General features: G+C 39.7%; 2 protein-coding genes across 3 annotated transcripts in view; one reads left to right on the top strand and one right to left on the bottom strand.

Moving 5' to 3' along the window:
- LOC139166828 (inosine-uridine preferring nucleoside hydrolase-like) overlaps nucleotides 1-18,009 on the top strand; it is a 23,576-nt gene extending 5,567 nt beyond the window's left edge. Inside the window, exons 2-7 of one of the 2 annotated variants that reach the window (XM_070750962.1) lie at nucleotides 5,495-5,637; nucleotides 8,653-8,843; nucleotides 9,905-10,084; nucleotides 10,955-11,066; nucleotides 13,397-13,533; nucleotides 16,226-18,009. In XM_070750962.1, coding sequence (XP_070607063.1) covers nucleotides 8,664-8,843; nucleotides 9,905-10,084; nucleotides 10,955-11,066; nucleotides 13,397-13,533; nucleotides 16,226-16,546 — 930 coding nt within the window. In that variant the 5' untranslated portion in view covers nucleotides 5,495-5,637; nucleotides 8,653-8,663 and the 3' untranslated portion in view covers nucleotides 16,547-18,009. The remainder of the gene's footprint in view (nucleotides 1-5,494; nucleotides 5,638-8,652; nucleotides 8,844-9,904; nucleotides 10,085-10,954; nucleotides 11,067-13,396; nucleotides 13,534-16,225) is intronic. The other variant, XM_070750963.1, reaches the window with a different exon arrangement.
- A 7,199-nt stretch (nucleotides 18,010-25,208) lies between these two features.
- TMEM131 (transmembrane protein 131) lies at nucleotides 25,209-124,317 on the bottom strand. The gene is made up of 41 exons (XM_070751003.1): nucleotides 123,888-124,317; nucleotides 108,737-108,798; nucleotides 101,402-101,442; nucleotides 87,973-88,041; nucleotides 86,075-86,198; nucleotides 85,385-85,501; nucleotides 79,217-79,339; nucleotides 77,662-77,742; nucleotides 76,378-76,528; nucleotides 76,237-76,293; nucleotides 74,696-74,757; nucleotides 71,027-71,135; nucleotides 66,648-66,756; nucleotides 65,701-65,854; nucleotides 65,417-65,587; nucleotides 64,712-64,822; nucleotides 64,463-64,597; nucleotides 62,866-62,970; nucleotides 61,084-61,170; nucleotides 57,905-58,057; nucleotides 57,005-57,080; nucleotides 56,801-56,918; nucleotides 55,702-55,840; nucleotides 55,507-55,616; nucleotides 54,968-55,034; nucleotides 53,794-53,945; nucleotides 50,892-51,034; nucleotides 50,476-50,662; nucleotides 47,070-47,255; nucleotides 46,372-46,530; nucleotides 44,931-45,523; nucleotides 40,626-40,801; nucleotides 36,142-36,266; nucleotides 34,447-34,568; nucleotides 34,142-34,300; nucleotides 32,094-32,253; nucleotides 31,426-31,547; nucleotides 31,248-31,344; nucleotides 30,696-30,793; nucleotides 29,250-29,413; nucleotides 25,209-26,171 (listed from the first exon to the last, which is right to left on the bottom strand). The coding sequence occupies exons 1-41, from the start codon at nucleotides 124,063-124,065 to the stop codon at nucleotides 25,881-25,883; spliced, it is 5,643 nt and encodes a 1,880-aa protein (XP_070607104.1). The 5' UTR covers nucleotides 124,066-124,317; the 3' UTR covers nucleotides 25,209-25,880.
- Nucleotides 124,318-144,179: the final 19,862 nt, after the last annotated feature.

Here is a 144,179-nt window from a genome sequence, read left to right as displayed (position 1 = left end):
TGAAACAGTGCTGCCAGACTGATGATGTAAGAGAGAGGTGGCAATTTCTAACTGGAAGTCCTTAGAGCATAGTACCCACTAGTAGGTTGCTACTGGTGTGGTAGCGGGCTGCGCACCAATAGCGGCCATCATATTGTATGCGACCCACTCTGGTGGCAGTCCTATGGGCCCCAGCATCTTTTTTTGTATTTTTTGCTTCGGCTGCAAGGGGATGCGTGCGTGCATGGGTTTTCCATCATCGCTGAAATCTCTCCTGTATGTCCCCTCGCAAGATTTCAGTGCATTTTTGCTTCCTGTGCATGCACAGAAGGAAAAACATGCTGGGGACATGCGCACATAGTATGTGCACGCACATAACACAACTGAAGTTACGCGTGCAGTGCACCAGAAGTAGCAGTAGTAGCAATCTACCCGACAGTGCCACAGCACATGAACTATCTCTTTAGCCACACTGATCCGGCAGGATAGGAGCTGCCCATGGTATAACACTTGATCTGAGGATCACTGGAAGCATTTGAATACAGTGGTACCTCTACCTAAGAATGCCTCTACTTAAGAACTTTTCTACATAAGAACCAGAGTCCAGAAAAATTTCCCAGGAAATTTGAGAGCAGCACGAAGGCCTGGCCAGTTTCCTGCCATTCCTCCTTTAATCGTGGCCACCTCGGGCTTTTCTGGGCTGCCAGAGGAGCCTTTCGGTGGTGCTTAAGGAGGCTTTGGCAGTGCAGAGCGAATGAAGCATTTTCCTTTCTCTGGGTGTTTGAAGAGGGAATAAACCTCTGCTAGCACCCAGAGAAAATAAAAGCTCCCTTCACTCTGGGCAGCAACTCTCCTCCACCTCTCCTTCCTCCTCCTCCCATCCAAATTCCAAACTTTTATTTCTTTCCTAATGAGTTTACACCCATTATTTGCTTTTACATTGATTCCTATGGGAAAAATTGCTTCTACTTACAAACTTTTCTACTTAAGAACCTTTTCGCGGAACGAATTAAGTTATTAAGTAGAGGTACCACTGTATATGCACCGCTGGTCTTATTTTGTGCCAGAAGATTAGTAACATATCCGGTCTCAATAAAGGTCTTCCGCCTTCAGAGGGCTCTTGTGCAAGCCACATACAAGCCGGCCGTAGGCGCCTCCTCTTGGAGTAACGGTTCTTGGTCCGTTATTTCCCGAAACCAGATCTGGCAAAGCCACGACGAAGATGTTAAGGGGTTCGATTCCCTTTGAAGAAATCGCACCTTAGCGCTAACATCCACAGACAGTGAGGCAAAACTGCCGGGCGGATTTTCACGGCTGAAAATATCTTCACGCGTCTCCTCCGGTGGAGCTTTCCAAGGGCTCGCACGTAGCTCAGCCGCCTCGGGGCCCAGCGAGCGTCCTTCCTCGCTGGGCATTCAGTTCTCGATTAAAGGCCTCGGCGAGGGTCCAGGCGCGCAGCGATCAGGAGGCGGTTGCCATAACAACGACGGGGATTTGCTCCGAAAGAATCCGGCTTCGGCCGCTTGTGATCGGCCGATTCTGGGCGCTCGTTCTCAACGCCCTCTCGAGCTCGGTCTTTGCTGTCGTCGCTTCGGCAGGTTCGCTGGTCCGCTTGGCTCGTTTTTTTCATTAGCGCCTTTTTAACCCCGCTTTTTAGACTAGTTTTCGTCTGTCCCTACCTAATAGCGGCTGTTAGTGATAAAGGCGAATTAATGTTTTATTTATTTATTATTCTTTTTTAAAGAAAAGCAAATTCCTCATCTTAGGTTCTGGGCAAAATAGCCTTAAATAGTCCAACTGCCCCAAGTTTAACTTGTTAATTCGTTTCCCTCAGACTCCTCATTGCTTTGCATAATAGGTTTATAAACTGGACGAAGTTAAAAAAAAGGTTGCCTAAAATGATCTGCGGCGTTAAAAACTCTTATTCTGCTTATCTTCCAATATGAAGAATAAAACCACACAGCAAGTACAGGAAGCACAAGTTATGAAAACAAGTCACATGGGTGCATTTTCCTAAGCAGGTGTCATAAATCACCAAATTGTATGAATGTCATGTATGCAAATAGATGGGTTAGTTCTTTTAATTAAGGCTTTATAATCTGGGTTTTATATTTGACTTCTTTTTATTGTTTTTGTAATTTTATACTGTTGTAAGCCGCCCTTAGTCCATCGGGATTGGGTGGCATAGAAGTAGAAATAAATAAATAAATAAATAAATAAATAAATATTGAGTTGAGATGTTTATGTTTTATTATATATAGAAGAGGGGTAATATCAAAAGGAATATAAGGGATTAGATTTTATAATATTTCTATCTGTAGATGAAATATGTCTCATATGTAGTTAATTTTAATTAATTTAGGAAAGAAGAGGATAAAAAGTACATATTAAAAGCATTATTAGCTTTTCTTTTCTCTGAATGTTTAACGTATCAAAAATATTATTTATTATTATTTTAGGCACTGATCCTGTGGGGTTTTTTTTTACTGCTCATGTTTTTACTGTATGTTGGAGAAAAAATAAAGAAAATTTTATACCCCCCTCAAAATTTGAAGGAAGGAAGGAAGAAAGAAAGACAGACAGACAGAAAGAAAGAAAGAAAGAAAGAAAGAAAGAAAGAAAGAAAGAAAGAAAGAAAGAAAGAGCAAATATTCCCCATAAAATTATAAGCAATGTCCTGGTGGATTGGATCCTGGCCATTTAGTTCAATAGCCTGTTCTTGTGGAGGTCAACCAACCGCCCCCTGAAGGCAGCTGTCCTGCTAAAGAAGATGTAGGGCATTGAGTTATGATGCTTTCTCTCCAGAATAATCCTCACTTTGAAGGCAAGTCAGGGAATATTGAAAAGATGCTCTTGGTTTTTGCCCCATCAGACATAATAATTATATATAAAGTGAGAATTGATAGGACTTCAATCAGTGGAATGGCTTACCTTCGGAAGTTGTGGGAGCTTCATCACTGGAAGTCTTTAAGGGGAGATTGGACTGCCATTTGTCAGAGATGGTGTAGAGCAGTGGTTCTCAACCTGTCTAATGGCGCGACCCCTTAATACAGCTCCTCATGTTGTGGTGACCCCCAACCAATGTTCTCTCTAATTTTTTTTCGGTGTGGGTGGAAAAGTATAGTGTCTGAGCGACAGTCCCTTTGGGATTGGGCAGCATAGAAGAATAAATAAATAAATAAAAAATAGATAATAAATAAATAAATAAATAAATAAATAAATAAGAAAAAAATTCCCTTCTTTTTTTATTAAAAGAAATTAATAATAAAACAAAACCAAAATCTATTACTATTATTATCTTCTCTTTTTCCATCCCTGTCTCCTCCCCCCTTGTGTGTGTGTGTATGTGTGTGAACTCTTGAACCATTTCCAATTAGAGGTGAGCTATTGGAAATGGTTCAAGAGTTCACACACACACACACACACACACAAATGGCTGGGGGGGGGTTCTCTGTTATTTGGGTGCTTTTTACCATATGCTTTAAATCAAGAGTCATTTCTCTTTCTCTCTCCCCCTCTTGCTCTCTCTCTCTTTTTCTCACTTTCTCTCTCCCTCTCTTGCTCTCTCTCTCTCTCTTGTTTTCTTTCTCTCTTTCTGTTGCTTTCTTTCTCTCTCACTCTTTCTTTCTATCTCTCTTGCTTGCTTTCTCTTCTCTCTCTTGCTAACTCTCTCCCCCCCCCTTTCTCTCTTTCTCTCTTTCTCTCTCACTTTCTCCCTCTCTCTCTGTCAACGAGGGGGCTGCGAGAGTGCTTTCTCCAAGCGCTTCGGGAACGCCTGCCCTGCCTCTACTGCAGCCCCCTTGCTGGAAGTCCGGGACAAAAGTGGTCCCAGCGAAGGGGCTGCGAGAGGGGCGGGCATTCCCGAACCCCGCAGAGAAAGCCCTCTCTCGCAGCCCCCTGGCTAGCAGCGCTTTCATCCCGCAGCCGTCACCGACGTGAGAGAAGTCGCGCCCTAAGGCAGGAGGCGGCGGAGGAGGAGAGGGGTCGGATCGCGCCCCAAGGCAGGAGGGGGCGGAGGAGGAGAGGGGGCGGATCGTGCCCCAAGGCAGGAGGTGGCGGAGGAGAGGGGGCGGATCGCGCCCCAAGGCAGGAGGCGGCGGAGGAGGAGAGGGGACGGATCGGGCGGGTGGGGGGCAGGGCCGAGAAGCCAGGGGCGCGTTTGGCCGGAGGCACCGTGGGGAGGCAGGGCTCCCTTTCCTCCTGCCGCACCTCCCTGCCCCCGCCCCCCCGTGGGCTGGCAGGGGTATGGGGAGCGCACGCCCATGGAAAAGGGTGCACGGGGGGGGGTATTTTGGCACGCATGCGTGCGCACACGCGCACCTTACAGGAAATGGTGCCCCCAACCATAAGTCTAGAGCCAATTCTCCCTATAGAGTTTTAAGCTGATTGGCAGAAAGGTCAGAGGGACACCCACACTGTAAATGCCTGATTGGTCGGATTATAAAAATATGTTCCAAGGCGCCAAAATAGAAGCTTTAGTTCCTAAAACTATGGGAAATTTGTCCATGGTCTTAGGCGACCCCTGTGAAATGGTCGTTCAACCTCCCAAAGGGCTCCCAATCCTCAGGTTGAGAACCACTAGTGTAGAGTTTCCTGCTTGGGTGGGGGGTTGGACTAAATGACCTACAAGGTCCCTTCCGATCTGTTATCTGAGTTAAGGGAGCAGTGCAGGAAATGATTGACTGAGAAAGCATCTTGGATTTTAATACCTGCATGAAACCTGGACTTACTTCAGATGTTATGTTATCAAATTTGATAAGGACATTAACTGTTTCCTTTCAAATTACAAGTTTAATAAGCTAACATTTTTCATCTTGCAGCATAGGGAACCATTTTCCTTCATTTTCTTTACTCACTCCAGCTAGCTTGACAATGAATTACCAGGCACAGAGGCATTGTCTTCATAAGCACACATGCAGTGACTAAGAACGTGTATGGGCAAGACAGATCCAGACTCACCTCCATAAACTCTCCAGCAAAGTGGTTTAAAAACCCAGGTCTGATAGAGGGAAATAGGGTAACTCCATGACAAAAAAAAAGGCCAAAGAATGCTGGAAAGGAGATTAAAAGAATAACATAAAAACAGAGTTGAACGGGATCTTGGAGGTCTTCTAGTCCAAATTCCTGCTGAGGCAGAAAACTCTTATACCATTTTAGGAAAATGGTAGTCCAATCTTAAAAACCTGCAGTGTTAGAGCACCCACAAATTCTGGAAGCAAGTTGTTTCACTGATTAATTGTTCCAATTGTCAGGAACTTTCTCCTTAGTTCTAGGTTGGTTCTCTCCTTGATTAGTTTCCATCCATTGCTTCTTGGCCTGCCTTTGGGTGCTTTGGAGAATGGGTTGACCCTGTTTTCTTTTTGGAAACCTCTCAAATATTGGAACACTGCTATCATGTCACCCCTAGACTTCTTTTCATTAAAAGAGACATATCCAATTCCCGCAACCGTTCTTCATATATTTTAGCCTCTATTCCCCTAATTATCTTTGTTCTTCTTCTCTGCATTCTTTCTAGAGTCTCAATAACTCAAAATCGGTGCAGTATTCCAAGTGTGGTGTATTACATTCAGTTTTGGTTGCCATGGTATAAAAAAAGATATTGAGAGAAAGCAACAGACCGGAACATACCACCTGTTCAGAACTTTGAGGCATAAACTGGTATGTTTGTATTTGTATTTATTGGATTTGTACGCCGCCCCTCTCCATAGGCTCGGGGCGGCTAACAACAGTAATAAAAAAACAGCATGTAAATCCAATACTAAAACAACTAAAAAACCCTTATTGTAAAACCAAACATCCATACAAACAAACAAACATACCATGCATGAATTGTAAAGGCCTAGGGGGAAAGAATATCTCAGTTCCCCCATGCCTGACGGCAGAGGTGGGTTTTAAGCTTACGAAAGGCGAGGAGGGTGGGAGCAATTCTAATCTCCGGGGGGCGTTGGTTCCAGAGGGCCGGGGCCGCCACAGAGAAGGCTTTTCCCCTGGGCCCTGCCAAACAACCTTGTTTTGTTGACGGGACCCGGGAAAGCCCATGATTGCTCTCACAGCTGCATTCTGCACGATCTGAAGTTTCTGAACACTTTTCAAAGGTAGCCCCATGTAGAGAGCATTACAGTAGTCGAGCCTTGAGGTGATGAGGGCATGAGTGACTGTGAGCAGTGACTCCCGGTCCAAATAGGGCCGCAACTGGTGCACCAGGCGAACCTGGGCAAACGCCCCCCTCGGCACAGCTGAAAGATGTTTCTCTAATGTGAGCTGTAGATCGAGGAGGACGCCCAAGTTGCGGACCCTCTCCGAGGTGGTCAATAATTCCCAGGGTGATGGACGGACAGATGGAATTGTCCTTGGGAGGCAAAACCCACAGCCACTCCTAAAAACATGTCAACCCTGAATTAGAAAGGACTTCTGTCCTGTCTGTGATTACATAACTCCAGAATTTCCTCACTTGCAGAGGGAGAGATACCTTGTTCAATGGATCACTTCTTAAACTGCTTTTTTTTTTTGCCTCAGGCTGCAATTACCTGATTACAAGAAGTCCTCAACTTAGGACCGTAACTCAGCCTAACATTTATGTTGTTAAAAGAGCTTTGTTTAGTGAGTTTTTCTCCATTTTATGAGCATTCTAGTATCTATGTTGTTAAGTGAATAACTGCAGTTACCGGTAAGTTAGTAAACCAGTTATTAAGTGAATCTGGCTTCCCCATTGACTTTGCTCATCAAAAGGTTGCAAAAGATCATCACATGACCTTGGGACATAGCAATGGTCCTAAATATGAACCAGTTAAGCCAAGCATCTGAATTTTAATTGCATAGTCATGGGGATGCTACAAAGGTCCTTACTATGGAAACAATCATAAATCATATTTAGTATCCTTATTAGTACCTTGGTACATGGTAGCCTTGGTACATAGTTATTAGTATCCTTTGCCCACTTGCATTGCTACCTGAAATAGGCATGATTATTCATTCATTCACTCATTCACTCATTCACTCACTCATTCATTCATTCATTCATTCATTCGACTTCTATGCTGCCCAATCCCAATGATCCCAATGAATTTTATGCAAAAAGCTTCCCTTCATCATCTAACTCACCAGAAGCACATTAAATAAATAGGTAGTTCCTTTCAATGTGTATTTCCCATAGTGTAGTTGTTTGCTCTCTTGTAATCTCTTCCTATCCAATAAGTCAAAATCATCATCATCATCGTTATGTCATCGTTGTCATCATCGTCGTCATTTTAGTCATTGTCTATCCACTGCTGGATGTTGGTCTCTTCTGCAGGTTTCCAATGAATACGGTCCTGAGATGCAGTGACTGAGGGCCATTTCTGAGGTTGTATTGGCATGTGAAAGCAATAGACCATAATCCGCCATGCTGGTCCAATGCGATCAATGTTAGTCTGGGGTATCCATCATGGCCTTTTCACTTTGTAAGATACTTCTGGACATATACATGTCCAATGATATAACCCCGCAATTTTATTTATTCACAGAAGCACCTTTGCCTCCATTATAGAAGGAGAAATATAAATAGTAACATTAATTTGTTGTGCTATTACAGTCGGTTTTCATGAATCATATTGTTGTGAGTGGGACACGTCTGGTTCAGCTGGTCACAGATTTTAAGGACCAGGAGATGGAGGAGTACTGGCATCACAGGCCAGTGTTCTTGCCATCTGAGTCTGCGAGCGAGAATGAAAGAGAATTGGAGACTGAGGAACCACTAGAGATTGTTATGGGATAGTCCACCACTTATGGGACTTAGTGAGTCAGAAGACGATGGGGAATTAGAGGAGGAATATCTGAAAAAAGGTTCTTGGCATTAATAGATCTATGGGACACATGGCCACACATTGCCAATATATAAGGAACTTTCTAAGGGAAGGTGGGTGTGGCAGACAACATTCCTCATCATGGATACCGGAGTATCAGAGCGGAGAGGACTTTTGGAGTTCCAGTCCTCTCCCTTCATGCCTGTGTGATGCTTTGCACCTTTTTGCTGAATTGTGAGTCTGCTCAAGCTGTCAGAGACCCTTCAAGAACTAAGCTTTATAGCCCTGTGGCTCGCAGCCCGGGAGTTCTTACCTTCAGCTCATTAGAGAGAAAGTGGCCAGCATGAAATTCCTTAGAAATTAACCAGTGGATTGCATGATTTGCTTTACCAATAGATTTTGCTTATGATTAAAATTAGAACAGCATGTGTGTCTCTTTATTTCCGACTGGTGCTGGGCCCAGGCAGAACACGTATCACATATTGTTTTAAAATTATATTCAACAACAAAGAAAACAATTTAGGAGGAGTCAAGCTGTTCCTGGGCAGCTTCAAGTCAGAGTTTGGGATTGGTTCTTGTTACTTTCATCAGTTATATTTTGATCTGATTTCCAATATATCCTTATTTCAGTCCACCATAGTATACTGGTGCATTCTCTATGCACCAGCATGTTCAAATAGAACATATAAATAAAACTTGAATATACATCATATGGCTGATCAAACCCATTATTCATTATGATCATTTATGAAAGTTATTGATAGGAAGTTATTTTCATGCTCTGGTTCATCCAGCACTTGAGTCCTATCTATCCAAAGTATCCTGTCAACATTGGTTACAGCTGATACAAAAGTTACTTTTTAAAATTATTGATGTTTCTTTATTTCCATAGATATTTCTAACATGAAGAAACTTCTGTTGATTGATGCTGATTGTGGTGTTGATGATGCTCAAGCTATTATGATGGCTCTTGCAAATCCCAGCGTAGAAGTCCTGGGGATTACTTGCACTTATGGAAACAATCTGTTGGAAAATACATCTAGAAATGTGCTCCGTGTGTTGCAAGTTTGTAATAAACTTGAGGTAATTGCCCCAACTGAACAATCCAATACATATGGCATAGCATTGTGTGTGGGAGAGAGGTAGGTTCCATTTACCTTCGCCACTGGTTCATATTGTGACAGTTCACGCGGATACGTGCGTCCCCTTGTGCAATTGTGCTTTTGCACATGTTCTGTAGCAGGATTCAGCCCAAAACACAGCTGAGGAGCTGATCAGCTGTGCTTTGGGCAAAGAAATATAGGTCAGTATTAACCTGGGAGCGGGAGGCTTCTTTTTCAAGCAGTGGAAGAGGAGTAGGCATCCAAATATGGAGAAATTCGCAAAAACATGCGCAGAAGCAAAATCTCACAAGGGGACATGCGTGCACATGAGATTTCAGCAATTTTTTTGCTTTTGCACATATGCGAAAGCAAAAAAATCATTGGAATCTCACATACGCGCATCTCATGAGATTTTGCTTCCTGTACATGCAGAGAGGCAAAATCTCGCTCGGACGGAGACGCAGAGCTGCATGCGCAGAGCACCGATAGTGGCAGGAGTAACAACCTCACCTGGGGAGAAGTCTAGGAGCACAAAGTGACAAAGCAGTCACATGTCATTCATAGATAGATAGATAGACATAGATATAGAAAGAGCCGGGGTGGCGCAGCAGGTAGAGTGCTGTACTCAGGCCACTGAAGCTGACTGTAGATCTGTAGGTCAGCGGTTCAAATCTCATCACCGGCTCAAGGTTGACTTAGCCTTCCATCCTTCTGAGGTGGGTAAAATGAGGACCCGGATTGTGGGGGCAATATGCTGGCTCTGTTAAAAAGTGCTATTGCTAACATGTTGTGAGCCGCCCCGAGTCTTCGGAGAGGGGCGGCATACAAATCTAAGTAATAAATAAAATAAATAAATAAATAAATAAATACAGTATAGATATAGATATGAGACAATTTTTTTAATGTGATAAAATATGCTTGAAATAAAAAAGGGATGGTGGGACTCATAGAGCAATTCAATTATTTCACATTCTTATTTACCTTTAGGGAGATCAATAGTTCTTTAAATTTCATATTATCTTGATATCTTTTCATATACAGATTCCAGTTTATCCAGGTGCTGCTGCTTCTCTACTTGGTGGACCTGTTATAGGGGCACAGTTCCATGGTAAAGATGGATTGGGCGATGTTCCTGATCCTAATGCCCCAGGAACAGAACTTTTGCAGAAAGAAAATGCTGTGACTGCAATATTAAGAATAATCAATGAGCGGCCAGGTCAGGTGAGATGGTACAGGTGCCATAAATATTTATCGTTAATTTGTAATAGAATAAGGTCTTGCATTGTCTTCCATCCTTCTCAGTCTGTTCAATTCCCCAATATGAATTCCAGCACATTTTAATAGGGCTGCAAAAATCTACATGTCTAGTACAATATATATATATATTATATATGTGTCTCCTGCTGCATATCTCCCAGAGACCAATAAGATCACACAGGGTTGGCCTTCTCTAGGTCTCGTTGACTAAACAATGTAAGTTGGTGGGACCACAGGGGAGGGCCTTCTCTGTGGCTTCTCCGGGTCTGTGGAACCAACTCCCCCTGATGTCCCTACTAACCCCATCCTACTGGCCTCCTGAAGGGCTGTGAAGACCTGGCTTTGCCAGCAGGCCTGGGGTCCGTGAATACTTACATCTGTCATGGCCAAATTGTGTTTATAAATAAGTAAATAAATGCCACAATTTTTTCCCCTGTAGTTCTTTGCTTTCACAACTTGTGGTTGTGCAGCCCAGGTATTACCTGCATGCTGCCTGGCACTCAGAAATTTTGGGTGGCTATGATAGATAAAGAAGATAAGGAAGCCCTACTGTGTACACAAGGAACCTAGAAAAAAGTTATCAGAACAAGGACAAAACTAGGCTGTACGAAATGGAGTTACAGTACATTCCTTATGAGTGCAGCAAAATATTTTTTGACTTTCAGTTCAAGATTTACTTATTATACTATTTCCGACTGGATCCAAATATATGATCATATATTGTCTCTATAACAACAGTTTGATCTGAAGAAGAAGCCTAATCAACCACAAAAAATAATATAGTCTTATATTTATGTGTTTTTAATAATATTCAATAAATAAATTTATCTTTAGGTATCTCTGGTTGCTCTTGGTCCACTGACAAATATAGCACTAGCAGTGAAAATGGACCCATCACTTCCCAAGAAACTTAAAAATTTATTCATCATGGGAGGAAATACAGAATGTAAGTGAACTCAAGAAAACCTGTTTGACATATTTATCTCTGCCTAATTTGGCAAATCCATGCTTAAAATTCATTTTAACCTATTTGTTCATTTTTTTATGGATAAAAATTACCTTATACATGTTGTGGTTGGCTCTGGGCCAGCTCCTGCAACGGGGAATTTGGATGTTGGTTTAGGTGAATCCTCAGGTTCCCAGAGACTTGTCTTACTGCCATCAGCTTCGGACAATGAGGATTCATTGCCAAGGTCAGACACTGGGGGAGAAGAAGAATCAGATAGAGAGATGGCTGCAGCCAGCCCACTAGTTAATGACCCCAATAGTAGGTCATCAGACTCAGCCTTATTTTGGGATAAACTGCTTTTCTGTTTATTTTACAACAGCACGGGTGCTTGAATTTACATTTCTGACTTAATTGGAGCTCGTAAAGTGAAGCCCGGCATAACAATACACTTGGTAGAAATACACTTGAATTACAGTAGCCAGAATTAAGGTAATTTGTTTACTTGCAGACATTTCATTACCCAAATGAGGTAACATCATCAATGCCAGGCTTGCCCTGTCAGTGTTGGTGGGATCGGTCATGGAGGTTCTTTATTTGAGCTGTTTATTGTTAGCTTGTTTGGCAGTTCCTTGATTGGGGGTAGTGCTTATTCATATTCATGCCTTTATCGCCAGGCATGGGGGAGTTGAGACACCTTCCCCCAGGCTTTTATATTTTATGTTTGGTATGTATGTGTTGTTTGTTTTTTTTAAATATGATAGGGTTTTATATGCTTTCTTTTTTAATATTAGATTGGTTTCGCTGTAACATTGTTTTTATTATTGCTGTGAGCAGCCCCAAGTCTTCGGAGAGGGGCGGCATACAAATCTAATAAATAATAATAACAACAACAATAATAATAACAATAATAACAATAATAACAATAATAATAATAATAATAATAATAATAATTATTATTATTATTATTATTATTATTATTATTATATTGGTCTGATGGGGGCCAGGATGGCTCACATGGTAAAACACTGAGCTTGTCCTCTGCTGAGGTCCGCAGCTTGGTGGTTTGATTTCCGTAAGCGAATAAACCGTGTAGGGACAGGAAAGAAGCCCCTCCCATTGCTGTCTGCCACTCAGGCATCCCACAGGTTATTTATTTATTTATTTATTTATTTATTTATTTATTTATTTATTTATTTATTTATCAGATTTGTATGCTGCCCCTCTCCGCAGACTCGGGGCGGCTCACAGCAATAATAAAAACTATGTTATAGCGAAACAACTCTAATATTAAAAAAGAAATCATATAAAATCCTATCATATTTAAAAAACCAAACAACACATACATACCAAACATAAAATATAAAAGCCTGGGGGAAGGTGTCTCAACACCTCAACACTGTCTGAAAAAAATACCTTTCACAGAGGCAGCCAGCTGTTTCGGTGATCCCTGGCTGTGCCATACACTAAATAAATATAGGTAAATTGGTCTGATGTTAATTTTGGAGTTAATCTCTACTCCTCTGGGTGTTGATTACTGTTGGAGAGGTGCATACGTCTTTTTGTTCCCTTTTGAATGGTTGATTGTCTCTTTTGACAGTCGGTAGATATTGTTTATGTGTATGTATCTATTGATGACTAATATGCCAAAGTTCCAGGCTTCTAGAAATTCCCTGATGTTTTTGGACTTGGCTTGGTCTAGGATGGTCACAGTTTCCTAACTGAAACTGTGGTTAGGTTTGTCTATATTTTATAGAAAGAAAGATTCCCAAGCTAAAATGTAGAGGAACCTCCTGACTCTACAACTTGTCAGCCTCTGGTATAAGCTGCATATGAAGGGGAGAATACTCCTTGACGTGAGATCTTCAGAAACTGGATGCATTCTGCAATTTCGTTAGAAGACCATATATTTGAAAAGGAAATCCATCTTCCCATTTTAAAACATGTTTGCAAAAAGCTTTTCTCACACAATGCAAACAAAGCTACATGTATCCACGTTCATATTTATAGGCATATTTTATAGATTGTGACTTAAATGTTATAGGTATCTTAGTGAATGTAGGGAACATTCATCTATAGTTAGATGAATAAATTGCATTTTATGTGCAACGAAATTTATACAAGTGGTAAAATTTCTAAATTAAGTGACTGTCTGGATTTTTGCAACTCAGCTACAGCTACAGTGGCCATAAAGTTTCACATTGTCAATAAAATATATTTTTATATGAGCATGATGTTTACATATGATTTTATTCATAGGTTCATTCCAATTCATCTACTTCGGTAATGAAATGGTTCTTCTAAAAAAACTTTGTCTTTGATTCCTTTAGCCAGAGGAAATATTAAAGTGTGTGGAGAATTCAATTTTGCAAGTGATCCTGAAGCTGCTTACATTGTCTTAAATGAGTACACCTGCCCAATGTATATTGCAGCCTGGGAGTTCACCTGTGCCTGCTCACTGCCCTGGGTAAGAGAGTTCTCTACTCTTTTGTCTATCCTGGGAGTTACTGTCACTGAATTCAATGGGGTTTTATTCTGTGCAGTTAGATAGGTTAATTCACTGGTTCCCAACCTTTTTTTGCCCATGCCCCATCTAAGCATCTCTAAAATCCTGAACCCCCGCCACTCAATGACATACAATTCTTACTCTGGGCGGCTCACAACAATAAGATTCCAATTGCCCCTATTAAAAATCAAATTGCTCACCCTGAGAACCAGAGGGTTAATTAAACTAGGTTGCATAGACTTACTCTACTTGCTTTTAGAATGGGGCTATGCTGCCTCCCCTGTGTAGGAAGGTCATGCAAAGGAGCACCTGATTCACAAAAATCTACCAAAAAAAGGTAAGTGATCAATCCATGCCAGGGAGTGGGGTGGAGAGTATGAGCCCCAACAGGGTGGGAAAGCAGCGTTCATGCCCTTAGCATTTAGGTAGAGTATCACAGCACACACTTCACACTTGGAGGGAAATGGAATGAAGATGCTCATCTCTAACCTTCACCACAATGCCCAGTCGATGATCTACTGACCACTGGCACGGCTCGCTCTCTTCTGATAGCTTCCCGTTACACAGTAGTAATACCAACTTCCCCTGCAAACATTCCCCGCGAGAGCTACGTGCATTGTAACCTTACTTTCTGGATAATCCTGGTACATACACCCATACACTATAGAAACAATAGTATTGTATTGACTACAAAGGGTATCTTTTCTCCTGAAGCAAAACATTTTATTAATAAATTAGCAGTTGATCTTTCATTAGATTTATGCTCTCTATAGTTGTAAACTTGTTATGACGGGCATCATGTTACAAGTCCCAATTAAGTCTGAAGTGGAAATTCAAACACATACTCTCTTGTAAAGTAAACAAAGGCAGTTTATCATAAAGAAAAAATATGGTCCAAACGCACTTTTATCAGCCAAAGTGCTCTCCCACAAACCACAAACTTTGAAGGCTGTGATAAGCCAAAACAAAATAAAAACAGATAAAGGTAGCTGTGAAGACGTCACAGCCACCCCCCCCTTCAAGAGTCCTCAAGCCAAAACTTGTGAATTCGTCCAAAGTCCTGGTAAAATCTTGAAACAGTTCAAAGAGTCCTTGTAAAATCTTGATGTGAAATACAGTTCTCTCTCTCACCAAACGGATAAACTTCCACGCCGAGAGGCAACAACACTAGCAATTTATCAGCAGCCCCATTAGCCTAATTGCCCCAGCCACAGGTGTTCTCCCTTATTTCCTGTAATTCTTGCGCATTTGTTCCTTCCTTGACATCAACCTGCGTCTGCGAAGATCTAGGAATGCATCCTCTTCTGAATCTAAGGATGATAATAATGATGATGATGGTTCACTAATGGGATAATTAACTAATGGGCTGCCTGTAATTACCTCCTCCGTTGATCCTACTTCACTTCCAGAATCTTCCCCTGACACAGACGCTTCACTGTCGGAAGCTGTTGGCAGTAAAACTGGCCTCTGATAATGTGAGGATTCTCCCACATCAACCCCCACAGTCCTTGGAGCAGGAGCTGGCCCAGAGCCAACCACAACATAAACTTATTTTTATCTTTGGGAGGCTTACAGGCAGGGGTGGGCTACTGCCCAGATGGGGGGGGGGCAGTGGGATAGTGAAAATGGAGCTTGACCCCAGAACACCCAATTTGGACTGAAAGATGTTGAAAGAAAATGCAGGCTGTCCTGCATAAGCCATGCCCACAGTGTGGTAGTAAACATTTTGGTAGCCCTTCACTGCTTACAGAGCAACATGGACGACTTAGGTCTTCCTCAAAGTCTCCAAAACAAAATGGGGGCAGAAATTCCAAGGCTACTGGTTCTAGCGACATAGCATTGTTGGGTCTGCTTCTTTGGCTTCTAGCAAGGTACCTGTTGTGGTTGGCTCTGGCCCAGCTCCTGCCCCAAGGATTGTGCAGGTGGATGTGGGGGAAACATCCACATGCCGTAGGCCTGTTTTGCTCCTGATGGAATCTGTCGACGAAGCCTCCTCTGACCAAGGAAGCATGAGTGACAGGGAAGAGGGGAGTTTGGCAGACAGCCCAGGAGGAGATCAATCATCTGTATCATCCTTGGATTCTGAACAAGAATTAATGACACATCCACGCATGCATAGAGTGATGCATAGGAGACAACAACTGAAGGATTATTACAAGAGAAAATGAGGCCACCTGTGGTTGGGTGGGGCTGCTGTAATTAGTGCTACAGATAAAAGTGCAGCCTGGTGTTTTAGCCTCATGGCAGTTTATCTGATTCATTGTTTCGTCAAGATCGTGGTTTTTGTGCTGTTCAAGATTGTGTGTGGACTCTCTGGACTTTAGAATTGGACTCAATTTCCCAGTTATTGGGTGAGCAATTGGACTGCATTTAACCTGTGCCTTGTGTGTACCAGAAAATCCCTTTGACATTTAAAAAGGGAGCTGTTTCTGTTTTTCTGTTTATAAAAACTTTGGGGTTTTCCTTTTATCGTGTGGTGTGTGTCTTCCTGGACTAATTACCTTGTAATTGCGGGCGGTTGAAACATGCCGACAGAACAGTAGCAGTAATTGTGACTCCTCCCGGATGATTGCCCATTGTTCTCCCTCCTTCCTCCCTGATAATTCCCTCTTTGGCTGGTTTTTAATGTTCAGCATTGTTTTTTCCTTCATAGGAATTCTACCATGAATGGGTGAATCAGAATACTGAGAAAGCCAAGTTCATGAAAAAAATATTTGCTCATAGTTTAAAAATTGCAAAACCTCACTTGGGTTTTGTTTCTTGCGACTCTTATGCTATGGCTGCTGCCATTGATGAAAACTTCATCACAGAAATCACAACAATTGCCGTAAGTGTTGAGCTCAGTGGCTCTCTAACTAGAGGAATGATGGTAATGGATTGGTCTGACCATCTGAAAAAGGAACACAAAGCGTTTGTAATGAAAAGCTGTGATTTGGGGAAATTTCGGGCTCTTATGATGAATGCTTTGAAATAAAATGGGTTTAGGAGGTTCTGTTCCAAATATTTAAGTGTTAAATTACTGCTGCTGGACAAATCAAGATTTTCCCGAAACACTGCCCATGCAAAAAATTCTAATTGAATTCTTTTCTAATTTTTCTGAAGAATAAAACAATCTTTTAATGTTTTTGCCATCATGAAAGATATACTGTACATTGAACTTCTTTTTCCCTTCCTTTGCAATACAATCGATTGAATCCTGTTCACTGAGTCATTTGTAGTCACAAATAATTCAGGATGATAAGATGATGATGCAGGCCCCATTTGGCATATAAATCCAATGAATGAAAGATTGAATGAATACGCACAGTATTGGAAACAGGAAAAACCCCCTCCAATACTAACAATCATTTCTAAAATTATGGAATATGCAGAGATGTCAAAAATTACAATGGAGATTCATAAGAAAAAAGATTCCGATTACTATAATATATGGGACAACTGGTATAGATGGATTACTGCAAAAAGATACCTAACTTTCATTTCATAACCCAATAACTTCTCTTATCTCGCAACGTTTCGAATACAAAATACCATTGATTAATAAAATAATTTCAATACCGACGCTTAAAATAAATAAACAAATAAATTAATAAATAAATAAAAAACAAAATTTGATCACAACCTGATTCCGACAACATTACTCTTTTTACTTGTTTCTTAAACTCAAATAACATTACAATCTAATTACTTACCGTATTCTATACTAACCGAACTACACCTTTCCTCTTTTCCAATATTTATATAAATATATTTTCTTTTCTTTTTCCTTTTTTACTTTCATTACTGATATATTACTGCTATACTCACTAACATACTATCACATCATGTCGTATCTCCTGATAACGTCTGCTACTTAGGCAGATCCTTCCTTTTTCCCTCCCTTATTATCTTACAAATACTTTATACAATCTAAATCTATTTTCCTAACTACTTTTTTATAAATATGTCTCTTACTATCCTTATTGCTACTCATTACTACCTTTTAAATAATAAGATAAGTTAGAAAAATGAAGTATTGATAGTAATAAAATATAAATGTGAATATTGAAACTTTTGTTACAACGTAAGATATATACGTCAAAATACAACACCATGTAACAAATACCCTTATCCCCCTTTTAAAATCTATGTACTCCTCCTTTCTTTTCCCCATTTACCCTTTGTTAATTAATAAACTTTATTTTATTTTTTTTAAAGAAAGATTGAATGAATAAATAAATAAATGTATGTATGTTATTTGTTTCTTTAAAATGTGTGGCAAAAAGGATCTTTTGAGGGGATACTGTTCCAATGAGCAGGATCCTTATGATTCCATATGAATAATTGAATGCCATTTTTACTACATTACTTGACATGTAACTGCTTGTATTATAGTTGTCTTCTACTTCCAATGAGCTAATTGGTAATTTTCAATAAATGTCATTGGTGTGAGATGCATATCCTACTTTAGAACGAATATCTGTTAGTAAAACAACGGCAACATTACTGTATAATAGCATGTATTTTAAGTTAGAAAATACTTTTCTAATGCAAGTTTGCTGTAATAATTATGGTGATATTATTATTACTAGCCATAGAAAACAGTCAACAATAATTACAATAACTTGCAATTATTTTTGGAACTATTATTATGTCAAGGGGAATGTTTTATGACCCTAGGTCATAAGTAACTTCTATTCTTATGGGTTTCCTCCCCCTCCACCATTTTTTGAAATCAGGATAGATGCTTTGCTAAAATAATTAGCTGGAAAACATTCTTATTGCAATGTTTCAATGGAAGATACTTGGATTACAGCACATGTTAATCAGAGTACAATATAATCTTCCATTTTATTTACTTTTTGATTCATGTACATTAGACCAGTGTTTTTCAACCAGTGTGCCGTGGCACACTAGTGTGCCGTGAGACATGATCAGGTGTGCCGTGGGGAAATTAAACATGGGTCCCCAAACTACGGCCCATGTGCCAGATATGGCCATGGAGCCAGTTATCCGACCCGCTGCCAGTCACCTCCATCCGAATATAAACATTCCCCTCATGATCCCTCCAGCTATCAGCGACAGGAAGAGTGGAGGCATAGGGAACACTCACTGACCAATCACCTTCTAGGATTCATCCTGACCACTAGCGATGGACCAATAGCATGGACTCATCCACACCCAGGAAGGTCCCTGCTTGGGCTGCCACGCACTTGTCATTGTGTGGCTGTGGCGAGTAGTTGAAGCTGCTATTCCTCCCCATGGTCCCAATTTCTAATCCTGGTCAGGACCAGAGGTAAATGTTGCCACCACTAGATGAAGTCTCAGCCTCAGCTGGTTATGAAACTATATTAACTATATATATAATATGTACTGTGTTAGAGTGTGATTTTGTGTCATTTTGGTTGGTGGTGTGCCCTAGGATTTTGTAAATGTAAAAAATGTGCCATGGCTCAAAAAAGGTTGAAAATCACTGCATTAGACTATGTACCCAAAGGAAGGAATCCTGGAAGCATGTATACATTAAGAGCAAAATAATCCACACTAAATAAATAACTAAAATGTATAATAACACCTTGGAGAAGTAAGGGAACTAATGAAATGTAACCTCAGTGTAACTAATTTTGGATCCATTCATAGAAAAATAAGAATAGCAGAATATCAGGTAACGATTTTTATAGCCAGAAGATGGCGCTGGTAGTGTTCAATTACGAATAGTAAAGTCCTTACTACACAGAAATGAAAATGAAATTCCAGGAACCCCTGTTGATAGAGCTTGCGCCCTCAATTAATTGGCTTCTATCAATTTGTAGAAGGACTGTGTGTGAAGTACAGGTTTTGCTTGCACCTACCTTCAAATGAATCTTAATCTGAAACCTTGTTTGATTTGCAGTATCGTTCAACACATTGCTAAACAGTCAATCCTGTATAAGGATACTGTATTGCCTAGAGTTTTGCACTTGTACATTACAAAGAAATCCTGCCATTTGACAAGATAAAATTCAGGTGCAAAATATGGTAATTACAGATTTACTATTACACTTTTGTAAGAGAGAGATCCTTTGGAACCAATGTCATTTTAAAAAACTATTTTTTCTTTCCCTTTCCTTTTTCAAAAAAAGGAGAAAGAGAAAGAAAGAAAAAAGAAAGAAAATAAAGAAAGAAAGAAGAGAGAGAGAGAGAGAGAGAGAGAGAAAGAAAGAAAGAAAGAAAGAAAGAAAGAAAGAAGCTTGCAGTCAGGCCATAAAATGGGCATTTCAAAAAGCTCAGAACTAGTTCAATACTTGCACTTGTTCAGTTTTTATTCCTTTAACCAAAAACTGCAGTTCTCAAGACGGCAGGATTCTTACACTATTCTAAACATTCAAAAAGAGTTTCCTCTTTTTTCTATTTAACTATTTTTATTAGCAACAACCGTATGGTCAGGAGTGGGCTGCTGGGGGTTTGCAGGGGTTTGGGAGAACCTCTAGCTAAGATTCTGTGCAGTTTGAAGACTCCCCAAATCCCACTCCTGGCTGGCCCTGGCTACCACTGCCCTCCCAGGAGTCCCCAATGGCCCAGTTTGGATGCAGATTAGTGCAGGACGTGCGCAGAGGTTCAGAGAGGATGAAAAATAGACCTACTGGAAGTTTGGAAAGATCCTCCAGAGGGCCTTCAGAGGCCGGGGGAGGCTGTTTTTGCCTAAGGAAAGCCTCTGGAGCCCAGAGAGGGGAAAAACCCCTCCTGCCATGACCAACTAGGCCACACCCACCATGGCCACGTCCACTCAGCAACCAGGTAGAGAACCCCTTGCTAAACGTTTGGAAGCCCACCTCTGCCTGTGGTCCTATTTTAGCGCCCCCTAATTTTGGGGGCCCTGTGATTGGCTCCAAAGCAACATAGTTCTGATTAAAGAGTAGTTTTGAGAGAGCATTTTCAGTACAAATTTTTGAAATTTTATATGTCTTGTTCTTCAGCCATCTTTTCAAAATAAAAACATTTCTATCAATATTTTGCTTCCCTAAAACAATTATTTCAAAGGCAATGATGTCATCCTTACCCCCTTCGAGGAAAAATACCTCTGCACACTTTCTATCCCACCAAATTATGAGAACCACTTATTATTTATACATGTTACCTTTCTGTCCAAATGTGGCTAAGGCAGCACATTTATAAAAAAACAACAACAGGGGCATTGAAAGTTAAATACAGATTGAATGAATTTGAAAATATGCAAATAAGATTTTGGTAGGCTGCATTCTCCCTTTACAAAAACTGCATGGATTTAAAGAATAAGCTATAGTATGTACTTGTAGGTTTTCAGCCAGTTCAGAAAAAAATTTGAAATATTAAACAGCATGTCCATTCGGGTACTTAAAACAGATTTTGGAAACGACAGAAATGCCTTGTACATGAGAGAATAGTAGTTAGGAGAAATGAAAGTTGCAACGGGCAGGCTAATAAGGTAAAAATAATGGTGCCAGATTTCTCATTTTCTTCATTTTTGTTGATGGGATATTTATTGTTCTGTCTGGGTCCCTCCAGAAGCAAACACCAACCCAAAAAGAGAAGCCAGACACACTGGTAAAAAGCAAAGGCAGTTTATATAATTCAAAGCAAACACAGGTAACAGAAAATGTCCTTACAAACAGGAACACGCCGGAACTTCAAAGATGTTTCACAAAGGCCATGAAGTAAAACAGGATTCTTGCTGTCAAAAACAACGCTGGAGTTAACAAACATACATCTCCCCCAAGTCTTCCAGACTTCTAGGCCACAAGCCAAGATCAGAGACGCCGAGAAGCAAAGCAGGGTCACAGAACTTCCAGTTGATAACGCTCCACATGGCTTCAAGGGCTGGCTTGCCTTTTAAACCCTGCTGAGGAGAACCACACCCAAACCCAGCTGTTGCCAATTCAGTGGTGAAAATACCTTTCTAATTGGTCCCGTCTCTGAGCTGCACGTCGCTGTCTCATGTCAATTATAGCCTGTGCTTCCTCATCCAATGAGTCCAGGCTACTGGCTGGGGAGAGCCCCCACCCCCACCCCCGGGGCTCTCAGGCTGCTCTCCCTCATCCTCTTCCTGACTTTCCTCTCCCCCGTCTGCCTGTTCCTCCCCCTCCTGTTCACTGTCCTCCTCCTCCGGGCATGGATCCAGCAGAGACGCAGCCGGTCCCTGAGGAGCCTCAGGCTGAATCACAACATTTATAAAGATTTAAGCCTATTCTAGGACTTATACAAGAATTTTCAGGAGTCTCTCATGGGAGAACTTCTAGCTAAGATTCTGTGCAGTTTGGAGACTCCCCAAATCCCACTCCTGGTTGGCCCCATCTACTACTCCCCCCTCCCAGGAGTCCCCACATGGGGAGTCTCGCATGTTGGAAAATTCAACTTTTTAAAGACACTCTTGGAAGTCCTTTCAGGAATCACAGGGAAAAAAATTAATTCATTTTATGGTTTGGGGGATTCTGTTGTTTTTGTTTTGTGCATTGTCCAGGATTCTTGTTGTAATATGGACAGCTGTGTAAAACATAAAAATAATAAAATTAAAAAATTAAAAGTGACATGTTATCTTCCCCTTGCAGTAAATGTACTGTTACTTCAACACATAATGATGTGTTTGACACAATTTCCATTTTAATTGTTTAAACAAATTACACTCATCTATACAAATATACACCATTCAAGTCTTCCTTCCATTGCATTTTGGGTAAATGCAATTAAAAATAATATCTAAAGTAGCTTTTGCATTTATTATTATTTTTTGTCTCTTCCTCTTTTCCTTCTTGTGTCTAGATCAAATAAAGCCAACTTCTTGGCTTTGTAGTTAGCCAAAAATAAGTCATCATTGGGAATAGCAATAGCCGACATGCCAGCAGATGGGCTGGACACTGTATCTTTCCACATTCACATAGTATGTTGTTAGCTGCTAAGAACCGCCCTACAGTATATTGGTTTTACACTTAGACACTCCAACTCTCAGTTTATTCAAGGTAATCCAAGTAGTATAAGGGAAATTGGATCCTTCAGCCAGATGATCTTTAAATGTTATTCATTGTTTGATGGTCGCCTTTTCCATCTTTCAGTGTGTTTACTTAAGAAAATGTATTTATTTTGCACAAATAAAATGACCAAATATAGAAATACTAACAAAAATTTAATGCAATTGAAATTGTGTTCTATGGTCATGTATAACCAATATAAAAATGTCTCAATATTAATAAAAAATTGCCATATTCTGTATTGTGGTATAGCATAAGATAATCTTTTAAAAATTTTTAGCAGTCATAAATTGGACCCAGTTGTGATTGTATTACAATAGTTCATTAAACTTAGTTGCATATTAAAAACACAAGGGAAGATAGTATCACAAGGCACTTAGGGGTGTTTTGCTCAACCGTCTTCTGCAGATGCCTAAATTTCTCATGAGAAGCTCACATTTGAAGAATATTTGTAGCTCAGGTTTGAACGGTGGCGCCCAGATGCTCTTTGCGCTTGGTTATTTGCTTGCAGACATTTCATTGAACTAGGTAACTGATTCCCCCATGCAAGCACTCCAAGCGTCAGCGGTGCTTAGACTTTCTAGTTTAACCAAAATTGGTTGACTAAATAACTACATATAAACATTATTTTTGGGTGGTGATAGGGTAAATCCTTCCAGTGTGAAGACACTATATCTTGCATATAACCAATATGCCCTTATGATGTGATTTGTTCATCAGCAGTTGTACAATGGGTAAAAGATGCAGATGAAAAGAAAGCTTTTATCACCATAATGACATGAAACAACCCACCAGATATTTTATTGCCCCCCCAACAAAAAAACCTTCAACTTTCATTGTACTTTGTGGAAACCTTGCTTAAATTCTTGAAAACATATTATCTAGGTCAGCGATGGCAAAATTGTGGCACAATTGCAACTCAGAGCCATATTTACTGGCACGCGAGCTGTTGCCCTAACTCAACTCCAATGTAAATGTGTGTGTCATGTAGCTGATTTTTGGCTTGCAATGAGGCTCTGGGAAGGTGTTTTTGGCTTCCAGAGAGCCTCAGCAGGGATGAGGGAGCCATTTTTACCCTACCCCGGCTCCAGGGAAGCCTTTGAAGTCTGTGGTGGGCGAAACACAAGCCTACTAAGCCCACCAGAAGTTGGGAAACAGGCCATTTCTAGCTTCCAGAGGGCCTCTGGGGGAAGCTGTTTTTGCCCTCCTGAGGCATTTAATTAAGGGTGTGGGCAGTCATGCGTGCACGATAGCGCGCACACATGCTCTTTCAGCACCCGAGGAAGAAAGGGTTCACCATCATTGATCTAGGTCGATCACTTTTTCCAATCTAAGATTCAAAGATCTCCATGAGGAGTCAAACTATGCAGCCATAATACAGTTTGTCATCCATTCTGAAGAAAAGATTTCAATAAAAAATAAGTATTTCTTTCCCAAAATTGCTCCTCATTTTGTATTCAGAAATAATATAGTGAAATTCATAATTGGCTTCCTTCCATAGCTTAGATGATGCCTTTGGAATGGGACTGATCTGAGTCTCCTCCTCTTCAGGAGCTCCTGGGGAAGAGCTGAGTCATGGCAATGCAAACATTGTGAAGCAAGCCTTCAGCAAAAGCTGGTGTTTAAAAGGGTTGTGACTGACAACAATTAGTCGCTGAAAATGCGTCTTCAGGCATCATCGTTCTAACAACTGATTCTGTAAGCCTTTTCGTTCCCTTTTGTCTAATGAAGCAACTGCAAATCAATGCTGATCACTGCGGTCCACAAAGTCCCAGGAGTGAATTAGGATTCTTGGCTGAAAATTCCCTGCTTTAAAGTGAATGTGCAGTGTTGGAGAAAAGGTTTGCAATTAGAGTTAACTACTGGAAATGTACAATATGTATTAACATTGGTTTAAAATCAACTCCCCGGTGTAACAGATTACTCTGAAAGACAAAATCTAGCTTTCTAAACAAAAGCCAGTTTGGTGTAGGGATTAAGGCATAAGACTAGACACTGGGAGACTCCGAGTTCTTCTTAGATACAAAGTCAGCTGGATGACCTTGAGAGAGTATCTGTCTCTAAGCCAGAAGAAGTAGGCAATGACAAACTACTTCTGAAAAAGCTTGCCAAGAAAACTGTAGGACTTTACTTGTCCAGACAGTTGTCACAAATCAAGACTCATGCCCCCTCCAAACCTATTAATCATTTTCACCCCAGAATATCAGTCTTATTTTCCTAGTCCTGAAAATAATAATGTTTAAGTATTTACTCCTGGTATGTAATCAGTATTCCATGCAGAATATTTCAGAGCCAAGGTAAATAAGACTTTCTTCCATGGTGGTTGTATAAGAGATGATATGCCGTTTGGTGACTCAGCTGTAGCAGCTGTCACAAAACTGCCAGCCAGCTGCCATTTAAAAAATGTTTACATGGCACAGTTATTTTTATATAATGTTTTCCTCCACTGTGAACTTTTAGAATGATCAGAGTTCACTATGGTCTAACCACTGAGGCAGCAAATCTATTTAAGATGGCCCACAAAAGATCTTGATTAAACTATGATTTATTATATTCATTATTATTATGTTATATTCATTATTTATTATTATTATGTAAATCTGAACCAAAACTATGACAAATGTTTGAAATTTAAACATACTTCAAAAGGTACATAAGGAAGACATAACACAAACATGAAAAAAGCATTATTTATTTTTCAAGTACAACTCAAAGTTGTATTGGTAAAAAAGCACAAGGAATCTTGTGTCATCCACAAGTATTGGCTATGCACATTTCAATTCAACTTAAAAATGCATTCAGGTTTACAAATGTACAAACAGACACATAAAATGTATAGTTTGAACAGAATGCTCTTAGATTCAGCCATTTTTGCTCCTAATGTTTTTACATTCATAGAGTCTTTTAACAAAGCTTTGTTTTTTTTAAAAAAAAAATACTCTGCATTTTTAGCGTGAGATGCTCCTTAAAATTAGGTTTGGGGCATAATACTGGAAAAAATTAAATCTAGCTTGGTAGATGTAAAATCATTGTATCTTTAAAAAAAAAATAGCAAGTGTTTAAAAATTTAAACAGTAGATGGTAGAAAGCCAGAACAATAGTCCTAGTGCAGTAGATGACCGCACATAACAATTCACCAATCAGATCAGTAATTTCACACTACCATAATTGTGAGACAAACTTTAAGAGGAGCAACTGATGAATGTGTGATTAGACTTCAATGGTTTTTGTTGGGAGGAACAAAGAGAAAGAATGGGAACAAATGGCTTGTGAATTATGTTTCAGGCATGTTACAGAATTTACCATGATCGCATCTGAATAATTACAGTCACTTTATTTTGCTTAATTTCAATTTTCAGATGGGTAATGCACATTAGGCCAAGGATCTGAGCTTCTTCTCCCAATTGCAGGACTCCAAATTAGCCAAGGATTATACGGTTGTCCCAACTCTTCCGAATTGTTTACTGTGGGAGCAGTAACAGGGGAGGGTGGGGTGTTTTCACTCCCAAGGTCGATCCCTGGCAAATGATGAGCTGGAGTGTTGAAAGGAAGGGAACTGTTCAAATTGCTGGACCAAATGGAACTGCTGAATGGAGTGGTAGTCGTAGACCACAGGCCACTTGGGTTGCCAAGGATAGACTGCATTATTTTAAAAAAACAAACACAATATATTATACACATCATCATAACTACCAGGTTAAAAACATGTTATTTCTTTTTTTGGATTTTGATTAAAGATGTCTATACATTGAATGTTACGATGTAGGAATTATCTGCTCACTCAACAATTTGAATCAAAAATTGACTTGAAGAAGAAATGTAAAGGTTATAAGAACAACACAAATTAAGTCTGAGAGTGTAAGAAATAAACTTGCCTTGGCTATCTTCACAATAAGAAATTGGAAAAGAAAATGGTGCCATTCAGTTATTATAGTCTATCAGTAAAGTGGAGTTTCACCATTTCTTATGGAGTCTATTTCCTGACCTGGCCTGTCTCATTATTACTGAGTGTCTGAGGCACTTAATTCATATTTTCTAATAGCTTTTGAATTTCTTCTTTAGATACCATAAGAAATATTGCAGCATAAAATAGAAATGAAATTAAAAAAACAAAGCAAAAACCTTCTATTAAACCAAGGTGTATTTAGATATTTTTACTTCAAATATGCTATTGGTTGAGCAACTGTTCATAGAGGACATAGAACTGACACTTAGCATCAGATTCATATCCTGGAGTACTTCTGCATTACTAGAGTAATGATGAAGATGTTGCCCACCGATATAGGTCAATATGGGCTGGCAGTAGCCAACAATCATTAATCCTGCTCAATAAACTTAATTACATAGCACTTCAGAATAGGTCAGGTTTCACATCAATCCCATTGCTCATAATGACCTTTGCTTCTCTGGAAGTGTATCAAGAATTCCCCACGCTATTTAATTTCAAAGCTGTCATCTGACTCTGAATAAACATGTGTAAAGCCCACCAGATATACTTTATTTATTTATTTATTAGATTTGTATGCCGCCCCTCTCCTCTACATCCACCGTGTTTCCCTGAAAATAAGACAGCTCTTATTCTCTTTTGATCCCTAAGATATGGCCTTGGCCTTATCAGGGGGCTTATTATTTTGGGGGTGCAGTAGGCAGGGAGCATGGGACTGTATGTCTCATCGCCACTGCCTCCCCTCCCTATTCTTGGTGTCGGCCAACTGGCTGGCCCACAACCACCACCTCGTGGAGGAAGACTCTGCAAGCCTTGTGCCAATTGCATGCACAAACTGCAGGACTGCTGCGAACTTCATCATACCGGCACACCTGACATTCCGAGTAGGTATGTCGAACTTCACATTAGTGCTGCTGTTTGTGCATGCAACGGCACAACAAGCCTTGCAGAGTCCTGCTCCACGAGGCAGTGGTGATGGCGTGATGAGCCTCACAGAGACCTGGCAGGTGGGACATGTTGAGACCCTCATCCTACCTGATACTTCTCACGAGTTCAATCAAACTTCTCGAACTTATGAGAAGTTTCTGTTACAACATGCTTCCCTGGACACAACACCGAGGAATGTGACAGAGCTATAAGTGTCAGGAAGATGCGCGTCGCATGGTTGGACCCAATTTGGGGGTGGCAGCTGAGGCGGGGCTGGGTAGGTCATGAGTCGCAGGTCTCAGTGGCTGTGGCTTCCATGGTAGTGGTCATGGTGGTGGCATTTCCAAAAGCAGCCTGGGAAAACCTAAAAACCCAGGCAACTTGTCGCTTGTGCTCTCTCTCCCGCCAAAAGAGTGCCTGCCGCCAAAAGAGCAGCTCCTGGCCAGGAGAGGAGGGGAGGGAGAGAGTGAACAAGTGAGAGGCAGGCACACACATACAGTTTTGTCAACTCCCTCTGCCACCGCATTGTACATATCCCATGGGACTGGTTCATCTCCTGTGAGCTTTGCCTTGGCGGCATTTTAAAACATGCTCTGCCTGCAAGGAGGTGGCAGCAAAGCAGGGGGGGGGAGTTCCATCCCCCCATCTGCCAGTGAAATACGGAAGGGCCCTTCCAGTCACCCACCATAGGATCCACCTCCCTGTATCTCTGGCTCAGTGGACAACTCTCTCAACAGGCTCTATAGTGGGGCCTTCCCACCACCTGAGCTCTTTCTCGCCAAGCCACACCCCTGGGCATGAGTTCCATTGCTGGGTGAGTTGCTGCTGCTACCACCTTGGGAAGGTGGAACAAATGGACAAGAGCAGGCGGTGAACAATGCGCCCTGGTAAGGGCATGTTCCCCTCCCTTTTCCAGGAAAGTAGTTGGGGGGATCTTATTTTGGGGGGCCTTATTTCAGTGCATGCACTGAAAAGCCTGATTGGCTTTATTATGGGAGCATGTATTATTTTGGGGGAAACACAGTATATTCAATAATCTTCATACAAGCAGATTCAAGTTCTCAAATATTTAGGTGAATTCTTGAGCATACTCCACTGAATCTGTATTTTATTCAGTTTTTCCCTTTTTCAGTGGAGTGGAAAATAAATCCCTACAAGGGATTTTACCTAAGAAAACCAAGAATACTCTTTTTACTAAAATGAAACCTGAATATCAGCAAGCAACATTTGTCTTGGGGAAACAATGGTGAAGGTTTATTGTTTTTATTTTTACTCTGTTATAACCCATCCAAGTCTTCAAATTGGACAGGGTAAAAAAACCTTAAGATAAATACATAAATGAAATAATCCAAATTTACTTTGGCCATTATTGTATGTAAAGTATAGCAGAAACCTGATGTTTTTCTCGAAAAACAATTTCACTATCCAAGTGTTGTGAAGTAGAGTTGCAAGGTAAGAAAGACATAGTCTAGACGGATGCATAGTTACTTGCTGATATTCAGAATGAAGTTTTTAAGAATCTAATTGTGTGCATTCAATTTGCACTTGATCAGACATGAACGACATGGCCTATAATTGAAAGATACACATGAGTTGTGTGCATATTGCACCCATTTAGGTGGATTAACCTTAGATTCAGATTTTAAGTGTCCAATTATGTTATTCCTTTATTATCTAAGAACCTATTGGGTATTACTGTGCAGTCAATATTTAGTATTATTGAAAATAGAACAATCAAGTCCATGTCTCAGAAATGTCAAATAAATATGGCCCCAGCAGTACAAGTTATTAAAGAAATCATCTTTAGACACTTAAAGACAGTAGTGTGAGAAACATATACATACTGAAGTTGTTTGAGTTGGGGATCCTGAACTTGTGGGCCAGGAAGGTACAAAATCTGTAGCTGAAGAATCCCAGATGGATGAGGGAACATTGCTAAACTCATTCCAGTTTCGCTGAGCATCCTGACCATAAACAGACTGTGACACTCCAAGTTTGCTGAAGACTTCTAAGAGATGACAAGTAAAGCAGATGTCACTTCTATTTTAAATACAAGGCCTTGATTTTGAATTAATTAACAAAACATTGGCATTCTGAAATAGAAGCCTTCAGATCAAGGCTAAATCTAATAAGATATTAGCTATATAAGAGTATTGCAGATACTGCTTGAGAAAACCAAAATATCTTTTCTATAATTTATACTCTGCTGTAGAACAATATAAACATCCAGAATTTTGTTTTTTATGATTGTTTTATGTCAGTCTTTTGCTGCCACATACTTTACTTATTAAACTATTGTGTTTTTTTAATGTCTTAATTGCTTCAATTTTTCTAAATACCTTATCAAAGAGGGAGATTATCCTGGATTTAAAATGATTCCACCAAACCAAAAAAACAAATGAAAAACTATTTATAAACTTAAGATAAAAATACTATGAATCTGTATCTTCTCACTTTACCAATCTATGCCAAATCTAAATAAAGATAATCCTGGAATTTCTCTACAAAGTGTGTACATCTTTTATTGTGTATGCATACACCTTAGAAGCCATGCTGCAATAAAAGGAAGGGCCAAGCTAATAAAAGGTACTATTAAGAGAGAGATTGGTTATGGTATACAGGTAGTCGTTTGGTGACTGCCTCATTTAGCAACTGTTCACAGTTATGAAAGGGATGAAAAAGTAACTTTGTGATCAATACTTGCATTATGACCTTCACAGGTCTCAAAAGCAAAGGAAAGCTGAAATGAGAGAATAAGGACAATCCTGGCTTCACTAAGCGACTGTTGTCTTAACAATTGAGTTACCACTCCTAATTTTGGTCATTAAAGCACTACCTGTGTATCATTATTAAATAAACTTATTTCCTAACTAAGGTTTGTCTCATACACAAGAACATACAAAGGCTTATTCTATTCCCTCCTTCCAGCAGAAATAGCCATCCCCCATGCAATCTTAATACTTCCATTAGAATACAAATGCAAAACTTGAAAACACCAGGATTTAATATTTAGGTTTATTGGATTTATATTTGTAATATTAGTAGAATAATTAACTACTATCTGAAGCATATTAGTTGATTTTTGGATTTTTTTTATTTTACCTTTATCATTTTTACAAATTCAAGGCAGAAAACCTACCTAACACACCTTCCTGCTCCTATTTTTCTGCCAACAACTCTGTTAGATGAATTGGGCTGAGATAGTGACTCAGCTGGCTTTCATGGAGGCCTAGAACACATTGTCTCCTGGTTTCTAACTTACTGACTTATGTTCTATTCACATCACTTACCTCCAGTTAAATTAAAAGAGTTTCCAAATGCTGAGAAAGAGTTCAAAGGTGTAAAATCTGGGCTGCTAGGATTGCTAAGAGGACTCCACAAGCCAGAACTAAGAGAAAAGAGGGGCATTTTTGTTAAGAAAAATCATTTCTGTAAGATAACCCCCCAAAATACAATTAAACATTATATGACTATAAGTTACTATCAGCAACTCAAAATCACATTTAGTGAAAATACTAATAGAAAAAATCCTGCTCCAAGTTATTGATATATGCCATGAGAACTGCACTTTTAAAAATCAGATAATTTACAAAATCATTAGATAACTGAATGGTTTTGGTTTAGCCATAAAAGTCAGAAAGGTATTATCATTCAATCCCATGTTGGATTGAATGTTGTTCTAATAAAAAACCTGTAGACATGCAATGCTATGCTAATTTGCTTGCCCTTCAGATTCAGAAAATTTAAATCAGGAAAGTTTTTAAACATAAAAAAACAGAGATGTAAAGCTTATGAAACATATCCTAACAGGTTTCAAGTTTTTTTCTGTTTTAAACAATTACCTGTCAGAGCCATCGCTGTCCACAGCTGTGTGTGAAATGTTCATACAGCCAGAAGGCTCAGCTTTAACTGGTGAAGACTTCGCTAGGCCACTGCCACCTGGAAGTTTTAATTAGCAAATATGATGATATTGGAATTGCAGGCTGCCACAAAAATTGCTTTTCCAAGTTTCTGTGTTACCTGGGCTTTTATCATATCCAGCAGCTACAGCAGCAAAAGTGGGATTTCCATTCCTGCCAGGAAGAGAAGCTGCCTTTGCCACTTTATGCTTGGCACCACTAAACAGTTTGCTTTTCGAGTCTCTAGAAAAGGTGGAAAGACATATATTATTCCTTACAATGTACCAACACACACTAATACATTGTAAATTAAGTACATTAGTACACCAATATTGAATTTGTGGTGACAATTTATATCCTGAGCAGAGAGCAAAACAATGTGAACTGTTAACATGATTATAAAAGCTAACTACTACAAATACATGCAGTCCTTGTTTATTGAAGGAATTGGGACTGGGAACTCTGTTGCTAAGCGACATGGGTGTAAGGTGCAAAATCATATACAAAAGCAGTTTTGGCACTCCTAGTATATGGTATCTTATCCAAACCTACTCCTTTCATATTTGTTTTTAATTAACTGTTACAAACTCTTGTCAAATTATTGACTTGAATGCATATATCTCAATATTCTATAGAAACATTTATCTTAAGAGCATCACTGACTAAATTGACTGAAAAAACTGACTGAAAAATTTTCAGAACTTTCAGCCACAAAGAAAAGGCATACACTAAAATATATTTGATACAGTAAGTGTACAAAACTCTTGTGTTTAGTTTTTTTAAACATACTTGCAGTTGTTCACAATGCTGCTATAACTATTCCGTGTGGCATAGGCCAATGACGCAGGTGGTGGAGATGGAGAGGCAGATGTTGGTGAGGTTTGTCTTTGTTTCAGAAAAGCATCTGCACTAATTGTTTGCAGAGACAACTTATAAAGGTTGTCGGAAGCTGGAATAAAAACACAATTGTTACAAGTCCCTCAGATTCATTTTCCTAAAAAACATTTAATAGAGCATCAAACTGAGTTTCCTTTAAGCCAGATAGTACAGTGGTACCTCATGATACGAACTTAATTGGTTCCAGGAAAAGTTCGTAAGACGAAACAATGTTTCCCATAGGAATCAATGTAAAAGCAAATAATGCGTGCAAATCCTTCAGGAAAATCCCAAACTTTAGAAGGGAGGCGAACAGAGGGCAGAGAGGAGCAGCTAAAGGGGGCGGGTGGAAGAAGCAAGGCTAGGCTACAGGGTGAGTGGGAAGGAAGAAAGGCAAGGGGGGCACCCCTCCCTTTTCTTTCTTCAAAAGACACCCTTTCAGTGCCTGTGCAAGGACGCTGTTCTCCTACTTTTTAAAATGCAAACTCTTTCCCCCTCCAAGCCACCCCTCCCTTTTCTTTCTTCAAAAAAGGAAGAAAAAAAAGAAACCCCTTCATCCCAGCAGCAGCGGCTTGGGTTCATAAGGTGAAAATAGTACGGAAGAGGCAAAAAAATCTTAAACACCGGGTTCGTATCTCGAAGAGTTCATTAGAAGATGCGTTTGTAAGATGAGGTACCACTGTATATGCTACTTAAGGCTGCATGTTATTCAATAAAAACTAGGGAGGGGCGGTGAAGGCCAGTACATCTAATTTGCAAAAATAGTTTCAAAACTCTCACCCACCTCCCCTCTATTTTTATAATAGTTTTTCCTAGGACAGTTTGGGATGGTGGTGGTTAAAAATAACTCTTTCAATATATCTTAAGTTTCAATGTATCTTACTAAAGGACTGTGTGAACATCCTTTTACATTCATTTTAAAGAAAAATCTTGTGATATTTTAAGTTTGAACATTTTAGCAATTTTCCCTATTCAGTGAAAAACTGAAATGGGTGTTTGGTCTTGAACTGTACAAAAGAAATTCCAATTATCATCACTAAGAAAAGAATGAAAGTCTTCTGATATATATGAGCTTCAGAAATTCTGTCAAGCTCTCATTGCAGAAGAACTTACTAAAGAGGTGCGGCAAGGTTTGAAAAATAGTAATTCTTGTGTAAATAATCTTTTGTATTTAATTAGAGAATCTGTGACTCCTTGGATGATGGTTTCAGAGAAAAGCAGTGGGAGTGGAAACAACTTCCAACTTCCCGCCTCCTTATCCATTGCCTTTCCTTGCCGGAAGCAGGATATATTGGAGGTACTACAATGGTCACAACCTTGCAAATAAAATTAGACTAAGTATTGTGGAAATTTCAATTCTGCTAAAGTAATGAGTTCCAGATTTTTATACATTCTTTAAGTTAGTGGATTTTAGGCATCTTGAGTCAAAAAAACTGTAGCAGTATAATGCAGTTTAATGTTGAGGATAGAATTTTAGCAGCATGTAGATAACCTTCAGAATAGGTATAGGTTTCACTTCACCTTCCCTTTATTGTTTTGTTGAAAAAAAATTGGAAAAAATAGCTATGTCATCATAAAGTTGAACTGATCCATGGGAGAGATGCATGAAATGGAAAATATCCTCCCCCCCCCCCAAACCTGACACAAAATGTAGTGTTTTGAAAAGGTTTTGCTGAATGCCTCCAAACTTCCCAGCACCTTCCCTCTCCTCAACTATCACCACTGATGGTCCCCCTGCAGGATATTAAAAGAAACCTTTAGAACTCTTTTTGGTCTAATTTTTAATCCATCCAACACATTGAGAAGAATCCTATTTTCATTTATACCAAAAACAAAACAGCTCTGTTTTAGGCAGGTCAAATCTAATATAGCACATATGTTTCAATTTGGACATAAGTCAAAGTTAAAACAAGCTGTTCTACACAAACTGTTTGCATACTCATGACTTGGCGGATACTTACAGCTGCCTTCTTTGTGAATTGGTACTGAATCCCACTCTGGTGGTGGTGAATCTTTTTCTCCTTCTGAACTGCTGGTATTGCCTAATTCTTGACCAGAGCCACTAGAGAAAAACTTTGCTAATGATGATGGCCTGCTATTCATCATTTTCATGCTTGTACCTACAGAGAAATAATAATAATAGAAAAGCTATAATTGATAAGAAACTTCTTTAGCCTCATATGTAAGATCAATAAAGAATAAAAGAGAACTGAAGCTCATTTCAAATTATTTCAAAAATCTTTATTTTAGCAGTGTTAAACCATACCTTTCATTTTCTGGAAGTTTCTTGATTTGAGCCCACTCGTGCATGTATGCGGAGCAGATAGCTTTGATGAAAAGTTTTTGTGCTGTTTACTTTCAAGTGATGAACATGATGCCTCAAAGGAACTAAAGCAAAATTACAAGCACAAAAAAAAGCCTTTGTAGTAGACTGACTGACGAAAAAAATATTACATTCCTAAAATGCAGAACAGATTATCAGCTTCTCTGATATTCATTAATATGGTATCTTAGATTTAATTGTTGTAAGAGCAGAAAAATGTCTGATTACATTTTATTTGCAGAAAGACTTATGTTGGGCAAAAATTAATTATAATTCTCCTTTTCTCAGTTTAGAACAGTGTTTCCCAACTTTTTTGAGCCGCGGCACATTATTCACATTTACAAAATCCTGGGGAACATTGAGCGGGGGCGGGGGGGGGGGGCGGGGGTGTGTGTGTAAAAAAAAGTTTGGACAAAAAATATCTCTCTTCCTCCCTTTCGCTCTATTTTTCTCTCTCCCTCTTTCTCTCTCTCTCTCCCTTCCCTCCTCTTTCTTTCCCCTCTCTCTCCATCTCTCTTTGTTTCTCCCTTCCTTCCTCTCTTTTTTTGCCCTCCTTCCCTCTCTCTGTCTTTCCCTCACCCTCCTTCCCCCCTCTTTCTCTCTCTCTCTTGCTTTCTCTCTCTTGCTGTCTTTCTCTCTTTCTCTGTTCCCCCTCTCTCTTTCTCTCTCTCTCTTTTTCTCTTTTTCTTTCTCTACCCCCTCTCTCTCCTTCTTTCTCTCCCCCCCCTCTCTCTCCCTCTCTTGCTATCTTTCTCTCTCTCCCCCTCTCTTCCTCTCTCTCTCCCTCTCTTGCTATCTCTTTCTCTCCCTCTCTCTCTCCCTCTCTTGCTATCTCTTTCTCTCTCTTTCTATCCAGTAGCCGTGGGGCGACGGCAGGGTGATCAGCTGTGAAGTGGAGCTCCAGAACGGAGGCACAGACGGCGGTGGCTAGACGCTGTACATTTCTGGCGTTGCGCTGGGCATGGACGTGGGGCTTGAGCCTCCGTCCTGGTCCAGCCAGCAGGCAAGTGCCAGCCACGCAATTCCAGCATTTCCAGCCGCCGCTGTCGGTGCCTCTGTTCCTCTGTTCCGTAGCTCCGCCTCACAGCTGATCACCCTGACGTCGCCCCATGGCTACTGGGAGAAAGAGAGAGGGAGAGGGGGGGAGAGAAAGAGAAAGCAAGAGAGGGGGAGAGAGAGAGGGACCACCCTGCCACTGCCCCACGGCATGGCTCCTGCCCGCTGCTGCCGCCATCACCCTCCCGCTGCGCACCGCCCTCCCGCTGCCGCTGCCCTCCCACCAAGCCCCAAAGCTCACCTGCTGACAGGGAAGCTCCAGCCGGGCGGGGCGCCGCAGCTGCTGGAAAACTTGGAAGGCGCAAAGAAGCAAGCTCAGCTTCCGGTCTCACAAATTTTTTCTCTTCGCAAAAAGTTGCGAGACCAGAAGCTGAGCTTATTTCTTCGCAGCACACCTGACCATGTCTCGCGGCACACCGGTGTGCCACGGCACACCGGTTGGGAAACACTGGTTTAGAAGACTGAGTTACTGATTCATTTATGTAAATCACGCGACAACTGAGATCAAAGACCACATCATTTCCATAAACTTAGTAAAGAATGTAAAACTATTTGGATTGTACTATGATTGTATGTAATTACCTTGGCTTTAAATCTGTTGGAGCCTCTTTCTTGCTCATTGATATTTTTTTACTTTTCTGCTTTACATGTATTTCATTTTCCTGTTTCTCTGGCATTATCTGTTTTCCCTTTTGTTTTTCTGGCTCCTGAAAGTAGAAATGGCATGACTGAAACCTTTAAATATATTCAATTTGGGAATAAGATTCTAGGAAGCATTATTTTCAATATGGGGAGGGCGGGGGCATAACCTCAGACTGACAAAAGGAAAGTTCAAAAATAAATTTAGAAAGTATTACCGTATATACTCGAGTATAAGTCGCTCCGACTATAAGTCGAGGCGCCTACTTTTGCCACAAAAACTGGGAAAATTTATAAACCCCTGTATAAGTCGAGGGTGGAAATTGCAGCGGCTACTGGTAACTTATAAAAATGGAAACCAATAAAATTACATCAATTGAGGCATCAGTAGATTAAATATTTTAGAATATTTATTTCAAAGAAAGCCAGTAAACTAGCTCTGTAAGTTTAAAAGAGGGTAAACAGGTATATATCCCCCAAGGCAGGTATAGGCAAAAAAATTGCAAGTACCTAGGTACTTACCATACCTTAATCCCCTGCTCCTGCTGGTTTGGGTTAGGGTTAGGATACTTGACCTCTCCTTGCCTCAAAGAGATACAATTTCCCTCTATATTTACAATTACTGAACATCCAAAATATACTTAATTCTATGTATATATGCCATATGTGTAAATAAATATTACACACAGGCACACAAAAATATACTGTACATTATCTACTATATAAACTGTATGTGTATATACAGAGAGAGAAAGAGAGAGAGCTCTTGTAAAATTATATATGGTACATTCAACCTCACTGTAATAGGAAAACAAACCCAGAGTCCACTTTCTGCCACACAGTTAACCATAACTAGAACATTACACATGTCTTCAGATGTACCGGTACTTCCCTAGCTTGCACATCACTGTTAGAGCTAGGAAATGTCATGGATTGAGTAAAATGTGGTGATTTTCACTTAACAATGCTTTTGCTTAACAACAAATTTTGAGCTCAATTGTGGTCATAGGTCTCTGTCTGTCTGTCTGTCTGTCTGTCTGTCTGTCTTCCTTTCCTGTCTGTCTGCGCCCCCCTCCTGTCCCCTCCCCGGGTAAATTACAGAGTCAATACTGTATTGTTTTTTTATTTAAGGTTACAAAGCAAATGAAGAATCATTTTGAGTATTCTTTAAAATTTCTTCAGTGAGATCCATAGCTAATCTGGCAAAAAAAAATTCACCTGGCAAAAAATTTTATTGTTGACATTAGGCACAGCCAGAGAGATGTCTTAAAAGGCAAACAAACTGTCAAAAAAGTATGTTTTTTAAAAATATAATATTTTGGTTGTTGAATTTAATTCTGCCTTGGCGCGGGGCAGCCCCCGCAGATGGGTGGCTGGCAAGGACCACGCATTCCCATCTTTGTGTCCGCTGGGGTTAAAGGAAAGTTTAGGGACCCCCGCCCCTTGGAGAAATGCCTCGTTGGTGACATTCTGAGCGTTTTTGCCTCCCCACTCCGAAAACCCCACTTCTCGGCAGCTTGCCGAGGCTGAGAGGAGAGTGATTTTAAAAGGCACTCTCAGCTTGGGGTTTTCTCCCCGCTGAAATGTTGCTCGGCCGCCGCCCTCAACACCCGCTTTGTCCTCGACCCGGCAGAAGAAAACCGCGTCCTTTCCTGTTGCTCTCTTCCCGAGAGGTGGGGTGAGGGGGTGTTGAGAAGACAAGCAAGAATCCACCCCCCCACACACACCTCATCGGCTTTTCCCCCCCTCTAGCGCGGCATTGGAGTGTTTGGCTGGCTCCTTTTCTTGCGGGGAGAGGGGGGAAAAGCTGGGGGGGGGGGATTCTTGCTTCTATCTTCTCGCCACCCCCCCCCCCCCACACCTCACCGGCTTAGGAATGTCGTTGCCTCCCACAGCCACTTCCCCACGCGCTTCGGATGTGCCTGCCTTTCCTACAGCGAAGACAGGCGGCACCTTCCCGAAGGGCTCAGCTAAGCGGGTGGGGGAAGGGCTGGCCATTTGCCGCCTCTCTCCGCTGTAGGAGAGGCAGGCGCAAGCAAAGCAACGTTCCAAAGCGGTCTCCGGGAAGCGACCGAGGGAAAGGCAATCGTCTGCCTTTCCTTCAGCTCAAAAGAGAAGGCAAATGCCCTGCCTTCCCCCAGCCGGTTAACCGAGCGCTTCAAGTTAACCGGCTGGGGGAAGGCGGGGCATTTGCCTCCTCTTTCGGGCTGAAGGAAAGGCAGACGATTGCCTTTCCCTCGGTCGCTTCCCGGAGACCGCTTTGGGACATCGCTTTGGGAGAGGCGGCAACTGCTCCCGGTTTAAGAAGCAAGAATCCCCCCCCCCAGCGAAACGGCTTTTTTCTTGTTTAGCGTGGCGTTCGAGTGGTTGGCAGGTTCCTTTGCTTGCACGCAAGAGCCAACCACTCGAACGCAGCGCTAAACAAGAAAAAAGCCGTTTGGCTGGGGGGGGGGAAATTCTTGCTTCTTAACTGGGAGGAGTTGCCGCCTCTCCCAAAGCGATGTCCCAAAGCGGTCTCCGGGAAGCGACCGAGGGAAAGGCAATCGTCTGCCTTTCCTTCAGCCCGAAAGAGGAGGCAAATGCCCCGCCTTCCCCCAGCCGGTTAACTTGAAGCGCTCGGTTAACCGGCTGGGGGAAGGCAGGGCATTTGCCTTCTCTTTTGAGCTGAAGGAAAGGCAGACGATTGCCTTTCCCTCGGTCGCTTCCCGGAGACCGCTTTGGGACATCGCTTTGGGAGAGGGGGCAACTGCTCCCGGTTTAAGAAACAAGAATTCCCCCCCCCCAGCGAAACGGCTTTTTTCTTGTTTAGCGTGGCGTTCGAGTGGTTGGCAGGTTCCTTTGCTTGCACGCAAGAGCCAACCACTCGAACGCCGCGCTAAACAAGAAAAAAGCCGTTTGGCTGGGGGGGGGAAATTCTTGCTTCTTAACCGGGCAGTTGCCCCCTCTCCCAGAGCGGTATCTTTAGCGGTCTCCAGGAAGCGGCTTAGGGAAAGACAGCCGTCTGCCTTTGCTTCAGCTCCAAAGAAGTTCTGGGAGAGGGGGCAACTGCCCGGTTAAGAAGCAAGAATCTACCCCCTAGCCAAACGGCTTTTTTCTTGTTTAGCGTGGCGTTCGAGTGGTTGGCTCTTGCGTGCAAGCAAAGGAACCTGCCAACCACTTGAACGCCGCGCTAAACAAGAAAAAAGCCGTTTGGCTAGGTGGATTCTTGCTTCTTGACCGGGCAGTTGCCGCTTCTTTCTAGCTGAAGCAAAGGCAGACGGCTGTCTTTCCCTCAGCCGCTTGCGCCCTCTTGTGGTGACATGTCAGTCACCCGATTATAAGTCGAGGTCGGGTTTTTCAGCCCATTTTTGGGCTAAAAAAACCCGACTTATACTCGAGTATATACGGTATTTCACAAAAAGAGTAGTGGGAGATTGGAATAGGGGGAGGTGGAGAAAGGGGGGCACCTCGCCCAGTCGCTCCGTCCCCGCTTCAGCGTCTTCCACCAGCTGGCATATGACCGGCTTCCCAACTCTCCTTGACCGAAAGCTGTCGGACAAGCCACCAGGCAGCTTCCTGCGCGTCTCAATCCACCCATAAGGCTCCTTCCAGGCAGCCCCCGCTGTCTTCCCCCCTTCCTCCACCCGCCCCCCAAACAAGGATCCGAATGCCGGCGATAATAAGGCAAGAGGGGTGAGTTTTGGGATTGCACACATTATTCGTTTTTACATTGATTCCTATGGGAAAAATTGCTTCTTCTTAGTTTTTTCTCCAATCCATCTCACAAAAATGACCACATATTTATTAAACATTATGGATTAGTCTTACACAATGTCATTCTTTCCTTATCTAAGAAGCTGGATTAATATAATTCTACCTTCCAGAAATAGCCTGTTAATCATATAATTTAGTTTTTCATTCTAAATTTGGCAATTTAGAAATTTGAAACCTGTTTACATCTGTTTCCTGAGTTTACTTCCTAAAAGCTATTTCAAATTTTAAAGACCACTTGGACAGATCTTTAAGTAAATAATCACTTTTATATTATGCTTTGCCTTATAGCTATGGATGGTTTGTCCAAAGAACATTTTGTATCTCTCTAAAACTCTGGATACTTACTATTGCCTGCATTGTTGATTGGCCCTAATTCTACTCTTCCAATCTATTGGTTTTGTGAATTAATTGTGAATTAGGGCACAGAAAGGAACTTTGCTAAAGGTTCGGCACAAAATTGCCTCATATTTTAACACTATAAAATATAGCAACAAATGGAAGAGGACCACCAAATCAAATAATATATCTGCTTGTTTATTTCTGAAACAGGCTGATCTAAAACTTTAAAAATGCAGTGATATTGATAATTAAAAAAAGATCTACTGAAGACATTGAATAGACAATATTCTAGTTTTTAAAATGCTATCCAAGCTATTCCTATTAAAATTCTTTACCTCTTTCAAAACAGTTTCTGTATCTGGGTTTGAAGTTTCTGTTGTGGTTGAAGAACTGTCATCATCTGCTAGAGCATCTCTTAACTCATCCTCTTGTTGCCTACCCTTTCCCCTGTGTTCCTTTTCTTCACGCTTCTTTGGGGGCTTAGGTTTTCGCTGAAATTGTTTCCCTTTCCCTAGGATAATAAAGTTAGTTACATTGTTTCAAAATGTATTAAATGTCACAGACCAACATTGTTTATAAAACATTAAACAAACAGATATCAAACTAAAATAGTAAAAAAGAAAATCATAGCTAGATGCATTCTTACATGAGACATTCTGATATAAACTAATTTCTGCTTTGGATTGTTCTTATAGTGGTCATGACAAAGCAATTTGGGAATAAGATTCTAGGAAGCATTATTTTCAATACGGGGAGGGCGGGGGGCATAACCTCAGACTGACAAAAGGAAAGTTCAAAAATAAACTTAGAAAGTATTATTGCTATATTTTTCTACATTTTTAAGGAATTATAAATAATAGAAAAAATGTACAGTGATCCCTCGAGTATCGCGAGGGTTACGTTCCAAGACCCCTCGCGATACTCGATTTTTCGCAATGTAGTGGTGCGGAAGTAAAAACACCATCTGCGCATGCGCGCCCCTTTTTCCATGGCCGCGCATGCGCAGATGGTGTTTTTACTTCCGCACCTGGGAAGACCCAGGGAAGGTTCCTTCCGCCGCCCAGCAGCTGAGGAGCCGCCTGCCTGCCCGCCGCTTTCCCGCCCGCTGCTTTCCCGCCCGCCGCTTGTCCGCCCGCCGCTTGTCCACCCGCTTTTCCGCCCGCCGCTTTTCCGCCCGCCGCTTGTCCACCGCGTGGGCAGCGGGGAATTCTGGGAGTTGAAGACCCAGGGAAGGTTCTTTCGACCGCCCACCAGCTGATCTGCTCGGCAGCGCAGTAGCAGCGAGGAGCCGAAGATGGGGTTTCCCCATTGCCCACGCAAAGGGGAAACCCCATCTTCGGCTCCTCGCTGCTACTGCGCTGCCGAGCAGATCAGCTGCTGGGCGGCCGAAAGAACCTTCCCTGGGTGCCGCCCGCCGCTCGAGAGCAAGAGGGGGAGAGATAGAGAAAGAGAGAGAAGGAAAGAAAGAGATGAGAGAGGGAGGAAGAGAGTGTGAGAGAGGAAGAAGCAAGATAAAGAGAGAGAGAAAGAAAGATGAGAAAGGAAGGGAGTGACGTCATCGGGTGGAAAAATCGCGATATAGCGTTTCGCAAAGATCGAGATCGTGAAACTCGAGGGATCACTGTATTCTCTTACACGGTAATTTAGTTTGGTGGTTGAAGTGGTTTAAAAAAATGATAATATGATACACTAGATAACTCAGCAGTACATATGATGATGATTCAGTGATGCCCTTCCTACAGGAACAGATTTGATTTTGGAAGTGAAGGTTGCTATACTTCCCTTCCAGAACTCAAAGCAGTAAGCCTAGGAAAACAATCTCTTTTGTGAGGGTTAGAGAGAATTCTGTATAAATGTACATTAAAAGGGCCGATTCTACAGGTTGTTATACAGGTAAGAAATTCTACTCTATTCCTGAACATCTTTGTTTGTCTCAAACCAGGATATATTTCTTGAAATTTTATAAGGTCCTGAGAAACACTGGGAATCCACAATAGATTAAGTGTGAGGCTATACTCCCCCACCCCAAAAAAGGTCAAACTTCTTGACAAGAATTAACTGGGATAAAGAGAAAATTTTGTCCATATTTCAATCAGTAATTCATTTTGAGGTCTCTGCTAATACAGTCAAGTTCCAGTGTCAAGCCTGCATGTGAAGCATTGGTCTTGAGATTGGCTTGAATTGCTCTTTTTTTTAACAGCTTTACAATTACATTTATGTGTATGATATAGTATGAGATTCAGCACTTTGCTGCAAAATGAATGATTATAATGGGAACATAATTATTTCCATGGTGGTTGGCAAATTGAATTATTGCAGTGGAATTTTTTAGGCAGAAAATGAAATAGCTTTATCTTGCCTCTTTGCAGATTGGAGGCTAGAAAGAGATTGGCTGTTTATAGTGGCTTAAGTTTGCTCAAATCCAATTGCTATTGATTTTCTATTTAGGAAACACTTTATCACATTGTTTTGTGAATAAGACAACAACTGTTTATTATTTCTATGATTCTCTTTAGAGGATAACACTTTTTAAGCCAAGTCTAAATAACATGCTGCCTGCTAAGCAGTTCTGTGCAGTCAGCATTTAAAAAAAACACACATTTTTTTCTAGATCAGCATTTGCCTGCTTCTAAGTCAGGAGATGGAAACTGATGGAAAGTCTATCCAAATATGGTAAGCAACTATGGAAGAATCAGTAAAGAGTCTAGCTAAACTATTTCAGGAAGCCTGGATAATGGCATAGTGGCTAAGAAATTGCAAGAAATTGGTCCAAATAACAATACTAAAGAAAGAAGGCTTTGGACTGAAAGTGTGTTTATGAAAGTTCATGCTGACTATGTGCAAAAAAGAACTGGTAAATAGGCTGGGCCCTTGGAAGCTATTTCAATAAGGCGAGGATTTAAGGTTGCCTACAAGTGTTCTAGAAGGCTGCTCCTTGCGAGAAGACTTGCAAAACAGTGGTCTCACATGGGTCTCACTGCTTGGAGATGAAGGGGGAAACTAGAGATTCTAGGCATTAACTCTCCATGAGCCTACAAAACTAGGTTAATTAATGTGGCGTCCTTTTCCGTAAAAATAAAAGGAAGCAAAAGGAGGTGGGGAATCCCACGATGGGATTCCGGGGGTGGAGCTTTGACGTCACGGAGGACTCCTTCCTGGCCCGTGGCTTTATTTCCTCCTCAACTCCCTGTTTCAGCCGGTCAGGAAGGAGTCTCCTTGACGTCAAAGCTCCGCCCCTGGAATCCCAATATGGGATTCCCCCACTGTCCTTCTGGGTGGCGGCGCTTCGCGGTGTTCGAGGCAAACGCCGAACCCGAACTTTTAAAAAAGTTCGGGTTCGGGATGTCAAACACTGCAAAGTTCGGCACGAGCCCGAACTGTGCAAGTTCAGTTCGCCCAACACTACTTACGGGTAATGTATTTTGATAGATAATAATAGTTTCAAAACCTTGTACAGTGTTGACCTTTAGTGTATCCAAAAATCATGGTGTGTGTGTGCATTTGTGTATACAAGGAAGCATTTGTGTATGTTCACATTTTTAAAGCTTGAAAACATAACTGTTAAGGTTTATTTTGATTCCGAAGATTCTTCTTCATTGACATATTCACACATATTAAAATGTTAGACCAGCTGCCCAAATTCTGTATTATCTCTAAAAACAATTCTGGCCCACTTCTAAAATATGCAATAGTGGTTCTCTTTCTCTCCCCCCCCCCCCCCCCCCCAAATTATGGAAGGAGCATGAGTATAAGTTATTGCCTCTTCTGTCATCTCTGTTATACAGCAATACTTCTCCAAATCACCAATCTCTTGATAAGCTCAGCGATACAGGTAGTTCTCCATTTTCAACCATTTGAAGCTTATGACCACTGGAGCATCCCCATTGTCATGTGATCAAAATTCAGATGCTTGGCAACCAATTCATATTTATGGTGGCATGGGATCATGTGGTCATCTTTTCCGAACTTTTGAGAAGCTAAGTCTATGGGCAAGCTAGATTCACTTAACAACAGTTTTACTGACTTCACAACTGCAGCGACTCACTTAATAGGTATGGCAAGAAAAGCTGTAAAATGAGGCAAAACTCATTTAATAACTATCTTGTTTAGCAACATAATTTTTTTGGGTTCAATTCAGTAATGGGTTCCTGTCAATATGGGCCATTCTATAGAGCGAAAATGGAGCTGGGTGCGCAGCTCTGCTTGACCAGCAGGCGGGCACACGTGCATGCACGAGATTTGGCCTCTGTGCATGCGCAGGAAGTCAAATATTGCGCAAAATTGAGATTTTGACGATTTTCAGCATTTTTTGCTTCTATGCATGCATGGAAACAAAGAAATTGCTGAAAAATTGGCGAAATCTCTCATGTCCTACATGAAATTTGGCTTCCTACACAGAAGCCGAATCTCACACCGCTGCGCCTGTGACGGTCAGTGGGAGCGACAGGAATCCTTGCCTAGTTCAATTGTTAATTATAAGTCAAGAATTACCTGTATATTAGAGGTTGCTAACTCAGATGAGTAAAACCTTACAGTGGCTTGCTTATAAAGAAGAAATGTATGATACAGTCTTGTCTTGTTTGGAACCCATTTTAATTTTATATGCTACTTAAAAGTACAGTTAATCAGGAATTTATTACCTTTATTTTTTGGTACTGGCGAAGGCGGTTGTTCTGTAAACACCTCTGGAGAAGGTGATTCTGGGTGATCAAAGTCTTTATCCATGGTTTCCATGAGAGTGGCAATATCAGAGTCTTCTGAACTATGCCTTGTGTTATTAGCACATTCTGAATGTGAAGGTGCAGGCTGCTGCATTTGTGATGAGGAATTTTCGTTCTGCTGCTCTTGTTGCTGAGATACCACTGGTAGCTCCGGTAAATGTTGCTCTAGTAAAACTGATGCATGCTGCTGGTTTGATTGCAAATTTTGTTTTGTACTTCTAGATTTTCTGCCTGCTGCATGACTCTGAGTTGCAGCATTAGAATCCAAGCAGACAGAACCTGCTCTGTTCGTAGACTGTGCAGAACCTGCCTGCACAGAAGTTCTGTTTGCAATATTAGAACTGTTTTTAAATCTCATATTATCAACTTCAATTGAATTTCTATTGCTGTGTAGATTCACTGATGAGTTACATTGCTTATGACTTCCTGCACTGGATCGTGATGAGGAATTTCCTGGTCCATAGATTCCTCTGGAAGAACTGTGATTTGACTCTGATCCAAGGGGATTCAAGCTGAAAGAGAAATAACCGCCTTTAAATCTCACAATGCAAATATTTATAATATGGGGTCTGACCTACTTACTAAAATGCATGAGATTTTAATGACTGGGTATTAAATTAAATTTTTAATACAGTGAATATGTGGAATTAATGCTTAATTTTGATCTAACAGCTCAATGTATAAACAAGTTTTCATTCTGTAATTACTGTTAACCCCCCTTTTAAGATTCCATTGCCATTCTTTCTTCATGTGCATATTTTCTGTATAATTGAATTTCAATCACATATTATCCTTAAAGTTCTGCAAATAACCAAACGCTAGTCTCATGCATCACTTATAATATATTCAAGAACACGATAGAATCATTCCAAAGGATCTGTATATTAGGATAAAGATAAAGGTGTTCATTATAATTTATCTTCGCATTTTGATTTATTTTCTGCTTCTATTGCTACAAAATATAAGACACATAACATAGATTTACTAATTTGACATACATCCAGGATTAAAATAATCTTCAGATTTCTCTCTCCCCCCCCCCCCCCTTAAAATTGATGATCCAATTTTGGGAAAATAATACATTAATTGGCATTAGGCAAGATAATATAAACAGCGCATTTGCTCAGTGAGTTTTAATTCCATAATTATTATGTACACAGATCTGCTCTATGTTGCAAGCCCAGTACAAACAGTTATTTTATTTTATTTTATTTTATTTCATTCATTCATTCATTCAACTTCTATGCCGCCCAATCCCAAAGGACTCAGGACAGCTACATTAATTCATTAATTACATTAATGAACATACATTAATGAAACTCTCCCTTTGAAAGCATTCAATTTCTAAGTAAAGCCATACTTTCCATCAGATGAAATTCCAAGTATTCTCCTGAGATCGAATGGTCTTCCCATATCAAAAGGAGGATTGGAAGCTTCAAAGGAAAGTCGCCTTCTAAATGGTTCCCAAATTCCTTGAGCTTCTAAATAGGCCGTTCCAATTACCAAAAGGAAGAGCACACTGCAAGGAAATTGTAAGTGCTTTTAATAAGTGCTTTTAATACCTAAAAATCAAAAGATACAATGGTGGTCTGTTTGAACTGATACTAATTATAAAATTCCTTAATTTACTAAACTATAAAATATACAACATAAACTTAAATATTGATTCAATCAGTCCGATAGGATTTGTTTTAGTTTTTACTGCTTCAATTTATAAAAAAAAAAATAGCTACCAAGTGCAAGTAGTAATCCATTTATGACTAGTTGCAAAATTCCACACTCACTTGATTACAATTGTGACTTTCCCAGTTTCCAACAAATACACAATTGGGGAAGCTGGATTCACTTAACAACGTGATCATTTAATGACAAAGGTAAAATAGTTGTAAAATTGGGTCTGGCTACATGATTATTTGACTTAATACTACATTAATTTATGATGGAAATTCTGGTCCCAACTGTGGGCATGGGTTGGGGACTACTTGCATGAAGATTTATTTTCTTAACAGGTAGAGAGCATCAGTAAATAAAATACTAAAAAAAAAAGATGCTTAATACCTCATTATTCCTGAGACTACTATGTACAGTGCCAACTCCCAATTCGGTCTTGGCAAAGCTTCTGCACAAGTTGCTAACATATGATAGGGAAGAGATGCGTTTAATACAAATATAAATTCTGAGCCTCCTGCTGTGGTTAGTTTCAATTCACGAATGACTCTGGAAGTAGTGAAATCTGGTGTAAACCTGTTGGAATAAAAACAGACTTTCTACTTATCCAGGTTATCATCATTTACAACAATAACAAAAAAGCAACTTCAAATTAACTTAGAGCCTTTCTAAAGGTAAATGTCATTTTTGATGGTCCAACAACAACCGATGTAATAACTTCAATTCTTGTTAAAACAACCATGCAACAATACTGAAAAAGTGAAGCATGTGAATGCTTTTATTTAAAAAAAGAAAATCCTTTCACATTTGGATCCTGCTTGAATTTTGCTTTATTTCTTCCACCATGTAATCCTACCATTTTTCATTATGAAACATTTTTGAGTGTTCATGGCAAGTTATATGTAAGTAAAATAATATGGGAGTGTATAAACTATTGAAAAATACAAGGAACTTCATAGAACATCCAGTATAATTTGTTCCTGCCCCAATTGTAGATAATGGAGAGGAATAGTGAGAATATGTCTAATAAACTCTCATATTCTATAATCCACAAGGTTCTTGGATATTTAGGCTATTTAAGTACAGTGATCCCTCGAGTTTCGCGTCCTCGAGGATCGCGAAAGGGCTATATCGCGAGTTTTCAACCCGGAAGTAAACTCCACCATCTGCGCATGCGTGCCCTTCCACGCATGCGTAGATGGTGGAGTTTCCCCGCCGGGCAGAGGCTTCCCTGGGTCTTCCCCCTCTTGCCCCGGTAAGACCCCAGCGGCAGCGCGAGCAACGGCGTGGGCTGGCGGGCGGCACGCGCGCGGGAAACCCCAGCTCCGCTTCCCAGCTGGGAAGCGGAGCCGGCAACAGCGTGGGCGGGCGGGCAGCGCGCGCGAGCTTGGGGACACCCCACCTCCGCTTCCCAGCTGGGAAGCAGAGCTAGGGTGTCCCCACCGCGCGCGCGTTGCTGGGGCTGCTTCCCAGCTGGGAAGCGGAGCTGGCAACAGCGTGGGCGGGCGGGCGGCGGCGCGCGAGCTTGGGGACACCCCACCTCTGCTTCCCAGCTGGGAAGCGGAGCTAGGGTGTCCCCCACCGCGCGCGCGTTGCTGGGGAAAGCGCGCGCGCTTGGGGACACCCCACCTCCGCTTCCCAGCTGGGAAGCGGAGCTAGGGTGTCCCCACCGCGCGCGCGTTGCTGGGGAAAGCGCGCGCGCTTGGGGACACCCCACCTCCGCTTCCCAGCTGGGAAGCGGAGCTGGGGTGTCCCCAAGCGCGCGCGTACCCCAGGCGCGAGCAACGGGGTGGGCGGGCGAAGGGCGGGCGGCAGTGGAAGTAAAAACACCATCTGCGCATGCGCAGATGGTGTTTTTACTTCCGCACCGCTACTTCGCTAAAAATCGATCATCGTGTGGGGTCCTGGAACGGAACCCTCGCGATGATCGAGGGATCACTGTATAGGCTATTTTGGTCTCAAGGTGGCATACTGAGTCCATGTTTAGTCATGTATAGTATCCAGAAAGACCCAAGTAAGCAATTAGGATACATGTATAACTCTGGAGTAGTCTGTAAATGAAAACTCAATCATCCAGGCCAAAAATATCTAAAAAGATTAAATCATCGCAACTAGGCCAAAGTTTATTAAACTGAGACATTTCATTATTTATCTATTCATTTTGGATGATTTAACAAAATGTCTCAATTTAATAAACTAGTCCAGCTGTCATAATTTAACCTTTTTAGATACTTTTGGCCTGGATGATTGAGTCTTCATTTACATATTGCATTTCATTTTGGAGAGAAACCCTCTGCAATCAATATGGCAGAGTTGGTACATTCTAATGGCTCTCTGCCTCACCAAAAAAAATTCATTTTACTGAAGAAGTTACTTGATTGAGTTAACAAAACTCATTAATGAACTTTGGTCCAGTTGCCATGATTTAACCTTTTTATATATTCTGGAATAGTCAAATCAAAATCACATCAGTGTGATTTCTATTTAATGTTACCTCTTTCAGACAAGAACTTGAAAATAATTTCTCACATTACTCAATTTTCTGTTACCACAGTGGTTCTCAACCTTTCTAATGCCGCGACCCCTTAATACGGCTCCTCATGCTGTGGTAACCCACAACCATCAGTCTAGCGCCAATTCTACCAACAGAGCTTGAAGCTGATTGGCAGGGAGGTCAGAGGGACACCCCCACTGTCAACACCTGATTAGTTGGATTGTAAAAATATACTGCTCAAAGAAATAAAGGGAACATTCAAATATCACATCCTAGATCTGAATGAATGAAATATTCTCCTTGAATATTTTGTTCTGTACAAAGTTGAATGTCCACAACAACATGTGAAATTGATTGTCAATCAGTGTTGCTTCCTAACTGAACAGTTTGATTTCACAGAAGCTTGATTTATCTTGGAGTTATATTGTGTTGTTTAAGTGTTCCCTTTATATGTTTGAGCGGTATAGGTTCCAGGGCGGCAGAATAGAAACTTTGGTAATTTATAAATTTATCTTTTCTCATGGCGAAAAGGTCATTCAACCCCCAAAGGGGTCCCGACCCCCAGGTTGAGAACCACTGTGTTACCATTTGTATGATACGCCACATCATTACTTAAGTTTGCAACTTTTTAGAATACCATTTTATTTAGATTTATTTTAGTATCTTTATTCATATTTATTTTTGGATTCTATTATACATTTTTCTGTTAAACATGTTTATAGAAGGATGTAATACTTTTTTATTAGATATTTTCCTTGTATCTGGCTTTAGGGCTGTAATAAATTTGATGAGATTGGACTCTGGAGTAGTTGATTATTAAAAATGTTATATGACCTGTATAAACAGGAAGGCATCAGGGCTTTTAGCATAGACCCATATGATATTCCACTGAAGCACAAATACTTTAGTACTGGGGGCAGATGCAGCAAAACCAGTCTGTTGGGATGCTAGGGGTGTTTGTGGAAGTGAGAAGAAAAAACTGGGGAGATGTGGGGACAGGCCAGGCAAAAAGGAGTAAAGAAATGAGTGATGGGCAGTAGCTTTGCCCTACATCCCCTGGATTTTGTTATAAGATGAAACATTGCAGGTTTTGTTTCTGTTGAAGGGCAGCCAATCTAAAGTAGTGTGGCAGAACATCGGGTATATAAAGATTCATTTCAGGTATGACACAAAATGTATTTCTGGATTTGTGTAAATTCCTGGTAAAGAGATTGTTTATACAGTACACAATGCAAAGAAACATAATTTAGGGTTATTCTGTGAATTGAAATTGATGCCGGTATTTAGCACAAAGACACTTACAATATAACAATGTCTTTAGAGGCATTGGCACTTAGTGCAAGTTCTTGGCAATTAACTATTTTAAATCCATATCCTTCACATAAATATCCACTGATTTCCATGGATTTTATGTTAAGCTGAAGCTGTCCTGTATTTTCCACTTTGAATATTCTTTTCAGAGTAAAATTTGGCTCCTTTAACTTTGTTTCTGTAATAAAGAAAACAAAACATTTGATATTATAATTCATAGGTTGTTTCTGAAAAAAAGATATTAGTTTATATCTGTTTTCTTTATTTTTATTAAACCAGCAATGGCCCTTGTTTCATTTAGTCTTTTTTTAAAAAAAGAGAAAAAAAGTAATACTTTATTGACTATCTTTCTTGAGCACTTTTTTCATGGAATGGGCTGTTTTAACTCTAGTGATTAAAATACTCACTTTCTGTACAATCTTTTAGTAATGCTTCAGTGATTTTGAATCTCAATGAACTGGCTATTCCGGGTGTTTTTCCTGCAATCTTCATGCTTTCTGTTGTTCCTTGTCCTTTAACCATTATAACATCCATTACTGTTAAATTATTTCTATAAAACACAAGCAATAGAATCATTATATCATTAACCATATAACAATGTTTAATTATTTTTAAGCTATTCCTCAACTTCAATTTCAATCAGAATAGAGCTGGAAGGGACCTTGGAGATCTTCTAGTCCAACTCCCTGCTTAAACAGAAGACCCTATACCATTTAAGGTAGGTGGTTGTCCAATCTCTTCTAAAAAAACCTCCAGTGACAAAGTATTTCTGACTGCAAATTGTTTCACTAGTTAATTGTTATATTAGGAAGTTTCTTCTTAATTCCAGGTTGCGTCTCTCCCTGATTAACTTCTGTCTATTGTTTCTTGTCTTGCCTTCTAAGGCTTTGGAAAATAAGTTGACCCCTTTGTGGCGGCTCATCCAATACTGCAACCATGTCACTCCTAGTCCTTCTTTTCTCTAGATTCCTGCAACCATTCTTCACAAGTTTTTGTCTCCAGGCATTTAATCATCTTAGTTGTTCTTCTTTGCCCCCTTTTTTTCAAAGTCTCAACATTTTTTTGTAATGTGGTGACCAAAACAAGATGCAATATTCCAGGTGTAGTCTTACTAAGGATTTACAAAGGTTTATGTGTTTTTGATTCTATACCTCTGTTTATAAAACCAAGGACTGTATTTGCTTGATTGCTGCTGCACACTGTCTCATATATAAGTGATTGTCCACTAGGATTCCATGGTTCCTCCCAAATTACAGTGATCCCCCGATTATCGCGAGGGTTCCGTTCCAAGACCCCTCGCGATAATCGATTTTTCGGGATGTAGTGGTGCGGAAGTAAAAACACCATCTGCGCATGCGCACCCCTTTTTCCATGGCCGCGCATGCGCAGATGGTGTTTTTACTTCCGCACCTGGGAAGACCCAGCAGCTGAGGAGCCGCCTGCCTGCCCGCTTGTCCGCCACTTTTCAGCTTGTCTGCCGCTTGTCCACTTGTCCGCCCGCCGCTTTTCCGCCCGCCGCTTGTCCGCCGCTTTTCCGCTTGTCCGCCCGCCGCTTGTCCGCCGCTCTGGGAGTTGAAGACCCAGGGAAGGTTCCTTCGGCCGCCCACCAGCTGATCTGCTCGGCAGCGCAGTAGCAGCGAGGAGCCGAAGATGGGGTTTCCCCGTTGCCCACGCAAAGGGGAAACCCCATCTTCGGCTCCTCGCTGCTACTGCGCTGCCGAGCAGATCAGCTGGTGGGCGGCCGAAGGAACCTTCCCTGGGTGCCGCCCGCCGCTCGAGAGCAAGAGGGGGAGAGATAGAGAAAGAGAGAGAAGGAAAGAAAGAGATGAGAGAGGGAGGGAGGAAGAGAGTGTGAGAGAGGAAGAAGCAAGAGAGAGAAAGAGAGAGAAAGAAAGATGAGAAAGGAAGGGAGTGACGTCATCGGGTGGAAAAAGCGCGATATAGCGTTTCGCAAAGATCGAGATTGCGAAACTCGGGGGATCACTGTATTAGTTTACAATGGCAATTGTGCCTACAATTTATGATGTGGTCATAAAGTGCACCATTACGTGATCACATTGCTTAGTGATTGCAATCCTGTAAGTCCTGGCTATTATTATAATCCTAGGACCATCTGCAAGCAAGTTGGAGAATTCACAGGAGCCACAGGGATGCCACAGGCAAGCAGATTGGCATGTGGATGGGTACAAGGGGAGTGTTGCAGGGGGTGCCATGGGCAGATGCTCCACAAAGCAGCAGGCAAAAAAAGCAGAAGGCATAAGAGCGATTTTGAATTTCCTACTGGTTTCTGCATTGACTTTGCTTTGTGGGAAGTTGATGAGAAACGCTGGAAATTGTAATTATGTGACCACAGCTCACTGAAATGTCATAACTGCAAAGCAGGTACCAGGTTTCTAGGTCACAAATACTCATTTAACATTGTTGTAGCTTTGAATGATTATTGATATGCTAGAAAGCACATGACTATCTATAGTTTCACACATAACACAACTGACTAATTAAGAATTCATTTAACCCTAGACAGGACAGAATCTACCTGAATTTAAGCCCACTGCTAGCTAGTTGACATCTCTATGGTGTTCTGATAGCTTCATCAAAGAAATAAATGTGTCAACTGGACAAATAAAGAGCCATGCTTATCATTGGGTCTGATAAAAATGCAGCTGTGTTGCTTCATGCAAGTATGTTTTCCACATGATTATCAATACATAAATAAAATACAATCTTAGCTAATTATCTTCCCTTCTCTAATGCAGTGAGCACCATTTTGATTTCCAGGTTGGTGTGGATGGCAGAAATGGGAGTACAAAGGTAGGGTGCTCTGGGGTAGGGGGAACCTCCGGAGATTGGGGAAGGCATGGGCAGCAGAAATGGAAGAGAAAGATAGGCGTGCTGGAGTGAACCTCTGAAGATCGAGGAAGGCCCTGCGCATGCATGGCAGATCTGAAGGCCAGCTGGTTGGCAGGAAGCAAGCATGCAAGAACAGTGGAGCTGGCCTGGGGCAAAGGCTGGCATGCCCAGTCACTATCAAGGCTCTAATACAAAATATTTATGAAAAAGAATATTGTAGTTGATTTGATGCCATAAATATATATGCACATATGTACATTAAAGATACTTTTAGGACAAGAAGTTCAAGTTGGTTCAGGTATACAGATGATACTTGGAACAAAACATTTCACTTAATTTCTTATATAGCTACAAAATAATTGCAAGTCATCTTGAATAATCATATAGTCAAATGTAAAAAATATAGTCAAAATTCGGAAGTAATATTTGTGTTAATTATATTCAGAAAGCATACTGTACCTTATTATTATTAGGGATGAAACCGTTTTATTAATGGTTGGAGTGAATTTTATTTTAATAGATTTTCTTTCACCAGGTTTTAAAATTACATTTAAAACTGACTGTCGAGATACCCCTTCTATAAATCCTGTGGAGCTATGCAATGTCTGGCCCTTTGAAAAGAGAATAATATTCAGATGTTAGAGAATTGTATAAAATGCAACATATATTAGAATTCTTAAATTTCAATGCATAAAAGGCAAATCCATATATTTAGTAAAAACATGAAAGTCCTAATAATCAAAGCACAATTTGTAGATGTGCATATTCAGATAGAATTCAATATTACTTTTGGTTTCTCACGGACTTCTTCAGTAGCAAGACTAATTTTGGTATCAGAGCTACATTTAAAAAAATTAAATCTCTTTGTTTTCTGGGAGATGTATAGAACATGGCATCGATACAGTGATTTAGCAGAATGGAAATTTTGATTTGTTCTTATTTTTATGAAGTAAACGTTTTTGAACAACTTACTACAGCAGGGAAAGGAATACATCTATGGTCCAAGGGCTGCTCATTTTGCTTTGGGATATTCATTAAATGCATAGAAGAAATACAATTTGAACCTAGAATTCTAAATATATACCGTATTTTTTGGACTATAAGATGCATCAAAATTTCAAAGAGGTAAATAAGAAAAAAAAGTTTTTGTTTTTCCTGACTTGCTGGAGCGCTTTTAGGCCTCTCAAACCCTGTGCATGCCCCGTTTTTCACAAAAATGGGTGAAAAAGGGGCCTTTTCCCCAAAAATGGAGACATTTTTGCCTTCCCCCAGCTCTTAGAAACACTTCGCAGGCCTCCCAAATCCTCTGCGCATCCCACTTTTCATTAGTTTGTGGGAAAAAATGAGTGCACAGAGGATTTGGGAGGCTTGCGGAGTGCTTCTAAGGACTGGAGTAAGGCAAAAATGCTTATTTTTCAGAAAAACGGGCCCATTTTTTGCAAAAAAAAAAAAAAGGGACATGGGCTTTGGGAAGCAAAAAAATGGCGGTATTCAATGTGTAAGACACACAAACATTTCTGTGCTCTTTTAGGGGAGAAAGGATGCATCTTACACTCCAAAAATATGGTAGTTCTTAATTACTATATTATACAAAGATTAACATCTGAAGAAAATCAAGATGAGGGTTACTTACACAATTTCTAGAAACTTGAAATTCTAATGTCTTCAAATTGAACTCTTCTGTTTTACTTAAATTAAATCTAAAAGAAACATATTTTATTAGCCGTATTAATGAATTTAGAAAAATATAATTTATTTGAAGAAATCCCTTTGAAAAGATATATTAAAAGATATATATTTGAATAATATTTTAAGTTAATTACACTCCATAGTAAAACTGTGAAATACTGTGTTTTTTCTTAAAGAAGCTTATTTCAAAGTTGCAGGTGCACATAAGCAATCTAAGACCCACCCCTTTTTATGCATGTAAAATGCACCTCAAGCAGAATCAGGGCTTTGATCCCACGGTCTCCCCTCTCATTTTGAAACCAGTCACCATCACTAAGGAAACCTTGATCATATGATTGGGGAGATTCACTTTTCAAATGTGGTTATGCATAAATCAGACAGAAAAATACCTAAGGAACTTATAATTAAAATGCAAATGACATCAAGGCATCAATGGAGGATAAAGTTAATCCCCTTATCAACCCTGTTAATATCAACCCTTACCTGTCAAGTAGCCTATCTACAAAGACTGATGGATTAGAGTATAGAGCTATTGGAAGAAGCTGAGCAAAAACGGGAACATCTGCAGGATTTTCTAAAACAATTTCTTCTTCCTAATGAACAAATTTAAACTCAGATTTATTGTATAAAAGGGATAAAAATATTAAGCTTTACTCTATTAACAATACCACGACTTACAGAAGAACCATTTGTATTGGTAAGTGAGAAATCCAATTGATGCTGTGAGCCAAGTAAAGAGGGCCAGGCCAATTCCGCTGTGATTTTGGAGGTTACAGCCTTTTGAAGATCTGTGTCCACTTCAAACACAGCACTCAGCCTAGAAATGAAAAAATATTAAATAAATAAAAAAGTAACAGTGGTTTATCTAATTTACATAATACATAAACCATAATTTTACAACTCTGCATTATATTTTATTTTAAAAAGAATTATATTTCATTAGAATATATTAACTCTAGTTAGAATGACACAAAGGAGGGAGGAATATAATATTGAGAAACACATAAAACATTTTGCATGATAAAAATGATGAAATAATTCTATATATAATTCACATGTCTGTCTCTGAGGGAGAAAATATGAAAACTAACTGAAAATAAATAAATATGGAAATTGGAAGATTTGTTTAAAACATCTCCTGGGCATAAAAAGCGACTGCTTGCACTTAATGCATTTAATGAACAGAACCATTATTAGTAAAAGCCACTATTATGGCATATGCTTCTACAGTATTGAAGCAAAGAGTTTATGAATCACAATATGGCAAATTCTTTGAACTGTTTAAAAGACTAATATAATCAGAATTGTATAGAATAATATTTGCGCATGTACACATTTCTGTCTCAAGATCAAGACAGCAAGTGTGAATGTACAATCAAAATCCCACCTATTTTTTGCATTAAGCACTCATTTATAAAGTTGAAGCATTGTTGCTCATGTACCTCTATCTTGACTTGCTGACCTTCTCTATGGGCATGCCTAGAAAAACATTTGTTACTGTTTAAGCTATGATAAATTCTCCAGAATATTTGTTGAATGATTTATTTTTAGTTTCTAGCGTCTAAATTGATTCTTGCAATTATTTCTTTTTTGTTTCTTTATTATTATTATTATTATTATTATTATTATTATTATTATTATTATTATTATTAATTCGATTTGTATGCTGCCCCTCTTATTTACTTAATACATATAATTTACAACATTTTAACAAGGAAGTGACCTATCTTAAAAATTAAGTTAACTGAAATGTAACTATATTTTAAAATAAACTCACTGATTGTTTGAATAATCTCTTATTCCAATCCATTCTCTGAATAAATTATCATGCAACTCCCAGTCTGAATCCCATGCATCTTCTTGCATTGATAGACTGTGCTGTACTTTTGATTCAGCTAGAAAAAACAACCAACAATTTAATCCAAATGCCTTCAATAACAACATTTACTTTTAATATTTAATTATATAAATTATTACTTACATTTACTCAGAAAAGGCAAACCTACATAACAGTGGTTTCCACATTGTAAACCAGGATCAAAATAAATATTAGCTATCTGAAAAATAAAAGCAAGATGGAAACACTCTGAATAACAACAACATATCTTGAGACAGCAAATATAACATGTTTTAGTGTACTCTCAATACCAGTAGAAAGCTGCTTGAAACTATGAAATGAGACATACTTCCCATTTGTATACCTGAGAATCTCAGATTTCTATTAATGTTTTTTAATATGGAACAGGGGATTTCAAAGATGTGTGAGAGGGTTTGCAATCTACAGAAACTCTGTTTCTACATGATCTCTAATACAGTAGTCCCTCACCTATCGCTGGTGTTACGTTCCAGACCCGGCCGCGATAGGTGAAATCCGCGATGGGGAATTTATCGACTGATAGTACTTATTTAAGTATTTATATTGTAATTGTTTGGTAAGTTTTCATTGTTTTAAGTGTTTATAAACCCTTCCCACACAGTATTTATTTTAGATACAGTATTTAAATACAGTATTTACAATTTTAGATATATATTTTTAAAAAAACCTGCCGATCGAGTTCGGCGGGCTGTTTAAATCTGCCGATCGACTTCCTCAGAAACCCGCGAACCAGCGAAGATCCGCGAATGATTTTTCTCATTAATATTTCTTGAAAACCCGCGATGAAGTGAAGCCGCAGTAGGTGAAGCGCGGTATAGCGAGGGACTACTGTAAATACTCAAAGTACATCAGTCTTTTAACCAATGCAATAATTTTCTTCTTATTGACTCCAGTAAAGAGACAAAAAACCTCCCATATAGACAGAAAACTAAAGGAACAAAACAACAATAAAAAACCTTTCCCTTTTCCCATCTCCCTTCATGAATCATATGCAAGTGCTCAAACCTTTGATTTTTTCCCTGGTTCTAGATCTTCCTTGTTACTTCGTATTCTCTTGTAATAAAACCGAACATCTTCTGATAATGATCGGATCTGCTGTATTTTTACCTTCTGTGAGAAAGAATTCATAAGACTCAAACTTTGATGAACTGCCTTGCCCTAGAAGAAGAAATATGTTTTCCTTTTAATACTTTTGTTCCCATGGGGATAACATTCTGAGAAACAGTAGACAAACATTTAAATTGTTTGAAGTGAAGTGTTCAGAGACCACTATAAGAACATTCTTCATGACATTTCATTTAGGCTATTTTAAACCACAGTTGAATGATTTTCTATAAGTTTAAATGATCACAGCGTAAGAAATGCTTTCATGCAAATGCTTCAAAATATGCCAATTTATTAAAGTGTTTAGTATAGAACTGCTCAATCAAAGGATAATGAACTGTAAAAGCAGATAAAAACTCAGACTTTTTTTTCAATACTACAGCTAAGCTATTCTAATTACCTTGATTTATTGTGATGTACTCAACCTAACATTCATGAACATAAAAACGCATGAAGAATTTAGGGTTGCAAAATCAAAATTATTTATGGAAATGCTTTTGGAAACAGAAACCAAATATTTGTTCAGATATTTATATAAGGAATTCTTCAGAACTGGGCATACTGAGACAGTAGGAAGTTGTAGCTCACCAACAATAAGAAGGTCACAGGTTCATCACAAAGTCATAAAAGGTATATACAGCATGATAATTTATATTTCTACAGTATTTTATTTTACGTTTTGGTCAAAAGATAACAAGTAAATAGGATAAGAAGAATGACATACAACTGAGGCTTTGGTCACAAAGTACTGACTCTGTTTTATATAAGTTATTCATCTAGGCTTAGATATATATTTTGTTCCTATATTATATAAAGTGAGTGAACTTTCAGAGTTCATCTATGCAAAAAATAAGCCTTTATTTGTGGACCAAAATTGATGTATCTTTTCTGTATATCTCTCCAAACATGTTCTGGGTTCAAGCTCAGAAATCTTCTAGTAAAGGCTTGGAGATGGGGCATTGCGGTTACCTGATACGCCGCTTCTCATGGGGTGGAGACAGCATCCAGGATGGGTTGACCTCGTCTGCTTGCTGATTGGACTGAGTCTGTCAGAATCTTCTTAAGATATTCCTCTGTTGCTAGGGGTCCCCAGCATTGAAGAGGACAAAGTGACAGACTCAACATGTTTTGAGGAAAGTACTTAAGCTAGCCCTGGGAATCTCATGCTCCCATGCCCGCTAGGTGTGTCAGTGATAAGGATCAGGCCAGGCTGCCAATTAGGGAGGGACTGGATGCTGTCTTCATCCCATGAGAAGCGCTGTATCAGGTAAGTCCAATGCTCCTTCTCCATAGTGAGAGGAGGCAGCATCCAGGATGGGACATATCAAAGCTGGCTTGTCCTCATGGGTGGGTCACAATCTGGTCTGTCCTGTCCTGTCCGTGACAACGCTCTGCAATACCTGTCTTCCAAACATCGCCTCTGCAGAAGCAAACTTGTCCAATTTATAATTTTTTTAATAAAAAGAGAGGGAGAAGACCAGGTGGCTGCCCTGCAGACCCTAGCAACAGGGTTAGACAGCTCAGCATTCTCTGCATTGACTGCAGGGGGCATCTGCCATTTTATTGGGACAGCACTTTAAGTCAAGTTACAGATTTAGCCTCAAATATGATCACTAGCCCCAAATTCCTGCAAGGAATGCCTGTAGGGTGGCTGCAGTAAGTTCCTTAATACCAAAAGGCACTCAATCAATCAACAAGCAATTTGCAGTCAACCGGATCACGCGTGGACCGAAGCTTCTTAGCGCTGCCCCTTGAGACTCGCTGGAGGCGATCTGTGGAGCATGAGATTCCCAGGGCTAGCTGAAGTACAATGAAGACATTGGCCTCAGGTGGCAGAGGCAAGAAGGACTCTCTCTATAATCAGACAGCAATTTCTGGTGCTGAACGCGAAACTCTGGGCCACCGGAATTCACAGCTTCAGGTCACAGCTGTTTTAGGAACTGAAGCCCCAGCGACAGATTGAAGGGCGCGAAGGTCTTCCCGAAGGTGACACCAGCTCTGGAATGGAGTCCAAAGAGTTACAGTCCTTTTCTATCACTTCTGAGCCACAGGGAGAGTGGAAAGGAGCAAGGCCCTTGCATACTTCCCTGGCTGCCAAATTTGACAGTGATCAGAGCCAAAGCCCTGACCACTGAAACCGAGCAGGCAGAGACTCAACCTAATGGAAGGGAGTCAGCTGAACCTTTAAAAACTCACAAATTGTAGATCTCAATAGTACAGGCGTAGAGCAACAATCTAGGAGGAAGATGTGTCTGTCTTGGCTGAAGGACTGAGTCAATACTGGGAGCCCCTAGCAACAGAGGATTATCTTAAGAAGATTCTAACAGCCCAGTTCAATGAGTAAGAAAACAAGGTCAGCTCATCATGGATGCTGTCTCCACCCAATATGGAGAAGTGCAAGTTAAGTGGTCTACTGATGTAAAACTGAATTTAGCTTATTCTCTCTTTTCTCTATTTTACAAATTACTCTACGATGGAACTTTGACAATACAATAAGAAAAATTCCACAGTAATAGAATAAAAATAATGACTTGCAATATACATGATGGGAGGTTCCCTTTCTGTTTAGTTTTGTGTGTGCGTGTGTTTGTGTGTGCACGCACAAGCACGCACTATTGAACAGGATTGCATACTTTTCACAAATTCAAGTTTATAAACGCTACTCATACAAAAATTAAACTGGCAGAGTATAAGCATTTATATTTTTGAATGTGCAGCAGCATGGGAATAACTTCCATTTATTCTTAAAGAACATAAAAGAAATTACCTTGAATCAAAAATAATGTTTTAACAATAGTTGCTTATTAAGTCAGAAATGTAATGGAAATACTTAATATTAGCTTCTTAGAGATTACAGTTACTCAGCCTTTTATAATAATGAATAAGCAAGTTAGGAAAGCATTCCAAGTTTGCTAAAAAAATTAAGATAATCCAATATTTAATTGCTTTATAGTGCAAAGCATTCAATGAATTCCTGAAATATCAGCATATCATTTATTTAGCAAAACCTCCTTCTAACCCATCACAAAAGCCAACCCCCCTCAAAAAAAATATTTTGAAAATTCCAAATAAAAGCTTACTGGAAAGGAAGGTGGCAGCAGAATGTGCTTTGGAGAGCAAGTCAAGGAGCCTACAGCAATGATGGCCTTCACAGGAATTGTTAGGATCTATAGAAAAGGGAGGAAACAATACAGTGGTCCCTTGACTTTCGTGCGTCTGACATTTGCAGAAAGTCTATATCATGGGTTTTCAAAAAATATTATTAAAAAAAATACTCCGTGGGTTTTTTGCACACCAAGGGTTTTCTGGGGCCGCCAATGTACGATACTGTGCGTTTTAACTCTGCTCCTCGCCCCCCCAGCCATCCTGCTTCTTTAAATAAAAGCTCTGCTTCCGCCCCAGCCTCCCGATCCCTCCCCCTTAATTCTCGGAGCGTTGGTACGCTCCACTTGAAGCCGAACCTTACTGCCATCCACCGCTGCTGCAATGAGCGCAGCAAAGTCCCTAGCTTGCCGCCCCGTTGCCCCTGCGGGTTCTGGGGGTAAGTAAAACCAAGAATGGAGGAGGGAGGGGGAGGAAAGAAGGAAGGAAGGGAGCGTCTCTATTTCGTGCAAATTTGACTTTTGCGGGCGGTCTTGGAATGTATCCCCACGAAAGTCAAGGGACCACTGCATACAAATGTAATAATTTGAATCTTAGTTTAATTTTTGTATCAACACATTTCTATTGGTAATATTTTATGCACTGTGAAAATCTATTTGATAAAACATATGTACACTTATGTTTACTTAAAAATTTGAATGAATATCCACCATTATTTTCAAAGATCCATTACCTCAGAATTGGAAATCAGAAATTTTTAAAAAATCATGATACCTTCCTGTATCAGATTTGTGATTAAGAAACTGGTGCTTCTTAAAGAAATCAAACTGCCCTGTATTTTGCATGGAGGGGGAATTCTGGATCATTTTTATGTTATAGAAATTTAGTATTTTTCCTGTGTACTTGACCAAGTTACAAACACATCAAATTAATGTAACTAACTTTCAGAAAACACTTATAAAAAAAGTAAACTTCTGGTTCTGACACCCCAAAAATGTTAGGCAGTTCTCAACTTACAACCACAACTGGGATCAAAATGTAGGCCGCTTAGCAACATAGTTATTAAGCAAAATGGCCATGTAATGGTTTCACTCAACAACTGCAGTTCTGGCACTCCCAGTTCCAGTTGTTAAATGATGTCCTGGAAGGTTAAGTGGAATTCAAATCCTCACCACAGGCAGCCCTTTCATTCTCAAATGTTCCTGCAGTCCGCCAAAGGATTCCATCTCATTTCCATGCAAGTTACACATAAGATGCACAGCAGATTGCAGAACTTCTTTTTCTGCAACCTATTGAAGAATTTCAGCTCCCCTCCATCTGTAACCTTCCTCACTGGCTTCCTCACTGGAAGCTGGCAGAAAAGATTGCAAATGTTTATCACATGATCATGGGCACATGGCAACCAGCCATAAATGTGAGCTGGTTGCCAAGCCCCCAAAATACAGTGAAGTAACAGTGATGGCAGTGGGATGTTTTAGGAAGTGAAGCACACTTTTCGAGACCATTGTAACTTTGAACAATGGTTAAAAGACCTTTCGTAAGTCAAGGGTTACTTATAAAATAAGTAATCAAGGATTGTAACAAGTAATGAATATATTGGCAATCAAAAAAAGATCAGTAGTTGCAAATCAAAATAGCTACCTGGAAGTGCATGCTTTTTTCCTTTCTAAATTTCTTTAGTTTAGTTTCTACTTTATACATAATATTTTCTGGATCAATACAATTTACATAATATAATACAATTTACAATTTAGAACTACCTCATAATCTGTTGTGATTTGTATAGCTCCATCATGGATCCCTTCAAGTTCTTTTGGTAATAATCTTACTCTGAATACAGTATATGAACCAGGCATCAATGTTACCTGAAAAATAAAAATAATTATATACTCCACCTTAGCTTCCTATTCCCCCCCTCAAAATAAAATTAAGAGTCATTTGAGTGATTTGTATATTGAAATAATAAGATTATGCTTTATTCATTGTTTTAAATGTAAATTGCCCCATCAATATTATTTGTATCAGACAATATACACTGCTCAAAAAATAAAGGGAACATACAAAGAACAAATCCTAGATCTGAATGAGTGAAATATTCTCATTGAATACTTTGTTCTGTACAAAGTTGAATGTGCTGAAATTGATTGTCAATCAGTGTTGCTTCCTAAGTGGACAGTTTGATTTCACAGAAGTTTGATTTACTTGGAGTTATTATATTGTGTTGTTTAAGTGTTCCCTTTTATTTTTTGAGTAGTATATTTTAGAACAGCTGTGTTCAGCTCAAATGTATCTTGAAGGTTGCATGAAGATTTATTATTATCCCAAGGGACACAGCACTGAACTCTGAAAAGGAAGACTCTGAATTCTTGTAATTAAAACAAACGCTGAAAAGAAGTATACAATTCCTCCTATTTCTTTATGTAGTTTTGTGGCAACAAGGCATTTCTTAAAACTGCAGCAGCAATGAGGTCTATAATCAACACAATGCTGGCATAACTGCTTATTCTTTCTAAGAATGACTGAACATCCACATAGTGAACCTAAATAGCCTGATGGATGCACAGGATTGCCAGATCCTATTGCTGCTTCTGTTATGAGGAGTTTCTTACCTAAGATACCAGAAAAAAACTTAAACCAGTGCAGGAACTTAAACCACCTGTCATTAACTTGGCATGGCCCTAGCAATGGTGTGAAGATGTCTTGATGTAGTTAGGAAGGTGGAACTTTAGCAGTCATTGTAGAAACTAGCTTCCCCAGGTCTGTTCTATGACAAGTTGCAGTTTGAGGTCCTTGCATGGCACACTTTATCACCAGACTGACAAAATATTGGAAATGTGCTGCCTTCCTGCTTCTCTAGGAGTGATTGACGTAAAGGCTCACAAAATGATCTCGAGGCTAGATGCATCATGCAGTCTCTGTTTTAGACATAGTCCTGCACTTTTGTTCAGGGCATTATGGAATTGGTTTGCCATTAATTTATTTCAGGATATTTTTTCATTTTCCCAATCAAGCCAAACAGCTCTGGAATCCACAGAAAGTCTCCCATCAAAACATTACCAGACAACCCTGCTTCTCTTTCAAGATTACCCAAGGTTAGATTATCCAATGAAGGTATCTTTATTTTTATCCCTTTGAAATAAATTTATACTTTTTTTAACAGGTGGGAGAGCCAAGACAATCAGGAATTGCTTAAGTTGTGAAAACATCATATGTTTACATGTTTGCAAATGATGTAAACATATGTTTTCTCATCACATTTAATATACTGAGACCAATTTTAAAAATGTAAATCATAATACATGTTTTTTATCTAGAGAATAAATACAAGAGGTAATAAGGAAGAAATATGTAACTTACCGAAGTTTGATCCAATATACTGGCCTTTTCCAAGTCTGGAAGACTAGCAATTATTGTAGTTCTATTGCCTTTTTCAGCAGCTAGGAGTTCTATGGTCAAACCATCACCTATAACATTCCAGCTTTTTAGGAAAAGCTTAGAAAAATAGGATAGTATTAGCATAAATATGAATGATGGGAAGGAAGGAAGGAAGGAAGGAAGGAAGGAAGGAAGGAAGGAAGGAAGGAAGGAAGGAAGGTTGGTTCTTACCTGAATTGGGTTACTGTTAAGCACTGCAAACATAATGGTGCTAGTTTCTGTGGCACTTAATATACCAAAGTCAATTATTTGTTCATCCGGTTTTTGAGGCAATATAAAATACTAAAAAGAATAACAATATGAATTGTATTTTAAAAAGCATACCTCATATATCTGTTAGTATAGTGACTAACATAAATCTTCTTGTCCACCCAAACACTATTTATAATCATTTGATAACACTGTATTTACCTTTCAGCTATCTGGCTTGAGATCACACCTCTACAGAAAAGCCAGTATCTGAATTCACTAATGTGCCAAGTCAAGATGTTTAAAATGTGGCATATATAAGTAACTAAACCCTATGTTCTAAAACCATTATGTAGGTTCATTTCTGTCCCACTCACTTTGAATATGCTTATATATACATATTAGTATGAAACTTTTGTGCACTGTACAGTTAGTCCTTGATTTATAACCATAATGCAGTCTGCCATATGGTTGCAGGTGGCTATTTTCCAAAGCACCGAATTAACGCAAAAATGAATTCTGCAACTGGTGAATATCCTTTAATTTGGATTTAAGTAAATGGAAAGAGTAAAATTTGAATTTCATTTTGGCTTCAGATACAACACTTCACTATATATACAATTATAATGAAACTCAGTGGTTTTCAAAACAAGGGAGGGAGAAAAAGTCAAATAATGTAGTACTCACATCTAAAAACCCAGTATATGCTCTCACAGGTAGATGAAATTTAGAGGCATTGGTAATGAGCAGAATATTGTTATCAATGTGGAAAGATGATAAAGAAGCCACAAAATAAAGAGTGAAAATATATCTGGATTCATTTGGTGGAATTAAAACTGGTTCGCTGAAGTTGTGAACCTAGTTTAATAAATAAAGCAACAGTTAACTTTAAATACAATTTGTGTAACTTTGAATAGTTATAAAATAATGCCATATATAATGAATGAACATCATCATATAATGGAGCTTACTTTAAATGTTGCTTTGATCTCTTCTGGAAGTATTATATCATGAATGAAGACTGCAAAATTGAATGTGTTTGTTAAAAAGATTGATCTTTCCACAGAGTCTGTTGGACTGTCACGAATATGAAACAATGTTGCTGCATGATCAAATCCCAAATATCTATTACAAAAAAAGAACATTGGTGGGGAGAATAGTAGTTATTACACATTTCTTTCTAACAAAATTGAATTAAGATTGTTTTGGAAAATTTAATGCAATACTTCTGCAAAAAGAGTTTTAAATCCAAACATATTGTTCATTTCTAAATTAAAAGGCCCAGGCGGGCCTTTGTACAACTGCGATTGTGCGCATTAAGCGCTTTCCTGGATAAACAATGCCTACTCACGCTCACTCATGCCCTAGTCCAGTGATGGCGAACCTATGGCACGGGTGTCACAGGTGGCATGCGGAGCCAGATCTGATGACACCCAAGCCTTGCCCTAGGTCAGTTCCAATGTGCATGTGTGTGCCGGCCACCTGATTTCTGCCTTGCATAGAGGCTTTGGGCGGGCGTTTTTGCCTTGCAGAGAGCCTCCGGAGGATGGGGGAGGGCATTTCTACCCTCCCCAGCTCCAGGGAAGCCTTTGGAGCCTGGAGAGGGTGAAACATGGGCCTACTAGACCCACCAGAAGTTGGGAAACATGTTGTTTCCGGTCCTCCAGAGGGCCTCCAGGAGGGTGGGAGAAGCTGTTTTCACCAGGCATTGAATTATGGGTGTGGGCACTCGTGCATGCACGATAGCACGTGCGTATGCTCTTTTGGCACCCATACTGCATCTTACAATCCTAAAGTCATTTCACATCACTATCAGAAGATATGAAATTGTTTAACTTTAATAAATTGTTCTAATAAAATGTTGCGCAACTTCAAAATGCAAAGCAATTTTCAAGAACACATGCTAATGTAACCTTACCCATCCAATACTTCTGCTTGATATGGAATTTCAAGTTTTGAATAGGTCTTCTCTTTTGCTTTCACAGTTATTTTTCCAGAAAATTGTGCAGGTCGTTTTGCTTTTGATGCTATAAACACACATTTGCACACACATACATGAATAAAAAGAATCAATGTTACTTTGTGTATATTTTTAACAACACATATTTTAACACATATCAGAATGTAACTGTTTATTTTGATATTTAAACATATGACTGTAAGACATTAACTACTAAACGTGAAGTACTCCTTTATTTTTTTAGTCAAAAGGAGAAGATGAAGTGTTCAACAGATTCTTCACTTTGAATTGTTTTGTGTACTACTATATATTGAATCAGATAATACACAGTAAAATTTAAGGATTGATTTAGATTATAATAGTCCAAACTGCAGCCCACTGCTTGAATCCATTACTACATTACATGGTATCTGCTGAAACATTTAAAGCAGCAGAAGAGAACCCTTCTTTCCTGGAATAACAATTTTATCTTCTATATGGCAGTCTTTCAAAAATTTGAAGACAGCTGTCACTCAGCAGAATTTTCTTCTCCAATTCCTCTCAAAGTTCCTCAAATGTTTTTTTTTCCCTTTTAGACTCTTTTATCAATTATTCTTCTATAGACATGCTTCAATTTGCCAATGTCCTTCCTTACAATACAAAACTAGAACAGGATCTGAGATTCTATTTGGTCTGACAAATTTAAAGTAGAAAAATAACGACTTCTATTAATCTTGACATTTCTACTGATAGAGCTACAGAATAAATGCAATTCGTGGCTACATCATATTGTTATCTTGTGTTCAGATATTCAAAAATATACCGATACCTTTCATGTGTGTGATCTCTTCCATCCTAAGCCTTTGTCTTGTTTCTATTCAAATGTGGGACTTGTCTGTCCTCTTTGAAAACCATCTTTTTTCTTACTACCAATTTTTTCTGCTTGTGATAATATTCCCGAATTGTGTTAGTGTCTGCCAGTACCCTATCTTCGTTTTGTTTGCAATTCCTCATCAGTTCCATTCACAGATATGTTGAATGGCACAGAATGGAACTCAATGTTACACCTGATATGCTGTATTTTTTTGGAGTATAAGACACACCTTAATTTTGGGGGAGCAAAAGAGGAAAAAAACAATTCTGGACATTTAACAAGAGTGGGTGGGGTGAGGGATACAAGAACCATAAGAGATTCACGATTCTCCCACCTGATTCTTCAAATCGGGTTTTTTGAGACCTTGATTTGGAAATATTTATTTATTTATTTTTGTGGTGATATGTGCGGAACTGCAGGGCAGTTTGTGCTGGAAGACCCAAGGTATTTCCATACCTTGATTACTATTTCAGGCTTTGTGCGATTATTCTTATTCTTATTATTATTATTATTAATTAGATTTGTATGCCGTCCCTCTCCGCAGACTCGGGGCGGCTCACAACAGTAATAAAAACAATACATGGTAACAAATCTAATAATTAAAATCTAAAATAACAATTTAACATTAAAAAGTCTAAAAAGAAAAAAACCCAATATATAAAATACATACACACAGTCATATCATGCACAAAACTACATAGGCAACTGGGGGATGTCTCAGTTCCCCCAAGCCTGACGACAGAGGTGGGTTTTAAGGAGTTTACGAAAATGATGATGATGATGATGATGATTATTATTATTATTATTATTAATTAGATTTGTATGCCGCCCCTCGCCGAAGACTCGGAGCTCATGTCGATCACTTTCCTCCCCATTCCAGAAACAGAACGTGAGGAAGCAAAAAAAGAGCATCGTGTTTCAGGCGGTGGGTGTTCCGGCCGGTGCTGCAGCCTGAGAACACTTTCCTCCCCTGATTCTAAAAATGGGATGTGCGGAGATCAAAAAGGAGCATTGTGTTTCAGGCAGCGGGCAGCACTGGTTGCATGCCCCATTTTTTGGAAAAGATTTCGTTCTAGGCTCCCTGCCGCCTGGAACACGATGCTTTTTTGATCTCCACACACACTGTTTTTGGAATTGGGGATGAAAGTGTTTTTGGGCTGCAGCGCCGGCCAGAACACCCACCCCCTGAAATGCGATGCACTTTTTTTTTGCCTCTGCATGCTCCGTTTTTGGAGTGGGGAGGAAAGTGATTGACTTGAGAGCACAAAACCTGAGATAGTAATCAAGCAGTTCAGCACACATTACCACCAAAATCAATAAATAAAAATCTGCAAATTAACGTCTTAATAAACCTGATTTGAGGAATCAGGCGGGAGAATCGTGAATCTCTGTGGCTCTTGTGTCACTTGGGAGTTGCTTCGGCAAATCGAGGTGGGCTTACATATTGATGGAAATAAAGATTTCTTCGAAAGGGAGTTCTTCCATAAGGCTTGATTGCAGCCTGTTTATAATGCCTGGCCCACTCTTTTGTGAAGCCCAGATAGCATAAATTAAAACAGATAAAGCTCTCCTCTCCCCACTTTTCCACTGGCATGGCGAAATGAAGTGACAACTGATGGTTTGGGGTTTTGAGATTCCCACATATCTTTTCAATATGTCAGCATTGGCAAAAAACCTCCTACTATACCGGTGCTATTTGCTCAATTTAAATCTGGTGCCTATGAATTTGCTAAGAGGTGGTCTTCCCTAGTCTGCATACCACACGAAGGTAAGGTGGGGGAAATCACCTTCTGCCACCTTCCTGTTCTACCCGCTTGCAGTGATTCAGTGGGAACCATGATCTTGTACCCTGCAACTTCTCTTTCCACACCCTTGGACGCCCCATATTTGGAATTGGGGAGGAAAGTATTTTCAGGTGGAGATGCCACAATCCCCTCCCTGGTTCCAAGAACCCAGCATGCGGAGACCACAAAAGAGCATCAAATTTCAGGTGGTGGCCAGCTCTGATTGAATGATCCATTTTTGGAATTGAGTAGGAAAGAGTTTTTGGGTGGCAGCACCAGCCAGAACTGCCCAACGCCTGAAATGTGATGCTCTTTTTTTGGTCTCCGCAAGCTCCATTTTTGAAATCAGGGAGGGGGTCATGGGGCTTCTGCCTGAAAACACTTTCCTCTCCAGGCTAAGTGGTGAGCCACCTTGCTTTCTGCCTTCTGCACAGCACCCACTTTGCCAACTGAGTTCCCATCTTCCCTTAGCTGCGAGCAGAAGTGAGGATCCCTACCACGTGGAACCACCCAAAAATGTGATGTCAGAGGCCGAAAACCTCCAAAAGGTGGGGGTTGGGGAGTGGGTGGGTCTATATTCACAGTATAAGATGTATCCAGTTTTTGATTCTCTTTTTGGGAATAAAAAGGTGCATCTTATACTCCCAAAAATATGATAAGTCGTTGATGAACACTCACTGAATACAATCATTAGTCAGCTTTTTAAGCATTTAATGGTAAGTCCATTCTATATGTTGCCATCCCCTATATAAGAATCTCATGGGACCCTCTTCAGAACTTTGCTGAAGTTGAGGTATGCTATGTTTGCTGCAATCTGATGAACAACCAAATAATATGCAGTCACAAATCAATTTATCCTTGATTATATTTACTGACACCTTTTTAATTAACTAATTTTGCAATTAATTCATACAACCTGCTGAAATCCATGAGGTATTTATTGTAATTAGTTATGTCTCCTAGACCAGTGTTTTTCAACCAGTGTGCCGTGGCACAGTAGTGTGCCGCGAGACATGGTCAGGTGTGCCGCAAAGTAGGAAGCTCAGGTTCTTGCAACTTTTTGGTGAGAGAGAGAGAAAGCAAGCAAGAGAGAAAGAGAAAGAGAAAGAAAAGAAAGAGAGAAAGCAAGAGAGAGAGAGAGAAAAGAAAGCAAGAGAGAGAGAGAGAGAGAAAAGGGAGAGAGACAGAGAAATGAGAGAAAAAAGGGGAGGAAAAAAGAGAAATGAGAAAATGATTGAGACAGAGAATGAGAGGAAAGAGAGAGAAACAAAAGAGAGAGAGAAGTGACTCTTGATTTAAAGGATATGATAAAAAGCACCCAAAGAATAAGAGAGAAACCCCCCCCCCCCCCAGCCCTCACCTGTTTTGGGAAATGGTTCAAGAGTGTATACCCACACACACACACACAGAGGGGGGGAGGAGACAGGGATGGAAAAAGAGAGAAGAGTGTCTTAGGATGTCATTTTGGTTGTTGGTGTGCCCCAGGATTTTGTAAATGTAAAAAAAATGTGCCGCGGCTCAAAAAAGGTTGAAAATCACTGCCCTAGACAAAGATTTGCTAAATATATTATTTTCAAAATAAAAGCAAATAGTAATACATTTATTTATATTCATTAAAATATTCTTAGCTTTGAATAAAAACTAAAATTTAAAAATGTACTTTGATTTCACTGAATGCTATTATCAACATTGTCACGTACCATCAAAACTAATGGTTGCAACTTTGGTATATTTATTTTCAGAAGCTCGCAATGTAATTGGCTTGAAATGGATTGTGATAGCTTCATTTTGTGGTGTGGGTCTAACACTCTGAAAAACAAGCAAAATTATTTTTACTTATAATATCTCAAATCTTCCATTCATTATTGAAAATATTCGTTAGAGCATTATGTCAGAAATAAAAATCACAGTTCACAGTAGCAGCACACATGGATTTTAATTCCTAAACACTTATTTCATTGTATGTTTTCAACTTTTATTTCTTAAGTTAGAAAATATGATGACAACTGTATGCTATCACAAAAATATATTAGAATGACAACAATCCATAATTATTTGGATTATAAAGAGACCTAACACCCTTACATTTTAGATTTTTATAAAAGTAATACTTGGTAGCCTCATATATTATAACAGAAAGAAACTCAAAAACTGCATGTGATGAAAGAAAATATACAACTTGCACAATTCTAATTTGTTTAATATCTGTTTTCACGCAGTTGGAATTAAAATATAGCATGCAAAATGACAATAAAACCACCTCCCATCATGCCTTTTAAGCATTGTTTTTGAATGTGATTGAAGTGCTTTAATAAAATTCTTCAAAAAAAGATGCATTTGTTAAAATGATAGGATCCTACACCAGATATAGTTTTATCATTTTCCTATTTTTGGCGTTCCCATGCAATAGGAATTTAAAATATAATGGTAACATCCAATAGTGTTGGTCCAAAAATGTAATGCACATTATTGGTGGACTTAGTTGCTCCTTTTACCTCCACATAACCTGGTATACTGGCATCATATTATGTTGGATTTCTATGTTATTTATGTTTTCCAAGTGATGTTCTTCACTTCATACAACAGTCTCGTTATAGCAAAACTGTGATACAATATATATTTGAGTACACAATAAATACAATGACTCCAATATAAAGCTTATGCTTTTATTTCTTCTTTTCTCATTGAATTGGTTTCATATTTACACAAATAACAAACAACTTGACAATATAACTATATTTCTCTATACATCTGTTCTCTATGATGCAGATTCACAACAGTCAGCATACAAATCCCGAATAATTCTATCTTCCAACTGCCAAAAACTGATTTACATACCAATATGCAAATTAGCTCTCTCTTCACATTCCATTCCCTTTTCTATGCTATATGCTAACAATATCTGAAATGGCAGAGAGGTTCAAGATATCCCATATCTCTATAATGCATGTGGCTTAGTAGATCTTGTTATGAGCGAGGGTTGTCTATATATAAAAGAGCCAAGTCATGTGAGCCTAACTAGTAATTTGAATTGGATGAGAAATTGATTAATATCCAGTATAGTGATAGTAGAATAGGCTGAAATACTATGCTCTGATTTAGCAAATGGGCCACTGCACTTTATAGAGGCAGTGATGGCGATCCTTTTTTCCCTCGGGTACGAAAGAGCATATGTGTGCTATCACAAATGTGCGAGTGCCCAGACCATAATTCAATGCCTGGGGAGAGTGAAAACAGCTTCCCCACCTCTTGGAGTCCAGTAGGCTCGTGTTTTGTCCTCCCGGGGCTCGAAAGGCTTCCCTGGAGCTGGGGAAGGGTAAAAACGCCCTCTCCCATCCTCCCAAGGCTCTTTGGAAGCCAAACACGTCCTTCCAGAGCCTCTGTGCGAGCCAAAAGCTGGCAGGCACACACATGCACGTTGGAGCTGAGCTAGGGCAACAGCTCATGTGCCAGCAGATATGGCTCTGCGTGCCACCTGTGGCACCCATGCCATAGGTTCGCCATCACTGTTATAGGGCATCTTAAAAGGCAGATCATGTGTTACAGTAGCCTGACTGATAGATACCACTTTCCCCACACACACACCAACTGAAACCTCCTACTAATGAAGAAGTGAAACCACTGCAGAAAAATTATTTTAATCACAAAACCTTACAGGCTGCAGTCTATCTTATTCCTAACGCTTAAATACCTTTATATCCAGTTACCTGTGGGGCAATTCTTCTGGTGCAACTAAAATCACAAAACAGTAATAATCACCTGCTTTTCCCAGCACTAGTGGGGAGCTATTAGAAGAACCATAGATCTGGTGGACAAGTTTTTTGGTTGGGTTATATCAGCATTTTTGACACACCCATAAACTGAAAAATAAAGCAAAGCTACCAATATAAATATAAGACAATAAAAGGCATTATTGCAGCACTTATCAAAGCTTTCATCAAGCTCAGCCAACCTAATCACTGGCATAAATACAGTTGTGCTGCAAAATATTTTGTGGTTACTGAGTTACTTATTCCTGATTTAGTTTCTGGCATATAAACCAAATAATTACAGCTTTTTGGCTACTTCAGCATTAATGTTTCTTTTTTAACTGAAATTTATAAGCTTTGATATAAATGGTTATAAAGAATAAACACTTTAGTGGCTATAGAAATAGGCTATGGTTTAGAAAGTATTGAAAGAATTTAATCCTAGGACTATCTAGATTAGATTTCAGCTAAATATAGTCCTGACCTTTCTCATGACATTCAAATGAAGTGTGAAATAAACTTCTTTGCTCTCAAACCGTGCTAAAACACTGTCCATGATACAAAAAAAATGTACTTCCCTATTTATATGAAAAATATTTTAGCTTTTAAGATAAATTTAAATATATATAGGGAAGGGAAAGGGGGGACATGATCGAAACATTTAAATATGTTAAAGGGTTAAATGAGGTTCAGGAGAGAAGTGTTTTTAATAGGAAAGTGAACACAAGAACAAGGGGGAACAATCTGAGGTTAGTTGGGGGAAAGATTAGAAGTAACGTGAGAAAATATTATTTTACTGAAAGAGTAATAGATGCTTAGAACAAACTTCCAGCAGACGTGGTTGGTAAATCCACAGTAACTGAATTTAAACATGCCTGGGATAAACATATATCCATTGTAAGATAAAATACAGGAAATAGTATAAGGGCAGACTAGATGGACCATGAGGTCTTTTTCTGCCATCAATCTTCTATGTTTCTTTATATACCAATATTTTGCTGTAAAGTGTCAATGATCAAACCATTAGAATTTGACAGGATATTACTATTGTTATTATATTTTTATCTCACCTTATAGCCAAAGTAAAATACCAGTGAATAAAGTTATCAAATAATCACAACAAAAAGAATTAGCTAAATAATAAATAAATATGGAAACAGGTTCTGTCAAGCAGGAATATCTGTATTTTTCTACTATTATGTTTAACAACAGCAGCATTCAATTCAATTCACTGGGAATAGCTAACAATGATCCTTCTTAACTGTCTTCTTCCCAAAGACCAAAACTTCAATGGCTTTGATGCTCTTTGCTCTCTGGAATGTAGCCCTTCTCTACTGGGAATCCAAATTATTCCACCACATGCCATAAGAAAAGGGGAGCCAAATTTTCAAACCCCAAGCTTTGACTTTCTTTTTCTTTCTTTCTTTCTCTATTCCCCTCCCTCCTTCCATCCCCCTCATTACTTTTATAAATAAGTCAAGGCAGCAAACATTCCTAATACTACTTCCTGTTTTCTCTTGTGTGCGTGGGTGGGCTGAGAGAGAGTCACTAATATAAATTTAAGTGTACAAAACAAAGGAAAGTTATAATGAACTGTGAAATTACAGAGGCAGTACTTACAGTTATTGGTACATCTTTTGTTCCTGAATTTAACAAATGTAGATTTAAAATTTTTGGCAGATCTGTTGAGACATATAAAAGGGTTCAGAAGTTAACTAATTTTAGCTGTAAATATATATTTTAGTTTTCCAAGGACAAGAGCATTTTATTGTCCAAATTAGAAAATTGTAATCTTTAAACAGATTTAAAATGTTCCTTTTTAAAAAAATATAGCAATTAATATTGACCAAGGGCATAATTGTGGGTTGAAAAGTTAATGGAAATCCTATACATTTCCTTTATATTTGAACAGGAAATTATAACAAACTAAATACTGATACTAATCTTAGTTTCATTTACTGAATTTTACTTTATCTGTACCACAAAAACATTATGCAGAATTTAATAAAGCGTGTATATAGATAAGTATCTATACACTATATCAATACACTATCTATCTGAGAGATAATTATTACATGCCAAATCTAAAGAACAGAACAAAAATGCATTAATTCCACAGTGGTATCTCATTTCTTTTAGACTGTATAAGAGGGTTGAGGGTGGAAAGCGCTGGTTTGTACTAATGAGGGATATGTAATTGGGCCTTTAGAAATTCCTATACTGCTTGTCCATGGCTTGATTAATTTCTCCATGGTGTTTAAGATCTGTATGAAACTGTTAAATACTTCAGTTAAACACCCAGAGATAGGAGATGAAATAGATCACGGGTATCAAACTCCTAGCATCACACAGTCACATGACGTATCACAAAGTTTTTCTCAGTTGGGGTAGGCATGACCTGCATGTGACCCATCCAGTTCTTGGGCCACCAGTTTGACACTCCTGAAGTAGATGCTATTACATGGTGCCTGGATGAGAGAAAAAAACTGAAACTGAATCACAGCAAGATTTTTGAGTTGTTTCTCCAGAGACAACCAGATTTGGAGGAGTCCCTTACACTAAACTTGATTGCACCTTGTTTGAAAGAAGCTCATGACATAAGGACTTCTGGGTTTATAGTTTTTGTTTTAGCTGCTGGTGGAGAACATGACTAGGACAACCTTTTTCAAGCTTTAGTGCACAGTGAAATAGTGAAATAGAGGCATTTAGGCCTTCAATACCTTGAGACTGAATTACTGCAGTATCTTTTACTTGGGCTTATCTTTGAAGAATACAGTGTATTTAGAAGCTGTAGTTGGCACAGAATATAGCTGTCTGCATGCTAAGAACACTTCAACAGTGCAACTTCTATTTCTATAAACTGCACAGTATGCTGATCTCCTTTTTTTCCAGATGTTTAGAAAAGTCAAAGCTCAGTTGCAGGTTTTTGTGATGCTTTCCCCCAGTTCAGATGCCATCCCCGCAATGTTGGGCATGTTCCCCATCAAAGTTTTGGGCTTGAAGTGACTGATGTGCTACTGATTTAAAGATGTGCTTTCTTTTCAATGATCATTTTTATAGTATATACCAGGTGCCATCATAAATACATGAAATCTGATAGGATGTAAATTGTGTAATTGAATCAATGATAATTATATGAAATATTCAAATGTAGGCTTTACCTTGTGTTCTTAAAGTACCAAAATCTAGCATTTCTGTTGATGAATAAATTCCTGGAGCTTTAAAATAAAATAATCAAAATTAGCTTCTTTTACACTGAAAAAGAAAAGTACATGGAATTGATTAAAAAGCACATCACAAACCTGTTGTAACTTCTACTTCTACTGGAAGAATAATGAACTCTGTAGTATCTGAGGCATTTGTTTTTATTCGAATAAATGCTGTGTAATTATCTGCTTCTCTTGAAGAAAAACTTGCTCTCATTACTCCTTTAGTTTCATATGGAGGGATTTCCTGAATAGACAATAGTGGAAAATGTGAGTCAAAAAAATTAAAAGGTTCAGAAATCCATTTAGTATAATGTTGAGCATGTTTGTTAACCGTTTGTTTAATATCAGTTTGAAGTTACAACGGCACTGAAAAATGATGTATGCCCAGTTTTCACACTTACAACTACTGCAGCATTCCTAGGATTACACAATTAAAATCTGGCAATTGTCATGTATGTATGACAGTTGCAATTTTCCAGGCTCATGTGATCACCATCTGTAACCTTCCCAACTGGCTCCTGACAAGTAAAGTCAATGGAGAAAGACAGATTCGCTTAACAGCGGCATGATTCACTTAATATTATTCACTTAATAACTGTGATTAATGGTATGATTCACTGGAATTATTCACAATAACTGTGGCAAAAAGGTCATAAAATAGGGCACAGCTCACTTAACTGCTCTGCTTAGCAATGAAAACGTTGGACTAAATTGTGGTCATAATTTGAGGATGTAACTGTGTTTCATCTTTATGCTTTTCACATTTCTGAAAACTATATTTCATTCACACAAACAAAAGCAATAATTAATAATAATCTAGCTGCATTTTTGCTGGCATAGGGCTGTAGGAGGCCATCACTGCCAAAAACGGGCTGCCGGCAGCGCATATAGCCCCTGCCCTGGCCTCCTTTTTTTGATGGCAGAGAGCTAGGAAAATAAACTGAAAAGATAACAAAATGAGAAATGTTTCCCCTTTTGCAATTGAGCATGAAAGAAGGGACAGGAAAATAGAAAGGGAAAGAAGAGAGAAAAAGATGGGAAGAGAGCAAGGAAGGAAAAATAAGGAAAGAGGGGAAGGAAGGAGAAAGAAGAATGAAGAGAGAGGGAGGAAAGAAGATTATAATGAGAGTGAGTGAGGGTCTGAGGAAAGTCCTGCCTTAGCAGATAACCACCACAGGTGCCCCAAACACAAATGATGTTGAGCTGGCCACACCCATCCCGGATGTCAAACACACTCCTGTTGTGGCCCTCAATGAAATTGAGTTTGACACCACTGATCTAAAGAAGCTCCAATGCTTTGGTCCGTAAAAGCTTCTGCTGTATTTAATTTTGCTTGCCATCAAAAGCAGATCATAACATCAATGAATTATTACTTACCCACAATTTTTTTGTTCCTCCTTGTTGGCCAGTTGGAAGCTCTAGATGAAGATCACCCCCACTTGAATACATTTCTACTACCTGAGAGAAAATGAAGGGGAATAAAGGGGAGAGAAGGGAAATAGAAGGGGGGAAAGTGTTAATAAAACCTGAATCCAAATTCAAACTAGATGTCTCAAGGTAGTGACATGCTTAGATACAATATTTGGGAAGTAACCTTTTAAAAATACTCAATTTTGAAGTGAGAAATCACCAGTAATTACAGTTTTATACAGTATTTCCATGTTACTCTCTAAAGAATTAAAAAAAAATCAAATTATTTCACAATTAGTCTAGTGAGAGTTCTATTTATAATATTGGATTAATAGTTAATTTAGCTTTCCAGATATTAAAAAACCCCTAAGCATAGAAAAGTCCAAGGAACCATGTAAAATTTGGGAATAGAAACATTAATAGGACATGTCAAATTTTCTTAAACCCTAACAAACTTCCATTATACCATGCCAGGAAAAAATAGGATAGCTCCGTGATGGTGAGCCTATGATATGTGTGCCAGTGATAGCACACAGAGCCTTCTTTGTGGGCACATGTGCTGCTGCCAGCTGCTCTTCTGGTTTCTGGCATGCATATGTCTAGCTGGTCTTCGGGGGCACAGAGAGCCTGAAAACAGCCCAAAAAACGGGCTGTTTTTTGGGTCATTTTTCAGGCCAGAAATGCCTCCAACATGCCCCCAAACACTCCCCAACAGCCTGAAAACCAGGCAAAAACTCAGGCATGTGCACATCAGCCAGCTGGTCTTCAGGCTTCTGGTGCTCTGGTGTGCGCAAAGATCAGCTAACCAGCGTGTATGTGCGTGCCAGAAACCCGAAGACCAGTTGGTCATTGTGCACATTCTGGTGCTCCACAAAGCACACGTGCACATGCACACATGTTCCAGTTGAAGTTCTCGATACCGAAAAGGTTCGCTGTCACTGGACTAGCTCATAGTAGGATAGAATGCGCTTCAATTTTTTGTACTCTGAATTGCCAGCAAAGCACTGGATCTGTCAGAATACCCTGATGTCAGAACATTAGTGTAGAATGAATGAATGAATAAATAAGAAAGATCAAATATTTCAAGCTGTATGAAATGCAGGTAGTTTTCACATAATAACCATTTACCGACTGAAGTTATGATGGTGCTGAAAAAATGATTTATAATCAGCTCTACAACAATCATTGCAGCATCCTCACAGTCACAACTGTGATTTAGGACCTTGGCAACTGTCATGCAATTATGAGAGTCATAGTATACTGTGGTCATATAATCGCCATTTGGAATCTTCCCAGCTGACTTTTGACAAGCAAAGTTAATGGGGAAGCTGCAATAAGGTTTAGAAGCTGGAATGGTCACGGTTTCACATAACAACCATTTAATGATGGTGGCAGAAAGGCTCGTAAAATCTGAATATTGATAAATGTTCCATCCTTTATTTAGGTCATATATAAAAGACCAAAGATGTAATATATTACAATTCTTTAACATACTTATAAATATGAAAATGCTATTACTTGCCTGCAAAGGTTCACTATGGGGATTATGTATATTTATAATAGGAGAAAAACTGCTGTTCACTGGAACTTTTGCTCCTATAAAAGGCCGCAGTCTGTAAGGGTTTGGTACTCCTACTCCAAACACCTATTTAGGAAGAAAACCTTTTTATTAATCAATATGGTTGTTTTGTTGCTTCTAGTTTTAAAATTTACTCAATTCTCAGCACTAAAGAAACTGCCACATGTTTCTGAATCTGAAGTTCATTATTGCAAGATTTAAATGCCCCAGGTATTACTTAATTTCCTAATCATATAAAATCATATAAATGTATATAGTTTTTCTGTCTTTTACCCTCAGTAGAAATGAGTTTTATGTTATTCCCTGACATCATCTAATGCAGTAATAGTAAAAATGTTTGATTTGTTGATATTTTATTATCTCTTGATTTTGTAATTTAGAATACAGTAATACCTCATGATACGAACTTAATTGGTGCAAGGAGGAGGTTCATAAGACGAAAGGTTCGTAAGACGAAACATTGTTTCCCATAGGAAACAATGTAAAGTCAATTAATCCGTGCAACAACAAAAAACCCCCGCAAAAAACCGCTGCCGCCCGGCTGTCACCTTTTAAAACAGCCTGGGGGCTTCGGCGTTGGGAGGCTGCTGAGAAGCCCCCCGGCTGTTTTAAAAGGTGACAGCCGGGCGGCGGGGCTTCTCAGCGAAAGTTCGGGTTTGGGAGGCTGCTTTGAGGAGGCGGGGAAGCCTCTTGCAGCAGCTGCCACAGCCGCCAGCTTCCCCGCCGCTCGCCCGCCGAGGATGCTGACCTGCTGCCTTGCGGGGAAGCCGGGCAAGAGCGATCTTCTGCCGGCCATGGGCTAGCGGCGGGGAGTTGCCCATGGCCGGCAGAAGATCGCTCTTGCCCGGCTTCCCCGCAAGGCTTCCTCCATCCTTGCCCGCCGCCCGCCCGTCCAGAATGCTGACCTGATGCCTCGCGGGGAAGCCGGGCAAGAGCGATCTTCTGCCGGCCATGGGCGAGCGGCGGGGAGTCGCCCATGGCCGGCAGAAGATCGCTCTTGCCCGGCTTCACCACGAGGCATCAGGTCAGCAAGAGCGATCTTCTGCCGGCTATGGGTGACTCCCCGCCGCTCGCATTGGGGTGGGGGGGCTGTCAGGACACCCTCCCACCCCAGCACTTTGCATCCCGCCGGCTAAGAGCAATCGGGCAGCAGCTTCTTCCGGACATGGGTAATGAGCGGGACAGAGAAGCGGGGAGAATCAGGAGGCTCCTTTGGCGGCTGGAGGCTGCCTGGCTTTGTGTTTTTGGCTGGGGGAGGAAGCAGTAGGACCTTCCTAACTCCCTCCCCCCCAGCCAAAACCCCAAAGCCTGTTTGCTGCCACACGATTTAGCCAGGACAGGAGCGAAGTGACGTGGAGGAATGGGGAGCTGAAACCGGGCGGTTTCAGCTTTCCATCCCTTCACGTCACTTCGCCGCTAAATCGTGTGGCAGCAAACATGCTTTGGGGGTTTGGCTGGGGGGGAGGGAGTTAGGAAGGTCCTACTTCTCCCCCCCAGCCAAATCCCCAAAGCATGTTTGCTGCCACACGATTTAGCAGCGAAGGGACGTGAAGGGATGGAAAGCTGAAACAGCCCGGTTTCAGCTTTCCATCCATCCACGTCACTTCGCCGCTAAATCGTGTGGCAGCAAACATGCTTTGGGGGTTTGGCTGGGGGAGAGGGAGTTAGGAAGGTCCTACTTCTTCTCCCCCCCAGCCAAATCCCCAAAGCATGTTTGCTGCCACACGATTTAGCGGCGAAGGGACGTGAAGGAAAGGAAAGCTGAAACAGCCCGGTTTCAGCTTTCCATCCATCCATCCACGTCACTTCGCCGCTAAATCGTGTGGCAGCAAACATGCTTTGGGGGTTTGGCTGGGGGGGAGGGAGTTAGGAAGGTCCTACTTCTCCCCCCCAGCCAAAACCCCAAAGCATGTTTGCTGCCACACGATTTAGCGGCGAAGTGACGTGAAGGGATAGAAAGCTGAAACAGCCCGGTTTCAGCTCCCCATTCCTCCATGTCACTTCGCTCCTGTCCTGGCTAAATCGTGTGGCAGCAAACAGGCTTTGGGGTTTTGGCTGGGGGGGAGAAGTAGGACTTTCCAGCAGCCTCCGAACGCCGAACGCGGAAGTTCGGGTTTGTTCGGCTTCGGGAGGCTGCTGGAAAGCTGCCCGGCTGTTTTAAAAGGTGACCTCCGGGCTGGGGGGCTTCCCAGCAACCTCCCGAACCCCGAACCCGGGTTCGGGGGGGGGGGTGCTGGCAAGCCCCCCAGGCCGGCTGCGACCTTTTAAAACAGCCGCGCCGCTTCCCATCTGTCTCCTGAAGCCGAATGCGGAAGTTCGGCTTTGCCGTTCGGCTTCAGGAGACAGATGGGAAGCGGCGGGGCTCTTTTAAAAGGTCGCAGCCGGCCTGGGGGGGCTTCCCAGCATCCCCCCGAACCCCGAACTTGTGCCAAACTTCCGGGTTCAGGGTTTGGGGGGGTGCTGGGAAGCCCCGCCGCCCGGCTGTCACCTTTTAAAACAGCCGCGCGGCTTCCCAGCAGTCTCTGAACACCGGTTCGTAACTCGAAAAAAGTTCGTAAGAAGAGGCAAAAATTTTCTGAACCCCGGGTTCGTATCACGAGTTGTTCGTAAGACGAGGGGTTCGTATCTTGAGGTATCACTGTACTGAAGTTAAATTATTAGGCACATATTTACATAAAATGAATTATTTTGCATAAACTGAAAAATATTTTGTGAAAAACTTAACTTTGACATTCAGATATCGTCCTCTTGTATTTTTTATCATTAGAATCATTAGTACCACAGAATGATCAACAATAATTCACTATACTTCTTAAATCAAGTTTTTATATTGTTAAATGGACAAACTTTGCAAAGTTCAAAGAACATTTTGTGAGTGTACTGATGCATTGTACTGAGCATATTTCCAACCTCATCTAATGTGTTGAAATACAGTACCCTTAGGCAAAATAATTATTTGTTGCACCAGCTAGGATACATTTGTAGTTCAAAACCTTTAGACGACTTTACAATGTTTGAATGTTTTTTCTCCTTGAATAATTTGTATTTGAAAAAAGAATGATCATTAAGGAATCACAAATTAGGTTTTCTGGTAGAATTCCATAAGAGAATGACCATACTATTTCTTTCCTATGAGGGTTATGTGTTCAGATGTAAGTGGGCATGTAATCTTCCCACACAGATTGAAAATTTGCTGATTGCTCATTGGGAATGATTGAGTACTTGAATAAGCAGAGACTATAAGATGTACATAAAGTGGTAATTTTCCAGGAAACAAAATCATCAAATGAGCAAACAGGAATTTAACAATAGACTAGGAAGTGGACAACAACAACAAAATCTTATGTGAGTAGTGCACTAGAAATAAAAGCATACATAAATAGAAAACATTAACTGTAACCAGCATTACTTCTGATGTGTTTGCATTTTTATCTATCAACAATGTGGTAAATACTTTCAGAAAGCACAATGCTGTAACAGTGCTTGAAGGAAAAGTCACAGACTGGGAGCAATAAGTGGCTCGTTTATTTCATAATATGAAATGAAGATTTGTCTAATTGTAAAAAAAATTATTACACATTTCAAGATGACTGACAGAGAAATCAATTCTATTTAAAGAAAATGAACGGAAGGAGCAAACTTCTGGACAACAATAACAACCAAAAACAGGACATAGTGGGGAAGAGACAATTATTTCTACAGCTTCCAAGCCCTTACAAACAAGCAAGTTTTGAATTACAGGGGAAGAAAAAGAGATATTGCAAAACAGAACAAATATTGGTTGATTCCTGAAGAAGATAGGCTTATAAAATGAATCCTATATAACCTGGAGATGAAAATTCAGAAGTTAAAAGCTTATTGTTATATAGAATGGTACGGAAGTTGCTAAAATGCAATCTTGCACATCTCCTAATGAAGAATAAATAATAAATAAAGAATAATAATAATAATAATTATTATTATTATTATGATTATTATTATGTCAGTACAACACAGCAAACGAGGTCACTGTGCTGGATTTCGTATTTCATCACCAGTCGAGCGCTTCCCAAGCACCTAGGACTGCGTGATGTAGCGGCGAATTATGTTTGCTGATCCCAGTAAAGCGGCCTTTTGCAATTGACAGATGGAGATTTTGTCAATTCCGATTTTCAAATGTCCGCTGAGAGCCTTTGGTACTCTGCCCAGCGTGCCAAGTACTACTGGGACCACTTTCACTGGCTTATGCCAGAGTCATTGCAGCTCAATTTTTAGATCTTCATATTTCACTAATTTCTCTAGCTGCTTCTCCTCAATTCTGCTGTATCCTGGGATTGCGATGTCGATGATCCATACTTTCTTTTTCTCCACGATCACAATGTCTGGTGTGTTATGCTTCAGAATTCAGTCAGTCTGAAGTCGGAAGTCCCACAGTAGTTTTGCTTGCTCATTTTCGATCACTTTTTCGGGATTATTATTATTATTATTATTATTATTATTATTATTATTATTATTTATTAGATTTGTATGCTGCTCCTCTCCGAGGACCCGGAGCGACTCACAACATGCAATACAAAACAATGTGTATACAAATCTAATAGTTAAAACAGTAAGCTAAAAATCCCATTATGTTAAAAAACAGTCACTCTACTCAATCACATCCACACATAACATTTAACGGTCAGAGAAGAAGGGGGCATGGTCTAGCTGCCTCATTCCTGGCGACATAGTTTAGGGTCTTGCGAAAGGCGAGGAGGGTGGGGGGCAGTGCGAATCTCTGGAAGGAGCTGATTCCAGAGGCCGGGGCCGCCACTAATGTCTGTATTCATAGACTTTGTTATTTATCTTCTATAATAATAGTGACTGAGAATAACAAAAAAGAAATACAATTCTGCATTGCATCTGGTGACATGACTACTGTGATTGTATTGAAGAATATAATTTGCTCAAAAGGAATATAGGTAATAGAAAAGAAGAGGGAGTTGAACTCCTAAAAGAATCTATTCCAGGAGCATCTAGTTATTATAAAGGGAAGAATAAATAAATCAAGAACTGTTGTTGTTTACTTTCACTCATCTAAACAAGCAGAAGACATGTATGATACTTTCTAAAAAAACCCAAAGTATTACTGATGGATGGCTTTAATTATTTTGATATCTACAAGGAGGCAAGCCTGCCAGCTTTCCAAGAAATATATTCAAAGAGTGCATGTCAATGTATCCTTATAAAACTGGAGGGAGGTATCAAGTAGGATGCCATAGTCTTGGGGCGTGTTTTCTTCAACATTTTTATTAGTGACTTGGATGAAGATATAAGAGAATGGCTACTAAATCTACAGATAAGAGAATCCAGAGTAATACAACTATTATCCTAAAATAAACTCAAAACAATCCTGATGAGCTCTGAAAATAAAATAAAATTCGAGGGAAACACACTGGGAAACAGTGCCTGCAATGAGAGATAATATATATTGTAATAATTCTTATCAACAAGACTGTAGAATATTTAACAAACTGAAAAATTGCTCAACATCATGAGGTAGATGCAAAAGAAAACAGAAAAAAGTTGTGCAGCAGTGCATCAATGGACATATGTTTCTGAATAATGGGAAATATTTATTTTACTCTAGTCAGCCAAGAGTACAAAATACAACAGGTCCACACATGGAAAATGAGGGCAACGTCTTTCAAATACCAGTTAGAATAGAATAGAATAGAATACTATTTATTGGCCAAGTGTGATTGGACACACAAGGAATTTGTCTTGGTGTGTACATTTGCTCTCAGTGTACATAAAAGAAAAGATACATTCATCAAGAATCATAAGTACAACATTTAATGAAAGTCCGGGTATAAATAGATAGTTATAGTTAGATAGTGAAACCAATTCTCAGAAAGATAGAAACTTCCATTCATTGGCATTCAACCTAATCAAGAAAAGCCTAAGCAGAACTTGACAAAGTTGCATTTGAATTTGAGCAAATCGTTTGGACTCTCTGAGCAAAATACCTACTTTCAAGATTCCAGTTCTATGAAAAAGGACTTCAAATAATATAAACTGTTGTTAGTTTCAACTATACAGTTTACATCTTAATGTACACAGTATTAGAAAGTGATATCACATTGTTCTTACCTGGTAAGTAAACACCCCATGATTAGATGTGTTAATAAATAATGTGTTTTCTACATTTCCCACAACTCTTGCAAGAAAAACTACATCAAATGATGTATTTCCTCCTGGAATAATTTTCTGAAAAAGAAAAAAAAAAGTCAGAAGATATGCTACTCTGTTGATTCAAAAGGAGTGTATTAAATATGTAAAAGAATTGATATACTGTATGCAAGATATCTGTTAAGATCCCTGGATTAGGATTGTAAAAATCCAGATTGAAGTTCACCCTTGGTCATGGAAGTTCACTGAGTAACTTTAGACTAATTGCTTTCTTCATCCCAATCTACCTCCCAGTATAGTTGTGCAGAAAAATGGAAGGAAGCAATATAGCACACCTTAGATTCTGAGGGGGGGAAAGCCAGAATGTAAATCTTTTTTAAAAAGTCCTTCCTCAGTTATCAGAATTACAGCTACAGTAGCATAATAAAATTGAAGTTTTTCCTTTACAATACTTAATTAATACATTTGCAATGTAATCCCTGATCTCTCATTTTTACTGAACTGTTCCTCACTGGAAGAATGATATAAACACATTTTAGTTTATAGTTTACAATATCCCATATTTGGGATTTTGTTTAAAGTACAGTTTGTTATGATAGGGTAAAAAGATTCCACCAAAACAGGCAACTTCATAAAACAAAGCTAGCTTACCCTATTTTGAAAAAAAGAAGCATGAAAATGTGATGTTGTTGCAGATATTGAAACTAATATAATAGTTTCTTCTGAACTGGGATTATGCAAGTAAACTTTTTCCATTTTCGGCATTCCAACTGGCCTGTATAAAAAGAAAGATCAGAAAAAGCATTTAGAATTGTTTATCATTTATCTTACCACAGTAATAATGTATTTTGATACATCATGAAAAAATTGTTTTGAAGCTTCTGTTGAGAATGGGTGGATTAATATTCCAATTAGGGTAGCAATTTAACAGTGTCTCCCCATCTTCCTTCATACTTAACTTGTATAAGAGAATAAGCTAAACAACCAGAGAATAAGGGTAGTCATATACCTGTAGCAAATGTTTAATATTAGGAAAGAAAAGAGTCTTGAATCTTATTTCAACTTATTTCAATTCCGTAATAGCTCAACACCGTACTCTGACCTTTTCTACTTTCCTTGAAGAAAAAGTCACAAAACAGATTCCCCACAAATTCTGGAATATAATTTTGTTTTAATTATGCATCAAGTACATATTATGCATAAAGTACAATTATGAGTAGTAAAGACTGAAAGATAGTCAAAATTCTTCTCGTTTTACATCTGTGCTACACACTTGAATATGTACATTATTATACACCATCATCTTAGAAATTCAAGAGCTAGAATGAAGGACATTAAATCCATGCATGAACTGTCTTCTTTAGTTTTAAAACTGCCAGATTATTTCAAGACAGACATCTCTATGAAATGTGTTTCTTTAATTAGAAAATATCTAAAATCAATATATGTTCCTAACTATAGTGTTCAATGATGATAAAAAAGGAAGCTAGGAAAAATAGGGAACATAAAATTACCTCTTCCTGCCTGCTACTAAATAAGTTTACTTTTGATTTTAAATTCTCTGTCACAAATTCAGAATTCATGGGTTGTAATAGAATAGAATAGAATAGAATTCTTTATTGGCCAAGTGTGATTGGACACACAAGGAATTTGTCTTGGTGCATATGCTCTCAGTTCACGTAAAAGAAAATATAGATTTGTCAAGAATCATGTGGTACAATACATAATAGGTTAGAATCCTCTATATTCAGATTTCTTCTTCATTCAGGTTGCCAAATACAAACACATTCCCTACAGGTGGCATCAAAAGGATATTTACTCTGTATCTTACAGGATATTGTAAGGTTGACTCAGCCTTCCATCCTTCTGAGGTGGGTAAAATGAGGACCCAGATTGTGGAGGCAATATGCTGGCTCAGTTAAAAAGTGCTATTGCTAACATGTTGTAAGCCGCCCTGAGTCTAAGGAGAAGGGCGGCATAAAAATCAAATCAAATCAAATCAAATCAAATCAATAAATAAATAAAGTAAGTAAGTAAGTAAGTAAGTAAGTAAGTAAGTAAGTAAGTAAGTAAGTAAGTAAGTAAGTAGTGGTAATATGAAGAAATACCTCCATATAAGCCATTTTACATTACTATAAAAATATGGAATTTAAATCCAATGAATATCAAATAAATACACCTTTCACTTAAATAGGATTCAAATGCACATAATACTTGCACTGCTAAGCAGCAATCTTGGATATCTGACATCATGTTCTTATCATTTTTTATATTTTAACATCACTTGCTGCTACTGCTGCAGTACAACTCTTTGAATTATTATCTTTTATTTTATGCAACTCAAAATTTTCACGTTTCCTCCTCCCATTTAATTCAGGTCTTCTATTCAAGGGATGCAAAAATAGCAGCTGTTGTTTTGCATGTGCACACAATGTGCAATTTGACATAATGGAAAATAAGCTTTTGCAATAGTTTGTGAAACTGAAACCTTGTACAATTTTTTTCTGAAGGCATTGTTTAGTATATTAACTAAAATATTTCCAACTTACTGTTCATGAAAATCCAGCATTGGTGGTTCAAACCGAATAGGTCTGCAATTCCCTCGATACATGGATACACTGTTACAAAAAAAGAAAAGACACTTACATATACAGTATAGCTAAGTCTTACAATCTAACTTTAACAATACCTAAAAATTCTGTTTATAGTCATTTTTTTACATAAAAGTCATGTGTCTTTTTCCTACGCATACAGGCAGTATCTTAGACCAGCTTTGCTGGCTGAGGAATACTAGGAGTTGAAATCCACAAGTCTTAAAGTTGCCAAGATTGGAGACCCCTGTCTTAGATTGTACAGAACACTATTAAGACAACATACATTAGAAATCTGGTTGAAAAAAGGCTATGCCTCACATTATGAAGTACTGAAGCAACTACAGTATCTATTTACCAAATTTCAACTCCATGAGAGTCATTGGCCCCAGATTTTGAATGTATTCTGTAAATTATCCCATTTGAGGCAGTGTAGTTCAAAAATTGTTCCCCTATGATACAATATTTCACCCAGTTAAAAATTATGAGAGTTTTAATAGTATAGAGATTACAGATAATTTAAGATCTTGCTTATAATATATTGCATTAATGGGACCAGTGTGGGCCTTTGAGTATTCTGTGCTAAAAGAAAAGAAAATGTTTCCTATCATTTTGGGGGAAAGAACGGTTGCTTTTTACTTCCAGGTAGCTTTGGATGATCAATTTTAGTTTAGCTAATATCCTGATCTGGAGACTGAAACAGTCTTGTTTAGACTTCTAATTACAGACATAAGAGGAACAGACTTCTTCAGTGGCTATTATTAACTATGATATCCGACTGGGTCAACTTGCCACAGTAGTATTTTATGGAGGTAAATCTGCAGAAATGATCATGAATGTAATTTTGATAGTACAATATTTCTTCTTTAAGATAAAATGGTTCTATTCATAATTTCCTACCCACTTTTAATATTCATATTAAATTAGTGAAAAGAATCATCAGGGAATTTAACTTACCGGTAAATATCACAACAGTGCAAAACTTATTATAATTATATGTTTATACTATTTATTCAGACAACTTCCAACAAACCATTCATTTCAAAAACTGCAATAAAATTATGAAAATGAACTTTATTTTATTCAATATAATATAACCTTAATCAAGACTGGATATTATTCAGTGATGTGGTAAAAACCTGAATGCTTATTTGGAGGCAGTTCTGATAAGCTTATATATCACATACGGAGTTATCTTTATTGATAAAAATGCATGTATATGGTCCTAACACCAGTACAGATAAAACAATAAAAACAGTAAAGGCAATAGAACATAAGAAGAGCCATGCTGAATCAGGCCAAATCCCATCGAGTCCAGCATTCTGTGTCACACAGTGGCCCACCAATTGTCCAGGGGGATCGTGAGCAGAAAGAGAAGGCAAGACCCTCCCTTTCCCCTGACCCCCAACAAATGGTACTCAAGGGAATCCTACCTGCCTCAACCAATATAGAGGCGGCACATGGACATCCGTTTCAATAATCACCGATACATTGGCATCCATGAATCTGTCTAATCCTGCCTTGACGCTATCAAGGCTGACAGCTGTCACGACCTCTTCTGGAAGTGAATTCCATAAACCAACAACCCTCTGGGTGAAGAAATATTTCCCTTGATTTGTCCTCACTTTCTTACCTATGAGCTTTAGGAAGTGCCCCCTTGTCCTAGTATTGTGTGATAGAGAAAAGAATTTTTCTCTATCTACCTTTTCTATCCCATGCATGATTTTATCAAGTCACCCCTTAAACGCCGTCTTTCAAGGCTGAAGAGACCAAGGCATTGCAACTTGGTTTCGTAAGGGAGATGCTCCATTCCCTTGATCATTCTTGTTGCCCTTTTTTGCACCTTTTCCAGTTCCATTATATCCTTCTTGAGGTGCGGTGACCAGAACTGTACACAGATTTAATTTGCCCATTAAGTCAAAGCTAAAATAGAGATGATGCAGGGACTATTGCCTTCTAATAGAAATTGGACACAGGCTGAATCTAGTTTATGAGGATCCCAGGCAATCAAGGAAACCTTTTATCTCTATATAATGGACAACAGAAGATGGCATGTCCCCAAGTTTTTATCTCTCCTGTATTAGAGGAACAATATTAAAATACTGGATGTTGTTTATACTTGTCCTTCAGTACAGCAGAGAGGGAGATTTAGCATTTTATCAGCATAAAAGGTTTTCTGTGGCTTGGTGTTTCTAATTATGAAATTGTCCTTGCAGGAATCACTAAATATTTGAACCACTCTAAAGCTAAACAAACTTGTTATCTTCTCAATTTTCCTGGCATTCTATGTCAAAGATTCTTTTTTTAACGGCTATCTTAATTGTATCATAATACAAGACGGATAGAGAAACGGTATCCCGGTTCCTAAGATCATCAGAATTGTGTATTTTCCGATGGTCTTAGACGACCCTTATGAAAGGATCATTCGACCTCCAAAGAGGCCACAACCCACAGGTTGAGAATCGCTGCTCTGGGGCAATATTTTAATACTTTAATATCATAATTTTAAAGATACAATATACACAGTTGCATCCACCTTATTCATATTGATCTAAAGTCTCCAGCCTCCAGATAACATTTGTGGCACTTCAAGAGAGCTGCAAAATTGCTCTAAGACACTATACTTGTTCCAGAAGGGCAAAATGAAACAGAGCCTGTCTGCATAGCATAAAGTAATCCCCCTTTTGATTTTGCTTGAGAGATTTATCACTGATGCTATGAAATATTCCTTATCCCGTGTACAAACCTAAGGATTTCTGTGCTATTGTGGTCGCATATATTCCATGGGCCTTTTTGAGCCAAAGCACTCTCAAATATTTAAAGCTGGTATTCTGTTTAATTTGACAGCATCTATATGCCATGAGTACAACTTGGGACTCTTGACAAAAAACAAGATCTTGTTTATTTTTGATAACTGCTACAGCATTTTGCCAGTGCCATCAGAGACTTTTTCAAAGTGTCTAGTGAAAAGAAACAACCAAGACATGGTCTGCATAAAATAAAAAGAGATCTGGTAGCTTCCCAATTGAGGAGTGTGAAAGGCTGCCTTAACAAGGCAAAGATGCTTTCTAAAGAAACTAATATGCAATTTTGATTTTTTTTTTTTGAGATAACGTGCTGTTTCCAACCTTATAGGTCACCAATTCATTCTTGCTCATAATTCATGAATAATATAAGTCAGCAGGTACATTTTTTATCAAGTTCAAATGTTTTACTAGTTATACACAAGCATGAAAATTGTTTTGAAGGTTTAGAACAGTTTTGTTGTAAAACAGGTGAAAATTGATCTATAAAATCCAAATAATCTAATATATGTAAAATCATATATGCTGACATTGAACACTAAGATTGTTCTACTTGAGGAAGGCATTTTGAAAAGGTCCTATGTTTTTATGGCATTTTCTCCTGGAAAAAAAATGAAGAAATCCATTACTTTGTCTTCTTGATATCTTGACTATATTTAAATTATATTTGACTAACATTTTATTATTCAAATTGTAAAACTAATTTTTTTTAAAAGATAAAAACACGAGACTACATCAGAATTCACCAGAAAATTTGAGATGGGAGATCAAAAAAATATTTCTTTTACTTAAAAACTTTAAGTTGGATTTAATTCATCAGAACTTCATGGGCACAATTATGTAGTTTCTGTGGCAATTATATAAAAGTGGATTCTAATGTTTATTTCTGTGATCTTTTTAGGACTTTCACATTTAAAGAATGCAGCCCTGGATTTTCAGGTAGTCTTCATGTTACAAGCCTATTTAACCTTTTTGCAATCTATGGAAATTAGAAACGGAAACCTCCAGAAGCTTCAATTTATTTATTGTGTATAAATGGAGAAGAGTAGGATAATTTAAAATTAATATCCTAAGATATAAATTTTTTAAAGGACATATTACACAATAAATCTTCAACAATCTTCCCCACACCCACACCACTATTAATATCACTGCTCCAACTGCATGGTAACAGGCTATTAAAATAAAACAAAACAAAGATCAGTCATTAAAATGAAATAAAAGATCAGCCACTGAAATAAAACAAAGGTCAGCCTCAGGCTACAAAAAGGATTTCCCACCCACAGCCACAGTCTAGATGGATCTAAGTGACTCAGCATTCTCCATAAGCAGCCACCTGTAGGTTACATCAGATTACTGAACATAAAAGCAAAATTGCTTAATGTGTTGTGAGAGAAATAATCACTCCTGAGAGAAATTGGTTGCAGATGTACAAGGCAAAGTGTTAGAATGCGGGGCAAGTCTAAGATGCTATCTAAGGCTGATAACTATTCTAGAAATTAATGGCCAAGTAGTACAGAAAGAATAAACTTAATTGAATGACAGAATCAGGGGAAATTAAACCTAAGATATTAATTGGACTGTAAATGTTAAACAATTGAGATTTCTGAAGACCAAAAATTTCATATACCATGTTTCCCCGAAAGTAAGACAGTGTCTTACTTTCTTTTTACCCCCAAAAACCCCACTACGTCTTACTTTCGGGGTATGTCTTACATTGGAGGCGAGGGGCGCGGGGGGAACTGCTGGAAAGGAGGCGGGCGAAGGAGGGCGCAGCTCCGGCCGCTCGCCTCGGAGCCGGTCGGCCTCGCCGGCCGCTTGCAGCCGAGCCTCGGCAGGGGAAGAGGCGGTGGCGCCGCGGCGAGGCGAAGGGCGCGCGGGGAGCTTGGAAGCGACGTCATCGGGCTCCCCCCCCCCCCGGCAATACCCCCGTGTTTCCCCGAAAGTAAGACATATGTCTTACTTTTGGGGTACGGCTTATATTAGCTGACCCCCCTGAAACCCCCGATACGTCTTACAATCGGGGGTGTCTTACTATCGGGGAAACACGGTAGCTAGGATTTATCATGGGTAATCCAGAAATTAATTTAGTTATCAAATATGCACTTAATGCACATTGCAATTCAATACCCAATAAATTGATCTGTTTCATGCCCTAAATCTTTAAGAACATCCTAATGTATTTGCCTTGATCTAAATCAGATAAAAGATTTGCTTGTACACTGCTCAGCTATTGTATGTGGTGATTAGAACAGACCTGGCCAGAATGGCCATCACTACCTTGGTTTTAACCAAATCTAGGAAGATCTAGATTCAAGACCACTTTTAGCAATGGAAGCTTATTGGGCCAAGCCCAAGTCACTGTCCTTTAATCCAAAATTACCTTAGAAGAGGATTGTGTTGTGAAAAATCAGAATTTTAGGTCTGCCAGTTTGAGATTTTGAGAAAAATGACATGTATCAATTAAATACATAAAAGAGATAAGTAATAATTGCACACATTTTTCTGTTTCATCAGGACAGCAATTTTTGCTTATCGTCCCTGTTACTTTGAAACAGCAATGCTTCGTCATGCAAGAAGGGTACATAATACTTTTAAGACCAAGAGCCACAGTGCTATCAGTACATTCCATACTATCAAATAATACTAAGGGCCAAGACAAAAATAAAATTTAAACATCAGCTTTTGCAGAGGTTTACATGAACCATCTGAAGAGTTGCATATGAATTTAAATCTGCAGATTATGCATTCCTGTTACAAAGGAAAATATTACATGGAATCTTGTATTCAAATAAAATTCCTCTAAACTGCCATTACGAATCTTGACTGAAGTAATGTTAATATTAAACAGTGAATAGAAAAATAAGCATGCAGGATTTCTTCACAGATAAAAAGTCTATCCAGTTTTTATCCTGGATAACTGGCTGGATAATTCTGAATCTTTGCAAGCTATCTCTGCCTTGGCCCTCCGTGAAATGACAAGCAAAAGCTAGGGGATATAATATTAAGAGAGAAGTAAATGTATTCTCCTTACTCAGCATAAAGGGAGGAAAGGCTAAAAAGATCTGGTATTTGAAAAGATCATTTTTAATGCAAAAAGAGACACAGCAAAATATGGGTAAAATATTGAGAAGCATGTTTGGGAAGCCAAGTATAAAATAACAATATTATTATCAACAACCCCTCAAGAGTAATATTTTATTGCAGTAAAATATAAATGCAACAAACAAATACATTATAGTAAATAAACAAAGTCAAATTTCTTTATGCTGCCAGGCCTGGAGCTTCCAAGAAACCATAAATTTGTCTAATAGTTCCACTGCTTGGAACTATTTAGGGTCATTTTTGTCTCCCCTTTGTATCCAGGATCAGTATTTTGGTTTTTATGCTATTTATTACTGTAACTTTTAGAGTTTTAAAAATCTGCTTTATATTGGCTTTATGTACTGTGCACTCTCCAGAATCCTCTTTGGGAGGAGATAGGTAATTATATAAATTTGATTAGTAAATAAAATAAAGTATGCTTGAAATTTTAAAAAAGCTGAGCTATTATGACACCTTCAATCGATGTTATTAGTTAATCTAGGGAAATTGAAGTATGGAAACTCTCTACAATGAAGAATTTACTAATTTCAGAAACGATTGTGTACAAATATAAAATAATATCTAAGTATATAATAGTATTAAGTAATAAATTTGAGGACCATACAAAATGTGTCTACTACCATTTTGTGACTGTCTCCTTTCTTGTCATGCCATCCTGTAGTTAGGATCAGTTCTCCCAAAAGAACCCCCAGCTATAAACTTTAAAAACTCCTCATAAAGGGGATTAGCAGCCACCGAAGAGATTTACATATACCACTTTTTCTGTGCCCATGTTAGTTATATCTGAAAGCAGGTGGAATTACATGACAAACTTGGAAAAACCCGGAAGTAATTACACAAATTACTTGGAAAGATATGACTATGAGTGAGGAGCCCCTCTAAATGCTTTGTATAACTCTATTAAATTACATTTTACATATATAACAGGAGCTATTGGAGCGTTTGCTAGAGCAGTGATTTTCAACCTTTTTTGACCCACGGCACATTTTTTACATTTACAAAATCCTGGGGCACACCACCAACCAAAATGACACAAAATGACACCCTAGGACACTCTCATCTCTTTTTCCATCCCTGTCTCCTCCCCCCTTGTGTGTGTGTGTGTGTGTGTGTGTGTGTGTGTGTTTATACACACTCTTGAACCATTTCCATTAACAGGTGAGGGCTGGGGGTTTTTCCTCTCTTATTCTTTGGGTGCTTTTTATCATATGCTTTAAATCAAGAGTCACTTCTCTCTCTCTCTTTTGTTTTTCTCTCTTTCCTCTCATTCTCTGTCTCAATCATTTTCTCATTTCTCTTTTTTCCTCCCCTTTTTTCTCATTTCTCTCTCTCTCCCTTCCTCTCCTTTTCTCTCTCTCTTTCTTTCTCTCTTGCTTTCTTTCTCGCTCTTTCTCTCTCTCCCTTGCTTTCTTTCTCTCACTCTTGTTTTCTCTCTCTTTCTCTCTTTTCTTTCTCTCTCTCTCTCTCACTCTTTCTCTCTCTCGCTTTCTTGCTATCTCTCTCTCAGCAAAAAGTTGTGAGACCGGAACCTGAGCTTCCTTCTTCGCGGCACACCTGATCATGTCTCGCGGCACACTAGTGTGCCACGGCACACTGGTTGAAAAACACTGTGCTAGAGCATGCGACTTAGTTTTATCGAAACATTTATAGTGTATTTATATTGATGATTGCTTTTTCTTGTGTTTTAAAAAATACCTTATTTTGTATGGAGGTGATATTAGATGATTTTTTGAATTATTGTCTACCTATCAGAGTCATTTGTTGAGATGGATGGCCATGTAAAGTAAATAAATATACTATACATTAACTCTTAGCATTCAAAAATAAGCTCTACTCTATTCCTTGATATAAGAATAATAGGAATGCAAGTGTAAAAATCTTAGTGGAATTGCAATTAAAATTAAATATCTAAATCTAAAATATTGCCCTACAAAAGCACTTAGTAACAATTTGCTTAAAAAGTTCCAACCATTTTATCATCTGATTTTACTTACATTTTTATACGTAACGATTATGAAGTGGACGTAACCAAAGACAAATACAATCTGTAAAATATTATTTGTTGCAAAAGATAGAATATTAGACTCCCCTAACATCAAGTAGTTGAACATAGTTGATTTTTTAAATTGTAACTGTTCATATGCCTTTTTGAAAATTACAAGTCTGACATTTCAAAAATAAACAGGAAGTGAAATTAACAAGCACCTGTATGTCTATTAAGAGACTTTGTTTAAACCTCATTTTTTGTGGTTTTAGTTTTTGTTCAACTTTTTAAATATAAGCTTTAGAATATTTTAGTGGACTGGAAAATTATTTTAACCACAACTTGTGCAAGTTTGTACACAATGCACGTTTTGTTGAACTAAATATTTTTTATAGCACAGACAAGCTTTTAGAGCATTACAGCTGCAAAATATTACGGGATGTGCTATCAGATTTCTCTCTATATGACCAAACCCCTTTAATAGATTTTATACCAATTGCACATTTCTGCATGCAATTATGAATATTATGCTATTGTTACATTACTCAATTATACTCATTAATCATCCATTCATTCTTGTCCCCATTCCTACTTACATATCTTGCGTAATCCCAACCAGATTTTCTTGAATCAATTTCTTCTATACTCTCATTTACCAAAGTGAACAGAATTATACTTTTCAGTATTATTGCCTCTTTCAACAAATTACAGACCACGTAATATCCATTACTTCCCTAGCAACATATGCACAACTTAATATTCCTCCAGCTTTAGTAAACCCTTCCACAATGGGACATGGGTTTTTTTTCCATTTCTTTTATACTGCATCCAAACAGCTTTGGGAAATACAAGTTCTAAGGACCCATACTCCATTCTGCCATTCTGTGATGAGCCAATGAGACCCATCTCTTTTATTATATCATTATTTGAGGTTATACAGTGTTCCCTCAATTTCCGCGGGGGATGCGTTCCGAGACCGCCCGCGAAAGTTGAATTTCCGCAAAGTAGAGATGCGGAAGTAAATACACCATTTTTGGCTATGGACAGTATCACAAGCCATCCCTTAACACTTTAAACCCCTAAATTACCATTTCCCATTCCCTTAACAGCCATTTACTCACCCTTATTACTGGTACTCACCATTGAATAAGACATTTAGTGATCCTGATATTTATAAACATAATTATTTCTTAACAGTAATTATTTTTTTTGTTATTTATTTGCAAAAATTATTACTTTGGCGATGACGTATGACGTCATCAGGCGGGGAAAACCATAGTATAGGGAAAAAACCGTGAAGTATTTTTTAATTAATATTTTTTGAAAAACTGTGGTATAGGCTATCCGCGAAGTTCGAACCCGTGAAAATCGAGGGAACACTGTATTTGGTTTCCTTATCGTGGATGGAAGTCTGTTAAAAATGTTAAGAACTTAATGTGGGAAGTGGTAGGAGGCAACGGATTAAATCATTTCTGTTTGCATTTATGTTTGACAACCTTTGTCAAGCTACTATTTACTATTTCCTCATTAATTACATGAATTGGGGAAAGATAATCTTGCACTTAGTTTCATTTGCTAAAATTTCTTTCCTGTATCTATTATTTATTACTATCTTCTGGTTTCTGGCGGTCCAGTCTATGCGCACGCACGCACACTCCAGTTTGGGCACTCATTACCAGAAAGGTTCCCCATCACTGGACTAGAATAACAAGACCTATCTATAGGTACTATTGAAGAAGAAATAAAACTGCTATCAATTAACATAAATGGACTGAATTCTCCTATAAAAGGAAAGCAGCATTCAATAAGTTAGGAAAATTAAAACTTAAAATAATAACTTACTGGAGTATCCGAAAATTGGGAAATTACCGTATTTTTCTCTCTATAAGACGCACCTGCTGATAAGACGCACCTAGATTTTAGAGGTTCGGGGGGGTTCTGGGAAGCCCCCCAGGCCGGCTGCGATCTTTTAAAACAGCCGCGCCGCTTCCCAGCTGTCTCCTGAAGCCAAACGCCAAAGGCGAACTTCCGCGTTCGGCTTCAGGAGTCAGCTGGGAAGCGGGTTCGGGGGGGGTGCTGGGAAGCCCCCCAGGCCGGCTGCGATCTTTTAAAACAGCCGCGCCGCTTCTCAGCTGACTCCTGAAGCGCGGAAGTTCGCCTTTGGCTTTTGGCTTCAGGAGTCAGCTGAGAAGCGGCGCGGCTGTTTTAAAAGATCGCAGCCGGCCTGGGGGGCTTTCCAGCACCCCCCCCCCCGAACCCCCAACTCGGAACCGCGTTCAGACGATTCCCCCCCCTGTCCCCGTCCCCGCGCCTACCGCGCACCGCTCGCCTTCCCGGGCAGCCCGACACGCCGGATCGCTCGCTCCCTCGCGCGTCCCGCCCGCCGCCAGGCTCCTTCCATCCACTCGGCCCGGGCGGCCGCTTTCCCGGGACGCAGGCGGAACTGCTGCTCCAGTTCGCTGCCAGTACTGTAGTATCCAGCTTGCACGCATTAATCGCTTTTCCATTGTTTCCTATGGGAAACAATGTTTCGACATACGAGCTTTTCGACTCACGAGCCTCCTTCCGGCACCAATTAAATTCGTATGTCGAGGTTCTACTGTATATCGCCGCCCCCCTCTGCTCCAGCGCCTCCCCCCCCCTCCCTGCCTGCATCTTCGCTCCATAAGACGGGGCTGATTTTTCATCCTACTTTGGAAGGAAAAAAACTGCATCTTATGGAGCGAAAAATACGGTATATTCTTTAGCACAGCAAAAAAAAGCTTTGTACATAAAGGAAACAATAAATGCTAGGCAAATTTTTGCAGATGAAGATGGGAGAATTTTGATGGTGGAGGAAACAATGAACTATAAAGAGATACTTTTGGTAGCAATATATGCACATGCATCAAACAACAAACAAGAACTTTTATGAAAAACTCCATAAGAAAAATATAGAATTGGAATATGAAAATATGTGTGTGTAACATAAGGGTAAAGGTTCCCCCACACATGTATGCTACCGTTTCTGACTCTAGGGGCGGTGCTCATCTCAGTTTCTAAGCTGAAGAACCAGGACTGTCCAAAGACATCTATCTCTGTGGTCATGTGGCTGGCATGATTAAATGATGAAGGCGCCCAGAGCGCTGTTACCTTTCCACCAAATTGGTCCCTATTTTTCTACTTGCATTTTTATGTGCTTTTGAAGTGCTAGATTGGGACAAGTAACAGGAGCTCTGTTATGCGGTGTTAGGGATTGAACCGCTGAACTGCCAACCTTCTGATCAACAAGCTCAGAAACTTAGCCACTGAGCCATAGTGTCCCTCTGGGTTGGTAGGAGATTTTAATACAATTGTAGATACGGAATTGGATTATAAAAGTAGTAAATTAAGCAAAAAAGCTAGGAAAACACTTCCAATGATCTTTTTCAAAATGGCAAAAGAAGTAGGCATTCAAGAAATATGGAAAGAGATACACCCTAAGAAAAACCAATATTCATTTTATTCAAATAGACATGTCTTGGTCAACAATAGATATGATATGGATGTCACTTGAATTAAAATTAAATGTGAAGGAAATAGAAACAAGCGTTTGGGTAGACCCTAACCCAGTAAAAGTTAAATGGAAAGGACAAAAGAGAAAAGAGGATAAGGAATTTATTGAAACTATGGAAAAAGAACTAGATTTCTTTTCAGATAAAAAACTATACACCTATGTCCTTACTGAATGCTTGTAAAATAGATTTAAAAGGATTTTGAAAGAATTTATACATTCAGATCAGAATGAATTTCTAAGAGACAAATTAAAAACAATATGAGACTCCAGTATTATGAAGCATATCCTGGAAAATAAACAGCGTTGATTTTCCTAGATACGCACAAGGCATTTGATAATGTAAAATGGTAAACAAAACAGAAGATGGAAACATGGAAATGTAAGAAAAAGATTAAAGAAATAAGGGAAATTTGTTAAATATGATTACTATTTTTATTATTATAGAATATCAATGTAGCAAATATTGTTATAAACATCAGTATCTTTCAAACTATTTATACCCAAACAATAGTTTAATTGAAAATGAAATTTGATGTTAAAAAAATTAAGAACTTTATGCAAAAATAATCAAAGTCTTTGTGTGTATATATGCATGTAGAAAATATTTTGCCATATTTAATCTGAAGTCATTTAATTATAATTTATTGGTTTTTTCTTTGCATCTTGGTCTTTAGCTAGTTCAGTGCTTCTCAGGGGGGGGGGCATGGAATGATGTGGGGAGTGTAACCCTGGGAAATGTGCCCTTTTTTTGCCATGGGTTTTTCCCACCGAATAACAGCACACAGCACAGAGAAGCAGATATGAAGTTCAGATAACAAACCCTTAAGAGACACCATGGAAAATTATTTAACAGGGATTAAAAGAAAGGAGGAGAGAGATGGAGATAATGAGACAAATGTAAGTCTCCTGAAAGCTAAGACAAGGAAATATGACAAAGTGTATGTAGCTCTTGGTTTCACTATGACTACGGTGGAAGACGAGGAAAGACCAGTACAGTATGTTTACTGTGCCTAAAAATGTTGGGAGTGGACAGCATAAAGCCAAATAAATTAAGGTGTCACTTAAACAGATTACACCCCAATCACACTGATAAACTGCTTGAGATTTTTCAGCGAAAACATGCTTAATATTGCAAATAATTGTCCCGGTGGGGGGTGGGGGTGAAATATTTACTTCTTCCTGGGAGGGGGGGGCATAACAGATAATAATTGAGAAGCACTGAGCTAGTTCACCATCACTAAACACGTAACTTTAAAAAAATGAAAACCTTGCTTGGCATGAGGCACATTTTTAAATGCTAATAAAATATAATTAATTTTATAATTTCTGTGATTCTGAGAAGAAATGAGCTTGAATTTAGAAAATGTTGCACAATGTAATAACCCTGTTCTCAGTTCCTTAATTCAAATATGTATTTTCCAAGCATTTTGTGCCTGTGTGAGAGCTGAAAAAAGAGATATTTGTTGAGGAATGCTCACAGACCTTTCAAAGTACCTTTTCTCCCTAGCTGTAAGCCATTCAGAATTTTTAAAAATCAGTCCCCAAATCCTTTCTTAGGCCTTGGAAATAGATTATTTATTGGCAGCTAAATCAACTAACAAAGAACAAGTGTAATATGATTACATTAGCTAATCCCATTGCAAACTTTGAAACTTTCCTTTTGATAAACTGAAGTTTAGAAACTAGGTTGAAAAGTAGCTCATCATATTATGATTGCAATAATTGAAATGAATGGTTACCAAAGCATCTATAAACAATGTTGCAATATGTCTGCACAGAAGCATCGATTTAAAACTTATAAAAGGCACTCTAGACCACCAATGTCATAGATTTAGAAAAGTAATAATTGGAGACAATGTGGCAGATTTATCAAACTGTTAAAATAACTCAAATTACATAAGATATTGAAAAAAAACTGCTTAACTAAATCATATATTCTATTACAGCAAACAAACTTACCTTTTCTGTTGATATGAATTGAGACCAATAGCTGTCTCAGTCTAAAAAAGAATAGAAAACTTCAATTGTAAAGCATTTTTAAAAGAAATTACTTCTAAATATTCAAATTATTTAGAACTGAATATCAGCTGTCTATCTTATTACAGGAAGTCTTTAACTTAACTACTGTAATGGAACCTGAAGTTGTTAAACAAGGCATTCAAATGATTGCCTCAACTTGATGACCACAATCCCTGCTTTTCCATGTTGTAGTTAAGTAAAGCATGGGGTACAGAGGACCCTGAAAGGCTTGGGGAAGGCCCAGGCCCACATTGCACCTTCCCAACTCATGTGCAGTCTGAGAATTGTGACTATTTCCCAAATGACCTGAATTTTGTTTATGTGACCACGGGGACACTGAAGTGGCTATAACTTTGGGTACATTAAGTTCCTTTGTTTAGCCCTATCACAATTTCAAACCGTCACTGAACAAACAATTATAAATTAAGGAGTACGGTACTTGTAACTAGAGAATATCTAATCTCACAAACATACTAATAAACCTGTAGGTAAACAATAAATGCTGCGTATTTTTACTTAAAAAAATCTTTTGACAAAATTCCTCATAAAAAGCCAGATTTTTATCCTGCCTTTATTACCTTATAAATAACTCCAGGTGGTGAACATACATAATACTCCTTTCTCCTTTTTTCATAAAACAATAGTCCTGTGAGGTGGGTTAGGCTGCCAAAGAGTGACTGGCCCAAAGTTACGCAGCCAGCTTTCCTGCTTAAGATAGGACTAGAACTCATACAGGTGAAACTTGAAAAATTAGAATATCGTGCAAAAGTTCATTTATTTCAGTAATTTATTTATTTATTTATTTATTTGTTTATTTATTATTTAGATTTGTATGCCGCCCCTCTCCGTGAACTCGGGACAACTTAAAAGGTGAAATGTACTATATGAAAGAGACTCATTACATGTAAGACAAGATGGTTCAACCCGTGATTTGTCATAATTGTGATTATTATGGGGTACAGCTTATGAAAACCGCGACTCCTCCATCTCAGAAAATTAGAATATTACATGCGATCAATAAAACAAATACCGTGGAAACTTTTGCATCTCATTTGGAAACCAAGGTCCCAAAGTATGGAGGAAGAATGGAATCACACACAGCAAGATGCTTGAAGTCCAGTGTAAAGTTTCCATAGTCTGTGTTGATTTGAGGAGCCATGTCATCTGCTAGTATTAATCCACTGTGCTTCATTAAGTCCAGGGTCCACACAGCCGTCTACCTAGAGATTTTGGAGCACCTCTTGCTTCCTTACACAAATGAGCACAAATGGGGACGCTGACTTCAATTTTCCAGCAGGACCTGGCACCTGCCCACACTGCCCAAAGCATCAAAATCTAGTTCAGTGACCATGGGATTACTGTGCTTGATTGGCCAGCAATCTCCCTGACCTGAACCCCATAGAGAATCTATGAGGTATTGCCAAGAGAAAGATGAGAGACATGAGACCAAACAATGCAGAAGAGCTGAATGCCGCTATTGAGATATCCTGGACTTCCATAACACCTCAGCAGTTCCACAGGCTGTTAGTTTTCATGCCATGCCACACAGTAATTGCTGCAAATGAGTCCCAAACCAAGTACTGTGTACATAATGCATGCTTATAGTTTTCAGAGGTCTGTTATTGTTCTATGTACAATTCTTGTTTTATTGATTGCATGTAATATTCTAATTTTCTGAGATGGAAGATTTGCGGTTTTCATGAGCTGTACCCCATAATAATCACAATTATGACAAATCACAGCTTGAACTATCTTGTCTTACATGTAGTCTCCTGATTTCTGGGCGGGCACGTTAACCACTACAAACTGGCCCTTCACCTATTTTAAGCTAACTCAGCAGTACTGGGATAAAAATACAGATGTTGGGCTAGAAAATGGGAAAGAGACAATAAGGAGAAAAATAATAATGCTCATCCTACATACAGTGGTACCTCTATCTAAGAACGCCTCTACTTACGAACTTTTCTAGATAAGAACCGGATGTTCAAGATTTTTTTGCCTCTTCTCAAGAACCATTTTCCACTTACAAACCCCAGCCTCTGAAACTGTAACCGGAAAAGGCAGGGAGAAGCCTTCGTGGGGCCTCTCTAGGAATCTCCTGGGAGGAAACAGAGTCTCCACCCTCCCTGTGGTTTCCCCAATCGCACACATTATTTGCTTTTACATTGATTCCTATGGGGAAAATTGCTTCTTACAAAATTTTCTACTTAAGAACGTGGTCACAGAATGAATTAAGTTCGTAAATAGAGGTACCACTGTATAAGAGTGTCATAGGATTATGTGTTAGGAACAAATACAGACTAAATTTTATTCAGAAATTATTTCACATTTTAAAAAATCAAATGTTAGAGTATTTTTTAATTTGACATTTTACAGTATTGCTTATGCACTGTTTATCAGTTATAGTTTTACTGTTTTCTTTTTTATACTGACTTGATTATTTTAACTATGTATACTTAAAGTTTAATAATCATGTCCTGATTACAAACCCACTGATGGATTAGACTGTTATGCATGTATGTATGCATGTATGTTGTATGTCTGTATGTATATGCAATTAGAAGCAAATTTCTTTCCCTCTTGGCAAAAAGGGGGAAAGAAATTATAAAGTATAGTTGCACTTAGAGTAAAGAGAACTGATTACATAAAAATGAGGTAATTGAAAGAGAAAGTAGAGGAAAGTGTGTGTCAGGAATTATAAAAAGAGTTAATGTTTTACTAGGGTGGGGCTGACTTATCTTCAATATTAGTGTTACAATAGTAAGGTTTAACCTTTTGGTGATAAAGTGGTACCTCTTCTTATGAACGCCTCTTCATACGAACTTTTCGAGATACGAACCCAGTGTTTAAGATTTGTTTGCCTCTTCTTAAGAACCATTTTCACCTTATGAACCTGAGCCTGGGTGCGTGCACGTGCGCTCTCTTACTACCGCAGGGATTCCCCTACCTTGTGACTGCCACTGCCGGGATTTCCCATTTGCTTGCTGCCCTGCTGGGATTCCCTGCCTCCGGCTGAAGCGCCTGGGATTTTCCCTTAGCTTGCGGCGGCACCCACTTCCTTGAGGGGAGTCCCTTCAAGGCGCCCAAAGCAGCAGGCTTTAACTCCCCACTCCCCCCGCAGGCTCAAGAAATGTCTTAATTGGAAGTAGCGGCAGAAGGAGAAGCGGAAGCGAGGAGAGACGTGTGCCCTCCTCCTCCTTCTCCTATTGATCCCGCTCCACACAACTAGAGGCCAAAAAAAGTGAAAAGGCTTCTTGATCGGGGAGCGCAACTGCCGGGGATGAGGGCGCGCATGAATGAGCGGGGAGAAGGAGACAGAATGAACGAGGGTCTGCCTTCCCGCTTAGCATCCCGAGCCCCCTCCTCAAATACCAAGAAACTGTCAACCCCTCCCAAGAGCGGCTGAAAGTTCCCCCAGGACAGTCACGGGAGAAAGTGTTGGGGGGGGATGGGAGTCCCTCGCAGTCGGTATAGTGCGCAGCATCCCATTGCAGTGTCTCCTATGTCAGAGCCGCCCCCCCCCCGAACAGGTCTGGATCCCAGGCTGCCCGCTCACACAGCTGTCAGTAGTTTCCCTTCAGGGATAGAGCGCGCGATTCACCTTGCCCCCAACCCCGTGGTCATTTGTGCTGCAGCGGCCAAAAGAGAGTGGTGCCCATGGAGTCCTTAGGCGGCTGTGCCTCGAGAGCTGCTGCCTGCCCACGGCGCCCTGCTTGTGGCTCAAGGCGGCGACTGCCATGGGCGCTTGGGTCCACCGCCAAAAGTCGGAGAAGGAGGGAGCCAAGGGCGGGTAAAAACACTGGGTTGCCTGCCAAATGCTGCAGCCGCTGCCACTGTTTGACCGCTGAAGAGTCGCTGGAGGAACGGCTTGGAAATGGCCTGAGCCTCATGGAGGCACCAGGCAGCTGTCCCAAGGGAGCCCTTGCGCACTGCCTCTGCTCCGCATTACGTCTTTTCCTCCCTTTCTCTCCTCCTACCCTGGTGTTTCAAATCACTCCTCTTTTAAACATCTAGGTGGCCCAGCCAGACCTGGACAGGCTACCTGGCTTTTAAGGATGAGGACAACGATTCAACAATCTATTTCGAAAACCTAAGGGGCCCCAACTCAAACCGCAGCCTCCCACGACTCCTCTCCAACCCCGTCCCTGTACAGTCTGGATAAAAACGCTTGGTAGCACATCGAATGCCGCCACCGCCGCCACGGGAGGGCTGCCATTTGGATAGGGAGAAAGAGGAAGATCCAAGGTCCTTTACTTGGGAGCAAGCGGATGGATTTCCCGCTGGAGAAATGTGCTCCTGTTCTGCTCACAACTAGAAGCGTCCTAGGTAGCCTGGTTGATGCAACAAGATTTGCGAAAATGCGGGGCGGCCTCATTGTCTCCTTTTTCTTTCTTGTGAACAACTTTAAGTGACAACTCCTTTCATCGGGATCCCTCTTCGGAGGAAGCCTTAGCGAAGCTAAAGGGTTTTGCTGCCGAGTCCTTGGAAAGGAAGGACCCGTCTGCAAACTTGTCTTGCCTGCTTCCCAGCCAGTAAAAATGCTGGGTAGCCCACCGAATGCTGCTGCCACCACACCAAGGGGAGGAGAGAAAGGGAGGAAAAGGCGTAATGGTGCCTCTGTGAGGATCAGGCCTTCCTAAGCCGTTCCTCCGGCGACTCTTTACCCGTCAAGCAGTGGTGGCGGTGGCAGCGGCATTTGGCAGGCTGCCCGGCGTTTTTACCTGCCGTTGGCTTCCTTCCCTCTCCGGCCTTTGGCGGTGGACTCTATGGGAAAAATTGTTTCTTATGAACTTTTTTACTTATGAACCTGGTCACAGAAGGAATTAAGTTTGTAAGATGAGGTACCACTGTACTTGAATAAGTTTATGCTATTTGAAAGATGTAAGAAATAAGCAGAAGAAAAAGGGAAGCCACTTAAATTGTTTTTGCACTACTGAGAAGGCCAAAATAAAAATTGTGTGGATGCATGGACACAAACTGAATCACTAGAATCCCTAATATTTTTTCTAGAATCCTTACTCATGGTCAGATATTGAATTGTGACTGGAAACTGATCGGCAGATATTGAAACCTTCCCTTTCAATATCTGCCAGTATGCTGAGAAAGTAAGACAACTAACCTTTTTTCAACGGTCATGCTTTACAGGGGAAAAAAATGTATATATATAATATGTAATAATTTTGCTGTTCTATCACATAAAAAAATATTTTTGATTATAGGAAATCCTCGAGTTACAACAGTTCACAGCAACTGTTCAAAATTATGACCTAACAAACCCACCCGCAAGTACTTACAACATAATCCCATAAATGGAGGCCTGGATGAGATCTGTGGCAAAAGGCTTTGCAAACAGAGAGAAGGCCTGAAACAATGAAGCTTTTCCACCATTTGCAAAGCCTTTTGCCTTTGTTGCAAAAAGCCCTGCCGCCAAGAGTGGAGGCTGGGAGGGGTGCACAGATTTCTCCAGGCCTCCATTCTTGGTGGCAAAGACTTTGAGGAAAGCTCTTTGCCATTCTAACTGGTGGCTTAGAAGGATGCACAAACCGCTCCCGGCCTCCATTCTTGGGGATGCTGCATTGGTCGTACATGTTAAAAACAATCATAAGTCACTTTTTTCAATGCTGTTGTAACTTTGAACAGTCACTAAATGCAGCTGCGAGAGCAATCATGGGCTTCCCTAGATATGCCCATGTTACACCAACACTCCGCAGTCTGCATTGGTTGCCGATCAGTTTCCGGTCACAATTCAAAGTGTTGGTTATGACCTATAAAGCCCTACATGGCATCGGACCAGAATATCTCCGGGACCGCCTTCTGCTGCATGAATCCCAGCGACCGGTTAGGTCCCACAGAGTTGGCCTTCTCCGGGTCCCGTCAACGAAACAATATCGTATGGCGAGACCCAGGGGAAGAGCCTTCTCTGTGGTGGCCCCGACCCTCTGGAATCAACTCTCCCCAGAGATTAGGACTGCCCCCACCCTCCTTGCCTTTCGTAAACTCCTAAAAACCCACCTCTGCCGTCAGGCATGGGGAAATTGATTCCCCTGGGCCGTTTCCACTTTATGTACGGTCTGCATGAGATGTTTGATTGTTTTTATGTTAAGAGGTTGAAACTGTTTTTTAAATATTGGATTTGTACTGTTTTTTCTTGTTGTGAGCCACTCCGAGTCCTCGGAGAGGGGTGGCATACAAATCTAAATAATAATAATAATAATAATAATAATAATAATAATAATAATAAACAACTCAAGGACTATCTATATTTTGTGAGACACATTCCCCACCTCCTCCCTCATGCTCACCCAAGCCACTTTCATCCATCATAATGCTAGCTCTTTGACAGGAGAAAGGACATAGCAGGCAGCCTGAAAGGGAAAGTGGAAAATAGCCTCCCAAATTGATAAATGAAGAATGAAGAAGCTCAAACTCAACAAGAAACAACTATTAAAAGGCTATATAAAGTCTTGCCAAAAATGCATTCATTAAATATAAGAAAGAATCATCTCCTTTTCATGAGCCAGGGTAAAATAATTTTAAAAACTATTTTGAAATCCAATACAGGTAATCCTACACTTACAACCACAATTGAGCCTATTTCTGTTGCAAAGTGAAAAATTTATTAAGTGAGTTTTGACCTATTTTATATCTTTTCTTGCCACTATTAAGTGAACCACCATAGTTCTTAAATTAGTACAATGGTTAAGTGAAATTGGCTTCTCCATTGACTTTAGAAGATCACATAACCCCAGGATACAGCAACTGTCATAAAAATTGAGTCATTAGCCAAGCAAATGATCAAATGAGCATGGGGATGCTGCAACGGTTGTGAAAAATGATCATAATTCATTTTTTTTCAATGCCACTGTAACTTGAAATGATCACTAAATAAGAAATTGTAAGTCAGAGTTGTCGGCAGTGCGGGGGTGTATGGAAGAGGTCCGCGGGAGAACTGGGGGGAGCAAACTACATAAGATGTAGGCCAATTAGGCACTGTAACTAATTAAAAAGATATTTCATAAAATCATTCTGGAATTGGGAAGTTCACCCCAAAAAAATCCTTGTGCCAAAAATCCAGCTAGTCACTTAAAATTTTACCTCAGCATCAAAAAAGACATTTGCTGAAATATGCTGATTGACAAAATAACACAACGGCCTTGCAGGAGACCATTTGAAAAGGAAATCAAGTCTGACCAGTTGTTCCACGATTAAAGAAAATAATGCAACTGATAAAGCAGAAATGTTACTATATAATTATATTCAACAGTAAATATTTACCTGTAATAAGCCTCCTTCATCAAAGCGTAAGACTTCTATTATGCTATCTGATTGGATAAAAGCTGTAAGAAAAAGAAACAATAATTTCATTCAAGTGAACTTTGTAACCTATTTTCCGCCCCGAAGTCTACGGAGAGGGGCGGCATACAAATTTAATAAATAAATAAATAAATAAATAAATATGTTTTACAATATTTAAAATTTGTCCAAATCTGACTAATTGTGGGTACAATACCACAAAGGCAAAACAAAAATGAAACTATTGTAACCAGCATTCCTGCTGCATAGCAATCTCTCTGCCTAAATTCCTGGAGGCAACATCAGGGCTGGCAGTGGAGTTCCCCAGGCTTATGGTTCTGGGAAACTTCAATTGTCATTTCTGGGTTTGCCCTTGGAAGTGGCCCAGGTGTTCATGACTATCATTGCAGCCATGGGCCTATCTCAAATCAGATTCAGGATAGTGGGCACACGCCAAATACAATTCTCATATCGGAGCAATGGCAACACCAGCTGGGGTGTGTGAGAAACCTGTTGGTTTCTCCCTTGTCATGTTCAGATCACATCTTGGTGTCCTGTGTCCCTGCGATTCCCTTATGCTATCTCCTTCCTAGATAGATATGAGTGGTCTGACCCCAGCAACTGATGAACTTGAATGGGTTCCAGGGTGGACTGGGGGATATCCCAGGGACTTCATTGCACAGTCCTGCCAAAGCTCTGATGCAGACCTGGAATTAAAGGGTATCTAAGCTTTGAACAGGATTGCGCCTGTACGACCTCTCTTGATTATTCATCCCCTCCCACCTTATGGTTCACAGAGGAGTTGTGGGTCTCGAAAAGGATTAAGAGATACCTGGATAGAGCACCTCTGGAAATGACTTAGAGCTGCCATTAAGGGCTATCTTGTTGCGGTAAGAGTGGCAAGACATCATTATTTCTCCACCCTAATTGCATCCACAGAATGTTGCCCGGAAGCCCTGTTCAGGATCACCTAGTCCAATGATGGTGAACCTATGGCATGGGTGCCATATCTATTGGCACATGAGCCATTGATCTAGCTCAATTCCAACATGCATGTGTGTGCTGGCCAGCTAATTTTTGGCTTGCACAGAAGCACTGGGAGAGCGTTTTTGGCTTCTAGAGAGCCTCCAGGGGGATGGGGGAGGGCGTTTTTACCTTCACCTGGATCTAGGGAAGGCTTTGGAACCTGGGAGGGCAAAACACGGCCTACTGGGCCCACCAAAAGTTGGAAAATAGGCCTTTTCCTGCCTCCAGAAGGCCTCTGGGGGGTGAGGGAAAGTTGTTTTCGTCCTCCCCAGGCATTGAATTATGGGTGTGGGCACTCAAGCAAGTGCGATAGCGTGCACGCATACTCTTTCAGCACCCAAGGGAAAAGAAGTTTCGCAGATGATCATCTTCAGGGTTGCACAGAGGAATTTCTTCAACATCTGACAGAATTGTTCAGATTCATTCCCAGTTGGAACCTATGTCTTACACTCCTACATGTGATATACCTGGAGATAGGCCTTAACCAATTATATGATTTTGATGAAGTGAACAGGATCCTCGATGCTATCAGTGCAACTACCTGTCAATTAGATCTTTAGCTAACCTCGTTCATGAAATTGATTAATTCTTCAAAGCCGGAAGGGACATTTCTGCAGTCTTTTAAGGTGGCCCTGGTTTGTCCCCTCCTAGAAAACCCCAGCTCTTCACTTGACTAGACAATTTTTGTCTAGTTTACAACCTTCCCGGTTTAAGAAAGTTGATAGAGAAGGTAGTTGCTTGGCAATTTCTGAGGAAGAAACTGATTATTTGGGCCCCTATCTGTCAGGATTCAGAAGTTACAACTAATGCAGAATGCAGCAAGATAAGCCGTTCTTGGGATTCCTAGGTTGGTCCATGTTACACCACTGTTCTGCAAATTGCATAGGTTACTATTTGTTTCTGGCTACAAATTCAAGGCATGGGACTTGGTTAGCTCAAGAACCATCTCATCTCATTGGGATTGTCCAACCTGTATCAATAGAGGGAGCATGCTGCAGACTCCATCAGTCAAGTATTTTCCACTTTTCAGGAAAAGACTTCTTTGTCACCTCGTCATATATCCTTTGTGTTCCCCTTCTCTCTATTTACCAGTATTATTTATTGTTTTTTGTTTAATTATTTTAATGCATACTAGTTTTAATGTTTGTGAGAGTCTCATCTCTTTTGAGATGAATGGCACAAATTTAATAAAGGAATAAATTGCCATATTTTTGGACTATAAGATGCTCCAGACTATAAGACACACCTAGCTTTTGGGGAGGGAAAGAAAGGGGGGGGGAGAATCTGCCTCCCAGCAATTTGCCTCCTTGCAGCAAACAGCAAATAGCCTGGTCAGCTTCAACACAGTCTAAATTAGCATGATCAGCTGGATGGTGGTTAGATTGGCTTTCCGGCTGTTCCAGGCTGCAAGGATTGTTGTCACCCATCGCCACAACACCTATCACCGCCTTCATATGCCCCTGCGCATCCCATTTTCAGTCCGTTCCAGGCGGCAAGGATCACTGCTGCCACCTATTCCCTGCTGCCTGGAATGGGCTGAAAATGAGACACAGAGGCAAAAAATAGGGTGCGTGGAGGGAAAGAGGCGGCGACAATAGATGGTGGCAATCCCTATAGCCTGATTTAGGTGATCAGTAGTATTCTGGGAGGTTGATCCAACCACCAATCAGCTGCTTGTGCTAAATCAAGCTGTGCTGAAGCTGACCAAGCTGTTTGCTACAAGGAGGGAAATTGCTGGGAGGCAGAGGTTGATGGGTGGGAGCCAGCAGGTGAACAGGGCTTCAGCAACATTTGCTCTATAAGACACACAGACATTTCCACCCCCTTCTTGGGGAGAACTGTGTCTTATACACCAAAAAATATGGTATATATGACAATAAAAAATACTAGAAATCCATTAGTAAACTTCATAAATCCTTTAATCTAAAGGCTGAACATATGCTCAAACCAATTATTTTTCTTGTATAAAAAATGTCAGCAGATTTGGGGTTTTGTGTTCTATTTGGAGAAGGCTATTCCATAAAGTGGGAGATGCCACTGAGAAGGCTTGCACCTGTTAAGTGTATTATATAGAGGAGGGACCTTCAATATACAGTATCCTCTCTTAATAACTGGATCAGAGAATAGGTTCAATTCTGCCAAGACATTTCCTGATATATCCCGATGCTGCATCAGAAATGCCTTTGAAGGTAATAACCTGAACTTTATTTTAAGCCTAGAAACTACTGACAACTAATGCAGTAATTTCAAAATAGGTATTATTCCTGCCTGTCCAGCTTATCTAGTTAGAAATCTAGTCATTTCATTTTATACCAGCTGCAATTCTCAGTATCTCCAAAGGTAACCCTTTTGAGCATGTTATAACAATCCAACCAAGTGGTGATTAGAGCATGAGTTACTGTCATCAAGGCATTTTAGTTAAAGTAGGCCATGGCTTCCATTTGCTGTTTAAGAAGATCAGCTTGTCTTAAAAGACCTGCCCAAACCATCATCCATTCAAGTTCTACCAAACTATCCTTAAAATAACAACTTTTCATGTCTTAACAACCCGATGCTAGTGGCAGTATCTTATTCTGTTGCTCATCATTAATTTATTATTATGTACCATAGGAAAAGAAATCCTATAAAACAGGGTTGTCAAACTCACAGCCGTTGGGCCTGATGCGTCACATGATGGCCCTGCCCCACCTGGTTTAACGAACGGGGGAAAGTCCCATTATGTCACATAATGCTGCAGTGATGCCATGAGTTTGACACCCCTGTTATAAACCATTATTGAAAGAGAGGCCATAGTGATGAAATAGTGGGAAAGCTATGTGTAAGGAAGACTAACATATTAAGAATATTCTAGAGCTGAAGAATGGCAAGAAATGTTAGAATTGGTGGACAGGTGGATTTTAAATACTTATCCAAAGAGAATAATTCATTCTCAGGCAATGCAAAACAGTTCAGTATAAAAAGCTAGATGCAGTTTTCACAGCAGATAAGCCTCAACCAACCAAGACATATTTGAATATATCGATGAGCCAATTCCCAGCTGATAAATAACAATTAAAGAAACTCATGAAGGTACTGGGATAAGATGAAGAAACAACAGTAATTGCATTACATTCTTTTTGCTATATTTCCTCTTTCTGTAAATTAGCATGGGCATGTCATTTGCTATAGAAGTGAAGTGCCGGTGCCTGGAGGCTGTTGGGGTCTGGATGGGTGTCAACAAGCTCAAACTCAATCCCGACAAGATGGAGTGGCTGTGGGTTTTGCCTCCCAAGGACAACTCCACCTGTCCGTCCATTACCCTGGGGGGGGGATTATTGCCCCCCTCGGAGAGGGTCCGCAACTTGGGCGTCCTCCTCGATCCACAGCTAACATTGGAACACCATCTTTCGGCTGTGGTGAGGAGGGTGTTCGCACAGGTTCGCCTGGTGCATCAGTTGCGGCCCTATTTGGACAGGGAGTCATTGCTCACAGTCGCTCATGCCCTCATCAACTCGAGGTTCGACTACTGCAACGCTCTCTACATGGGGCTACCTTTCAAAAGTGTTCGGAAACTTCAGATCGTGCAGAATGCGGCCGCGAGAGCTATTGTGGGATTACCTAGGTTTTCCCATGTCTCTCCAACACACCCTTGCCTGCACTGGCTACTGATCAGTTTCCGGTCACAATTCAAAGTGTTGGTAATCACCTATAAAGCCCTACATGGCATCGGACCAGAATACCTCCGAGACTGTCTTCTGCCGCACAAATCCCAGTGGCCAATAAGGTCCCACAGAGTTGGCCTTCTCCGGGTCCCATCGACTAAACAATGTCGTCTGGCGGGCCCCAGGGGAAGAGCCTTCTCTCTGGAATCAACTCCCCCCAGATATCAAAACTGCCCCCACCCTCCTTGCCTTTTGTAAATTGCTTAAGATCCACCTATATCACCAGGCATGGGGGAATTGAGACATCTCTCCCAAGCTTATATAGTTGTATGTATGGTATGCTTGTGTTGTATGTTTTTTAAATAATGGGTTTTTAGATATTTTCTTTTAAATATTAGATTTGTTCATTGTACACTGTTTTATTATTGTTGTGAGCCGCCCCAAGCCTGAGGAGAGGGGCAGCATATAAATCTAATAAATAAAAAATATAAGTTTTCCAATTTTTCTATTATCTAATTAACAATTCATAGAGAAATGGATTTTTAAAAACAATTATATCAATGTTTATGCATGAATATCATGCCTAACTTTATGTATTCTGCATTAAAGTATTTTGATAAAATAAAAAACAATATTGTGTATTATTTCATTTATAATTTAAAAATAACGAATTGTTTTAAAGACAAAATTTGAATAGTCCTTGAATATAGATATGATTTACATTTTTAATAGGAGCCAGAAATTAATTGCAAGGATGTCTAACAAAATAATTTTTATTTATTTATATCTAACCTTTAGTATTTTTGTAAACAAAATGGGATATAAATCATGGACTATACCAAATAAGATGGTTTGGACTGAGAGAGAATGACTGGCCCAAAGTTACTCAGTTAAATTTCATACCTAAGGCAGGTGTAGAAATCAGTCACCTGGTTTCTGTTTTACTACTAAACCAGTTATAAGAGAAACAGTAGTTACATTGTAATACCATACCCAGTAATGGCAATAAAACATTAACAGTTTGATAAGGAAGATCAACTACAAAACTTTACCCAATCATCAAGTTCTTATGGTGAATGAACAGTTTTGTTGAAAGAATAAAACAGGAAAGAGAGAAGAAACATACACAAATTAACATGCAATCTAACTTGGAATTCTAACCTAATCTGGATTCAGTTTCATAATCAGTTTAAAATACAATTACTGTATAGCCAGAATGACATCTGAATCTGTATCATGAGTTAATTATGGCAAGCCTGAGAATTAACAACAGCGATAAATTAATAGAATCTTAATAATTAAAAGTGACCTTTTAGGAGCTCACCTAGATCTTCAGTTCAGAAATCCAAATTAAAGTATTTCCTTTCTTCACCCAGCCACTAACAGTGTTTTTCAAAAATTTTTCATGTTTTACAAAATGTTGTTTTTAAAAAAAATATCCTGGACTACTTATTAAATGATAAAGCTATAATGAAGAAAATTGAGTTAACACTATCATTCCAAGAAATCTGATCAGGTTCTTGTGAAACGCTAGGATTTTGACATTGCCCCAAATGATGGCAAGATAGTGTTCCATTCTGGCCATGGACATCTAAAAAATCATCAATAAACCAGAGCTTATTCAGATGGCCTCCAAGATTATCAGGGGTCTAGAAAGTAAATCCTTTGAGAAACAGTTAAAGAAACTGGGTATAGGCAACTACGGTAGTAGTAGTAGTAGTAGTAAATCCTTCCAACATAGAAGCAATATGGCATCTCCAAGAAATGCCACTTGCCTTGTACCACTGCATTCTGGACCAATTTTGGGGCCATCTTTGAAACTGTCACATGAAATATACAATGCAGTTGTCTAGGTTTAAGGTTACCACACATGTGTCACTGAAATCAGGTTTCTCCCCTCCAAGTGAAATACAACCTGTTACTCAGACAAAGCAGATTCTTAATGTTGTTAGCAGTTTAAACAATAGTTAAACACAATCTCCAAAGTATGTTTTAGTTTGAAACAGTGATGGACTTTCAGGCTATATAGCTGTGATCTACCGTATTTTTCGCTCTATAAGACGCACCTGCTGATAAGACGCACCTAGATTTTAGAGGAGGAAAATAGAACAAAAATATTTTGAGCCAAAAAGTAGCTATCACACATGAGCAAGTTCTTGCATCCATAATTCTATCCTTTCTATGTCTTCCTCCCTCTTTCCTCCCTCCCACTTTCCTTTCTATCTCTCCCTCCCTCTTTCCTTTCTATCTCTCCCTCCCTCCCTCCCTCTTTCCTCCCTCCCTTTTTCCTTTCTATCTCTCCCTCCCTCTTTCCTTTCTATCTTTCCTTCCCCCTGCCTTTCTCCAAGCCCTTCCTTTTCCCTCTCCCTAACTACCCCCTTCTCCCTCCTTTCTATCTCTCCCTTCCCCTTTCTCTCTCCCTTCTTTCATCTTTCATTCCCTCTCTCTCCATCCCTCTTCCTTTCTCTCTTCCTTCCTCCATCTTTTTTGTTCTTTCTCTCTCCCTCCTTCCCTCCCTCTATGTCTTTCCCTCCCCCTTCTTCCCCCCTCTCTTTCTCTTTCTCTTTCTTTCTTTCTCTGTCTTTCTCTCTTGCTTACTTTCTCGCTTTCTTTCTCATTCTTTCTCCCCTCCTTTCTTTCTCTCTCTCTTTCTCTCTCGTTCACAACACCGGCAACAGAGAGAAAAAGAGAGAGAGAGAGAGGGAGAGAGAGAGAGTGGAGGGCGCTGTTGTCTTCGCCTCTGCCCGGCAGCTCTGCAGCGAAGAGGAAACAGTCGCGCACCGCCTCCCGGGAGCCCGGCCGACTTTTGGAGCCATTTTGTTTTCGGCTGGGCGGAGGCGGCGCGCGGAGGCGAAGACATGGTGCCCAGCCACGCTCCGCCTCCCGGGAGCCCAGCTGAAAACAAAACGGCTCCAAAAATCGGCTGGGCTCCCGGGAGGCGGAGCGTGGCCGGGCACCGTGTCTTCGCCTCCGTGTGGCTCTGCAGCGAAGAGGAAACAGTCGCGCACCACCTCCCGGGAGCCCGGCCGACTTTTGGAGCCGTTTTGTTTTCAGCCGGGCGGAGGCGGCGCGCGGAGGCGAAGACACGGTGAACGGTGCTTCGAGACCTCCCCGCCTCCTGAAGCGATTCCCGTAGCCTTCCCAAAGGCTCGGAACCGCCAACGCTCCTCCGGTGCCGCTCCGCCTCCTAAACCTGCGCGGTGGAGGCGTCCCCCGGCCCAGCACTTCCGGAGGTTGGGAAGAGGAGAGGCGGCGACAGAGGCGGCGGTCTCCAGATGAGTATATCGCCGGGCCCCCCCTCTGCTCCAGCGCCTGCCCCCCCCTGCCTGCATCTTCGCTCCATAAGACGTGGCTGATTTTTCATCCTACTTTGGGAGGAAAAAAAACTGCGTCTTATGGAGCGAAAAATACGGTAGTTTTCTTTTGTCCTAATCTCTTGCCACCAGCTGGTGCTGGCATTTAACCCCATCATCTCCGTTGGAATTGCCCAATCAGAGTTCAGGTAGAGGAAGTAGAACTAGAGGAAGAGACAGTAGAGGAGACGATTAATGAAAACACTGAGATACACAGTGATGAAGAGGAAAACAATACTGGAAATGAAATGAAGATTGACTATGCTGATGAATATATTGAAAATTACCATGAATATTATTATGATTGTTACTTTGATAATTATGATTACACTGATAGCTATAACAAGAAAAGAGAAAAAGACATCACAAATGAATGGGTTGATAATTACATAGAGATTAATAATGACCAAATAACACATTTAAGAAGGAGAAAAGGGGGGAAAGAGTAGATATTGACATGAAAGTAAAAGAAGAATAGAAAAGAAGCTAAGGAAATGAGGATGGACAAAATACATATATAAAAAAGAAAGAGTTGAGAAATCAAGGAAATGGGTGATGGGTGTTAGAATACTATACAATTGTTCCTTTTTCTTTTTACTATTAAAAAGCTGACAATTAAATTAAACTTAATAGTGATAAGATGATGAATTGTTTAGAATTTGATATAATTAATATAATTATAAGGTCAAGAGTTTTTGTGGTTTTTTAAATATAATACAGCATTGTGTACCAGAGGGATAAATAGATATTAGAGGAAAGTTTGAATATTTTACTATGTGAAATTCTAAATAATTAATTGATTTGAAATAACAATGAACATAACATAATGAATTTTGATAACTTTACACACATATACACAATTAATATAGTCTTGTTAAGAGTTTTGTTCCTTTGGTATAACATAAATATTGTGTAACAGAAGAAGGATATAGACAATAATGATTGATTAATTTTTGACTTAATATCTGAGACAGAATATACGAGATCTCTATAAATGGAAAATTTTAAATTTATTATATGAAAGTCTGTTGATTAGGTATAATATATGAATTCTGATGATTAATAAGAAGAGTTGAAATGTATAATAAATATGAGTATAAGATAATATAAATATTATAAATAAGTCAAAATGTATTCTAGAAGTACTTAGTTATGATAAAAGAAGGGACAAGAAAAACATTGAGGAAAGAGGAAAGAGATTAAGGAAGGGGAGGGAGAAATAGACCTAAAATTAACAGGCACAAGAAATAATAATTATTTTGTAAAGTTAAGCCAACAGCTGTTAAAAGTTGGAGTTAAAATCTAGATTCAATTGATGGAAAACCCAGAAAACAAAATTAGGCTTTCTTTTTGGAGGTAACTTTTTGTGTATGTGACATAAACCTAGAATATATTTCTTATAAGTATAGTATTTTTTGGAGTATAAGACGCACTGGAGTATAAGATGCACCTAGATTTTAGAAAAAAAGTATTCTGAAACAAATGGTGTAGTAATATATTATTTAATAAAATACCAGTGTAGCAGAATACTTTTTAGAAACATGTATACTTTTTACAAACTTCAAACCTGAAAGCTTTAAGACTTGTGGACTTCAATTCCCAGAATCAATGTTCCCTCTAATTTTTTTTCGGTGTGGGCAGAAAAGTATAGTGTCTGAGCGACAGTCCCTTTGGGACTGGGCGGCATAGAAGTATAAATAAATAAAATAAATTAAAAAAAATCCCTTCTTTTTTTATTAAAAGAAATTAATAATAAAACAAAACCAAAATCTATTACTATTATTACTATCTTATCCTCTTTTTCCATCCCTGTCTCCTCCCCCCTTGTGTGTGTGTTTGTGTATGTGTGTGTATGTGTGTGTGAACTCTTGAACCATTTCCAATAACAGGTGAGCTATTGGAAATGGTTCAAGAGTTCACACACACACACACACACAAACGGCTGGGGTTTTTTTTCTCTGTTATTATTTGGGTGCTTTTTACCATATGCTTTAAATCAAGAGTCATTTCTCTCTCTTTCTCTCTCCCCCTCTTGCTCTCTCTCTTTTTCTCACTTTCTCTCTCCCTCTCTTTCTATCTCTCTCCCCCTCTTGCTCTCTCTCTTTCTCATTTTCTTTCTCTCTCTCTCTATTGCTTTCTTTCTCGCTCACTCTTTCTTTCTTTCTTTCTCTTCTCTCTCTTGCTCTCTCCCCCTTTCTCTCTCTCTCTTTCTCACTTACTTTCTCTCCCCCCCTCTCTCTCTCAGCGAGGGGGCTGCGAGAGCGTTTTCTCCGAGCACTTCGGGAACGCCTGCCCTGCCTCTACTGCAGCCCCCTTGCAGAAAGTCCGGGACGAAAGCGCTGTCAGCGAAGGGGCTGGGCGGGCATTCCCGAAACACACAGAGAAAGCCCTCTCTCGCAGCCCCCTGGCTGGGAGCGCTTTCGTCCCGAGAAGCCAAAGCCGCTGGAGAAGTCGCGCCCCAAGGCAGGAGGCGGCGGAGGAGGAGAGGGGGCGGATTGGGCGGGCGGGGGGCAGGGCCGAGAGGTGCGAGGGGGACGGAGGCTCCGAGGGGAGGCAGGGGCGGCTGCGGCTCCCTTTCCTCCTACTGCCGGCACCTCCCCGCCCCCGCAACCCCCCCGCGGGCTGGCAGGGGGATGGGGAGCGCGCGCCTGTGGAAAAGGGTGTGCGGGGGGTATTTTGCGGCGGGCGCGCGTACAGCTTACAGAGAACACTGCCCAGAATTCCTCCTCCAGTTATGCTACTGAGGAATGGGAGTTGAAGTCTACAAGTCTTAAACTTGCCAAGTTTGAAGACCCTTGCACCACTAATCTCTAAACCAGGGGTCTTCAAACTGACAGCTTTAAGACTAGTAGATTTCAACTCCTAGAATCCCTCTTCCAGTCATGCTGGATGGGATAGTGATGGGATTAGGAGGCAAAAACAGCCCCATTTTTTTTTTCAAAAATTGGGTGGGCAAGGGGTCTGGGAATCCTGCAGAGTGCTCCTGGATGCTTGGTAATGGCAAAAATGCCCCAATTTTTGTGAAACACAGGCTGTTCCCCCCACCCATTTTTTCCACAAAAATTGAAACATTTTTGCCTTCCCCCAGTCCCCAGGAGCTCTCTGTAGGCTCCTCAGATCCTTTGCATTCCCCATCTTTGCGAAAAAATGGCCGAAAAGCAGCCCAGGGGTTTTTTAAAAAAAAAAACACGGGCATTTTTGCCATTCCCCAGCACCCAAGAGCTTTCTGCAGGTAGGGGTGGTGGTAATGAGGCTTCGGGAGAGCAAAAATGGCTGCATTTGGTGTATTAGACGCAACCCTTCCAACCACTGTTTGGGATGTGTGTGCATCTTATAATCTGAAGAATAAGGTAAATGTTATAATAATAAGAAGAAGAATTTTTGGAAGAGCCACTGTTAGGCTTAAATTTGAAAATATACCATCAGTCTGCTAATTATGAGGTGAGGTAGGATAAAAAAACACTCGGTGGAAGAGGAAGTAGAAGGTGGAGAAAGAGAAGGAGAGAGAGGTAGAGGGGGAGTGAAGGAATAAAAAGGTAGGAGGAGGTCATAGAGAGAGAGGAAGGGCAGTGCAAGAAAAAAGAGGGGCAGATTGATGATTGTTGATGCAAAAGTAGAATAAGATGGATTTTGAACAATTGATAAAGAGATAGAGAGGGAAGAGAGTGCAAGAAAAAAGGAGCACACAGATTATTGTTGATGTGAAAGCAGAAAAAGATATGGATCTTGAACAATTGATAAAAATTTGTAACTTATATGTTATTTTTAATATTTTAGGGTATATACATATTAACCTGTATGTGATGTAGAGGAGAAAAATAAAAAAAGTATCATGTCAAGACTTCTGAACAATTATATACTTTATTGATACAATAAAGTATCAATTTCAAATAGTATGCCTGTGAACGACTATAAACTGCTAGAGACATTTTCATAACTTCATCTTGTACACCAACATGCCAAAGTTCCACTTGCAGTCACTCATATCTTAGTCATCTCCTCATTGTTCTGCTACAATAAGCTCTATATAGGATTGCCCAGAAAACTCTCCAGAAACTACAATTAAAAATATAAGCTTCCTATAGGCTTCTGGGTGGGATTTAAGAAGCTGGTTATCATCCATAAGACTCCATGTGGCATAGGGCCTGATTTGCAGCACCACTTTCTCCCAATGGCATCTACCCATTCCAAATGCTCCCATATGGTAGGCACACTTTGGGGTAGGCACATTTTAAAAACAATGTCATCTGATGAGACCTAAGGGGGATACCATTCCCAGGGCAGTATTTCTACTCAATCCTATGGTGGGCCCCACTTCTTTAGGCCTTTACAAATGCAGTAAAACCTGGTCTTTTCTTGAGCATTTGAGTATGAATGATTAGAGCTCTTTCCAAAAAAGGGGCAATAAATCCGAGTTCCTGGCTGTTAATTGTTTATATCTGATTGTATTTATTATTTTATATTTTATATTTGTTTGTTTATTGTACGCATCCAAAAATCTCATGTTTGGATTAGGCGCCAATATAAATGCTTTACATACATACATACATACATACACAAACAAACAAACAAACAAACAAACAAATAAAAAAAAGCAGAAGGCAGACAGGAGGAATTTAACCATGAGCTAACTGCTGACTCCGCAAATTCCAGGCAATGCATGAAGGCAACGTGAGGGCACATTATTAAGACAGAATGAAGCAGCAACTTATTCAAACAATCTACACAAGCCAGTCACAAGATAAGAACTATTCTGCAAAATCAGCTACAGAATCAGAAAGTAGAAATATAATTGACATTTTATTCTTCTGACAATTTTTGATCAGGGATCAATACTTAATCAAAGTTTCCATAAATTAAAATTTAGACTACTCAATAGATTTAAAACATAAACCACTCAATAGATTTTTAAATACCTTATCTTGATTCATCTTCATAAGGGGATTAATCATTGTTATCAAATAGATTAGAAAAAATGCTCACATGCAGCAATTTGTTTGATATGCTCCTTCTCCAAGAATATCTGCTATGATTTACTTTCTGTGACTAAAACTCTTGGCTTAAAGCCATTTCCTTGGCTGCTGCAAAAATCAGCAGACAAACAAACAATCCACTGATAACAGGGCCAAAACTCTTCCTGAGTTGTGATAAAGCTTTAAAATAATTATTTATATTTTATACATAAACAACTGCAAAATATAAGCATTAAAACAAATTAGAAGCTCCAACTTGTAGATGTCCAAACATGTAAAGATATGCTAATGGTATGGAAGCTTGAGGGGACATTTCTTAGATTGGTGTCAACCACTAAAATGTTCCTCTTAGATTGGTTATCAACCACTATATGCTGCAAAAGATATGCATGATTTTACTAAGGGGTTTTAAATTGCCTTTTACATTCTTTCTTTTTTAGAGGTTCCTTTTTGTTGTAAGGTTCCTCTTAGATTGGTTATCAACCACTATATGCTGCAAAAGATATGCATGACTTTACTAAGGGGTTTTAAATTGTCTTTTAAATTCTTTCTTTTTAAGAGGTTTTTTGTTGTTGTAAGGTTCCTCTTAGATTATCAACCACTATATGCTGCAAAAGATGTACATTGATTTTACTAAGGGGTTTTACATTGTCTTTGAAATTCTTTTTTTTTTTTAGAGGTTCCTTTTGGTTGTAAGCTGCTCAGAGTCCTTGGGGAGTTGGGTGGCATATAAATAAAATAAAATAATAAATAAAGCCAAGAACAAGTGCATATGATAAGATTATTTCTACACAGTCAATAAATGTCTTCACAACCTGAATACATGCTTCATTACAATAACCAGGTATCCTCCCCCCCCCCCCCAATCATAAACCAAGCAGCAAAGGTAGTATTGCACTATTTATATTTTCCAAATATCTTGATTGGGGGGGACAGGAAGGAGACCTATCCAAGGAGGTAAAGAAATCTTAGGGTGGCCCAAAGAATTAATTCAGAGCAGAGTAAACTTTACACTGGGGAATTAAGATACCCCCAGACATATATATAGTTTATGCATGGAATGATTGTGTTGCATGGTTTTAATGTTGGGTTTTAAATGTTTTTTAATATTAGATTTAGAACATAATATTAGATTTAGAACATGTTATACCGTGTCATTTTGGAGTCCACAGAGAGGGGTGGCATACAAATATAATAAATTAAATTAAATTTAAAAAATAAATTAACCAAGCAGACCAAGTCTAACGTTGGCTGCAAATGGTGCAGTAAACCGTTTCAAGCCTTTAGGATTTAGTCGAAAGGTTAAAGAGCAATTCGTCCTATCAGCCGGTATAAAAACATCAGAGAATTAAAACAAAACAAAACACACCAGCAACTTCATTTTTATTACCAACCAAGCAGGGCTTCAGTTACTACTACGGCCCGGCTAACAAAAGTGAGGAAAAGTCAAGCCCAGGGGAGGCAGGTCCCAAGCCCGGGTGGAGCAACTAACAGGGCCGGGCAGTGAGTTGGCAACCCGGGCTGGGAGGAGGCGAGAGAGAACTAACTCTCCAGCCACCGAAGAAACGAAATCAATGAATTTCCGAGTGGGGGGGGGGGGGCATTTTCGAAAATAGGGCGAAAAGCAAAGGGCTTTTTTAGGGAACGCGGGCCCCCCCTCGCCCCACAAGATGCAGAAACTTCGGGCGAGGAGGGCGGCGTTGGAAACAGTATTGTTGTATATTCCAGTGTTTCCCAACCTTGGCAACTTGAAGATATTTGGACTTCAACTCCCAGAATTCCCCAGCCAGCATTTGCTGCCTGGGGAATTCTGGGAGTTGAAGTCCAAATATCTTCAAGTTGCCAAGGTTGGGAAACACTGGTATATTCAACAATATACTATATATTGGATACTATACTACCATATACAGTAGCAAACATTGAGGCGACCTTACGGAAATCGTCGGGGAGGAGGACCCGCAGATAATAACTACAATAGGGTCACCCAACGAGAAGAGGGACGGCCAGGCAATTTAAAAAAAGGAAGAAATCCTGGATGTTTAACCACCTGGAGAAGGAGGAGAGACTAAGGGAACGGTTGAATAACCCCCCCCCCCCCCCGAAGGAGGTCTATTACATCCATCGGCCGCTTTTTCCTCACCTTCTTTGTCGGCCCGGGCCGCGTTGAGAAGCAGCGCGACCAGCAACCGCAGCGCTACTCCCAGCCAGGGGACTGCCGTCGTCACCGCTAGGCTCTCGGTCCCGGCGGGAAGGGAGGGAGACCCGGCCGCTTCCCCCCATTTCGTCGTTGCCGCCGCCGTCGTTACCGCCGCCGCCATCACGCTCTTCCTCGCCGCCCTCAGCGCCTGGAGAATTTCGCGTCCGTCTGGCGGGGCCCCCTCTTTGGCCCGTAGGGTGCGCGAGGCGGTTCTTGGGCTGCCGCGTCTCGCTCCCTCGCTCGACTCCTCCCTCTGTCGTAGGGCGCTTGGCCGGAGGGAAGCCGCGAGCCGCGGGCCCGAGCGTTCGGGGGCGCGCGTGTGTGCACGTACGCACGACAACGCGCAAGGACGCGCCCTCGGCTCCGCGCGCAATCAAAATAAGCGAAGGAGGGCCGGAGGGCGGTGCTTCGAGATCGGCTCCGCCCCTCCGGGAACGGACCCACCCACCCCTAAAAAAAAAAGATAAAATAAAAAACGGGAAACGGAAGCGTTGCCATCTTGGATAAGGGCAAAGCGTTAAACCCATAACAATTTTTTATAAAGAGCTCCAGAGGCCAGGGACGGACTCATCTTTAGAAAGGGCAGTGGATGCCATTGAAACCATTTTTAAAAGAGAGAGAGAGAATAGAGAGAGAGAGAGAGGACACGCTCCGGAAGTAAATTTCCATCATTGTTTCGTAAGAGCAAGAATTTTCTATTTAAAGATAGCGTTTCCAGTTGATTCAAGCTTCTGCAACACGTATCTGTCTGTAACATTCTTTTCGAGTTCTCCTAAAGTACGCGATATTTGTAAGCATGGAAGTTCAGAAGTTCAGTCATTTTAAAATGGGAGTTTGGGGCTCTTTATTTACACGCCATGGAGTCACCCAGCAATCTATTTATTTTTGTTTATTTTGTCAAGTACGTATTGATAGTATACAAAGATATAACAATATATAAATGATACTAGTAAGAGAGAAACAGTCTTCGGAGAGGGGCGGCATACAAATCTAATTATTATTATTATAAGGACGGGATGTGTATAAGCGCACCAGAGTGCCTTCTGTCCCCTATCCTAATGTTTCTCTTTTACTAGTATCATATATATCTTTATATACCACCAATACGTACTTGACCAAAACAAGGGGGCACAGTCTGAGGTTAGTCGGGGAAAGATCAGAAGCAACGTGAGAAAATATTATTTGACTGAAAGTAGTAGAGGCTTGGAACAAACTTTGAGCAGACGTGGTTGGTAAATCCACAGTCACTGAATAACATGCCGGGGATAAACATAGATCCATCCTAAGATAAAATACAGGAAATAGTATAAGGGCAGACTAGATGGACCAGGAGGACTTTTTCTGCCATCAATCTTCTATGTTTCTAAATAAAATAAAATAAAATAAATATTTTCGATCCAGCCTCTTATCCATTGTTCCAGGCATAGTCGCTTTATTTCTAATCCAGATGCTCACTTTTTAATCTTTGTGCACTGATGCCTTTTCTGCACAGAGAAACCGAGCATTGCTCGTCTGGAAAGAAAAAAGCATGTATACACACACACAGTTCTACAACAACTCACTCATTGCTCTTGAATTGGAATGGACTACAACTGCCATTGTCCCTATTCTGGATAATAGGCTGGTTGGTAAGGCTGCTGAATATATATATGGGGGGGGGAGGAAGTACAAGGAGTTCACAAATTATCATCCATGACTTTGTTTCAGAGCAAATTGTAAGAGAAAAGGGATTTCCACAAATTAAGGCATAAACTTTGGACCCTTTTAAAGCCCTTAAAATCTATAATGGTCCTCTGAATTTCGAGGATCACTAAGCCAATATCAAGCAAGATATTATTTGTGCGTCTGCAGCAGGTGGGTTGTAGAGTACATTACAGTATGCAGAAATGTAACTTACATCCTGAATGGCAATTGATGAAGAGAAATAGGAATAGATATGGGAAGAGCATATAAAACACAAACTGCTATTTGTGAAACATAAAACTATTTCAGACCATTTCAGCTCACCCACCCATGAAATATTTGGGGAATATTAAAAAGGCAAGAAAAAATATTTCCCCAAAAGGAGAAATGAAAAAACCAACCAAACAAATAAACCTTTAAAGGGAGGCAGAAATTAGCCTCAGTTTCCTTGTCCCAAGCAACAACTGAGGAGGCCAGTTTATAGAAATGCAGATTTGGTAATCCATTCAGAAAGATTTAGTTAGGCAGAAACTTAGGATAAAACAATAAGCAACACAATCAAGCCAAATCCCCCCACCCATGGTGCTAAAGATATAACCACAGGAGGGATAATGGCAGGATATAAGCTGTTCCAAATAAAACCACCTGTTGCAATTGACTGGTGCTGATTTTGTTGAAGTTAATGCTGTTCAAATGCTCCTCCAGATGTTTTGGCACTTACTCTTTATTATTACTGTTACTGGTATTATATTTTATGGTTGTTTGCATGTCTGTGTGTATAGCAACTGGTTGAATAACATAGTATAAGAATGTACCTTAGTCGTGGCTGATACTTACCATTAACAAGGTCCACATCAAAAGTTAGATAATCAGAACAATCTGATGATAAGTAAGTTACTGGAACAAATCATACATGAATGAGATGAAAGAAGCTAGAATTGATGGAATGCTACTACAACCTAATGCTACTATACCTAATGAGAGGGAATATATGAAACTTGTGAGGGAACTACGGATGGACATAAGAACCACATTTACACTGACTGAGAAATAGCTACTTACCCAACACTTCAACATAGTGAAGAGGAAGGTGCTCTCACAACTTCAGATAGACCAATTACATATTACATTCTAGACTCAAGAAGACCCAGAAAAACAACTGGATGTGTAGCCAACACCTGAGGATGGAATGTCTCTGCCACCTCTTCCATTACAGAGCCCAGCAGCTGATGTGAGGTATAAGATCATGGATAAACTAGCTACCTCAAGACTGATTACCAAGCTCAGTGGACAAATATCATCAGATTGTATGCTAGGAGATACCGATACAGCCTTCACGACAATTCTTATAAACACCGTAACTCAAACCAATGAACATATATGCTACAGCTGGTCTCGCCTTGGAAATGCTTGGCTATATGATCAGAAAGAACAGTAAACAGTAGTATATTAGTATGTACACCCCACTTCTGGAAAATGAAATTAGAGGCTGTTATCAAGGAAACTTCTGCATACACGGAAGCAAAAAACCGAAACACAGGTGCAGTAGCATAATTGTGCTGGACTCCGCTAACACTCAGAACCTCAGGGGCAAACACATGTCACTGTTCCACCTTAGTAACAAACCTCTCTGTGTGTTCCATCATTCTATGCCTGACACAAGTATATGGTCCTCGGAGTCCTCAGAGAGGGGTGGCATACAAATCTAATAAATTATTATTATTAATTAAATTATTATTAAATTATATGGATAAGTGATGCTAGGAAACATTGTATCAATTGCAACTTTTCTGGGTTCAAATCTCCCTTTTCTTACAAAGATCTATTAGCTTCAGAAAAGAGATTTTCCTTCAGACTGCATTAGTAGAAGAAATACAGATAATCCTCGATTTACCACCATAATTCAGCCCAAAATTTCTGTTGCTAAATGAGTTTTCAACACATTTTACGACCTTTCTTGCCAATATTATTAAATAACTCACTGCAGTTGTTAAGTTAGTAACACGATTATTAAGCGAATTTGACTTCCCCATTGATTTTGTTTTCTGAGAAGATCAAAAGAGATGATCAAATGATCCAGGGACTTTGCAACGGTCATAAACTGGTGGGCAGCAAGCAGGACAGGATGGAACACAGTTCTACTAGTGGAAATTTATTTATTTATTTATTTATTTATTTATTGGATTTGTATGCTGCCCCTCTCCGAGGACTCGGGGTGGCTCACAACATAAATGAAGCTGTGTGCCCAGCTCCAGCTGACCATCCCCCCTCCCATCCTCTTCCTCCTCCTCCTCGGAAAGCGGCAGGGAAACCAGCACCGGCAGGAGTTGCAGGGGCCCCATTTCCTCCCCCATCTTTTCTCAACAGCTGATTGGCGCCCGTTCACCTAGCTACCCAGCCTGAGGCAGGGACCAACCCAGGAATGAGAGCGCAGGAAACGCAAAGCAAATTGTCACCCCAGAGAGCGACACTGGTAAGGTTGTAAGTCGAGGACTTAACAATTCACTTGAACGATGATGATCGTTCAAGCCACTCCCACCTGGTCACATGGCCGGTAAGCCACTCCTACCCAGTCACATGAAGCCACACCCACAAAATAAGCCACAGTGTGGCAGTAAAAATTTTGGCTGCCCATTACTGGTCATAAATATGAACTGGTTGCCAAGTGTCCAAATTCTGATCATGTGACTGTGGGTTACAGTGCAATGGTTATAAGTGTGAAAAATGATCATAAGTCAATTTTTTCAGTGTTGTTGAATGGTCACTAAATGAATAGAGGTAAGTCAAAGTATATCTTAACTCCCATTTCCCCCCCCTGCATTTATTCCAGTGATTTTACCTCATGCTATTTGCATTAAAAAGAAGAAAAGCTACGAATTGTACGTGAAAACAAACATTATCTGACATTTTAATATAATTTTAAGTATGTCTTGGGCAAGTCAATTTTTAATGGAAATCAAGAACAGTTCACTCCTGACAGTTCTTCATCTGAGCTTCCTCTGAATCATCTGATACATCTAAGAACAGTCTGCTGTAGAGGGCTATGGGAGAAGAACATAAAAAGGGATCTCCTAATGGGACCAAGCCCTATGTATGAGTAAGCCCAAATTGCTCTGGGCAAAATGTCTAAGGGAAGGGCACTTAACTATTGCATGCTTTAAAATGCTGATGAGGAACTTTTCATTGCATTGCTGCTTAAAAGCAATCTTGTCCAAATTGATCTATTGTGAAAAGAAAATCCACAATTGGGCAACACTTTAAACAGAACCAGTCCAAAGTGACACACACACACACAAATATGAGCTTTCATTTATTTATTTATTTATTTATTTTTATTTTATCTTATCCAATACATAATACACATTGAAGAGAATAGATATGTAATAATATAAATAAAGAAAAGAATAGAAGAAAAAATATAAAAGTATAGGTGAACATATTTGAAAGGAAGAAAAGATAAATGAGATAAGGAGAGACAATTGGACAGGGGACGCAAGGCACATTGGTGCACTTATGCACGCCCCTTACTGACCTCTAAGGAACCTGGAGAGGTCAATCATGGATAGTCTAAGGGAAAAATGTTGGGGGTTAGGGGTTGACACTGCTGAGTCAGGTAATGAGTTCCACGCTTCGACAACTCGGTTGCTGAAGTCATATTTTTTACAGTCAAGTTTGGAGCGGTTAATATTAAGTTTGAATCTGTTGTGTGCTCTTGTGTTGATGTGGTTGAAGCTGAAGTACTCATTGACAGGTAGAACGTTGCAGCATATGATCTTGTGGACCAGTGATTTTCAACCTTTTTTGAGCTGCGGCACATTTTTTACATATACAAAATCATGGGGCACATTGAGCGGGGGGGGGGGGGACTAAAAAAAGTTTGGACAAAAAAAATATCTCTCTCTTCCTCCCTTTCACTCTATTTCTCTCCCTCTTTCTCTCTCTTCCTTCCTTCCTCTCTCTCTCCATCCCTTTCTTTCTCTCTTCCTTCCTTCCTCTCTTTTTTGCTCTTTCTATCTCTCCCTCCTTCCCTGCCTTTCTTTCTCTCTCTCTCTTTTTTCTCTCTCTCTCTCTTGTTTTCTTTCTCTCTCTCTCTCTCTTGCTTTCTTTCTCTCTCTCTTTCTCTCTCTTGCTGAGCTTCGCGGCACACCTGACCATGTCTCGCGGCACACTAGTGTGCCCCGGCACACTGGTTGAAAAACACTGTTGTGGACAATACTTAGATCGTGTTTTAGGCGACGTAGTTCTAAGCTTTCTAGACCTAGGATTGATAGTCTGCTTTCGTAGGGTATTCTGTTTCGAGTGGAGGAGTGAAGGGCTCTTCTGGTGAAGTATCTTTGGACATTTTCAAGGGTGTTGATGTCCGAGATGTGGTATGGGTTCCAGACAGATGAACTGTATTCAAGGATGGGTCTAGCAAAAGTTTTGTAGGCTCTGGTTAATAGTGTGAGATTGCCAAATCTCACATTTAAAATTAAAATTACATTTCAGAATGTAATTTTCCAGCAAGTAAGTCGGGAAAATAAAACAGGGCTTGGTTTTAGAAACATGGGTACATTAGATCAGGATGTTTTGTCAAATAATAAGATGCCGACAGACATGCAGATGGAACTTTGTCTGTTACCCATGGTTGCAGCATCCTATCTATGAAGAAATTGGCAGTGAGATTAAGAAGGTGAACAGGAGCCAGAACAGCTCTTGGGAGAAACAGAAAAGACAACATGCCTTGTCACCAATAACTTAATTGTCCAAGATGCATACCTTACATTATCTTTGGCATGCTACATAGGTGATTGGTATCTATTCGCTCTGTAAAATAGGTGTGCTATCTGTTTGCAAAGCCTTTAAGCTTTTTTCTCAATCTTTCTTATCTTTGAAACCAGACCAATAGAAGACACTTTCTAATACACAACTGTAGTGGACACAGAAATTCATTCCATCTCAGACATTCTTTCAGCTTTTTAAACAATGAAACCATGTCCCTCTATCAGCTCTCAATGTTTTCTCATAGTTGCTTGTTCCCTGAGCTTCTTCCAAGATCATCCCATTTGCAATTCTTCAAATTGGTTCCAGTTTGTCTAAATCTTTCTTAAAAGGATGTTGCCCATTACCAAACAGTATTCAAGGCATGGTGTGACCAAAGAGAAAAACAACTTGTTATGATTTGGAAGCTATGCTTCTATTAATGAAATCTAAAATTACATTTAATGTTTTTTCCCCAGCCAGATCATATTCAACTCATATTCAGTCTTTTACTATTATGCATCATTTTCTAAGATCATTTTCAGGCATACCAATACAAAAGGTAATTATAGTTCCCTCTAAGCTGAACAGTGAGCAATCGCTCACTTAAAAATCATCATCAACTCAGAGTTTTCCAAACCTGCCCAGAAGCCGAGAGGGAAAGAGTGAGAGGGAAGGAGAGAGAGAGTAAGAGAGTAAGAGAGAGAAACAGATAGAAAAAAGAGAGGAAGGAAAAGAGAAAGAAAAAGAATGGGATTAAGGAAGAGAGAAAGAAAATCAAAATCTAGTTTGAAACTAGCTCAACTATTTAAGTGGCATTTTGATATTGATAGAGTTGCCCTATTATGAGCTCACTGTTATAGATACACATTACAGTATTTTATTTTGAAATTCTCCAAGGCAAAACAGGGTGGTTTTTTTATTTGTTTGTTTGTTTGTTTATTTATTTATTTATTTATTTATTATTTCTGTGCTGCCCAGTCCCGAAGGGACTGCTGCTCAGACACTATACTTTTCCGTCCACCCCCCCAAAAAATTAGAGGGAACACTGAAGGTAATATCCCCTATGCTTGTTTCTGTTAAATTTCATTCTGTTTTTTTCTCTATCCCATGAAGATGATTTTGAATATTCTTTCCATCTTTTAAGATATTAGTTACTTTCAGATGCATGATCTGAAAATTTGATAATCATTGCCTCCTTTCTTCTTCATCATTTATAGAAATATTGAAGAATGAAGACCCAAGGACTGAGCCATTAGTGAGTCACTTGATTCATTTTCTAGTTTTGATAAGGAACCACTCATCAAGTGTGATTTTTGAGCTGTCATAGATTCACTTAATTCACCTCCAACTCAAACCTTGATAATCACATTTACCATGGGGCATTTGTCAAACCCGTCACTGAAATCAAGATATATTACATCTACTGCATTCCATTAATCTTTTAAATAAATCACATTATTTGGAATCCTGTGCAGTATCTTGACTTTATATGATATGAACTGAATTACTTTGCTTGGGCTTCCCACTCCAAAAAGGGCAACAACTACGGGTGGGCTACTGCCCGGACCGGGGGGGGGCGCAGTGGGGTAGCAGAAATGGAGCTCTACCCCAGAGCACCCAATTTGCACTGAAAGATTAATTCAATTTAATTTAATTTAATTTAATTTAATTTAATTTAATTTAATTTAATTTAATTTAATTTAATTTAATTTAATTTAATTTAATTTAATTTAATTTAATTTAATTTAATTTAATTTAATTTAATTTAATTTAATTTAATTTAATTTAATTTAATTTAATTTAATTTAATTTAATTTAATTTAATTTAATTTAATTTAATTTAATTTAATTTAATTTAATTTAATTTAATTTAATTTAATTTAATTTAATTTAATTTAATTTAATTTAATTTAATTTAATTTAATTTAATTTAATTTTTCATTTCATGCATGCATGCATTCATTCATTCATTCATTCATTCAGTTAGTTAGTTAGTTAGTTAGCTAGTTAGTTAGTCCAAAACACAATGAAGGTTATAGAGGATCTACTCGTAGTAAAATATATCAGAGAAAGAATAGAAGAGAAGATATAGGAATAAAATATATCAATAAAAGAATAGAGAAAGAATATAGGAATAGAAGAAAAGATATAGGAGATATAGGAGAGACAATAGGACAGGGGACGGAAGGCACGCTAGTGCACTTATGCACGCCCCTTACTGACCTCTTAGGAATCTGGAGAGGTTAACCGTGGATAGTCTAAAGGTAAAATGTTGGGGGTTAGGGGATGACACTATGGAGTCCAATAATGAGTTCCACGCTTTGACAACTCGATTACTAAAGTCGTATTTTTTACAGTCAAGTTTGAAGCGGTTAATATGAAGTTTGAATCTGCTGTGTGCTCTTGTGTTGATGTGGTTGAAGCTGAAGTAGTCATTGTTAGGCAGGACGTTGCAGCATATGATCTTGTGGGCAATACTTAGATCATGTTTAAGGTGTTGTAGTTCTAAGCTGTCTAGATCCAGGATTGTAAGTCTAGTTTTGTAGGGAATTCTGTTTCTAGTGGAAGAGTAAAGGGCTCTTCTGGTGAAGTATCTTTGGACATTTTCAAGGGTGTAAATGTCTCAAGTGTGGTATGGGTTCCAAACAGATGAGCTGTATTCAAGGATGGTCTGGCGAAAGTTTTGTAAACTCTGGTAAGTAGTGTGAGATTGCCAGAGCAGAAGCTACATAGGATTAGGTTAACAACTCTTGAAGCCTTCTTGGGGATGTTGTTGCAGTGAGCTCTGGCACTTAGGTCTTTTGTTATTAGTATTCCAAAGTCTTTAACCGAGTGGGGGTTATCTGTGATAATTTGTTTATTCAGTTTGTATTTGGAGTTCTGATTTTTTTTAACAGATGTGTAGGACAGAGCATTTGCTGGTTGAGATTTGGAGTTGCCATGTGTTAAACCAATCAGAGACAGAGTCTAGATCTTTTTGGAGAATAGTTGTGTTATCAGTGGTGTTGAAGAGTTTTACGTCATCGGCAAAGAGAACACAGTTGCTTGTGATGTGATTGCAAAGGTCATTGATGTGGAGAATGAAGAGCGTTGGTCCCAGTACGCTACTTTGGGGAACACTGCTTTTAACAGGGACGGGTGGTGGTGGATATGGTGCTTCCTATTTTGACCACTTGTTGTCTGTTTGACTGGAATGCTGTAATCCAGCTGTGGAGGGATCCTGAGAGCCCATAGGATTTGAGTTTTAGGAGTAGTTTGTAATGGACCACTGAATCAAAGGCTTTGCAGAAGCTGATATGAATTGCATCTATGGATTTTCCTTGATCTAGATGAGTTGTCCATATGTTTTTGCAGTGGAAGAGCTTCCTGAATCCGAATTGTTAGAATGCAGTTTACAGTATTAGTTTCTAGGTGGAGAGTAATTGATTGGTTTATAATTGATTCCATGACTTTGCACGGGATGCAGCATAGCATTGGTCTGTAGTTATAAACAAGATGAAAGAAAATGCAACTTGGAAGAAAATGCAGGGTATCCTGCATGAGCCACGCCCACAGTATGATAGTAAAAGTTTTGGTAGCCCTTCACTGGCAACAACTGACACATCGGCTGAGGGTTGGCAAAGGCCTCCCTAGCTATGGCCTCTACTTGCTTATTAAGCAAAAGGTCTGGATCTAGAAGGATCTCAAGTCATGGACTTGTTTCTTTGGGGAATGATTACTTCACCCACATTCAATATAGAGGTTGTTGCAAAGAAGCCAGATTATGCATAAACAAACAGGATTCAATTTTAACTCCCCCACCCCGTGCAAACTGTCACATCCTCCAGATATGGAATAAAATCCTTTGTTCCTAGGCTCAGGGTGGATATGAAACCTCCCAACAATTTCATGTAGGTGTTAAATTTATTACAGGGAACACGCCACACATACTTTGACTGCTTCTGTCCCATAACTATTATTTGGAGCAGCCCAGTCAGGGAGAAATGAAGCAACAATAAGTCAGTGACATACACTCCTAACCTCCCAAGTGGTCCAGGGGGGATACCATTGTCAAAAGTATGAAATGCCATCAAGAGGTCTAGTTGATTCAGGGGGTTGAATTGCCTCCATTCAGGTCCCAATAGTCTTCCACTAACATGCTTTTCATCCCATCTTCAGATATTAATTCTGATTAAACAGGAATCCAGATAAGTTGCTTGATCTAGGAGTGTCTGCAACTGTCACTATGCTACCTTCTAATCCTCCCACAAAATGGAAGATTGGAAGAGATAACTTCTTCAGGAGCAGGAGCACTGCTCTATTCTTCAAGTGGCATGTTATGGTATTTCACAACATTTAAACATGTTATTGGAATATGAAATAAATCTGGAAACGTGTATGAATTTTCAGCCTTCTAAGATTTGATCACTCCAAGCATGCTGTCTATAATGAAAAATAAATCTCAGAAATTAGAGTACAGAATAGGCCCTTCTGTTTTGTCAAACTCAGTGCGACTGTGTCACGGAATCTCTTACAACAATTGGTTGAAGTCCAGTGATGCTACAAAATGTTCATAAACTTCTTGCAATAAAATGCCCATATTGTATCCTGAGATTTTTTTTGGGTGGGTGGGGAGAAGCTCCTTTTTGTTTGATTTTTATTTGCTCTTTCCTACAATCTTATCTTCTTGAATATATGTATAATAGGCCTTTGTATATGTCCAGCTTATTTTTACTGCTTTCTGTTTCATTTCCTGTGATCTCCTGGACTAGTTGATTCTGTCCTCACTATGAAAAAGTAGATATCTGTTTTATACAGTAGATGACTAGTGTTATGTGATATGTAATGAGTTGACTGTTTATCAGCAAACAGGTTTAAACGTGCTGGTTCTGTTTCTTGAGAGCGATTTGCATGCCAAAGTTATGTCAATTCCCTACATTACTGTGAGTAGCATTCTTCAGATAAGGTTCATGTCTTTTAAAACAATTTCCTTATATTTATTTCATTAGATAAGATGCTGAAATAGATATTGTTTAATGGCCTTGTGTTAAAAGGGAACAATCCTGTTTCCCAAAATAAGAGACTGCAAAAATTGGACATCTCGTAAAAGTCTGAAAAATCACTGTGCTTCCAAAATTGCTATCATTGGGGGTTTAAAAAAATAATAAAATTGCATGTTTTCTGTACAAATAAGAACAGCAATATTTACATGGGAGAAGGCATGGAGAAGTTCCTTGAGGGATTATTAAAAAGGAAAGGTTGCTTTAAGGCAGTGTTTCTCAAATAGTGGGGAAGCCGCAACTGGAGGGGCAGGGAATGATGCTGGCGGCCTCCCATATGATCCCGGGGAACATGCGTGGTCCCTCTTGATTGATTCCCACGGACAGAGAGGGTTTTCCCCAATTTCATGCTGCTCCAAGCCCAGAAGGCGGCCAAGCAATGAAGGGCGAAAGCTTCGAACGGCACTCTAAAGCCTTCTTCCACATCACTTTCTTTGAGTGCCCAGCAGAGATGGCGCTTATAAGCCAGGCTGGCAACCCTAAATCATCGCCTTGATTAAGTTGGCCCGTCCGGCCCCATTTCAAAAGAGGACCCTAACCACGGTAGCCTATCCTTGCCTAACTGAAAACAGGCTCCACTGAGTTCAGTGTGACTTACTCCCAGGGAAGTGGGTAGAGCAGCCTTCCTCAGCCAATATTTATTCCTTTGTGGTAATATTGCCAGGGGGAGATGCCATCGGTAGTACATTTTGTATAGGTTTTCTCTAAATGCTGTTGACTTCGTCAGCTTGTAATTTCTGGTCCAAATTGTTTCCCATTTGTCCAAACTTATACTATACCCAAAATTTCTACCCCAGCTGTATATATTATTTTTAACAATATAATCCTCCATTTTGTAATTTAACATATATTTATAAATTTTTGAAATCATCTTCTTATCTTGACTTAAAATTATTTTATCCAATTCTGTTTCTTTTATTTGCATCTCATTTCTTTTCCCTTCTTGGTATTTTGATTTTATTAAATTATATGTCCACCAATCCATTTTTGTTCCAGTTTTTTCTAATTGTTCTCTTGTCTTTAACTCCCCATTTCTCTCTAATATTTGGTAGTAATTAAGCATTTTGTTTAACTCTCTCGAATTAGGATATATTATCGCCTCCATGCTGGAGTACCACTTCGGGATTTGTGGATAGTACATTTTTTTGATTCTGGTCCAGAGTGTGTATATTGAGTTCCTGATTATATGTTGCCTAAAATATTTATGTATTTTTTTATTTATTATCCCATAGAAAGGCATGCCACCCTATCATCAAATCATGCCTTTCTAATATTAATAATCTTTTATTTTCTAATTTAATCCATTCCCTCAGCCAATCTATAATTGATGCGTTATAATATATTTCAAAATCAGGTAACCCAAAGCCTCCTTGTTTAACATTGTCTTGCATGTATTGAATTTTAATCCTAGGTTTTTTTCTGGCCCAAATAAATTTTGTTATTATTCTATTCAATTTTTGAAAGAAGGTTTTTTTTAACATAATTGGAATTGTTCTGAATAAATACAGTATTCTTGGTAAGATAGACATTTTAATCGTTGATATCCTTCCAATAAGTGAAATAGGTAGTTTATTCCATTTTTCCAGTTTTGTTTGTATTTCTTTCATTAAGACTGTATAGTTGTCTTCTTTTATTGTAGTTGCCCTTGGTGACAATTTTATTTCCAAATATTTAACTCTTTTTATGAGATGTAATTCTAATTTATCTTCTAATGTTTGCTTCTCTTTATTTGTTAAGTTTTTTGTCAATATTTTAGTTTTCTGCTTGTTGATTTTTAATCCTGCTACTTTGCCAAATTTAGTAATCTCCTTTAATAAATTTTCACTGGATTGGATGGGATCTTCTATATTAAATACTAGATCGTCAGCAAATGCTTGAATCTTATATTCTTGCCCCTTTATTTTCAACCCTTTGAGGTTTTTATTTGATCGTATCTGTCTTAGTAGAATTTCTATAGCCAATATAAATATTAAGGGGGAAAGAGAGCATCCCTGTCTTACTCCTTTTTCAATTTTTATGTTCTCTGTTAATTGTCCATTTATTATAACTCTTGCTGATTGTTTAGAATACAGTGATCCCTCGATTAGCACGGTCTCGATTAGTGCGAAACGCTACAACACGGTTTTTCACAAAATATTAATTAAAAAATACTCCACGGTTTTTTTGCTATACCACGGTTTTTCCCACCCGATGACGTCATACGTCATCACCAAGAGTCACTTCTCTGTCTCTTTCTCTTTCTTTTCTGTCACTATGCTTCAATCATTTTCTCATTTCTCTTTTTTTCTCCCCTTTTTTCTATCATTTCTCTCTCTCTTTCTTCCTCTCTCACACTCTCTTCCTCCCTTCTCTCTCCCCCCCTCCACTTGCCCACGAGAAGAAAAAAAGCAACCTCTGCCGGGCAGCTCCCCTTGTGCCCCCGCTTTGTGCCTGCCTCTTTTGGGGATTTTTTTTTCTTTTCTTTTTTGCGCTGGCGGCGGGAGCTGTTGGGGAGGGCTCTGCCGGGAAGGCCTCTCAGCTGCAGAGCCGAATGGGGGCGGAGGCAACAGCGGAGCCCGGCGCTGGGGCCATGCGAGGCTGTTCATCCAGGAGGGCGTGGACTAGCAAGTCGCCCTCCTTTCTCTCTCTTTCTCTCTCTTATACCACACCGGTAACAGGGAGAGAAAGAGAGAGAGCGGAGGGCACCTTGCCGGTCCACGCCCCCCTAGATGAGCGGCTCCGCATGGCCCCAGCGCCGCCCAGGCAAAGGGGAAACCCCAAGATCGCTTGCCGCTTGCTGTTTGCCGTATTGCAGCGAAGGAGGCGAAGCAAGGCTCCAAGCTGCAATACGGCAAGCGGCAAGCGGCAAGCGATCTTGGGGTTTCCCCTTTGCCTGGGCGGCGGGGAAGACCAAGGGAAGGTTCCTTCAGCCGCCCAACACCTGATCCGCTCCGCAGCGCGGCAGCAGCGAGGAGCCGAAGATGGGGTTTCCCCTTTGCCTTTACCCCATCTTCGGCTCCTCGCTGCTTCCGCGCTGCGGAGCAGATCAGCTGTTGGGCGGCTGAAGGAACCTTCCCTTGGTCTTCCCCGCCGCCCACACGCAAACTCCACCATCTGCGCATGTGCGGCCATGAAAAAAATGGCGCGCATGCGTAGATGGTGTTTTTTACTTCCGCACCACTATAACGCGGAAATCGATTAGCGCGGGAGGTCTTGGAACGTAACCCCCGCGCTAATCGAGAGATCACTGTATATTGTCTGGATAGCTCTTATAAATTTTTCTTTAAATTTCATCTTAATTAATTGGTTAATAAAAAAATTCCAGTTTAAATTATCGAACGCTTTCTCAGCGTCTAGAAATATTAAGGCCAAATTTCCCCCCGGGTTTGCTTCATATTTATTAATTGGATTTCTATATATTAATTGGATTTCTATGCCGCCCCTCCCCGAGGATTCGGGGCGGTTCGCAACATGTAAAATATACAATACATAATATAATCCAATTAACTAATTAAACTATAAAGCCCTTCATGGCATTGGACCAGAATATCTCCAGGACTGCCTTCTGCCGCACGAATCCCAGCGACCGGTTAGGTCCCACAGAGTTTGCCTTCTCTGGGTCCCGTCGACGAAACAGTGTCGTCTGGCAGGACCCAGGGGAAGAGCCTTCTCTGTGGCAGTCCCGACACTCTGGAATCAACTCTCCCGGGAGATTAGAATTGCCCCTACCCTCCTTGCCTTTCGCAAACTCCTCAAAACCCACCTCTGTCACCAGGCATGGGGAAATTGATTCTCCTGGGCCACTTCCGCTTTGTGTATGGTCTGTATGAGATGCATGATTGTTTTTATATTAAGGGTTTTAAAGTGTTTTTAGGTATTGTATTTGTACTGTTTTTGTTGTGAGCCGCTCCAGGTCTGCGGAGAGGGGTGGCATACAAATCTAATAAACAAACAAACAAACAAACAAACAAACAAACAAACAAACAAACAAACTATTATTGTTATTATTATTATTATTAATAATAATAATAATAATAAAAATCTAGAACCCCCCCAACCCCCCCCAATAAAAACAATCATTCCATTCATTTTACATTCTCTCACACATTCATTGAGCAGGGAGCAAAGATTTAATGGGCCCAGGCCTGGCGGCATAAGTGAATCTTCAGACTCTTACAGAAGGCAAGGAGGGTGGGAGTCATATGAATCTTCACAGGGAACTGATTCCAGAGGGCTGGGGCCCCCACAGAGAAGGCTCTCCCTCTGGGTCCTGCCAAACGACATTGTCTGGTTGACGGAACCTGGAGGAGGCTGACTCTGTGGGACTTGACTGGTCGCTGGGATTCATGTGGCAGAAGGCAATCTCAGAGGTATTCTGGTCCCGTTTGCTTATAGCTTATAATAAGTACAATAATAAATATTAATACTAAAATTCCATTGGGGCCCAGATCAAAGAGTTTACTTCTTCCTAGGGGGTGGATTAACAGAAAATATTGAGAAGCACTGCTGTAGGGTAAAGCACTGGTTCTTCTAATTCTCAATGTCTTCTCTTTCTTTTGGAAATTTATGAAAGAAAATCCAAAAATAAAAGACAATTTGCAAAATACCTAACAACACATCCTCATAAGAAGATAGAAGGATTTCTTGGCACTTGTATAATGTTTATATAAACTGCACACTTTCTTTTGTCCCATGAAATGTTGCTCATTTTAAAAGTGGACCTTTTTGGAAACGTGAATGTAAATTTAATCAATAAACAAAACACAAAGAATTGCAAATTAAAAAGTGTGCATGATTTTAAACTAAGACGTTTTACATGATTGTTTTTGATTGGGAATCTTTGCCATAATCTAATGCGAACAGTTTGTCAGAGAATAATCAATAAAGTGATTCATTTGACAACAATCCATATTTAGTCATGCTCCAAAGCACATGTTGTGGATTAAAGACATTTGGTAGTCACCAGACAGATTACCATATAATTTACATACCTTATGTTCAGAAAGCTTGCCATAAAACTGTTGACACTTGTGAGCCAAACCAACAATAAAAGTGTGCACAGGTTTTTTTAGAAACATCTGTACTGCTATCTCAACCATTTATAAATAGTAGAATTAAACTAATTATAAATGGAATTTAATAGTTTTTTTCCCCATTACTAGAATATGCAGCTTATCACAAAACAAAATTAATCAAACAAACTTCACACAAATAGGTATTTAAAATAGTAATCTAAAATAGTTACACTAAAAGTGTGGAGAAGAAACAAAGCCCTAAAACAGTGATGTTTAATCTTTTGGGTGCCAAGTGGCCAAAGCGCATGCCCCAATCCTCAAAATACAATGTGAACATAAGCTTGCCCCCGTGCAGTTATGCACATTCTCCGGGCCCTGTTTTGGCTGCAGGAGGCTTTCCAGGCCCAAAATGGGTCACAGGGATACATTCTTGACAAATGTATCTTTTTCTGTTTATGTACGCTGAGAGCATATGCACCAAGATAAATTCCTTGTGTGTCCAATCACACTTGGCCAATAAAATTCTATTCTATTCTATTCTATTCTATTCTATTCTGTTCTGTTCTGTTCTGTTCTATTCTATTCTATTCTATTCTCATGCAGCACTCCCACGCCATTTTAGCTTCCCTGATCTCCGCAGTTTCTCCCCCCAGCGTGTCCTACCTTTCTCCTCCATTTCTGCCGCTGAAAGGCGCCTGCGGAGGGTGGAACTTGCAGAGATTGAGGGAGGCATGGGCAGCAGAAGTGGAGGTGAAAGCTAGGGCACGCTAGTGGGAGAAACTGCAGAGATTGGGGAAGGCATGGGCAATAGAAATGGAGGAAAAATCTAGGGTGTGCTGGGGGAAGAAACTGCAAAGATCGGGAAAGGTTCCACCCCCTGCGCATGCACGCACATATCCTCACATGTGCCCCACCTTCATACATGTACGGTAGAGATCTGATTGGCTGGCAGAAGGTGCACATACATGCACGGTGGAGCTGGGCTGGGGCAACGACTGGGGTGCTTGCAGGAAGGACTCTGCATGCCACCTGTGCCATGCATGCCATAGATTCGCCATCATGGCCCTAAAGTACAAATTATTATGCAAATGTAGTAATCCTTTGTAATTGCCTCATAGGACTTGCAAAGGAGGAATGACAAAAGCCACATACCCTGACATTCCTCTATGCACCCAATACAGTGCAATCCTAAAGCATGTTAATTCCAAAATAAATGCCATTCCCTCAGTGCAATTCATTGTCAAAGAAAGCTGTTTTATAGAGAAACATTTCCAAATAGTAAGAACGGTTTGGCTGGTAGCTGGTAAAACTCCACTTCAAATTAGTCAAACTGAATCTGACAGCCATCTCTCTACAATGCTGTAATCTGGATTCCTGTAGTGAGCCTAAATGCCCCTCTCCAGTTCTACTGTAGGTTTTTATCTCCTTTTTGTGGATCTATTAAATTTTACACCTGAATTAATATATATACTGCTAAAAAAAAATAAAGGAAACATTCAAATAATACATCCTAGATCTGAATGAATGAAATATTCTCATTGATTACTTTGTTCTGTACAAAGTTGAATGTGCACAACAGCATGTGAAATTCATTGTCCATCAGTGTTGCTTCCTCAGTGGACAGTTTGATTTTACAGAAGTTTGCTTTACTTTGAGTTATATTGTGTTGTTTAAGGGTTCCCTTTATTTTTTTTTCAGCAGTATATTTCCATTACAACTATGTAAGTACAGAAACACTGTTTTTCTTTACCTTTCATTGCTCCCATCAAATCAAAGTGCTGTAACTAGTATAACCAGAGCAGCGGTTGGTTGCTGCCGGTTTGGCCTGGTTCTGTGAACTGGTAGCGCCGGTGGCTAGAAGCTCCGCCCACCCACCAGGGATGCTTCTGTGCATGTGCAGAAGCTTCCATGCATGCACAAGAGCACACACAAACTAGTAGCAAAGAGGTTTAGAACCCACTACTGAACTACAAGAGTTGGAAGATGAACATTTGAAACTGGCTATTGCTGTAGCTACTTCAAGACTTGCCAACTATTCCTCCAGGTACATTAGATTTCACTTCTCAAAATGTATCAGATTTTTATTGATAGGAGCCTTTCCAAGATCTCAGTTATTTTTTTCCATTCACAATAGAACAAGAGTCTTTCTGTAGGTAAAATGATTGTAACTTAATAATGGCTTTACTTCCCCCCTTCCAAAGTTAATTATCTTATGGTTCCCTCCCCCCTTAGGTTACCATGTGTATTACTTTCATTGATATTTTCATTACTTGGTGCTCTCTGGGCTTGGTTGTTTTCTTACAGACCTTTCATTACCTAAGATAGGTAACATCATCTAGCAGCAATGATGTTACCTAATTTGGGTAATGAATTATCTGTAAGAAAACAACCAAGCTCAGGGAGCACCAAGGTCCCCTCATTTCAACTCTGAACTACAAATATTCTATTTTTTTGCTATTACTCCCATTAGAAAACAGAAATAATATTTTCCCCATTTACAACTTCCACTTCTCATTCTTTCAGTAGCTGGTTTCTACATTTCTGTTACATTAGAGCAGTGTTTCCCAAACTTTTGACATATGTGTACCCCTTCTATAATTTTCGTAATGCTTAGTACTCCTTGTCAAAAAAAAAATGAATGTATTTTAATAACAATCAAAATATATTTATTACATACACAAGATAATAATAAATGAAAAATAAAATTATTCATAATAAAATATAAATCAAAGTTATATTATGAATAACATTTATTTGGATCAATGAGAAGGATGAAATTGTTTGTGCTGAGATGACAGATCATCATAATTTGGTTCCCTGGTTGTCAATTTTAATCTGATCTAATCGGTTCCATGTCCAATAGTCTGTTCCTTTTTTTCGACTTAATGTCTACAAATGTTAAAAAAGCAACTTCACATTTGGAAAAGGCAAGATGTATTTCAGAACTTTTTCTGAACACGTGCCCCCCCTCAAACTCTTCCTGTACCCCTGGGGTACGCGTACCACACCTTGGGAAACACTGCATTAAAGTGACAAATGAAATCGACAAACTATTTTGTTTTTAAAAACCCAAAGCTGCCCAAACCCAAAGTGCCATCCACAGCTTCTGCCCAGCTGCAGAGGATGCTCCTCCTTGGCCAGTGGCAGGTTCACCATGCCGTTCGTGGCTACCGTGGCGCCCACCAAGAACAACAAGAACCCATGCAGCCACCAAGCCCAGTTGCACACTCGCCAGATGCTGCCAGTCAGAATTCAGACAAATAAAACTCAGAGTCCTTTCATTTAAGGTTCAAAGTGAATTTATCAAAATCAGAACTTGAAACATCAAAAGCACAGCAAAGTCTGAGTAAAATGGCGTGTAACCCACATGCTAAAACCCCATATCTCACCCCCCTGTTGGGCATCCACCCAATCTCCACTGTCCAGACACATCAGGTGGTCCAAGATGCTCCTCCCGGGCTTCTCAGGAATGTGTCCGTCTAACGGTCTCCTCCAAACCTGGGAAAACGAAACTTAACAAAAGTTTCCTTCTCCAGCACGCTTCTCAACCCCCCCCCCCCTTATTTCTCTACCCCTCCCCGTCTCTATGACAACCAAGCAAAGAATGCAGCAGCAGGCAGCGCAGGTTGACACCCGGGCCGTCTTCTCTTCCGGGCTCAGAGCAGCGTGCAACTGGGAAATCACTCCCCGTCCAGGGGAATTGATCGAGAGGGGACCATACATGTTCCCCGGGGTCACATGCACCCCCTTGGCATTATTCCGCACTTCCAGGGGGT

This window comes from Erythrolamprus reginae, chromosome 4 (genome assembly GCF_031021105.1).
Source record: "Erythrolamprus reginae isolate rEryReg1 chromosome 4, rEryReg1.hap1, whole genome shotgun sequence".
Classification (NCBI taxonomy): Eukaryota; Metazoa; Chordata; class Lepidosauria; order Squamata; family Dipsadidae; genus Erythrolamprus; species Erythrolamprus reginae.
This window is presented reverse-complemented; position numbering and strand designations above follow the sequence as displayed.

Excerpts from the sequence above, each read along its gene's own strand:
- TMEM131 (XM_070751003.1), bottom strand. The coding sequence starts at position 124,065 with ATGGCGGCGGCGGTAACGACGGCGGCGGCAACGACGAAATGGGGGGAA. Across the intron at positions 55,617-55,701 it reads CCAATACAAATGGTTCTTCT|GAAGAAGAAATTGTTTTAGA; the intron begins GTAAGTCGTGGT and ends TTTGTTCATTAG. Across the intron at positions 51,035-53,793 it reads TCATCCCTAATAATAATAAG|AAATAATTTAACAGTAATGG; the intron begins GTACAGTATGCT and ends TGTGTTTTATAG.